Below are 144,179 nucleotides of genomic sequence, written 5' to 3'. Positions count from 1 at the left end.
CTTTCCTTTGGCAACACTAGTAATTCTTCTGCAGCCAGGAACTTTTATTGCTACTTCTGTAAAGGAGATTTATCAAGCAGATACTCCTGTTCCCTAAAACAGGGCCTGAGAAGTAAGCCAACCTTTCTTTATCATCTGTGAGTGTACGCTGCCTTATATTACTCTAAACTCTGTGATTCATTGTCTCTTAAGTATTTAACACATGTACTCTCTTAAATGCAGTGTTTGTGTGATTCCTTATGAACAGAAACCATTTATGAAGCTGTGTTCTGCTTTTCTTTCCTTTTCTTCTTGCTCATTGCCCATATTTGAGGCCTCGCCTGGAGTGCTGAGTTCAGCTCCGGGACCTTGAACATAAGAACATGGACCTTGTTGGAGCAGGTCCAGAGGAGGGCCACAAAGATGATCCCAGGGCTGGAGTGCCTCTCCTATGAAGACAGGCGGAGAGATTTGGGGTTGTTCAGCCTAGAGAAGAGAAGGCTCTGGGGAGACCTTCTAGCAGCCTTCTAGTACCTAAAGGGCGCCTACAAGAAAGCTGGAGAGGGACTTTTTACAAGGGCGTGTAGTGACCGGACAAGGGTCAACGGATTTAAACTGGAAGAGGGGAGATTTAGATGAGATGTAAGGAAGAAGTTCTTCCCTATGAAGGTGGCGAAGCACCAGAACAGGTTGCCCAGAGAAGTTGTGGAGTCCTCATCCCTGGAAGTGTCCAAGGCCAGGTAGGATGAGGCTTTGAGCAACCTGCTCAAGTGGAAGGTGTCCCTGCCCATGACAGGGGAGTTGGCACTACATGGTGTTGAAGGTCCCTTCCAGCCCAAACTGTTCTATAATTCTGTGATCAGTACAAGACCTGTATCTGGTTTGTGTCTCCTGCTGCTCAGTCAATGTGCTGGCATCTCTCACTTTCATGACAGTGTTATGCCTTCTCTTCAGCTTTACAATAACCCTGATAGCTACATACTGAAGCCTGAGTACCAGCCCTATAGGTGTCTAAAACCCACATTATTTTGACTGAGATATGATGGGTTACTCCATAGCAATTCGTAGATGGCCAGACTTAATCCACGTGGGAAGATAATAGGAACTAGAAAGAAATACTCTGAAGCTCAGCCAAGCAACTTTATTGTTCTAGGATGAGAACCACGATACCGTTGTGTATTGGTTGAGAATCTGATCCTTGCATTTGCAGAAATGCCCAGCCACAGGGCACTGAGTACAGGTTTTGCTGACACCTGAAAAGCAAACACTGTTTTAATGGCATAGTTTATGCTATTAAATGGATTGAGTGATAGACATGCAATTCAGGTGTTACATGTCATATGCAGACAGACTTCAGAGAGTTCTCTTGTTTTTTTCAGGGGCACTAGGTGACAATGATACCATTTAACGTAACAATATTTTCTCATCTCCTGAGTCAGTTCCTGATGTAGAAGATAGATGATATCTCTAAACTAGAGAAGTACAGTTGCAGAAATGTGTAATCAAACTACCAAAAGGCTCAGATTGTAGTATGAAGTACAGAAATGGTCATTCAATCTGACTAAGCACTGTGCAGAAACTTAGAGATATTTCCAGGAAACCCAAGCAGTGGGGGAAAGATGAGCATTTCATATGACAGAGGAGCATGAGCTATACCAGCTGGCACTAAGGGAGGTGGCCCAAAAGTTCCTCTGTCCTCCAGTATGTCCCTGCATAGGCACATCAGTGCTATCCATTTCTGAGAGCATTGGGTGCACAGACAGACATTATGAAAACTGGGTTCCTTATTTTAGATACTTTTAATGTAGTTTTGGAGACCTTGTTTGTCCGTTTTGTAAATTCCTGGCTGTGATTTCTTCCTTTTAAACCAACAGTAGTTTAACTTGTTCTGAAGCAGGTGTATGTGCTCCATTGAGCTGTATGAGAGTAATTCCCTTTGGGAGCACTGGCACTGTTCCTTTGCTCGGAATGAAGGTACTGAGAGAAGACTCCCTTGCACATTTACTGGTCCATATGCTGTAAACACCTGAAATCACATAATATCCTTCAGGAAAGGCTTACCTTATCCAGTGATTATCTCACTGGCTTGAACAGGCTTTACCGGGATCAGAGAGTGACTTTTCACAGTAATGGTTTTCCCTAGGAGTTATCCTAATATTCCAGCATTTGTCGTTCAACATGATCATCTCAGCTTTGAGGAGGAGCATGTGCCGTCTCTCTGTAAAACAGATTTACCAAATAGCTTCTTGGTGCAAATGGAAATGTATGGTGGAGTTGAACCCTAAACCTTCTTCCTCTCTTTCCTTAAACGGTTAGTGAGATTGTTGCTGTAGTTCTCATAAATCTTTAGTGTTCTTTGTGTACCATCTTATTTCTCATACAGCTGAAATCGAAGGCACCTGGCCTGCAAGACTTCAGAATTCACATCAAGTATTTGAGGCCATGTTTTTGAATAAAAGGAAAGAAGATCTGGACCTCATTAGAAGACAGAGGAACCAGTGCAGGCACTACACAAATTTTGCTCAAGGAAAAATGTGTATAAATCTAGAGCCAAATTCCTGGAGTCTTCTTTGCATGGTCCTACTTCCTTTTAGTTGTGGTTGTTTTTTTTTTGTGGTGTGGTGTGGTTTTGTTTGTTTTTTCGCTATGGTAAACAGGCTTACTCAATCATTCCATATCTGTTTCCTACTTAGTACGTTTTCAGCTTAATCTGTGAGTTTAAGCGATAAAACCAAGTACTTTCGTAGGTGTCCTTTGAAAACAGGTAAGTGGCTAGAGGACAGCTCCCTGTCTATGCTGACAGGAAGCAGCAGAATTTTCCCCTTTTTGGGCATCAGTGACCCCACACTGATATCCCTTAGAAATCCTGTAATTCAGCTGCCTATGGAACGATTTGCTTATTGTTGAGCTGCCTGTGGGTATATCGCAAAACATGATTTGCTGTTTAACATTATTCACATATTGTACTAGGGAATTCTTGGTGTGCAAATTGCTTACAGAGAGGTGACTGAAAATTTGCAGTTTGTTTTTTTAGTTAGTTTCCCAGTCCATGACATAGTTCCATTTCCTGAATGTAACTGCCATAGCAAAGCACTGGCAACATGGGTTTCCAATGCACAGTTTGCTTTGTTGCAGAGTAATTGTGTAATCTAGAATTTACTTTAAGCAAATGTTAAAAAAATAAATGTGGACTTAAAGTTGGCTCTTCAGAGGATTTATCATTCACCAGAGTCAAATGCATTCACTCAGATTCAAGGAAACTAAACACAAAAGGGTTTAAATAGAACCAACTGGAATATGTTTAGAATACAGATACTGATAGTTTTCTAAGAGCATTAGCTGATTTACTCTTAGCCCAGAGTATTTACTTGGATAATGAAACTGACCTTTGTTTTCTGTATTCATCTGTTTTCAAGAATAAAAATGTAGTGGGAAATGTGGTCTGGCTAGGTCTGCTAGGCAATGGGTTTGCGTTCTCTGCAGTGAAGTGCTTGAATACATTCTACAGTGGGAATATTCATTGCCTGCCTGAGGAGCTTGGTTTCCTTTTTGGTGGTTTGTGTATTAAAAAAAAAAAAAAAAAGAAAAAATCTTGGTCATTAAGAAGATTAGTTCAGTGAAATTCAGAAGAGTGTATAACATGGCGATAGTCATTTGTATTTAGGACAAAGCCTTACCTGTAACCTCCAAGCGGATAATGAATGTAGGATCCCTGATGGAGCTGGGAGTGGTGGAAGGTTTAATGGTCTATATTGTAGCAACCACCTTCGCTTTTGGGTACAATCTGTAAGTATCTTTTCTCCAGACCTTCTCTTGTCTTCCCGTGCCAAATGACTGCAGTGAAACCCCATAGTGTCTCTGTAGTTAGTTCTGTTTGTACCTGTGAGGAAAGATGCATTTTTCCCTTAGTAACATTTACATTTAATTTCTGGATTTTAGTGCACTTGACAATGCCTACACTGCAACAGTTGCTTATCTAATTTATAATGTTCTCTCCTGTGTGGTTATTCTGTCTTTACTGCCTTCTTACTTATGAGAGGATAGCTTAATGTTATGAATGAGGGTTGCAAGTGCTCTGCATGGCCGGTGCTGGCTAATTGCATGTGTTCATCTCACAGCTGCCAGTGTTCTTCTATCCAGCTGAGCACATCATGGTTCATCTGAACCATGACTGTGGTCAACAACAGCTCAGAACAAGGGTTGCTTGTCCCACTGTGGCGACAACGAAATGCCATGGGGCAGTGCTGGCTGGTTCTTGATGATTTTGCGTTGGCACAAGTGCTGAACAAAGCACAGTGAATGAGTGACATGATGTAATGCATTTTCCAAGAAACCTAGATAAAAGAAAATCATAATAAATCTCTTCAGCAAGTGGGATGTTTTTTTGGGAACTCAGTGGGCTGTACTCTGCAGCCTCCTGCAGCAAGGGTGCTGCCTTTCTGATAACAATGTACTTACTCCATAGATTAGAACTGCCATGCTGTATCTTAGAACAAGATGAATAACATCAGTATATAATCACATTCCGTCACTTAGGATCTGTTTCTGTCCTTCTCCTGTAACTGCCTAGTTTTTCAGTTGGACTATGAAGGCTGATGCTTGCGGCAGAAATCTTATACAGGCAAAATAAAGATGCAGGCTTAATTACTTGTTCCACTAATTAGTGCACTGCCATGACAGCACTTGTTTGTAAATTAGAAACCTGCATTTGATAACTAAATTAGATTTTATTTTCGTTCTGTGTGGTTTGAATGTTGTAACTTGCAGTACCTTTCAGAAATAATCCTGTACAGGCAATTCAGATTAGAATGTGGTGATACTTAATAGCACACAGAAATGCTTTAGTGGTTATGTGATGAAAATACTAAATAAGACACTTAATGCCATTGTGTGGGTGAAAAGTGTTAATGTGTATACTATGTGTCAGAGCACACACGTTCTAGCTGGAGCTCACAGCACCCCTAGAAGTGGAGAAGTTGACTTTGCATTTGAAAGTAGCTGCATACAGAGAGGGTTGACTCCCTAGGTCATCTTTGAACAACAGATTTTCTTTGAGCTAGGGGATTTTGCAGGTGAGAGATGCTGCAGATCAGGAAACACCAAGCATGATGATGCAGAGGCAGTTAACAGCAGCTGACCCTTAGTGAAAGAACAGAGGAGCTGTGCTTTTATCTGAGCAAGAAGGAGTCAAGGTTCAGCATCTGACAGCTTCTGATCAAACAACAGGACATGGATGTTGTCAGAGTAAGGAAAGAGCAGAGCTTCATCCTTGATTTCTTCTTCGGTGGGAAATTGTTTTTTCCAGTTGGCAGAGACAATCTGCATCTGTTTTTAACAACAAAGTAAGGCAAAACAAATCCCTGGGTTTCTCCTCTTCATTGTGGTCCATCCTTTTCCACGACTAGGTGCTTGTCTTAAATGGGGCCCTGCTTTCCAACTCTTCTGCCTGCCATGAGTGAGATTTTTTTACTACTCACGTCTGACTTTGTTCCTTGAAGCTGTCCTTCTATCAGTGCCCGTGGTTTGGAAAGACAGCTGTATTCATTAAGGGCTCCCTAATTGTGTCCCTAAGGTCTACCAAAATCAACAGTGCTTTTCTGAACTAAGACCTTGGGAGCAGAGCCAATGATGTGACTCTACACTGCTTGGTTATAGCTCAAATAGTCAATTTCCCAAATAGTCAATTTCCCAAGGCTGTCTTCAGGGGGATACATCTATGTGTTATGGACTTCACTCCATCTTTTATAAAGATTACTGGAAGGACTTTCTGCAAGTAGAGAATGACAAAATTGAAAACACAACAAGCATTTTTAGTGTGTGTGAACGGTGGGGCAAGGATACAGGGTTCTAAGGGGCCTTTTCCTAAGCCTCGAGCTCACTGCTTGTAACCCAGAGGGTTAGCTCCAGTGTACAAAGTGCCCATTGTATCCTGCACACATACTGTTCATGTATATTTCAAGAGATGTAATGCACTGTAGTAAGTAAATGGCACAATTACAGACCAAGCCTATGGAATATGTCTCAGAGAGAATTTGAGCAATAAAACATCCCTGCAGCATGTTCCATGTTACAAATAAAAATGCTTTGACACTGAAGAGAGGGAGGGCTGTGAAAGCCTGATTAATTTTTGCTTAAACAAATACTGCAGTTTACCTTGTAGGAATATTTCCTGTGCATAGTTTATGCAGTATTGAGAATAGGGAAGTCGTACAATTTTACATTCAGAGAGAAAACTGTTACAAGAGTCTGCACTCTATCATTTCCTGCCATCTGAAACAGGCTCACCTTTCCTTAATTCTCCATTTTATTTTTAACATCCCCCTCTCTCCCCTGCGGTAACTCTGTTTAATTTAGGTCTGATAAATATTTGCAGAATGCACCTTTCCAGCAAGCTAGTGCAAAACCCAGGGCTGTGGGTCAGAGATAGAAGAGGAACACTGCACAGTGGACTTTCGTCATTCTGTTGCATCTGTAATATGGGATATTCATGAATAATCAATCAACTAAGACTGCCTGTTTAATTATCTGATAAAGATATTGAGAAAACATTTCAATAATGTCCATCAGAGACTCATTTAACAATTACTAAGTGTCTCCTTTCTGTACTGTGCCATGTGATTTGGTGTGGCTAGCTCTTTTGCAAATATCTTGAGTTAACGCTTTCCTGGCATTTAGGTCTTTGTGAGCTCATTCAAGTAGTGCTACTATACGGTAGTATAGTCTCTTTCAAGACATCTATTCATTTTTCCTCTTCTGCATTTAGTTAACATATTTGTGCCTGATGGAAGTAACCAATTCATTACTATCCCTTTGCAGTATTGCTCTACTTCATAAGACGCTGAGTTTTTTTTGACAGTTCTGCAAGGGCTATTGTCTCCCAGGAAGCACAGGACTTCTGGGATTGGAACCAGTGGAGTGCTGGTAGTCTTTGTATTCTGGGGCAAGGTCCCACCTGCTACAGATCTTGCTGTTAAAATGACCAGAAGACACAGGTGTTTCCTAGTTCAGCAGGTGCTAAGGCAAAGGCTGAGAGACAAGCAGAAGAGAAGGTTGTGGAAAACATTTGTCTCATAAAGAGTTGGGTGTGACTGTGGTGGGTGTGGAGAAGCAGCAGAAGAAAGAAGAGGTTTGACTTTTCATTGAAGCGAGTGTAGTGGTTTGGCTGTGTGACTGCTGGAGAGGAGGAAGGCTTGTTGCTTTCGAAGAGGGCTCTTGGTGAAAAGAGGGAGAGCATCTGGTGCTTTGCTTATCTACAGTGAGAGATGGGGGTGAGTTAAGGGTTCAGAAAGGCTGAACAAATGTCCTTGAAGTTCCCTGTTACCTAATTTTTATAGAATCATAGAATAGTTTGGGTTGGAAGGGACCTTTAAAAGTCATCTAGTTCAACCTCCCCTGCAATGAGTAAGGACATCGTCAACTAGATCAGGTTGCTCAGAGCCCCATCCAACCTGGCCTTCAGTGTTTCCAGGGATGGGGCATCTACCATCTCATGGGCAACCTGTTCCAGTGTTTCACCACCCTTATCATAAAACTTTTTTCATTATATCTAGTCTAAATCTACCTTCTTTATTTTAAAATAATTTTTCTGGTAGCTCTGTCCGTGAGAGGAAAATGGCAATTTCTGAGGGCAGTGGGCGGGGAAATCACTTTGTTGTGAGTGCTTGTTGTCATGACACCTCCCCCCAAAGTGCTTTAGGAAACAAACGTTAAAACACTGAAAATTAATAAAGAACTGAGTGATGAGGGGCAAAACCATCTTTAGGTAGAAACTTGCTGCTTCCCTTTACTAAATCATGTGGGTTGTTACGTAGTCTTGAGCTGGTTTTGAATATGTTTGCTAGAAATTCAGTAATGGCAACCAATTGAGTCCTTGCTCTTGCAGTGGGGTGTGTGTTAATGTAGAGCCTTAGAGTCTGGGGTCCTATGTGATCTTTTGCAGTCAGTCAAATGTGTAACAGTACCTGTGGTAGTAGTATACATGAAAACAAACGACTGTTGCTGAGGCAAGTAGATAGAGGTAAGACGATTGTACTCCTTAGTCTGTATGTAGTTCTGAATATTTTTCCCAGGGTGAAGAAATGCCCCTTCAAGAGATCACTGTTGTTGTGGAAAATGTGTTTATAGTGAACTAGCCTTGGGATGTGTGGCCATCCTCTTTACATCCACATCTTACTCATGTAATTGATGCACCTTGCTAAAAAGTGCAATCTTACCCATTATTTTGCGCTTGTCTCTACAGGGCCTGCATTCCTTGCCCTTTAGGAAAGCTGGGAGCATGAGGTCTACATAATTGGGCCTTTTTTCTCTTTTTGGATGTAGGGTAGAGGTTTCAAAAGCATCTGAGTGATTTAAGTATTTGCTTTCTCTTTTCAAAAGTGACATAAGATCTCGGGACTTCCACTGAGATGTAGGTGTTTTACACCTTCCACAAACTAGAACCTTCAAGTTGTCAGTTATTTTCAGAAATGGTTTCTATTCTAGACTAATAGAGGATTACAAGGAATGATTTTTTTTATTATTATTTTTGCACACTATTTTCTCCCTTAGAGCAAGAATGATGTAGCCACAATTGGTGATCCTGAGGCTGCGCATAAACTTAAGGTGAAAGAGAAGCTTCTGGTAAATGAATTTATGTACAGCATTGCTGGAGATGCCAGGGCAGTGGTACTGCACAGCAGAATACTTTTGCTTGTTTTCCTAAGGCACTGTTCTGTCCGTGTACTCAAAATATTCGTATGTTCTGGTCATCAATGTGAACAGCAAAGGGATGTTTTCTGTTGCTATAGGTGCAAATAAATATTCTTCTAAAATATGTGAAACCACCTACAAAATTTCCATGAACTAGCAACTTGAGGTGGAGGTTTTTGAGGTTTGGTTTGGTTTGTTTTTCTCTCCTTCCTGCCCATGCCAGCTCCCAGCCACAGGTGATAGAAAAGGCAGGTCTGTATTTTATGGCAGGGTTAAAATAAAAAAAGCCATAGTTATTCTGTCAGATTTTAGGGCCCTGGAGGAAGCTGAGGAACTACTCTGCTGGTTGTACCTGGCAGCTGAACACTCTAACTTCAGTAAAGTTATATAAAAATGTTAGCCTCTTTTTGGAGGTGGGAAGGAAGCCTGTCACCTTAGGACAGGATTTGTGCTCAGACATCCTTCCTGTGGCCGCTCCTTAAAACCTGGTGACTCCATTTCTGCCCTCGTGTGGGTAGTGCCTAGGCAGTCCATCGGCAGGGGATGCTTGCAGCTAGCCATTTGTCTAATGAAAGGAAAACATTCTTTCTAGGATTCGTAGACTTCAGAGAAATAATAAATCCAAGAACAGTTATCTCTGAGTAACTTCCTACCTACAGGTAGTGATGCGTCTTGCTTTCCTTGCTACAAGTGAAAGTAAGTGATCCTTATCAGTGCCTGACAAGCAGCATATGCAGTGAGAAGGGAAAGTAGGATGAGACATTCTGAGATGGACTGGTGCTTTGTGCGATGCATTTTGGGCCACCTGATCACAAAGAGCTGTACTTTCGTCATCTGTGACATGCTTTACCAGGGGTAGGCTTGGCTCTTGTGGCCAGTATGAGTGCAGACAGGCCAGTATGAGTGCAGCTTTCCAGGTAATTGCTCAGTGAAGGGTCTTCTGGGTAGAGGAGGTTGAAGGAATGAACTAAAAGGTGAACGAAGAACTGAGAGTACCTGTAACAGAGCAAAGGCAAGAGATAAAGAGCAGGAACTGGTGCACAAAGTGAAGGATTTGGGAGATTATTGTTTGAGTTTTGCAGTATTCACAGAATATATTGTTCTTTCTCCTTTTTTCTTCTAAGTGGGGAACAGTAGGTGGCAAATATGTAATGGGGGTGTAAAATAAGCAAAAAGGGTTTCAAATCCTTGGTTTCAAGTTTGTAATTGAATCAGAAGTTGTTGAAGTTCAACAAGGACAAGTGTAAGGTATTACACCTGGGAAAACATAATCCAGGAGTGCAGGAACCACAGGCTAGAATCTACCTGGCTGGGAAAAAGCTCTGTGGAAAGGGACCTGGAGGTCCTGGTGGACAACGAGCTCAGTATGAGTGAAGAATGTGCTGCTGTGGCGAAGAAAGCCAACAGGATGCTGGGTTGCATCAACAAGGCAATGACCAGCAGAGATAAAGAAGTCATTATCCCACTTTACTCAGCAGTTGTCAGGCCACACCTGGAATACTGTGTTCAGTTTTGGTCCCTGCTATACAAAAGAAGGTGTGCACAGGCTGGAGAGGGTCCAGAGAAGGGCTACGAAGCCCTTCCTTCTCTTTCCTTCCCAAAGGACTGAGAAGCCTGCTATGTAAGGAAAGGCTGAGAACTGTGTTTCTTCAGCCTTGAGAAAAGAAGGCTTAGGGAAAGCCTATCATCATGTTCCAGTATTTAAAGGGTGGCTACAAAGAAGATGGAGACTCCCTTTTTAGAAGGAGTCAGGTGGAAAAGACAAGAGGTAATGGGTACAAGTTACTCCTGGGGAGATTCTGATTGGACATGAGGAAGATTTTCCATGGTGAGAACAATCAGCCATTGGAATATTCTCCCCAAGGAAGCGGTGGATTCCCCAACATTGGACACTAAGATTCACCTGAACAGGATGCTGAGCCGTCTTGTCTAGGCCATTTTTTTGCCAAGAAATGTTGGACCAGGCGATCCTTGAGATCCCTTCCAACTGGTATTCTGTGATTCAGATATTCAAATCTATGGCTCTAACTCTGTGTCACACTGAATTAATTCTATTAAGTATTTGCATTCTTGTCCCTCCATCTCCTACTTCCACTCCCAGCACAGTCTATTTTAGGAAATTGTGAAATCTTGTGTGAAATTCTCTTGTGTAGCACTGCTCAGCAAGACTATAGCAACAGCATCTCAAGTAAGCTCCAGAGTATACATGAATATTTGTATCTAGTTTTAAGGACACTCAGCCAGTGGAGAGGAATAGTAGGCTGACCTTAGTAACTGGAAGATGGATTAGATCATGCGGTGAGTATCCGTTATTGCCAATTGTCTGCTGGTAGGAAGCAGCTTCGAACCAGAGCTTGTTCTTCCAAGAGATGCTGTCATTAGGAGGTGGATGATGCCTACGCAAGCCTTTTCCCATTACGTTTGTTGTGGCACAGCTAGAAACTGGAGAATGAAAACAACCCGCAGGTGCTGCAAACCCCAGCTTTAAGGAGTGTTACCTTCTATAGTATGTGCTACTGGGGATGTGAGACCTGGAGCTGAGAGTTTGTTTAAGGAACTAAAAATTTTGGCCAAAATCCTGTCATTTTGATAAAACTATAGTGCTCAGCTGGCAGTGCTGTGACAGGCAGGGCAGTGAGCCAGTTCATGGCCAAGGCAGTGTGCTGTTGCCCAGGATGGCTGCTGGAGGCATGTGAGGGGTATTGCTGGAAAGCACAGTCTGCTTGAAAAGCATCAGCAGTACCTGGAGGAAGGCCAGTGTCTACAGAAATACGTGAATAAAGTAGCCAGTCATAACTGCAGCCAGGCCTGGCTGAAGATTGTACTTGCCAAGGCCTTAAAGTAAGGAAATCTCCTTTTCCCCTCCTGAGGCCCCTCAAGGGGTTTGTAATGTGTTTTCCTTGTGTTTACTACTCTGTGCAGTTTAGTCTAATGCTGGCATTGGAGAACTGTAGTAGGCGTTCTGGACTGTTTGAATGCTTTGGAAGTAAGTGGTATCCATGGCACGGGGAGGGGGTACTTTTCAGTCTCTTCCAGGTTTCTTTGTTTCTCATGGATCAGAAGTAGTGGTGCTGCAGCTCATCGCATGCAAGCATTGATTTTCCAAGAGTACTAGTCTATACATCCCCACCGCTTCTGACTCAGTGCAGTGAAATTTGTACACCAAAACCATTGTCTAATTGTTTATCCACTCCTTGTTTCTAAAGCAGAGACACTGAATAGAGGCGATTCTTTTAGCTCTGGCTTCATGCCTTATAGCAAGCATGTAATTCTTGCCATTTGCTTCAATTTTACTCTTGGCTGAAATTTGAATGTACAGCACAGTTTATCTTTTCACATTTCTTTTTCTCCCATGGGCTAGTTATGTAGGATCATATTCACCATTGGATTGGCATCAGGTAACTTTTTTTGTGGTGCTGAATTTTGGAAATATGCTTACATCTCTCATGTGTGCATGAGCTATACACAATGGAAATCATTACCAGTTAATAAAGGCTAAATTGTCAGCTTGGGGCTGCTGCTGTTGTATGAGGCTTTAAATGAGTAGAGGGGCGTACAGAATGTTGTACTTCACAAGCTTTATTTCTCACTATAGAAACTTGGTTCTTCTCTTCCATCTACTACAATACAGTGGTGATTTTAGTGAATCTGACCGCTGAAAACTTGCAGGGGGTGCAGCAGAGCATATTCATGGACTTTTGCTTGGCCAGAAGGTGTTTGGAACTTAAATTGTGGATAATATTTGGGAGGTAGTTCTTCTCAATCTGCATAACAGCCACAAATGAAAGAAGAGCTGCTCAACCCATGACATGTTTTCACTTCCTGTTTTATTGCCAAAAGATAGATCTACTGGTGAATCTCATTCTTACCATCTCATTCTATGGCTTGAGGGAAAGAAAATCTTAACTTCTGAAGAGCTTGCATAATACTCAGATGACAGTGAGTTCCTGGGAGGCTCTTCTGTTATATGTATTGTTTATTTCCAGTTAGGAATTTCAAACAGAAATGTTCTGAGGCATGTCACACATTTGCTGCAAGTGCAGTGTTTCTACAAATCATCGCATATGGTTCATGGATCATTCGTCTATGTATGGCAGATTGGATCCTTTCAGGATGCCTCACGCTTAGGTGTTCCCTTACCAAGGAAGGTTACTCTGTCAAGATTATTCGCCAAATTCAAAGTGGAAAGACAAACTAAGCCCAACCATTGAAAAAGAATCAGGGCGAAGAGAGATTCTGTTGAATTCTGGCCCTCTCCACTGCCCTTGAGCCAACACTGTGTACCCTCCAACATAACATCCTAATGGTAAAGGGTGCTAACTAGTAGAAGACTGGGTGGTTTTCTCTGAGAAAACATTTCAAAATTCCATGATCTTCATCAGTGTTTTCCACATTTACTCCAGCTGCTGTACATTTTGGGCCACATGCTTGTATCTACCAGGCTCATGAACCCAAATATTAGAATAAGCAGTTATTTCTGTTTGGCTCTGATGAGATCATACTCATATTTTGAGACTCATTGGGTAAGACTAACTTTCTAATCCAACTGACTAAATATCAGGGTGTAAAATGGGCAGTGATCACTTGGTGACTGTAACTGTAGTCTGCACAAGAAGCTCTTTCGTTAGTGTGGAGGGAGCAATTGTAATGGAGGGTAGGCTGAACTAAGCTGCTTCTTGAAAGAGTAAACTAGCCTGCAAGGTTGGATGCAGCTTCATTCATGAACAGAGCTAGGCACCAGCACCATAGTAATTCAGCCTCTTGCAGCTATGCCCCAGTACTTGGTGCAAACAGGGGCATGAGGAGGAAGACCATCTCTTTCAGTAGATTTCCTCCTGTCCTTCCTTGCCCCAAATGTCAAAAAAATTGCTCCTTTGCTTGGGGACAAGGAAGTTATGCTGTCCCTAGTGTCCTCATCAGCCAAGATGATGGCTGAACTTGCAGACCCAAACTTGTAAATACACCTAGTAGAAAGTTTTTGAGAGAGAACATATTTTCTTTTGCAAGTGGCCAAACTGTTTGGAGGGATGGAGGGTAATAGGGTGGAAGTGGTTACTAGACTTTTGAACTGTAAGTGTTATATAGTGGTAAAAAAGTTACTGAAATACCAGCTAGACCCTCAGGTGACTTTTAATCTTTTTATTTCAGTAGTCAGAGACTAGTGCTGTGGGAGGAAGACACCAGCTGCAGTAACACTTGTTTTTCTGTTCTTGTGGTTACTCTTCAGAGTTAGGCAATGTTTATTTCCCAGCATAACTGCTCAACAGCCTTCCTTTCAGAAGTGTCAACACATGCAAATACATGTATGAGGAATTTCTGCTACAGTACATAATGGTTACACTTTTTTTAAGTTCAGTTACTTGTGTGTTGTAGGTTAAAGAGCCTGAAGAACTTCACTGCAAGATGTATGCAAACTCACCTGTGTGGTTAGTCTTGTTTTCTTTGTGTCTAAGCATGCATTGTACTACCTTAGTCCTTAAGCAGGCTGCTACAGTATTGCATTCAGAATCAAGATTTGTAAATGAATAACTTTTTGTAGTTCCAGACCCAGCGAGGCTTCCTCCAGCTTTGCCTTTGCTTAAGAACCCCAAGGGGTGGAGGTTCATATCCCTGCAGAACAAAAGCATATCTTGTTCGAATACTTGCATGTAAAAGCTATCAGACTTCCTTGCGTAAAGGCAGACTCGAAGCCAATCTGTGTCTTTCAAGGGCCACAGCACTCTGCACTCCACATAAACAGTGAAATGTTTGTGACTGTCTCCCGCTACACTGGCTTTTCATTCACTTGATGATCAAATCCAAGTTTGATCTCTCTGGATGAAACACTTCCTCAGTAAAAGGGCACTGGCAAAACCCACACTGACTTAAATGAGGCGAAGGATTTCATGTTTTGGTTTCTTTCAGAGCCCTGCGTGGGCTTGTTGCAGCCTGTCTCAGAGACCTCTTCCTGTATCTTTGCCTCCTGGATTTCTCATCTATTTTTAAGTCTCATGCTCTTTCCTGCGCCTTTTTTAACTCTGTTACTGTGCTGTTTAACCCCTGTGGGATATGGAGTTTGTGGGAAAGAAGCGGCGTATTACAAAAAACACGTTAGTTTATGTACTCCTCCACGGGTTCCATGGCACAGGACATGCAGAAACCCTAATTAGGCTCACATCTAGGTATTATGCATTTGTTTGTCAGCAGCTGTAATATGAACTGATTAAGAAATATTCAGTAAGGGTGTCGTATTGTGTCTGTCTGATCTCTCTGCCTGTGCTAATGCCCAGGCAAAATACATAACCTGAGTTAATGCCCATGATTCAGGGTTTGCCCACAACTCTGAAGTGTTTTCCTTACAGGACAGGTACTGGTTTGGGCTTGTTACAGGAATTCTTTTCCCTCAGTAGTCTCAGTTTGTGCAATGTCCCTGTGCAGTGCAAAAGTAAACAATTTTCAGGCTGTGGATCTCTTAAATATGTTTTGGGCTACAGATCCCTCAGGGATTCCTATGAACTAAACTGCTTGAACTCATCATGTTACCTTGTATTTCACCTTGATTCACTTTGTCCCAGATCCCAAACAAGGCTGGAGTGGTATTTAATGGGACTTAAGTCAGACTTTTGAGGTACAATACTGGAAACAAAAAGCTGCAAGTAAAACAATCCAATTCTATTTTTGAATTTGGCAACTAGATAGCTCTCTAGTGGCTTAACCTTTGCTAGGCAGAATCCTAATGATGTATCTCATCTGTGGGAGCTGGGAATTAGCATTTGTGGCAAAAATGTCTGCGAAGTGTTTTCAATAGCTCCAAGTGACATTTTACTTTTCTTTGATTTTTGTGGCACAAGTCTAAATTCTATTGATGTGTGGCTTCCAGTGCTGCAGTCGGTGATTTCTTCCTAGCCCATACCTACTTAGCCAGGCAGTGTGTTAATACAGTGAGAGGTTTGTTTGTAGGTTGTTCTGTCCAGATGTTTCCATGAGGATTAAGCGTTCCGACGCCAGGTGGTAGTTGCTGGAGGTTTGATTGTGCACGTCCTTGCTGCAGGCTTTGTCAACAGCCTGTCCACAGTATCGCTTGCTTGCTGCTTTGGTGCAGTTCAGGAAGAAGTGGCCAGCCCTCCTGCATGGGCTGAAAGCTGTGACAGTACTGTCAGAACAGTAATGAAATTGCAGTTTTGGATTTTGATGTTCAGTTTCCATTCTAAATGACCTTAACACTGGAAGACTTAACAGACTGCTTTGGTCCAAAATTCGAGAAGTTTAAATCTGTGAAATTCTTCGATTCAGCAGCATGTCCTTATGGTACCTCATAGATAATGTTTTCAGAATGGTGAAAACTATTTCCTTCTTAAGAAACACTTCTAAAAGCATATAATTTCAAAATACTATTTCCATTCATCTGTTTGCTTATAGACTTAGCTTGTCCGTTATGTTACTTGAATCTAGGAAATGTGTCATTGAAACAATAAAGTCCCACTGAAGATTATACCTGCCATATGTGCTTTTCTGAGTGGAGATGGTGGTAAAGCCAGTAGGCGTAAAATCTGTGCGGCCTTTGGCAAGTCCTTAATCTCAACTATTTCAAAGCTTTTTATTCATTTTGGACTTTTTTATTTTGGGTGCCCAATTGGAGGCTGCTAAATCAAGTACAAAACTTTTGTGGCTTCCAGTTGGACCTGAGGTAGTCCGTATATCCAACATTTAGTATTCTCAAAATTGCAACATCTAAACCAAAAGAGCATTCTGGTAAATGTTGGGCTTTTCCTTCCACCTCCACAGCCTCACGTACAATAGGATGGTAACGTCATCACCGTTTCTAATCATGCTGCCACATAATGCCATGTCACATTGAGTACGGGTCTTTGTTAGGGAGAGACACGTTTGAACTTGGTGTTACGGCAGTACAGACTACTGTTTATAGATATCAAAAACCTGTACAACAAAGACTGTTGAGCATGTTCTTTAATACTGTAAAGAATTACATTCACTTGCTAGATTTTAGTTCAATGTCAGCCATTTCTTATCAATTTGACAAGCTCCAAACAACTCACATAACTAATTTTATTTATTTTTATGTATATATACACACAGACACACATATCTTGTCGTCCTTCTCACTAAATTGCCTTGGCTTTTTTAGTTCTTTTTTTTTTTTTTTTTTTCTGTTGACCTCCCATTCAAAGTTGTCTTCCGCTGTTCCTATTACCTTTGTGGTTGTCTCTTTGTTCAAAAAGATTCTTGCAGAAATGCTGAATGCTTCTTGCCAATCATAACACCCACTCTCCTGTCATTTGGTGGAGTTTATCTTGAAGAATACTGTCTTTCTCTTAGCAACGTTTTTGCCCTTGTTACCTCTCTCTTACAGGTGTGGAACTTCCTGTGTTCAGCCTGCTTCGTCTTTGGCAATATACTTGTATGTTTTCCTCATAGCTTAACTAGCATAACTTGTGTGCTCCTTTTTATACTCTCACTCAACTCTGGAAGTTCTTGAGGAAGACTCAAAGCCTCACCATAAATCATGCTGGATAAAAGCCTTTTTTTTTTTTTTTTTTTTTTGTCTGACTGCTGTTATTTAACCTCTTGCTGTTTGCAATTAATCTCTGAGTATGTTACTATATGTTTTACTGAAATTGTCAGAACAGCCACACAAAGACGAATTGCGATTTTCAGTAAGCGTGACTGAACTAAGACTACTTCTTTAGCACTTAAACTATGGGTTTGTATGTCACTTGTCAACTTGTGAGATTTGCTTTTGGCATGTTTTGGGAAATGTCACACAGTTAAATAGATTGCAGACTGTTACGTTAGACACTTGTTGATGGTTTTGGTCTTGAAAGGGACCCACAATGGACAAGGAAAGCGTGATATGTTGACTTTATCCATATGCAAATCTGTGAATTTAAGAAATGAAAAAAACCTCTTGTAGTAAGAGTAATGCGTGTCTTTTGCGTGTCCCAAGGTTTACAAGAGCAAAATGGTGAGAGACTTGGCTAGATCCAGAGAGTACAATCCTGCATTCCTCAAATATGTGAAATTCAGAGATTTGGATGTGTGTATCATATGGAATCAAAATGTCACCAGTACTAGCAGCTATAGTTGAGCTAGAGGAAAGGTGATGGGAGATCCTAAAAGTGCAATACTTTGTCTTGCAAAAGTATAGTGAGGGAGGTTCAGCGCTATAAAGTTCCCCCTCTGTCTCTCCAACATTTGCCTTGATGTTAACGTGAAAAGAAAGAAGACTGCTCATTTTTGTTAAGCATGTGTTCTGGCTTTTGTCTTTTCAGTCCCATCATTTTTCATTGTTTAGTCATGATCAGTGAGTAGATGCTCCTTGGAATAACTAGGCGTTACAACAATGGATTGCAGAGTTGTACAGGTAATCAGGTGAATAAACACATGCTCCATGGTTCACACGATCTGAATACTCAGTTTCCCATAGGAGTTCTTAAGGCTTCTTTCTTTAACAATCTAGCCAAGAATGCCACCTATATAGACCAGGAAGAAGAGTGTTTAAGGCTTAGTTGCCTCCCAGAGTATCCCAGACAACAGCTGAGGTCTGGCCTGGACCGTATTCAGAGATGCAGATAGCACTTCTGCCTTCCTGAGGCTTGGCTAGAATGATGAACGTGGTGATGCCAGGCACAACCGCTCTTTATGAATGAGACAACAAGTGAAATATGTATAAACCTCCCTGTAAAGAATGAATCTTCCCCGCTGTTGAACATAAAGACTGACTCAACTTCCTTGTACGCAGCCTTGTAATGGTCCAGGTAGCACTGTAATCTGAACGGTTCACATCAGACCCAGACATCTGAGAAGTCTAGCTGTGTGGTGGCAACTGGTGATCAGCGGCTGTGTAAAAGGACAGACCCTGGTATCACCATCTTGGTGCAGTCCATATCCTCTTTTGGTCTCGCCCTGACTCATGATCTACAAAATTTAGCCCTTTTCTCTTTTGTTTTCCTTCCCTTTTAAGGACTCTTCTCATCTTTTTCTGTTACTGTTTTCCATTCATAGACACATGACTAAATAAGTTTACTAATCGAAATACCATGTTATCCCAAAGTAGGGAGTAGTTTATCTCTGAATTTGTTTGGGCTAAGTAACTTATTTTGGTTTTTGACTTGCTTTAGACTTCCTATCTCAGTAGTCTGTGGTACAGACACTGTTGTGTTCACCATGAATATATAATTCATCTGCATGTAACTTTTCACACTGTGAACTTTGGTGCATTATTTTCAGCATGTGTGCTGGAGATTAAACTTTGGTGATGCATGTGAAAAGTATGTACATTGTTTCAAAACTGAAAGAATTCTATTGAATTAGATGTTCCTCTTGAAACAAAGTTATGAAAGCAAGGGTTATATGTGGGTGGAAAGAATAGCAGCATAACCTTTATGGCGTATGTTTACATGCTTTGTACAGTACTATGTTTTCATGAAGTATTGTTCATAACTTGACAAAGACTTCTTAACAGCTTGATCTGGCCAACATTCTTTTTTTACAACAGAAACAACAGTTTTGGATATGTTCAAATTAAATGGCTCCAGACGGACCCCACTAACTCTCTTTTTGTTTGTAGAGGCCTATATAGGTTAGGTCCTGTCTTTCCACTGTCCTGGTCCTCTGGGGTTTCACTCCATGTTGGTGCAAAGGTAGGCATTCATTCAAAAACTGGAAATAGAGCATTCCAGCTGAGGTGTATATGGGTATATGGTGTAGAAAACTGGTCTGGTTGACTAAATGTTACGTAACTTGTCAGAAAACCATATGCAGTAAATAAGCTTACTGAAATATATTGTCTGCCATCAGGGTATTCTGGCAAGTGGGGGAGGTGAAACACCGTATTTGCTTCAGTAACTCCAAAGTGTGCATTAACTCTTGTTGAGTCAAGAGTTTGATCTGTAGAAAGAGGAGTTTGGTGTGTCCACTAGGACAGGGAAGACAGCACCCATGGACATAGTGGAAACAGGTTACGATATATTAGCTGCTGTGAAGGGAAATATCCAGTGAGGAATCTGCCAGAACAATGACTTTTAGTCTAACTATGGCAAAAAAATTCATGATATTGATAAATCTCCTGTGATTGTGCCACCATGCAGTGTAGCTAGTCAGCTAAACACTTAAAAGCCTGTGGAGATGGCAATAATTATAGTAGCAGTTGTACAATAAAACATAGAAACACAAAGACTAGCATTACTTAAACATGTACATGAATGATTCTCTTCTTCCTGCATAATAGACTTCAATGTGTGAAATAATCCCAAACCCATACAAAGTGAGGATATATACCTCTGAGTGGCCAAAGAGGTGCAGATACAGAAAAAGAGCTCTTGGTAACGAATTGGGTGTACTCCCTTCAGCTGGGTCAAAACCCACATGTTTGATTTCAGTCTGAGAGAAGCATGGTGATAGTAGCAGCAAGAAAATGGAGCAAAAAGTAGCATAATTAATACAGACAAATTAGGGTATTTGATGTGAGGGGACAGCAGGTTCTGTTGCTGTTGTGATTAACTTAATTTCTGAAAATGTAACGATAATCCTGCTAGGTATAAGATAGGTAGGCACTCCTGATGCAAAAGCAAGATTTCTAGCGACTGGGCACATGGAGTTCATTCTGGTCTCTTTTTGGATTCTACACGCGATCAGGCTAGAATAAGTAGGACGAAGGGTAGTAGTCAGCAGCTCGTGTCAAAATGCTGGTCCAGGCCACCAAGTGAGGATTTACGGAAAGACAAATATTGCTGACTACATTATAAATTCAGGCATCTAGCAAGGTCAAGGTTGGTTTAATTCACCTAGGCTGAGGGCAAAACCAATAATTTCTGCCTAAGCCCTAAAGATTGAATATTAGTGCACCAAGTTTTCGTGGCTTGTCGAGAGTGAGGGAGAGGTGGAAATCAGCAATTAATGTAGGTTCCTAGTAAGCTAGGTGTACAGCTAAGCATAACTCTGTAGTCCTTTTCACAGCACGTGGATTCCTCGTCTCAGTGACCCTTGGGTGAAACTCGTGCAATTCAGAGATGTACATTAAAGGCGTGCTGGATCCGTGCTGCTGCGCAGGGTGCGGCCGGTAAGATATTGCCTTCGTTAAAGCATGTGTTCTGTGTTCAGAAGATACAGGGTAACATCCTTCTGGTCTTCACAGAAACTGAGAGGCTCGAACACTTGCTTAAGGCTTTGAAGATCTTTGGGTTATCCCACCCTTCTAAATTATAGTGAGGATCACAGGAGAGAGGGGCAAGCTCTCCAGCCGCTTTCCTCCTGACAAGCGCCAACACCCAGTCAAGCTGAAATTCCCGCTGCTGCTGGTGTGCCTCGCTGCAAGTGGTGTTCTGTCAGTCAGGCCTAACTCTAGGCAAGTTTTTGCAGAAGTCATGGTAGAAAAGAGCAAACCACAGAAACATTTGCTTCTTGGGCTTCAGGTACGTTCTTTTTTACATTTCTTGCAGCTAGAAATGAGGGAGTATGTGCAATGGGAGTGCTTGTGAGACCAGTTTCCAGTATGTCCTTGTTTACTCAATCTCAACAGATTGCTGGGAATGCGTTTGAAGTTAAGGCAACTGAAACACGCGGACCCAAAGGAGGTGCAGTGAGGGAGCCTGGCAGAGGCAGCCCAGGCTCTCCGGCAGGGAAGGGGCGGGAGGACGTGCAGGAGAAAACCCCCGCCCGCAGCAGAGCCAGGGAGGCTCCCAAAACGCCGGAGCTCGCGGCGGGGAGGCCGCGAGCGCGGTGGGCCCCACCGCGGCGCCGAGAGGGGCCCGCAGCCGCTGTGCGCCTCGGGTGAAGCCCGGCGCGGGCTCGTGCGGCGGCGGGCGCCGCGGCCGGCGGGGACGGGCGGGAGGGGGGCGGACGCAGAGAGCCGGCCCGGCCCGGCGCGGGCGCCGTTGCCCGTTTAAGCGGGCGCCGCGGTTGTCCTCGGGTGCCCCGCGCGCGCCGCGCCCGCAGCCGGCCCCGCGCTATTAATAGCGGGGCGGGGGCGGAGCGCGCGCTGGCACGCGATGGGCGGCTCCTCGCGCGGGAGCAGCCGCCGTGCGCGCCGCCGCGACGCGCGTGGCCGTGGGCGGGCGGGGCGCCGCGCCCAGCTCGTGGCGGCCGCGCTCGGCTGAGCGGCTGCGGGCGGAGGCGCGGGAGAAGAGGGAAGAGCCGTGTGCCGGCCAGAGCCTGCGGCTTGCGTGTGGTGGGGGCCGGGGCGAGCCGTTCCCCCAGGCGCGGAGGAAGAAACGGTGCCTCCCTCCCCGTCGTAGAGCCGCGAACACTTGTGCAGGTCCCGCTGGGCAGAGAAGGGAGGAAGAAACAGTGTTGTGCTGCCCTGCAGGCAAGAGAGGTTGCTGCCCTGACTCTTCTCCGGGGGGGAGAAGTGTCTCCCTCCCTTCCCTCGTGTTTCTCCTCTCACAGGTTTAGGAGTAGGCACTGAAATCTCCGCTTTCTCTAACTGCAAAGACAAGATTTTTCCCTTCGTGCTGGTAAATGGAAACGTGCAAGAAAAACGCCGACGTGTGTTCTCTGAGCAGTCCACCCCCGCTCTGATCTGGGGAGCGAGGAGTGGAATGCTTTCCTTCCACATAGGGATATCGTTTACACACAAACCGTACTTTGTAAAAGCAGTGAGGAGCTTTTGGTTCACTGTAAAGGCTGTGTAGCAGTGCAATGTGTTTGTATATCCCTTGTAATCAAAGAGAAAAAGAGGCTGTGCTGCATGAGAAATAGGAATTGCCATCCTGGATTACAGCCATCTGCTTCAGTATCCTGCGTGAACCTAGCCAGAAAAAGACATTGCAGAGGAAGGGTACGCTTATCTCCTCTCTTCCTTTACTTCCTTCAAAAATACTGCAGTATGTTTCTGCATATTTCAAATATTACTTCAGAAGTTAACCTGCACTTTGGTAGTTGAATTTCTACATGCTTTTTATTTCAGTACAATGAGAAATACTCCTATTAGTCATAAAAAAATTACATTCTTTATTTCAGTCCATAGTCCATTGGAGTGTGGCAACAACTCTCCCTCCCCCAAGTTATTTTCATATTGTAAATCCTTTAACAAAGGATGAATCTAGTAAGCAACGCCCCATCTCTGGCATTAGTAGAGGAGATGGGGAGAGCGGGTGTCCGGATCTGAGGCTTTCAATTTTGCATCTCTCCTACAGGCTTCATCTGAAAAGCAGCAGGTTGTTTCCACTAGGTAGAACAGCTTCCCTTCTCCTTTACCCTGGAGCATAATTGCATGCAGTCTGCCAGCCAACCACTTCTGGCACTAGTGATATCTCTCTGATCAGCTACTGCCCGAGTGTGACGTATATTGAAAATAAGGCCAGTTGCTTTAATGATTCTGCCAGCAAAGCTGTGTTACAGCAAATGAGCGTGAGTCACTCAGTTTGAATGAGTTGGGAGTGTCTTTGAGGCATTAATTTTGTAGCTTTCTTGGGCATTAGGGGATTTGCTTGCTTTTCAGGACAAATGCTGTGTTCATCCCCATAGCCCTTACTACCAGCTCCTTTAATATATGACAAATCAGCCAGTGGCAGAGAGAGTTTACCTTGGGGGTGTCTGGGGTGAAGAGAGCAAAAGTAATCTCTTAAGTGCAGGAGCGCGCTCAGCACTTTAAACCACAGCATTAGAACAGGAGTCTGAAGTGTACATTAGTAATGCTTTTGCCCTTTGCTCTTTGGAGGGGTGATTTGCTCTACAAATACGTTGTGAACCTCTTGAGACCGTGGCACCATGTTATTCTTCAAAAGTGTCCGCTAGTACATTCCCACTGCATTACAACATGGGCTTCTGTCACAACATGTTAAATAATCACAGACACACGATATCTTGTGACAGGATTTCTTCTGATAAATACAAGTGTCTAGAACCATACACACACACACACAAAAATTATATAGTTCTGAGACTAGATGAAATTCTCAGTGTTGTTTGAAAATGGTGAGAGGATTGAGTGCCCCATACATTCTTAAATGAACAAAATGAGGAAGTCATTCATGGATAGCCTTGTTTGTATATGCATGTTCTGGAGTGTCGTCTTTGAATAGTTGCAGCTGGGACACAGCTGAGCCAAATAAATCGAGGGCTACATATCCACAGACCTTTATTTCGCTATGCAGTATCAGTCACTGTACTGAGGCTAGTCATCTCAGTATGTTGCTGGAGCAGATTTATCTGCTGAAATTTGTTTTGAAGCCGGTGGTCCCTCTGAATTTGATGGGAGTACACATATATGTTCATTTGTATTGACCAAACTTTGAATACCTATTTCACTGCGAATGTTTAATGTATTGTGTTTGAAGTTTACAATCTGAAAGCTTTAGGGACTGCAGAAGTTATTCAGAGTCATGGCTGAAAATGTCTAACGAAAAACAACATAAAAGGAGATTATAGTTGGGAGAAAACAATAAAGGGTCGGAATTTCACAGGTGATGGTAAAATGGGCCGTATATACTTTTGGTTTTAATCCCACTCTGAAGATAGCTAAAGACTTGTCTTAGACTCATTTTCAAACATGTTAAGTATCACAGAAGGAAGAAATACGTTTGAACAATACTTTAACAATAAACTTAGTATTTTAACATTAAATTCTGACTGGAAAGAGAGATATGGTAAAGAACAATTTTTTCTCATAATGTTTTTTTAAAGCTAATCAAACAAGTTTGGAAAGATTGACTTCATACCGTGAGTTTGTTTTAGTTTTAGTATGTCTGAGACAATCATTAGATTTGGACAGTTTTGTGAACAAGTGGTTTTGCACCCATATAATTTGACCTTGACTAGAAGTGTGCTGTTTCATTTATGGGTTCCATTTGTAGCCTGTAACTCTTCCTTCACTTTTGCTAAGGTAAATCAGGACTGATTTTGCTTTTTTAACTGAGATCTTATATTGTTGCAAGGGTCTGATCTAAAGCAACTGAAAACGCTTCTACTGTTTTCAGTGGATAATTAACAAGCAGTCATGTAATGAGAAAGTGAAAAATCAAGCTTGCAAATTGTGACAAAAAGGATTTTCCAAGTATGACTTTAAAGTATGACTTTCCAAGTATGACTTAAAGTTCCCATGAAGTCATTAAAAGAAATGGCTTTTTAAACATCAGATGTGTTCAAGAAAAATGTAAGCAGTTTTATTGAGACTCTTAAGAAGAATAAGTAACTGATGAAAGTGAGTATGTGGGCTACAAAATATCTGCCCACATGCACTTCAAATTACCTGTCAAATGTGCTCAGTTTTCTGCTCTTGAAGGTATAATAATGTTTAGTTCACTTTGGCCACTTGCATGTTCAAAATTCTATAGATAACAATCTTTGAAAAATACATTGCAGGAAATGATGGTATATGCTATTGCCTCATTTAACAAGGAAATTATGATGGAGAAGTAAAGTGATTTTACCCAGGTCTAAAATAATTTAGTAGCAGTATCGGCTTTGTAAGTGGGCATGACTTGGACAACTAATTATGTGTTCTTTCTTCCTGTCTTTTTTTTTAAGGTCTGGATGGAAACACAGCCAAACGGAACCTGGGTGAATTTTGTGAATGCAAAAGGCTCACCGCTGCACTGTGTCTTCCAATGAAGTAAGCTGCTTTTCTCCATGCTGCGTTGAGGAAACACAGGCTGCCCCAGCAGCTGAGGTCAGAACTGTTAAATATTAACTTTCCAAATAAATAGGTAGGCCTGTTTGTGTTTGGGAACGTAGGCTTGGGTGCTGTTCTCTGGAAGTGGCTCAGGCAACGTTCTGTTGGCACTAGGTGTTAGATCCAGGGAATGCTATATTTTCCTGGGCTGAGTGGAGTTTGGCCTGCAGAATAGAATTGACCCTGATTTCTATATTCAGAGAGTGACAACAGACATGCTCAGAATTTGAAGAATTTTCTTCTCCTGATCTTTCCCAACAGTGCAGCAGTTTAACAATAGCTGTGCAGCGGATAGATTATTTTTAGGTTAGGTTCCTAAATCAGGGAGACCTAATGCAACCTTACTCTTTGTCTGTCTACTGCAGATCCCCCTGGCTAATTTTTGTTAGCTTTAACAGCAAAGCAGTGTCCAAAAATAGGTTAAATAGGCTAATAGGATGGAAGAGATGAAATAATTTTATGAGATGGAGACTGTATCATAAGCTTGTGTATTATTATGCAGCAGTGAGGCCATAAGATACAAATCCATAGAAAACTGACTTCATTAGTGTCAGTGCTCATGGAATTCATTGATTGGTTTAGATTTTATTTGGTGGCAGTTGTGTGGAGCATAGTGCTTTCTCGAATGTGCTCAGTGCTTCAAGGACTAGGAAGCTCTTCTGCCATGGAAAATAGAGATTTTCATGTGGAATTTAAAGTGTACTTGAACTACTCTTAGAAAAGCAGCTTTTTGTATCTCCAAGTTAAAATTTAAACTCAACTGTAGGCCTGCTTGCCCTCAGTGAGTCCAACAGAAACTGCAGTTGGTGACTAACTTCAGTCAGTGATAAGGCACATGGGCAGGACTCTATGTCACCAGCCCTTGCTAACTGGACAGTACTCGTAGTCTGGAAAGGTCCCATACAAGGGGAATCTCCTTTGGACTGCAGGGCTTCCGGGAACAAAATGTGAGGAGTTGCTGTTTGTATAACAATGTACAGTCTGGCTCTGTGCTGTCATCTATTTATGTCATTATATTGCTCTTGCATATGGGAGTTACGTTCCAGCATCTGGCTTTCAACACTAATTTATGACATGGCGTGTGCAACACTAACGAGTGTGATCAGGATGAGATTCCCTGCTCATTACGTCGCAAGGCCTCAGTATACCTTAGCTCCCAATGGAGTTGTTAAAATCCACATGAAATTCATGTGTCAATTTCACACATGAATGCGTTTCTGCAAAGCTATTTAAGCTCCTAGAAATTCAGATAATATTGTGGGATTTTTCAGAGTTGCAGATCTCACTCATCTTCAGCAAAGCAAATAGGATTAAGGTATACAGTGACATTTTTTTAAGTACTGTCTGCATCGTAAGGCATCTATTCAAAAAATACTTGAACAAATCCAGCTCCGTGTCTCCATCTACGCTTGCCTTGAAAGTTTGCCTTTGACTTTAGTGGGAATGGAGTGTAAAAAGAGTCAGTTATTGGCATCTGACTTTATTATCGCACAGTGTTGTTTTGTGAGTTATTCTATAGTTGCTTACAATAAGTGGCCTGTATAGTTTATTTGGTATTGGGAAAAACATTTATATCATTCTGTTATGAATTGTGAAGCAGTCCTGTTGTGAAGGGATGTGTTTGTTCTCTCTACAGGCCTTCCCGCCTGTGATTCAGACTACGTTTTCTGGGAAACTGCCATGGTAAGAAAAACTGCATCTCCTCTCTCCTCCTCCTCTCCTGTCCCTGGCAAGAATATTCTGTTGTTTGTGAAAGTTAAGTGCTTTGGGTAACAACTGCAATCAACAGCGTGATAGATGATGAATATTAACAGTGACGTTTTAGAGCTTAAGCCAGATTCTAACTATTTGAAGGTGAGAGCAGAGCTCTGTTGGGCCTCACGCTGTCCAACTGCTGACCACTGAAGATTTGCTAAGCCATCTTTGGTAGCATGTTTGAGAAGCTTTTGGTGGAGGCAGCAGACTAAACCTCAGGATGATCCCATACAGCAGTTTCCTCCTACTCCCAGCATGGACCTTCAGGTGTATCTCACTCCTGGGTGAAACGGATTCTATTTCAGCCAAGGCAGCAGGGCTGAGAAGTGCAGCTTTGGGTGTCACTGTGTTTATGTACCAAGATTACAGAGAAGCCAAGTAAGAATGCAGCTGTAAGCCTTTAAGCAGCATGCCATGGAAAAATAAAACACAAAGTGTGTATGTGCATGAGGCAAACGTACCCAGTGTTTTGCACATTCCAGCAGAGGCCTCAGTAAAGACTGGAATTTTAATTCTCATCTGACAACATTCCACAAAGACAACTTGCATTCCCTTCCTGCGTCTCCCTCCCAAGAGATTAATTTAAAAAAATAGTTTTGGCTTTTTATTTATTGTGCCTTGGCTATCAAATAACTGTTGGGAGTGCCAGCACTCAGAAGGGATTAGCTGGGGTGCTTTTGTTTAGTTCCTAATTTGGATTCTCTGAGGTTTGTTAGTATTATCTATTTTCCTTCTTATTGTTGGTATTAGCAATGCAACTTCTTACGTGTTGTCATTCTAAATCAAGATTAGAAACATCACCATCTGCATTGGTATCTCTGCAGGGACTCTTCAAGTTTCTTTTTACTACACCCATGGTCCCCTTACATACATGCCTGTTGGTATAGTACAAGGCCGTTAGAAAGGCAGGAAAAAGGAGAGGCAGTGACTCATGTAAACTTCTTAATAGCACAATTAAAGTACAACACCCCACCTATCCCAGTAGGAACAAAGATCTTGATCTGCACAACACCTGCTGTACAATATTTCTGTATTTGTTCGTTTTTTAGTTCTGAATACAAATATGGAAAGTAGGCCAATGTTTAAGGAATTTGAATGAAGGAAGTGTTGGGTTTAGAGCTGACATCAGTGCAAAATTGGGAGAACCAGACTTTGCACACTGTCATCTGTTCTTTTCTGGATTACAGGCTATGTACAAAAAGGTGTAGAATTCTGTTTCCTCTATGTAAGTGGGCCCGCCAGCATTTGTAATATCCTGTTTAAGCCACAGCTGATGGCTAAAATCATCAGTTAGCTAGTTGTGTAGCTGAAATCATAAAACAATAAAACCACTTTAAATGAGGATGCTTTTTTTCCTTCTTGTTCTAATTTTAGTAATTCTAGTAATAGTCGCAGTAAAACTTATTGCAATAGCTTCTGTTTAGCACTGTTGAACAAATGTGTCAGCTTGGGAATCCAACTGCCAGTATTTTCTTTTTCTCTTATTTTTAAGAATCAGCTTGTCTTTTAATTGGTAGCCATGTTTTTTAGAATGTCAGTTCGGCCCATACTGTGACATAGCTGTAAGAAGCAGAGCCCAAGACCTGCAGCCTAGCAAGGGGGAAGACGACTTAAATTACTTTTCCACTTTCATGGTTCTAGACAGGTTCAGCAGCCAGGAAGATTTACAGTACATAGATAGTATCTCATGTCTGACGTAGGTCAGCAACATTGTTCCCTGTGGTCCTGTCCCTGGCAGACCTCTTATACCTGAATTGTCATTGGGCTCCTCAGAAGCCGCCAGCATATTGTGCTTTACCTGACTTCAGGCTTCTCACGCCCCTTTTCCTTGGCTAAATGTGCGAAGGTATGGGTGAGAATCTTTCCTCATAACTTTACTTAGTTCCTAACAGATTAAGACCTCTGAAGATGTCAAAACAGATGCACTGCAGAGATTTGAAAGCTAATTAATGTGTAGGAGGCAGAGCTATTTTTTCCTCATTGCTTTATACTACGACTATTGGGCTCAGTCATGAGCTGTCTGCTAGAGGCAATGAGGACGAGCATCGCATCATACATCCCATATATGACTTACCTGTGTCACTGAACTGTGCTCAGGATGGGAGGGAAAGCTGCCCTGCAACACTGCCACACAGGGTGACTGGGAAGGGTCTTCTAGGGAGGAAAAGGAGCAAAGAGTGTGTTGACTGTGTCCCTGTTTCGTCTGTCAGCCATCTTCAATGGCTTAGCTGCCTCACTGCAGTAGGGGTCATACCGGCACTATTCAAATCCATTGTTTGGAAATTACTCTCAGAGCTTATGAAAAATGCCTCAGTCATTGCCCAAGTCCCCCAAAACCCTTCAAGACATCTCAGAATCCTCACCCCAACCCGTTTCCAGTGAAGGCATCACATAATTGAAAATGCCTGTGAGATCAGCCTTCCTTTGATACATGGTCACTCTGTACCATGTTGGCAGCATAGAAGGATAGGCAAGTGGAAGCTGCCCCTTAGGAAGACTCTTTCCAGAGGAAAGCATATATTTTTCTTTGATTGTTCCTTGGACTCTCTTGGAAAAGATGATGTCTCTGTGCCAGTATATCTGCCACACTGTGCTGTAATATGGGCCACAGTGGAGGTGTTATGAATGCTGTGTACACTGACTGCTTTTTGCTTGGAACACCAAGAACCCATGCAGACTGCAGAATGGTCTGTTTACAGCAGGTAGAAGCCAAACTGTCCCTGCAGATTAGGAAGACAGTGACTTAAAAATTCTGCTCCCCTATGCAAGCTGAAGAATAAAAGCACTGAGTGGTAGAGCTGCCTAAAAGGTAGACCTGGATTTCAGAAGTTGTCATGTGGTTGTGCCAGTAAGATTTGGTCACAGAGATGTCTTTGGCTTAGGAATCGCCTGATTCCTTCTCAGTCTGCATCCAAATGCAGTGAAGCACCTGCTTCCCTTCTGGTAAGGAGGAGGGGAGAGTGATGGACTAGGATGGGAACTGGAACATTCTGAATACCTTACTGAGAATTGGCAAATGCTCTGGGAGAAGTCTGAGGGCCTGGAGATCTAAACCTATTTAGTTGCCTTTTTGTCCAGCATCCTGAGCAGTGGCTGGGCATTCTCTGAATCTGAACACTAACCAAAACCAAACACATTCATGTCTGTCTCTCTTTCTTTCTTTCTTTTTTTTTTTTTTTTTCAATTGAACTACTTAAAAGCAGAGCCTCAGTCAAAATCTTGAATTTTGTAGATTAGTTCTAGTTCAACGTTATTTAATGCCTGGATTTGATACTGCTTACAGTAGCAGTGAAGCAATTGTCTTTTATGCTAGCTATAAATCTCCTTATGTATTTTCCAGAAGTTAATATAATAATATTAATAGATCTAAGAGTCTCTTATTACCAGCTGTAACTCTAATTTTCTAACAAAATACTGCTAATGGTATTAGTCTGGCTTCAGTGGTTTTGTTTGTCTCAAAGGCTCTTAGAGAGGCAGTGGAGCCAGAATTCTTGGTTTGGTCCTGTAAAATGTAGTTTTGTTGTAACAGTAGCTTGTTCTTAATATTGTTTATCTGCTTTCTTCATTTATTATAGTCTAGATTTTGCTATATCCATTACTCTTACATTGCTGACGGCCTACCAGTGTACAGTTCAAATATCCACAACCTGTCCCAACTGATCATAGTTACACGACTCTTATTTCAGTTAGTGCAGCATTTCCTTCACGCTGATAAAATTTTAATTGTATCGAAAATAAAATTCTCAAAGCATTATATTACCTGAAAAATAAATTGAAAAAAATAGCTCCAGGAGTCTCTTTCACTGTCAGCTTCTGTGAAAAATACACTTATGTGGCAGAATCTGCCTTTATCTGTATGTAGCCATAAGAGTTCCTGAGGCAAGTAATGTGTAGTCTCTTGGCCACATATTCTTGCTCTGGACCTTCCAGTCTTCGTTGGTGTAGTTGCACTTTGGCAGTTGCTGTCTAGGTGTATGGCCCAATAGATCAAAGAGGGGAGTAAGATTAAACGGTTTGAAGAGCAGGGCTATAGTCCGTTTTGTATAGGGAGCTGGCAATACATCTTTTTGGATCGTCCCGTCTGATTGAACCTGTTACACAGGCTAAACTTAACTTTAGTTATGTAGAGCGAAATAATATTTTTGAATGCTGGTAGCTCCCATGTGCAGAGACTCACTTCAAAGGCCAATGTTCCAGCAGGAATTTTTTTCAATTTATGATCTTTAAGAAAGGCTCTGTGGAAGAGCAGGGTAGATATTACCGTTGCTTTGGGATATATTGCACTGTTAGCCAGCATCCTAAGAAAGTTGTTACTGTAGCTGAGGATGCAGCCAAGGAACAAGACCTTTCAGATAACATATTATGTCCTCTTTGGTGTTGGAAGCTTTGTCTCATTCTGCAATAGAAAGATCAGAATCTCCTGCAAATTCGTTTTTTTAATCCTCTTCTCTGTCGTGTAATCTTCGTGTCCTCCTTGAGTCTTGTTCTGGAGTGCCAGCCAGATGCGTTCTGACCTATTTCTTTCTCAGTTGCTGCCAGATTGGTGTAAATGAAATGTTGTCACTTCACCTTCTTTTTAGGTGAAGATAGATCCCTGTTTTTGTGGTTTAGTAACATCTGGAACTGGTAATTGCTTAAGAATTTGTATCCCTGGTAAACTGTGACTTAGACCATGAAAATTAAAAATGTCTGAAGTACAGAGCCACCTTGTCTTCTCCACGTCTACCTTTATCTTCCATGCTTCTGTGAGGAAGGGATAAGCAAAGTACTGATATGAGATCAATGATTTAAAATAGGAGAGTGGAGGAGAAACTACCCATCATTTTGCTTCAGGATGAACAGATCACGAAGGGATGTTTGATTTGTACAAGAGAAGTTCTCAACAGTTAGTACTGTTAATAGCGATCTAGTCTAATGACTAGATGCCTGTTTATCTTTCCCTTGTATCTAAGCCAAACAGGTGGCTTGCTAGCTCCATCTGCTGGAGCCTGGTGTTGGGAATGATGTGGGGAAGCTTGGCTGGTCACGCTGGAAAGTGGGTAAAAAAAAAAAAAAAAAAGAAACGTACTTAAACCAGAAGGACTCAGTGTGTGTCATCGAGACTGTGAGAAACCAGATGGGGACGTCCATCTGCAGAACACATAAAATTAAAGGTCTGTTTGTGGTTGCATTAATTTTGACTTTTCCGGTTGCTTTAGGACACAAGAAACAATGGAAGCCAATTACATTTAGAACAGTATAGAATTCTGTGTAAAGCTGTCTTTTACTTTGGCATGTGCTGCTGTGCAGAAAATGAGACTTTGAATTTAATTTATTGGAGGCTGATAATTACAAAGTAGATTAATTTAAAATGGTTTCCCAGTTATGGAAACTAAAGCATTGTTTCAAAAGTAGCAGACCACAGAGGAATTTCAGTTACAGGAAGTGTGCTATTCTGTGCATTTTAGGCAAGAACTCAATGGCTACTGACAGAGTAACACCTGACAGACTTTGAGAACTTTTCCTACAACTGTCCTGTCACCTGTAGAAACTCATCTGCCCATAAAATTAATCTGTTTTTTCACAAAAAAGGAAAAGGAAAGGTTTACTCACAAGGCACCTTCTTATCCAGCACTCTGTCCTGCAAAGATTGCTTTGTTTAAGTAATAGTGTACCCACAGTTAAGAATGTGATTTTTCTGGTGCAGATGCTCACTATGTTTAAGAAAGTTCTTGTTCTTAACTAAATTCTCATGAGACATCCTTTGGGGAAAAGAAGCAAAAAAGGGGACTGTGGCTTATGGGCGTGGTAGTACTTCCCACTGAAAAAAAAACCTTAAATGCTGTTGTGACACAGATGTTTCTATATCTGAGAGCTCCTCGGTGTTCTAAAACCAGAAAGGAGGAAGTGAGAAGCCATGGAAAGAATGGCTAAGATGAGAACAGATTTTCTTTCCTTTCTTCCTCTTTTGTTATGGTTACACAGATTCCTGCTTGGAATAGCTGGAAGAAAACTTTGAAAGAATGTATTCATGATTCAGAGTTTCTCCATGGCACACGTTGTGTTCTCTAATGGAACCATAAGGAATGTGAATATCAGAGGAGCATCTCAAGATTGACGTCAGTACATACAATTGTTGCACAGTCTAATAGTTTTAACTTTGTGAAGTAGGTAGTTGAATGCTACAGCACACTGAAGGCGGTTAATTGCAAGTTACAGGTTTTGTTGTATGGCTTCTCCCAATCTTTAAATTTTCTAGATGATGTTGATACACCAGACTTACTGAAGTTAAGGAGAAAATTAAGGTTGATCAAAATGGGATTACTAGTTCATGTGTGTTTTCTAAATTGAATTTTTGTCTGCAGTTTGTTAGGCAATTACATCCAGTTGCAATATTTTAATTATTTCTCATTTGTAATGAGATGTTAGCCAAAAGCATCAGGCAGAGACGAAGGTCTCATTAAATATCAAAGACAATCTGTCTGGACTGTGTAATAGAAAATGGAAATAAATACTGCTCAGTCTATTATGAAAGGATGAGAGGAAAAGACCAGAGAACTGCTAAGATTTGGACTAGCTGGGAGCATTATGGTCCCCGATCAGCCTATTAGGATTTGAATTTAAGCAGGAATGTAAAGCTCTGTAAATGGACAGTTTAAGAAATCATTTTGTAGGAGCTCAATGATAAATAGTGAAGTTAGTCATGAAGTGGAAAGCTTTACATGCTTCTCTCCAGGGCTAGTTTCATGGGTAACTCATGTCGCGTGTTCTTGTGGCTTCTAGAAGGCATCCCGTCAGCTCAGCCAGGTGAGGTACTGTATTATGTGAGGCACTTGGCACAGGCCACCAAGGAGAGTAGGCAGCCAGGCAGCCGGCTGCACGTCCTATAGCGACATGCAGTGGTTCAGGGGAGCAAAGTTACCTGAAGCTAAATGCCACAATATAGTTTGTTTAAACAACATACCCCAGGATGGCAGAAGTCAACCTAAACCAAAAATGCTTCATTTATATTTTTGCCAAAATTTACATAAAATACAAAATTTCTCTTACAGAAATATAAACAAATTGTGATCTGCAAATCTTGTTAAATTCCATGTCTGTGCTCACATATGTCTTGGAGAATGGCTTACTGAATGATGACATTTTCAGCTGTTTCATGGGAGTTTCATTATGATTACAGCTAGGTTGCTAGGTATTTGTTTCTTTCCAAAGTAGCAAGGAACATCAAACATGTCTCCAATCAATATCATTGTTCTTGTTCCTGCTGTCGATGGCAGTTACAGGTGTTAACCCCTCCTAGGATTTGTTCTATTGTTTGGTGATCAGCCTGGTTCTAAGTTACAGGATTAGAAAAGATTAATTGGCCTACACCCAAAATGGAAAAACGAACACAAACACTCTGTTTTTCTGACATGGCTTGACCTTCTCCTCTTCTTAAAACTGCTGTCATCTGGGGAGTGATATTGGCCTGTTCCAATCTGCTGTCATTGATTGTTCAAGTCACAGTTTGGCTTGTGAATGGACAGGGTATGTGACTTTATTGCCTATCAGTATTGCAGAATCCTGGAAAAGTAAAACATCACTACCTGCTTGGTTTTTAGGCTTAAAAGGCTATAGACTTAATCGTTTGATCTTTTTTTGATCTTTTTACCCGAAGCTAAATTTTTAGAAGACCTTTTCCGTATCACTTTCATGATTACCTGTGACACAGCACTGTCACCTTGGGCAACCAGTAAGTCTCTAATAGGAATAAAGCCTGTAGTAGTCCATAGCAGCAAGCAGGCTTAGTCGAGGGAATTAGGAATTAGCCTTTTCTAATACCCCGAGTAGTCATTTGCACATCCTCTAGCAGAGCTAAAAGAACCTCTTCATGCTAAGGGCTATGTGGAATACTTTGATTTTAAACTAAACATTATTTTCTATATCTAACTAACTTACTTCCCAAGGAGATGGTGCTTTCTTCAAGTCTGACAAGGTAGGTGCTTCTCATGTTTCTATTTTAAGGAAACAGTGAAGTAAATGAACAGATTGTGTGCAAGTGAGAAAAGAAATGTGGTCATCTTTTCTACCATTGTTTGAGTGGCCGTTTGCTTGGGTCAAAGGTCTTTTGCAAAGCAGAATGCTACAAAGGGTCATTCTGATGTATGTATTTCTGTATATTGGTGTTTGCACATCAGGTAAACAATCCCACTTTTGGGACAATTCTGCCTTTAGTGAGATGAGAGCTGCCTGGATTTTTCTCCCAAGTTATCTCTCTCCAAGCTATCTCTTCCAGTATTTCTTCTGATGCTTGAACTTGAATTCTTCCGAAGTAGTTTAAATATGAGCTATTCTTTTAATACGATAACATTTTCTATATACCTGAAATGTTATCTAAACAAACACTTTCTCTATCTGTCTTGTATTTAAAAGAAGAGAGGGATTCTTTTTCATATCTTCAAAATGAATAATGAAAGTAAATTCTTAGCCATATGAAACATGTTTGAGGAAGAAGTACAGGGGTACATACATATGTTTTGATAGGTACTCGTTAAATGCTGTGTTAAAGTTCAGGGTTCTTTACTTACAGAAGAAAACATTGCTGATACATAGAAGAATAAAAGAAATAGATGATGAATGAAAAATGGCTGATGCTGTAAGCAAGATGGAAGGCAAAGATTTGAAAGTACCCCATTTTATCTAATTGCTGCTGTTTTTCTTGCACTGTCAGGATTGTCTCTTCAGTCCTCCTTGACTTGAAGCGAAGGGATAGATTTCCAAACATTTGCAGTTCGTCTCACTTTACCAACCACACTGGAATCTGATACGTCACACTTATTTTGAGATGAACACATAACAGAAAATCAAATTGGATCAATACAGTAGTTTTCCTTGTATCTGTATTGGTTATGTGGCTGCTGAACTGGAGCCTGGTGTTGGGCTTAGTCACCAGATGGGCTTTGAGTGGCTCAGATGAGAAACTACCTACACCGCATTGTTACTGAGATGAGAGCTTGAGAGTTTTGCAGGATCAAATCAGTGCACAGCGGCCAGGAAGCACTAGTGGATATGGATGTAGCAGCTCCCTATTCATCAGCCAAACCAAAGAGAGCTCAATGGCAGCAATAAAAATTTAGTTTGTCATGGTTATATCTGTTTTAGTTTGTGAAGACTCACTCTTTTACTGGGTATTTAACTATACGTGTCATAAGTATAAACACACAGCTCAGACATTCTCTTGATATACAGTTTTCTGCTAGCACAGCAATTGGAATGATATCAACATGTGCTTTCACCCTTTCCTCAGACTGCCCAGGTTTGGAAATTAAAAGTTCAAAAGTAAGCTGTAGGCAAACATAGTTCCTCCAGGTATCCGTCTTGCAAGGACATCTCAGATAAAATGTGGGTTAAGCTAAGGAAGCAAGTCACATGCTGTCAGGATAAGTGTCTGTAAATTGAGTCGATCAGGGATGTAGTCATCAGGAGTAATTGCATATGTGTATTCAAAGCTGGAAATGGTTGCTTTCCATCTAGTTCCCATTTCAAGCCAGTTGTCAGACTTCCATCACGATTAATTTAAAACCTTTTGCATCAAGCTGAGGCCAAGTTTTCATCTTAAAAATAGTAATGGTTCAAGTTGTCATATCACCATGTTTCTGCCTTCTTCAGTTTGGGATTTTTTTTCATTCACAGTTACAACGAGATGTGTTCTGATAAAATAGACCTTTGGTGTCCAGTTTCCTGAATTTTATGAGGGAATAATAATCTTGTTAATGGATGCAAAAGTATGTACTGCCTAGTTCATATCGACTTCATTAACACTGGAATTCAGCCTACTGCTGAGGGCCGGCATAAAGCCAGTCTATGCTCAGCTTTCCCCTAAGTCCTAAAATATGCACTGCTTTTGTTTCTGAACTATGGCAAATTTTATGTGGTAATTTAACACCTGTAAGGCGTGTAGTATTGGGCCCAGAAAGCTGTAGTAATTGCTAAGGTAAAAAGAAAAAAAGCAACATGTTCTATTGCACAGCACAAAACACAGTACTTCTTCACCAACTAAAATACCTTCTGGTAGTCAAGAAGTTTTTTTCATGTTCTGTCAAATTAGTCTTTGACGTCATTCATTATTTTTTAATTTGCTCTCAAGACTCTTCTGTACTCATAAAATATTTCTTGAAGACTTAATTTCATTGCACTTCTGTTGTCCTGTAGCACACGAAAATGAAATTTCTTGAGAATGTGTGAGGAAAGCTTCTTTGAGTAGACTAATAAGCAGGAGTATATTCACTGGACATGTGTGTATGTATGTTTGCAAACACTAAGTGGATATGTTCATTTTAAATTTTGCACTTTTATCTCTGTAGAGCCAAGAGCTCTTTAAAGAAACGAGTATCAAAATAGACCAGCTTGGTAAGTTAGGCAGCAGTAGTATGATGGTGACAGAGACAGGCAGTTACTCTTCCATGCAGGGACCTTGCTGTTCCAGTGCTTCTGCAGTGGTGACTATCCAGACATTTGCACTGCCTGTTTTTGGTGCCACTTGCACTATGCCTTCAGTAAAACAGTATCTTTGATGTCAGCTCAGCATCTTGATTATTTTGTTTTCACAAGTACAACTGTTAGCCATGTTATCTGGAGCTGTTGGGCTGTGATTGTTTCCACGAGTAGAAAACCAAAGGCATGTGAGGAAACACTGCCTCACAAAAAAACCCACATGTTTTATTTCTGTGTTAATTCCCCCAGCCACCCTCTTTCAGTCAGATGTTGCTGTTTTGATGAATATTCAAAATAGAGATCCTGAAGTACATTTTAATTAATAGAGATGAAGGACGGAAGGAAGTGTACAAAAGGATTGTGAGCAGTCTGGACTGAGATGGCAGAATGGACAGCTGCTAAAATGTGCAGACTGGTAAATACATTTTCTAGAGAAGAAATGTGATGTCTGTGCTAGAAAGAAACTTCCTGTGAGGAATAAAAAGCCCACAGATGTACCTTATTCCCCAGATGCAGATGGACAAATGCCATTACTCTTACTGATTGGACAAGTAGTAGGTTGATGGTACTCAGCAGGGAACAAACACCTATTTTGAAGAGTGGCGCTCTGGTGATCGCTGTGCCAAGGGACTGATGGCAGGACAGAAGTGGGCTGGTACACTTGTAGTTAAGCAGAGTCACCAGCTGCTGCATTCATGGGCAGAGAAGCACAGTGGTTATGCTGTTCCTTCTCAGAGCTGCCACAGCTCACAGCTTCCTGTTGCTTGCGGTCCAAATGGAATATTTCTCTGCCAGCCGAAGGAAGGCTGTCCTGCTGCCTGCAAGGCATCTTTGTGCTGATGTGCAGAATTTCGCTCTTCTGGAAGCTGTCTGCGCCACTTTGCTTGGGCAAAAAGTCGAGTGCTCAAATGTGATTTAGTAGAGTCTGTAAGAGCCTTTTTAGTATAACAGTGGTCTGCTGACTTGAATAGATGACTGTTTCATCAATCATACACTATAGTTTAAAAACCTACTTAAAGAGCTTTTCCTATCTGAAGCCACCTTATGGCCAGTGGTGCAGCAGAAAGTGTGCTACACATGCATGTAGCTGCAGTCTAGATGGTCTGTTCCAGCAGACACGCATTTTACACTCCAGAGTTTTTCCCTGCTTAGTGAGTAAACGTATAGTCTTAGCTTACTGCAGAAAGATTAGTTTACTTCAGTGGGCTTAACCTATGACATAGACTAATCCTGATGTTATCCTATTACTGCAAGGTCAGGTGAGATTGTAGTTTGTTACTGTCTGGCTTTGCTCATTTGACTCTAGCATGTGTGTTTTGGAACAGTTTTTGTCTTTATTGGTGTCTCTGGGACTTTATAGTCAGGAGAAAGAGACGGCTAATTCATGTGATCTCAACTACAAAAATGTTAGGAGATTGGCTATGAAAGAGGAAAAAAAGAGAAGTCCTCTGCCCAGTATGTATCTCCTTATCAATGTCACTTGTTGAAATTTAGGAAGTAGCAAAGAAAATCCACCATCATTTGTCAGATCTTGGAAATCAGTGTGACATGAGTTGGTCAGCTGGAATGTATTACTGTGATAAATGTTCCTAGCAGAAACAGAGAACCTGTATCTGAAGGAGCTGGTAAAGGTGGGAATTCTCTGTATAATTGCTTCTGGACAGACACCTGTGTTATGGGTCTGTCACAGCTAACATTCATTTCCCTCTCACCATAAGAGGGCATGGCAGGCTGGTAGAGTAGTGATCTATAGCTGTCCAGAAGCTTTCTGTTTCTGATGATTAACTTGGCACATCTCACCATTGAGTGTGAACTGCAGCCAATGTCCTATCAACAGGTAAAAGCGATGAGATGCTCCTGACAGTCTGTGAGTGAGAGTGTGTGGTGGTGTCTCTCTCTAGCATGATCATTACTGCAACTCCTGTTGGCAATCACCAGGAAATACAGGTTTGCCCTATTCTTCTACATAGATTATCAGCAAAAAGCAGTTAGGTTTTTATCTACTGCTTGGAAGGCAGATGAGATAAATGATTTTTTCTCCCAAATTGGCTTCTTAAAATCTCTCTCAGTTTAATTAGGTTTCACTATTTTGATACGCGTTTCTTAACAAATATCTGCCAACAGAAGATAGCATTCAGACACTACAATCAGAGAACATCCAGCATAATGTTAAAGCTCATAGGAATGTCACAGAACTTGGTGAGTTAAGCAATGAGAATAAATAGGGACCAGCAAAACATTGAGAGGTGTGAACCTCTGCCAGACAAGACCATCTAGGAGATGCTGATTCATTACTTGCTGATCTGTGCTAGATTACAGAGCTGTTTCCTGACTGCATCATCTGTAATAGGTAAATTTGACTGAAATGGAGACCTTTGAGTGCTAGAGTTACAATGCAGAGGAGAACCAATGCTATTATATTTGTATTTCTCCTCCTTTGTTTCTCTTACTTCTGGTGATGTGTGAGCTCTGAAGTGAGATGTTTGGTTTGTGTAGCTAACCCTTACCTTTGAAAATTCAAATGAGGTTTCCTTTTCTTGAACTCATTACTGTGAAGAACTATGGGCTTGTCAATACAGTTGAGAATGTTCTTGTGAAGATGTAGGGATTGTTTGCTTGAGCACTTTGCAAACAATAATCATACTTGCATCTGTCCAAGGACTCCAAATGATTTTATGTATATCAGAGAATTAAGAGTCTTTGCATAGGTTTATATGATGGCTTCTTTTGTTCAGATAGAGAAACCAAGGTGCCTTGTGCATGGTGCCATAGAAAATCAGGGCCAGGGCCAGGGAGAGATTATCTGATTCTCAGTTTGTTACTTTACTCCTAAACCGGTTCTACACCTTATGTTTACTTTTATTATGCAGGTAACTCATACTTCGTGTTGTCTTGTTCTTCTTGCATCAAAATGTATTGCATATGCACATTTCCAGGTCTTTCCGTTACAGTTGCCATTATTACTAACTGGTCCAAATTTATTTTATGCATTTTATTTATTTTTCTCATTTGAAAAGCAATTTGCACGATCTGAGGAAATGTGATTAGGTACAATACCAGTACGTTATGGTTTAGGAAAAGTCATTGGCCAATTAAATTCCCTTTCTTACAGAAAGGTTTTTAAACTTCTCTAGGACAGTTAGTTGTGAATAAAGATTGATATTTCAGCATATTTGACCTTTCCCACATGCTAATATAATGTAAAAGGAATTAAATATTAGACATTTTTAATGCTTATATTTCTAAAGAGAGGACAAACAAAACTGTACTACAAAACCTATACTTTCCCTTCAAGAAAATGTAGGCTGCAGAATATCCACCAGATGGAGCCGGTGATTCTAAAAAAAGTGTTACTTGAGGGTGAGAACCAGGTTGCCAAATGATGGAGGTAAGAAGTATTGACCATTGAAAATACCAAAGGGATGTGGCACTAGTAACTATGTATTTGGAATTTCACAATGGAACTGAGTGCTATGCATAAGAGAACTGATATAAGGGAACAAAGCATCTAATGGAAGTATGTCCTTTCCCCTTTTTAGAACTGATAAAAATTCAGTTATCTCCCAACCAGAAGAAATTGTTTCCTTGATCTTGGGAGTGATGGAGCACAGTAGGAAGCCTTGTTTCATTGTTTAGTGTGTTGAGTATGAGCAGAGTTCCAGTGCAACCGCTGTGCAGATCTTCCTTGTTTACCCAAGCAGGGAACAGGCCTTTCTCACCAGTTGTAGGTGTTGTCTTGTGGTGGGAAGCAGAAATAAGCTACTTCCTTTCAGAGTTACAGGCTCGTTCTTTCAGTTCTCAGATCAGTGGAGTTTTGTGGGCTGGTATCTAGTGGTGCAGGTTCAAGGCTTCAGTGCTTACTTATATTTAAATTACTCAATTTTGTTTATGATTTAAGTCTTCAGCTCTCTGTTTTTCTTCACTATCCTTTCAAGTCCTCTGTTATTAGCTAAGTGAGAGACATTCTTTCATTCAGCCTTTATTTTAGTTGCTGGTAGATATGGAAATGATCTGGATTTATTTAACTAGCTTCGAGACTACAAATTGCATTGAAAAATGTGATGTACTAGATAATGAAATGACAATTTTTTACTCAGCTGAAATGAAAAAGAAAATCATTGTTCCTGAGAGATCTCTCCTCATTGAAATCTGTGTCAAAACCTCCTTTGCTTTTAAGGTTGTGAGGCTGAGCTGATTGGTGTCTATACAGTATACTTTAAAGTCAGCTGGCTTGAATCTCATTTTCAATAGGGGGCCACCACGAGTGGCAATGGTTGTACTTCTGAAATCGGTCTTTTTTGTGTTTTGGATCTACGGTCATCCTGCTCACACCCACAAGGCCCCCAGCATCTTTCCAGTCTGCCCAGCAGAATGGACTCCTGGTGCTCCCCTCTAGCTCTGGTTTGTTGTTGCAATAACAGGGCTAGCATTATGTTTTTATTACAGAGCAAAGGTAACTGTATTAGTGTACAGACAGTTTTAGCCATGTTTAAGGCATAGGAGAAAAACATTTCAAACTGTATTTAACAGGAAATATTTAAAGACATTTATTTATCTAATTGTTTGAGTATAAACAGAGTGGTTGGAAAATAATGAGAATATAGGGAAAATGAAGAAATATCTTGACCTGATTATTCAGACAAAGTGATTGTAATGGTCATCCAGAGGTGACACTCTGTTAGTACTTTTTTATCATTTGTCAGTCTAGGCTAATAGATATTTTATTTAATTACTAGGGAGTGCTTTGTCATAGATAAGTCCGAGTCCAGTGAGAAGTCCTTGCTCAGGGCTGATGATGCACAGAAAATGGAGAAGGTTGCAGCAAAGCTGGGCTGTAAAATAATCACATAAAGTGCAGTGTAATCCTTTCTGTCATCTAATTTATCGTATTACTATGACTGTGAGGACTGGAAAGAGTTCTGTTTTTCTATCTATCTAAAAGGTAAGTTACTTATAAGTGTGCTAAGACAGAATGAACATAATTGTAATTCATTTGTTGTTATTATTCTTAAAGTAGATGTGAAATCCTAGAATGTTTTTAAAGGGACTCAACTTTGTATCCAGAGTAACATAGGGCAGTATGACTGAGCTGCTGGCACACTTACGTTGTTCCATACTGATTACTGGGGATCTCCAGCTCTGTGTGGCCTGTATTCTCTTAACTGCTGGACTGAATTCAGGTTTTTTATCATTCTCTTCCAAGCTGCTTCTCTTTAATTCTTTGCATACCGCTCAAGGCAAGGGCACTAGAAATTTACCTGGTCCAAGAATGACAGGCTGCCTGTGCTTCTTTCAAAGTAACCGAGCAGATACGGGCCCTGAATTCATCAACTCCATAGCTTAACTTCTACACATAGGAAAAGGAGGAGGTTTTAACTCCTATTACAGATTTCAGTCATTTCCAATTGCATGTTAGGTTGCTCTTCAAGATCTGGTGACATTTCTCATCTGGTTCTATCAATATCTCTTATGGACAACTTAAGATTGTGTCAAATTGGGCTTTGGAGACAAATAAATAAATAGCAAATTGCTTTGCTTCTTAAAATGAATGATAGCACTGAAACTATCTACTTGTTGATCACCTAGGTGACTTTTTAACCCCTTGGGCTGTGCCATTGGCTAGAGAAATATTGTTCGTAAGTATAACTTTTTTCTCCACAGAAGTAGCTTCTGTATTTTTTGAAAGCTTTTTTGGAAACATTCCTATTTTCCTCAGAAAACTAAAACTCAATAGTTTTACTGAAAATGTTGCTTTTGTGGAAACACAGATTTTGTGTTCTTATTTCTTCTGCACAGTAATAACCAAATATTACATCATAAATCTGATTTTTCTAATGGAAGATGGTTAATCAGTTCCACCAGTGCTACTGTGTTCTCAGGTTCATGAGAAACTAACTGGGCTTGTGTTTAGTTCTACTAACACTTGCATTAAATTCCCAAACCTCAAATTTCCAATATCTACCCTGTGACTTACACAAATTTACTCAAATGAGGGTCTATCTCAGTTTCTTATTTCATTATGGAAATGCTTTATTTATGTAGCTGATTGGAGAATTGATGAGTGAAACAGATTTCAGTCAGAAGTACTGGTTTAGCAAAACTGAAATATTTCACAATAACTGTGTTTCAATAAAATTGAAAATAAATACTGCTATCTTTAGAAAGTTTGCAGAAGGAGAGGGACAAGATGACAACATTGCTCTAAACCACAACTACCTTTCTGAGATATGGATTTATTAGCCCAGTTTCCTGATCTGAGCTGACTGTCTGAAGTCACACGGTACATTTTGAAGACAGCACTTCATGGCAAAATATCCATATTCCTTATGCAAATTATTTGGAACCTTGGTACCAGTTTAGTAGCTAAGTGCACAAGCCAGCAGAACCAAGCATTGTGGAAAGTGAGGTTCTTTCCACTGTCTTTGTACTATTCTGTAGCTATTCATATGAAAGTTGAAGAAATGAATACACCTGGAGAAATAATTATAGATTATCTTTTTCTCTCTTTTTGCCCAGAAGACAATTTGAAAACTCTACAGTACGTTCAGTCTTTGGCTCATTAGTGAAGCTGAAAAAAAAATTAGTTTGCTTTCATAAAATCTCAGATCAATGAAACGTTGCCATTCTAAACAGCAAAACCAAGAGTGAAACATCACAGCCAGTGTTTAAGGCTTTGCACAGGTACAGCAGACCTTTATGCTAAGTGAAGGCCTGAAATATCTGTAGTAACTTAGCATCCAAATTCAGTATTCAAACTGAACCACTGTTTATTTTTAAAGAGCTTTGCTTATTTTGTTTTAGTGTCAGTAAAGCAGTTATGAAGTTTAATCTGCATACGGTATTTTTTTTATTATCTTCATAGTCCTGTTTTTATAATTCAGGTTTTACCTCCCCATGTTTTAAAGAAACAGAAGTCAACAAATTGATTTTCTTTCTCTCTTAGTTTGGAAGACGTAGCTGTTTGCAGAATCCTAGGATGAGACAAGGAAGTCGTTTGTCAGAGTGCTCCCAGGCTGATTCTAAATGTGGCTCCAGCTCTTTCAGCTTGATTGGAAATTGAGCATGTGATGCAGTAGTAAAGAGATCCACTGTCCTGTTTTCCGCTCCGCCTCTTTGAGAACAGCAGTAAGATGGCACTAGCTCTCTAATTATATTAAGCAATTTGCATGTGAAGTAAATTACTGTACATGGGGACATGGCATACAATATGCCATTGAGGCCTGAATTTTCAAAAAATACCCATTAACCATGGTCTACATCCTCACAAATTCCCACTGAGATTAATTTAGATAGGCTTATATGCTGGATAAGGGCCTTTATCTGCTTCAGTTTTTGAAAAGTCGTTTAAGGCAACAAGAATCTGAATTGAAATGTGGCAGCTCCCATTGGCTGAACAACAGGAGCTGTTGCTTGTTCAGCATTTTTCAGAATTAGATCAGGAACTGTCTCAGCTTGAGCAATCAAAATTAATGAGTTTCTTATCAATATTTGAACATTTAACCAATTAGACTGTTCCTTATCTGTTAAATGATGAGTTGGATTTCTGTTAATAGTTATCTGGGTAATATTTATAGAAAAAAAGAAAGCCTGAGCAAAAAATTATGTTGATGTGCAAATCATTGTCTAATGCCTTCCTGACAGTGGTGTGTATCCACTACTACCAGTTCATGTGTAATTAATGAGTAAGGAAACATGCAATCCAGTCAAGCTGGGAGCTGTGACTGGTTTTCTCCTGGTAATCAACACTGCCATCAGTAGCACATGTGGGTGAAAAAAACCAAAAAACCCAACCAAAAAAAAAAAAAAGTGATGTGTCACACCTAGAGGTCCTTCTTATTTTTTACATGACACATGTATAAACAAGTAATTCAGTTTTCCTGTACCTCAGCTGCTCCCTTATTTGTTAGAGATGAGAATGCTTCCTTGCTTCCCAAAGGTATTGAAGTTTAGGTTTTTAATGTTCAAGTCACATGAATGTTAAGATGGAAAGTACTATAGAAATAGCTACTAAGGTCTAGGCAATACAGTCGAAGTATGATAGGCTGCATATTGGGAAGGAGCAGGTGAATGCATGTAATACTTTGTGCTCTCCTCAGCCTTCATTTTTTCTTGTATTGCTATTTCTTCCATCCCAGATAGTTTAAAACCAGGGAAAGAAACCAAGTAACTCATCTAGATTTATTATTCAGATATGAAGTCACTGCTGATAGTAACTACAGCTTCTTGTGGTATTTTTTGAGAGCACATGAATGTCAAATGTGCAGTGCTGGACAAATTTGCCTGTAAAAATGCTCTCCTGACACAATTTTCTGTGACACAAGGTATTCTTCATTTCCACTGCTAATGTAACACACCTGCTCGCTTAGATGGAAGCTAATGGTGCTTTAAATTGCTGTGTGTCCCAGCATGCTTCCAAACCCTCCAAAAAGGATCTCTCTGCTCATACATGCGACCTTTAATGTACTTCAGGAGGCTACTTACAGGAAAGGAGCTACAGAGCTGCAAGAGAAAAACTCATGGTGTTCTTTGATCAAATTAAGCCCATCCAGCCACAGGCTGCTCCACTGTTAGTGGTAGCGATCATGTAGCCACATGGAAAGTTGCTAAACAGCTGACAACTAGCCCTGTCTGTGCAAGAAATCTTCAGCTGGCTCAGCCTGTGCTTAAATGGACTCTGCCTGTTGTACAACTGTCCTTTTGATGTCTCCAAGAATGCCATATGAAGATAGCAGGATCTAAGATGCCCCCTGTCTCAAATTCAGCCCCGAGTTACCCTGCTGTGCTTCAGTTCAGCGCAGTAATTCTGAACTGCTGAGATGAACACATTTTTTTCATTTTTAATTTTCAATTTGAATGTGTCTTGGTAGGTATAATGCTGTGATACGGAAAGGGCTGATACAGTGTAACGCCTTCAGTGTCCTGGAAAATAGGGTAGAGTGCATCTGTAGGAAATTTGCAGCAATACCAACGGGGGGTGGGGGCAAATGTGTGTGTTCCTCCAACAAGCTGGAGGAATCAACCAACCCAAACTTAAAAAAAAATTTACTAAACCAAATAAAAAGCCTACACATTAGTAGAACCTGGTGAATAGCAAATTGAAGATGGATCAGCAGTGTCCCCTTGTAGTGATAAAGACTGCGTATTGTGCTGTATTAGTAAGAGGGAAATGTTTATTCCCTCTGTTCAGCACTCATGAGATTGCATCTGGAGTACTGCCTCCATTTTGGGAGCCCCTTAGTGCAGGAGAAAGATTGAAAAACATCTCAGTGGGAGGCCATCAGGATGGTTAGGGTGTGGAAGCACCTGATGTAAAGATAGGCTAGAAGAGCTGAGTTTGTTCAGCCTGGAGGAGGGAAGGCTAAGGAAGAGTTTAGTTGCAGTCTTCCACTAAGGAAAAGAGCATTACAGAGAAGATGGAGTGAGATTCTTCTCATAGGTGCAGAAGGAAGAAACAATAGCTGTAAGTTGCAGCAAATGAAATTCCAATGGGGACATAAGGAAAAAATTCCTCGGAGTGGGAAATGGTTGAGTACTGGAGCAGGTTGCCCAGAGGACTGGAAACGCTGTCCTTGGAGGATTTCAGCATTCAGCTGGACAAAGCCCTGAACCACTTGATCCAACTTCTAGGTTGGCTCTCCTTTGAACAGGGGGTCAGACTAGGTGAGCTTCAAAAGTCATTCCAACTTGATTTTTTCTGTGATTCTGTAAGTATAGGGAAGGTGAGTCTATCCCCATAAGTGAGGTGACAAAGAATACCTGGTGAGTTTCTGCAGGTTCTACTTCCTAGGCAGGTTATGGAAATAAGATTACTGGCATGCATTTCGTGGTTTATATGATCAGTGCAGACTATTTCTAATACGAGAGTGGTAACAAAGGCACCGATTTACAGACCCTGGCACAAGCAGAGGTTATTTCTTTACCTTTTCTGTCCACATGTCTCATGATCTGCTGAATTTCACTTTAAACTTGCCTTGTTTTCTTGCAAGAGAAGGGACAGGCAGTTGCTCAATAACAAAGACGCTTGGAATTGATGAACAGACAATGCTGAAGTAAAAGTACCACAAAGTGGCCTACAGTCTTCCTCTGAGTTTAAGTGTGGAATTGAGTAAATGGAACTTATTTTCTATAGATGTCACCTGCCAGTTATGTGCTGTCTGCATTTTGTTTTGTAAACTGTTACGTTTTTAATCAAAATATGCTTTTGCCTAGGTTACTACAGCATTGCTTTGAGGATATGTAGTTTACAGAAAAAGGAGTCAACTTTCTTCACCCAGCAGACAGCAGCCCTCAGCGACCTACAGGGTGCTCATTCTCATGGTAGGTAACCAGCCCTGAACAATATTCTGTCTACGCTTCATTTCAGGGATCGAAACTAAAGAATCAAGAACTTCTGAAGTATGTAATGGCTAAGACTTGTAACTGAGATAAAACAATAATATACTGCAGTGTATAACTGAAGTGTGAACTGTCAAAGGGAATTGAAGACATGGTGCTCCCACTATCAGTTGTTTTGTGCACAGGAAGTTTTAAATAGAGTTCTGTAAAAATAGTGTAAAATTCTCTAAATGCTCTTCATTATTTGAGTTGCAGCTCTTCAAACCTAAGAAAGATGTCAAGCTCTGTATTGCTAGTTTATGAACCTTTTTTTTGCAAATCAGAAAGGCATTTTGCCTGGAAAATTACCATGTTGCCGAGGGAAAATACCCAGATTTCAGGAAGTTTTCAAGCTTCTTCAGAGCTTGAAAATGTAAAACTTTTGGGTTTTTTTTCCCCTTGTATTTAGGAGATTTTTTGTTTGGCTGATTTGATTTCTGTTCCTCCTCATAACTCTGTAAACTTGACCCATCATTTAGGTCTCATTCATGTTAATAGTAAGGCCAGAATTTAAAGCCCTGAATATAATGTGTAAATCCAGCTCTTTAATCTGCACCTAATGTATTCAACTGTCCAAAGATATTTTTTAAATTTAAAAAGGAAAGAAAGAAAAGGTTGGAAGCTGAATGGCACCAGTTGTAGTGGAGCTTGTGATAAAAACAGTTATTCGATGTGTAAGTTTTGATCCCCCCGTGTCTGTCTGATCTTCTGGACCTCAATACCTTTCTCTCTAGTTTGATACTAACTTTTTGTACCACACTATGGAGCATTATCACTGCCTGTTCTGCATTTGTGTTGATAAATGCTGTATTTATTGTCATTAGATTCTTCCTTCCTTCCTATCTTTGTTTTTAAGTGTTACAAATTCAAAAGTACTTGTAGCACAAATGGAGAAGCACTCAAAAGAACAAGAAGAAAAAATTAAAACCGAATTCTTTAGTCATTGGTAAGGAGAGGAAAGAAAACTATTAAAATCTTAGCAGAAGGTGGTGGTGGGTTTTTTCTAAAAGCAGTAGACTTTATAATGGACTATGGTGTTGTGGAGCGTTTTGTTTCTTTTGGCTAGTAATGAGACCTAGCAGTTGTTTCATAGCTTTCTATTCATAACATAAAAGTAACGTACTGCTTCTGTGAGCTGCATGATTCATGACCAGTGCATCTGAATGTGTAGATGTGGGAGGCAGAGAAGGCTGGAAAATGCTTATTGTGAGGAAATGAGAAAAGGCAAGTGCAATGCTGTTACTAGACCACTGAGAAGCCAGTATAACCACACAGTAGTAGTTCTTAAAATGTTAAACACTTTTGGGTTTACAGTTTGAAGTATGCAACACTCCAGAATGAGGAGCATTTGTACTTACATTTTTGATTTCATCTTGTTCTTTCAAAAGTGAATCTACTGCTGCAAAATTGTCTGATTTGGAAAGAAAAGCGTTTAATCAGTGGTCAGGAAACTTGTTGCTCCTTTCCTTTACTTTGACTGTAAAATGTTCTCCAGTTTTCATTCTGCTCCAACTTGTTTCTCATAGGCTCTACGTCATCTGCTTTGAAGGTTATTGTGCAGAACTACGAGATTTTAGCCTGATTTTCTGCAGCTTTTTATATGTACTGCAATGAGAGAAAAACAGTTTGGAAGAGTCTGGGTTTTTGAAAATTAAAAATACTTTAAATAACTGAACTGACTCTCTGAAGCTAGCTGACTCGTAGAGAGTACATAAATGAATTAAAAGGATTAAATAATCTTGAAGAGTAATTTTGACATTTCCATTTGTGTTCAGTTTGGGAGAGAAGCATATTTATCCTGCCAGTAACAGAATAACAGATGGGTTTCTGAAGAGTTGAAAGTCTTCAAAATTATAATAGTGTGCACCATAGTGATTTCAGACAATCCTAGCACATGCTCGTGTCCTTTTGCAGAAAAATTTATTTTGAAGTGGAAGATGGATTTGATTGTGGGGACACTTGTAGGTGTTTCAGTAGCAAGCACAACAGAACTAACTGCAACTATCTTGGAATAAGCCGTTTTAGAAAAGCATTTATGCAGCCCTGAGCACAATACCCGTAGCTCCTGTTCTTAGCCTAATTAATGAATACCCTTAATGGAATTTAAGGTTTTCTTTAAACACATGACTGCTTAAATTTTCTTATTGTATCAGAAATGTCAAAGGACACTGACATACTTTTTTAACAGAAAATACTTTTAAGACATCCCATTAAAAAAAAAAAAGTGCTTTTACTTTTTGTTTCATAATCCATTGCCTGTGAAAGAAACTCACATTTAATTTAATACTCATTAAATGCAAAGAGAAGGAAGGCCTCTATTCTACATGCTTTTTACATTGAAGTCTTTGTACAGGTATAAGCCTGTCTTACTCCAGTCTGTCTGTGTAAATAAAGTTCATCGGATTATGCCCTACTGCTTTCCATATTTAGTTTGACTACCGAAGTGAGTGGAAACAGCTGACATGGTGGACTATAGATCAAAGCTTTAAATCTATCACTTTTATTTTTTAAACTGGCATCAAGCATCTCTAATGTGATGTCATAGAGTAGTTCTGACTACAACCAGTAAGAGTGATTTTAGATTTTCTGTAGGCTGAAACAACTAAAGCTACCTTTAACCAAACTATTCACTTTTTAAAAAACACATTGTGATAGGGCCTTTGAGCCACGGATGTTTCCATGACTGCGGATGTTAAATTTCCATGATCTGGTATCTGTAGGATATGCAGGTACTTATGTCTTACATAGTATGCTATTTTTGTGTACTTTGAAAAGGATGCATTCTGCTCTTCCCAGGGAGCAGGCTGTCAAGGACCTTGAAGGTGATCTTGCAAACGGAGTGTGCCTGCACTCCAGTTGCTCTTTTATGGAGATCTATAGTCTTTTCATAATCTAAGTTTGATCAATTTGATTTTATTGCAAAACATGGAGGGTGATGGATGGATGTGTCCTTTCAAGTCAAAAATTGTTCAGTTTCAGAAGCAGTTTAAGGGTCTTTCACTTCCGTGCTGTGCCGGATACTCAGTCATTGTCAACCGCATCCTGTTGCAACAGATCACTACCCCTTCCTCCCCTAGTGCTGATTTAAACCAGATGGTTACACAGATCTGATTTAGACCACACAAACCATTGAAGCAGCTGAACTGATGAAAACGCCAAAGTGAGACAGGAACCTTCAGTAACAATGTTTGTTTAAAAGGTTTCCTAACGTGAGACTGCACTCCTAAACCCACAAGATCCTTTGGAAAATCACAGAGCTTTTGAAAGTGTCAGGGTCATGCATGTTTTCATTCCCCTAGTGTAGTGGAAACAGCCCATGAAGTGTTGTATAAACACAGTGGGGACACGAACATCAGCAGAACTTAGTTGCCTGATTTTTCAACTGGAGTTAGTATTCAGCAGCTTCTGTTGCATTGATTAATGGAAGGCTTTCATCCAGTTCTTGGATGCAAACATGTCCTGCATACTGACGACTTGTGAAAATCCAGTGTGATCCTTAAAATATACCAAGAACAGTTACAGGGAGCTCGGACAAAAGTCTTAGAATCATGAATCCGAAAGGATTGAGTTAATGAATTCCTCATTCACATCCTACATTGTGTTTTGGAGAGCAAATTTGTATTCTGAGTTTCTGCTTTCTGAAAAGCATGTCCCTGTTTTTTTGCCCTTAACCAACATACCATTAGTCATCCCTTCTGAGTAATGCAGCCCAACATCACTTCAGGGAATTGTGCTGTCATAAATGATGCTTCTTTGTGAGATGATGTCACAAATAGTGACTAGGATGCACCTCTGTTTCATTCATTGTGTTCAGACGTGTTGTGGCTGAGGAAGAGGAACTGAACAAAGGAGCCTTTAATTTTTTTTTTTGGTCCTTGACAGCATTCATGTTGGATTTGTTTAAGCTACAATATAAACCAAAAATGTTCAGCATATGCTATTATCTGTCTTTCAACTTTGTTAGTAGTTATCAAGTAAGATACTAGATCAGGAGGACTTATTCCCAGCTCATTGAATCTGTCAGTGTTGATGGAAGTGACCACTGTAATAGCTACTGCCATTTGAGAATATGTCTCAGAATGTAGCGATGACTTTTATAGATTAAAAAAGTGGGATTTGACAAATCAACTTCTGGTATAAATAGAAATAATTTGTTTTGTTTCAAAGATCATAACAGTTTAAACTCACAACAGGTTAGTGCTCAACCCAGATGTTTCATCTTCTGCAACTAACTTGATGATACAGTACAGAAGACCATATAGTAATTGCAATGTTTTGCTGCTAACTGTCCAGATATAATGGAGAGACTCTTTTGGAGAGCAGATATTCATGGAATTTATGAGCTTGTCTGCTCACAACTCCCCTCCCTTTAAGATTATTCTGTCCGTGCTCTATCAGCTCAACTATCCTTGCCAGATTTTGATATTCCATTTGCCAGCTTCTACCTCAGCCTTGTTCACTTAAGCCAAGCCAGGTCTTAAAACAACATCATACAACAGCTGCCATCAAAAGTTTTGTCAAAAATGCTGATTTTACCTTCCATGGTTTTGCCTAGGTTTCATGAATGGATAGGAGGGAAGACCTCTTTTGTGACCTTTTAGTGTCCATGCCCTCCTCTCTACATTCCATTAACTTGGCCTCGCAAACCATTTGCACCAATGTAATATAGGTAATTCTCCTGCAGACCATGGAACTTTCTCTCCCATTTCCCAACACAACTTCAAGTATGTCGTAAGTTGTCAGCTGCTTATCCTTGCCAGCCTGGGAAATTTCATTTTCTTGATTATGGCTGTGCTGACCAGAACAACAAAGTCCGTGCCTCTCTGTCTTTCAGCCTCTTCCACTTTTGTTTCATTTTGTTTTAGGTTTTCAACACAATGTTCTGTGCCTCCTCTAACCAGCTTCAAGCAGGCACCCACTCCGTCTTTGTTGAAGGACAAAGGGGTGAACCTAAAAAAAAAAAAAAATAAATAAGAAGTATGACTGTATAACTAAATCCTGTAAATTAGTGATGTTTCTGACGTACCTCACAGTTACAAATCAGCAGTCCCTGTGTGTATTTCTGAAATGTATCTCTAGTTTGTCTGTGCTCTCATCCATCTTCTTTTCTAAACCAGGCTCTCTAATAGATTCCTGGCTCATGTCTGAGAAGGCAAGTCTTCTGGATCCAGCTAGATATTTCCTAGTCAATAATAATTTCATTGTCTTTTAAAGCACCTTGTTTCTTCCTTATTTATTCTCTCCTAACTGCCTCCTTTTGCCTTCACTCTGAATGTTAAGGCAGAATAGTACAAAATAGATAAATTGAGGTATTAATAAGAATTCATGACGATAATACAGTATTTGCCACAATGCATATTCCCTAATTAATTAGAATCTGACTTGTGATCTTATGGGTTGTTTGTTTTTAAAATATTGTCTCTCTCATCCTGAGACCTGCTGTAGGCACACTCACCATCAGCAGTTATCCTTTAGAATTCCACCAGGCCTCTAACTCATCGTCTGCTGAGGACCATCTGCTCTTTTCATGTGCCTTTCTACTGATACCAAAATAATTTCCATCTGACTGCCCTGTGCTTTGCATGAATAAAAACCTTTCGGGCTGCTGTTTCTAAAGTAGATTTACCTTCAATCACCATTTATTAAATCTCTGTCCATTAAAAACCATAGCTTGCAGAAGCCGTGTGCATTAAGCCTGATTATAGAGTCAGTAGAGAAGAGGGAGGGGGACAGCAGTTTGTATCGGCATATTGCCTTGTTTTTCTACTTGTCTAGCTGCTGGTAACACTTGTGACAGGGTGCACATCAGAACAGGAGTCTCATTACTTGGCTTTGATTTTGTTTTATGCATCTCTCTCTCTTTTTTAAGCTGTAACTTAGTGATTGTTGGCTTCAGGAAAAAAACTGCTCAGACTACATGACTAAAATCAGAGTTTTCTTTGGTGCTGGGGTACTACGTCCCTTATGGAGGGTAAGGGCCAGGGGATTAAGAAAGGAAAAGGAGGAAAGTTCACAGGTTCCTTACGGAGGATGAGTGGCTCCTTCAAACGCACTTCATTTAAGGGCTCAGCATCTGGATCACAAAAGGTAAGTTTGCAATTACCCAAATAGTACAATCTGCAGGAAACAGCTGGACACAGTTTGCCCCTTTTTCTTTTTTTCTTTTTTTTTTTTTTCAAATAACTGGTATTGTTATACATGAGAACAATTCTCTTTCCCTCTGTGCTCTTTTAAGTCTCAGGGGTAGCAGTCATGTTCGTTGTAGTGGTTCTGTCAATGAATTTTATTCCTATTATGGGAGTTCTTTCGCAAGCACACTGCGAAAGAACACGTCCTTAAGGCACACGTCTTAAGGATCTTGGGGATAAACATCACCGAACAGGGCTAGCCTGTAATTATTCCTGTCCATAGTCAAAATCGGATTTTGATGACTATTGATACTAAGTGTTCATGCCAAATTTAGATGCAATCAATGACTGATAGGATGCACAAAGAATTTTGAAGTGATTCACTGAACATCTATGGCAGCCGGATTCTACGAGAAATACAGTTCGTGGGTAGATCGTGTGCTGTGCAGTATATGAATGAAAAAGACAAGAGAGGAGAAAGAAGGCATGAGGTGATTGCTGTATAATGTATAAGCTCACTTGTCATAAGCTTGCATGTTGTAGATGAGTATTGAGAATTTCTTTCTTAATTCAGTTTTCAGCTGTGAAATGAATTTAATTACATCTTTTGTCCATGGATTGATAGATTCATTTGGAACAAATATAGACTAACTTTAGCTCAGGATTACTTAGATTCTAGCTCAGCTGACCTTTTTTGAACTTGACTCCATTCAAATAATGAGAAATAGTTTTTGTCATCTCTTCCAACCCCTCCAACCCTCTTACCTCTAGTTTTTGCTGATCATCACAATGTTAGAGTCATTAAAGGGGTGAAAGGAAGTCTGAAGGAACATAACTGAGAGAAAATGTCTGGCAGCATCTTGGAGGAAATTAGTCATTGACACACAGGCAACTAAGTATGTATTAAAATGTTTCCTTCTTAAAAAAGATTGTTCTATATGATGTGAATTATTGGTCATGGTCATCTGTGAATGCAAGAAAGAGTATGTCTAGGTTTGGGGGCCTTCTTCAGCAGAGATTGATGGTCATGGGCCATCACCAAGTGAATTACAAGCACTGTCTAGGGATAAAGTAATTTACAATGACGTTTTCTATGTAGTAACTAGAGACCCTGGCCCTTTCTCTGCTAAAGAGGTTGTCAAGTTGCCTGTAATGCCCGTATTACAGGCCCTGTTACAGACATTGAGTGTCAGGTGAAAAAAAAAAAAAAGAAAAAAAAAAGAAAACTTCAGCTGTAATGTCCTTGTCACCAAGGCCAAGCCTAAACACTTAGAAGCAAAACAGAAGGCTCTAAAGCATTTGCAGTGGTTTCAGTTTTTTCTCCTTTGATAGATACAAAGCAAAGTCGCATGTTGAAATGTCAGCTAATACTTAGCAACAGTGTCACTTTGTGTAACTTTTCCCATTAGTTGCACAGTTGTTTCTTAGGTGCTGAATGGCTGTGTCCAAATAGCGTGAAAAACCAGGCTGTCCTCCAAGACATTTGTTTCATCACCAGCTGTATATTGCTTGCTTTGTCAATCGAATGACTTTTCAAAGATAAGCAGTGGTTTCACAGGCTGGTGGTAATAACTTTATTTATTGAATAATACAGAGAAACAATGATAAAGGAGATAAGAGAGAAAGATTTCCCCTGTAGAATGTTTTTTAATATATTTAGGGTTACTTAAAAGTGACAAATCAGAACCGTCAATCGATAATGCAGGCATAGTGCCCCAGGTGCAGTCGTGCAGTCAGTTTGGGTTTTTTTTTAATGTCCACAAGACTATCTTGATACTGCAAAGCATACAGAATTTTACTTCCTGAATGTAATAAAGTCAGAGTAAAATTGTTTAATCTTGTCTCACTAATACCATAGGAAAAGACTAGTGAAGTGAAGGTAGAAGGAACACAGTACAGATCTGTTTTTTCTTAACAAGGTTCAACTTCTGATTACAAAAAAAAAATGTTGTCTTTTAAAAGCTGTAAATTCCCTTCATGGCTTACTTGTTTCAGTCTTCCTAATTCTTTTGGTGTTTATTTGCTTTAATGTTCGTTTGGAGAACAAAAACTTTACCTTTAATGAGAAAAATATTATTTCTAGAGTTGATTAAAAAAAAATAGATTTTTAGGCTTATGAGTAGACTGGGAGTGTATTTCTGCTGAGAAATTACGTTGGTTGGCTCTTCGAGGTTAATGGCATGCTGTCAGCATACAGGGAAGTAGAAACAATCGTTTCTGGGAGTCAGGACATCTCAAGGCAGGAAATCTGGGCACTGTTATGCTTGAGAATGTTTTGGTTTGAATGTAAACTTTTGTTAATGATAACCAGTCTTGAATGTGTGTGATTTGTAGGGGTAAATGCTTTGGGATACATCTGGAAAATCTGGACAGGAAAGGGTTAAAGCCATGTGATGTAGCTAAGCATAGAGATTTATAATGAAAACTTCACCTACCACTCTCATCCTTTTTCCCTTTACCATTCTCATGGACCTTTTTCTGAGGAATGTGTAACCGTGGTTCAGGTCTATGATTGTCAGTCCTGATCTTTCCTGCAGTAGTGCTGAACAGCAAGAGTGATTAAAATGGCCAAGTATCTCTACTCAGCTTTCTGCTCTGCTTAGTTTTCCCGTGTATTCTCCGGAGTTTGACAGCAGTGCTCTAGAGGAAGGGGACTTTTTACTTCTTGAACAGTTTTACAAAACCACCTGTTGCTAACTGCTCTGCAATTAAAGGCATTATTCTGTACCTGAGCAGAGAATGCTGCAAATGAAATGTGAAGCCGAAGGGTTTAAGAGGAGGAGTATCCTTGTGTGTGTGCACACTTACATCTGTGTTTTGCTTTTGTTTCTTGTAAACATCTCAGTTTATTAAAAAAGGAAGCAGCTTATCTGGATGTACATCGCTGCTCCATCATTCCCACTAATGGGAATTGCTTCAAATTACTTTTGTAGTACTAAACAATGCTTTCATCTCTGCTTGCTATCTCCATTGACTTGATCTAAATGTCTTTAAGATGTCCCTACTATGACTTGTTTTCTGTTCCTCTGAAGAGAAGACCATTTTATTGAAACAGCTTTTCTCTACATGTTATTTCTGTTTGCCTGTAATTCTTCCATACTTGTAAATTCTCTGCGATTATCTGTATAAGGATATACTCAGTACAGGCCTTCCAGATGCTCAGATTTAAGCTTTTATCGAGACACTAATATATTTTTAATGGCTTTATTGCTCACATCGCTGTCTTCTTCCCGGCTATCAAATGTGGTATGAGAAATAACCAATGCAATGTCTAAAAAAATATTTTTTTTAGAATATTAAAAAATATTTTAAAAAATATTTTACCTAAATACATTAGACAACTTTGAAAATCTCATTATGCCATAGAAGGTATAATGGAACTTTTAATGTTTTTTTTTTAAGGTGGTACGGTATTACCGAGTGATTAATTAGAACAGCTTTTATGGATTACAAAGGTGGAAAGATTATTAGACATTCAGACTAGGCAAATAACTTGTCCTGTGTTTTTTAAATGACTAGACAAAACAGAGAAAAGACAGGAAAGGATGAATACATTTTCTTAGATCAGAGAGAATTTGTCTTTTAGACAGAAAAACAATTTTGTCTTCTCTTAAAGTCATTGTTTTGATTTGTATTACCATTTGTTAATGAAGCTTGAAAATTAGTATAGAATCTCTAGAAGTTTGTTCAAGTTGTTAATCTTAAACCGTATGGTTTGTGTGCTTGCTAATGGTAATATTAACTTTGAACAGGAAAAAAAGATTAATGGGATGAATTTACTTTCTGCTCCTAAACTATTTATCAAGAAGCTGTGATTTCCTCCAAATTACCATACCTTTTTATGGTTATGGGTTCATTTGGAACAGTTCTCTGCAACTGGTTAATATTACAGTTATGATTAGATAGATAACTTGGTAACAGTGAAATCATTTTCATACACATTCCTTTGAGAGTTTGAGATATTGTGGGTTTTTTTTTCCAATATTTCTACTGTGACAAAGAATTTTTTTGTGCAAATATTTTGGCCATTTTCTCAGTGGCTCAAGAGATAACACTGCTGTGTTTTTTCCAGTTTGGGGAGTCAGCTGAGTGATGGAAGTGAGAAAGTAGCTTAGTTATAATAATTCATTTCTCTCTAAGTACAGCACAGCAGGTTCCGTATCTTCCTTAATGCTCAAAAAATATCAGGGTAATAATCAAACTGTCATCGTAGGTAGACTTTCATGACCCTAAAGAAAAATAAAGGCAGGCTTGTGTCTGGAGAATAGACCAACAGATTGTCAGTTGACCCTTTTCAAACAAACAAACACTGTACTTAGCAGTGTGTGGTTTCTGTTACAGACTCCCAAACTTAGAGGCAGCAGCACAGGCCCGTACTCTTCTGTTTAATGAAAGAAGGGAATGTCAGATTAGAATAATCTGACTGTCACAGCAGAATCAGTACTGTACCTGCATTCTTAAAAGATGCTAAAAAATTTTAAGTTGAATATATAAATTTGTCCAATTTTGACAAATCTTTTCTACTTGTGCATGCTGTTTTACGAAGAGCGTTCTGCTGCCTCTTTTACTGAACTGCCTTGCTGAATCAACCCTGAATCAGTTTAGTGTTGATTTGGTATCTTAATGTCCTTCAACAAACTGGATAAGAGCATTGTGAAAAGCAGTCCATAATAGAGTACTTGTTAGACAGTACCAGCTGATCTGAATGGGAATTGGAAATAAATCCTTTAACTCCCCTAAGCAGGATGCGCAATTGGCCAAGTGAATTATAATGCTTTTGTTTTGCTGTGACATACCATCCAAAGAAAGAGTATCAATGTAGCAGAGGATTTATTCAATTTGAAATGTAGAACTAAATGGTTCTCCTTGGTTTGCCCATGACATATTTCTTGACATCCTCTAAGTTTTTTCTCAAGACAGATATTGTAAGGTATGGCTTTTAGGAATCTCTTTGTTGTCAGAAATTGTTCACAAGGAGTTGAGTCTATATCCTGCAGGTGTGAGTCACCCAGCATAGCTAGGCATACAGCATTGCACTAAGCCCCTTCTCTACAAGTCAATACACTGCAGATGTCCAACAGGAGCAGATGGAGTGTGCATACGGCTAGTAATATGTGATCTGTAGCATGAAGGAAAGGTTACCATGAAAGTGGGGAAGCTTACTGTTCAAGATGGGCTGTAAGCATGGAATCAGAGACAAGCCTTCTTGCACTGTATAGCTGTTAGAGCCTCAAGTACCTCTAGCAAACTGCTGCCTATGTACAACTGTTATGTCATGATGGCTACCAGCAATGAGAATGTAATGAGTTTTGCAGGAGCTTTTTGACATTTTTAGTGTGTTTGAGCCCAAATGTTTGGCCAAATTTTCAACACTGATGATAGCTTTTACTTACAAGGAATGTGCATATATTGCATAGAACATCTGTATGTCTGGGAAAATACTGCATAAACCCCACAATTCACAGCAAGTGCAGACTGTCCAGCAAGATAAGTACATGTATTATGAGCTGCAAGTGTCATGGTAGACTTGGCCTGGTGTCCAGCACGTAACAATCATGTACATATCTAACACCTTTCATCCCCTTTATAAATTTGAACAGCATACAAATTACGTATACAAAGGTACTCCTCTGAAATGCAGCATCTTAGTAACCTATTACAGGAATTTAAAGCCAGAAGGAGGGAAGGGTTTTGTCTAGATAAAATTACTGAGCCAGTGCAGTTTTGCAACTTGTAATTGCAGGGGTAATAGGAAGCATTTCTGGGCTGTCTCGTGCTAGCCATATCAGTGAAAGCATGGATTTAGTACCAAGATTCTGTAGTGTTAGACTAGATGAAACTGACAAAGGGAACAGCAGGAGAACTATCTTTTTTCGTATTGCATGTGAGCCGAGCCTTCAGTTTTACGGGATGATGTATTTGAAATGTTCCCTAATGCTTGACTTGGGCCTGTGATAATGATGAAACCATGAGTGGCACTGCAACAGACATGGAAAGAACAAAATCCTTCCCCAGAACTCCTGTCATTTACTGCATGTCAGAATCACCTTGTGGATTACGGAATAATGTTTTTTACTTTTCAGCAATTTGATGCTATTCTGTCCAGCAGTTAATAGTCACTCCTGGCAACTGTAGGATTCACATGCATCTGTCTTCCATAACTGTGGTTCACTGCCTCTTTCCCAACCCAAATTATTCCTAGTCTCATTCAGAAAAACCTGCCATAGATGCTTGGTTCATGCAGCACCTCTTGCCAGTTCTTGCTTTACCAGCATCTCTTCACTGAAGTCCTGCAGACAAGCCTTATGCAGTTCTGAGTAAGGAAAAATCCCAGCAGAAAGCCTCGAGAGCAATTTTCACTTTGAATGTGGATTTTTAGAAGCAACCTGTCCAGGGTTTCTGCCTGTTAAAAAGTGAAGCAAATGCTCAAGGACGCTGCAAAGCTCTCTGACTTTCAAACACAGAGAGCAAGAAGTAGTCTTATAAGACTGCTTCTGAGGCACATGAGGGTTTTATAGTAGCAGAGACATACAGAACGTGACAGTAAGTGGTACCATGCTCCAAATGGTTGTCCCTTTGCTTTGCCTAGAAAACACAAGTGTGAATAAACAAAGGAAAAATAATGTTTCTGGAAAGCGGTATTAGTTCATGGCTCACATAGTGATTCTAAGTTAATTGATCTTGCAATGAAGGATATAGGTTGGGGTATTTACTGCTCTCTACTCCTAAGTTTGAAGAATGAACCATTGCCTTAATGAATGGAACCTTTCTGGTGCTTTTTAATTTCAGACTCTACATTTGTAGAACCTACCACAAGTGACGAAGATTCTTTTAATTTAGTCAGTCCTTAAAATCAAGGTGAAGAATGTGGGTGGCAGAGTAAAGGAAGAGTCAGAAAGCCTTGAAAAAAGATCCATTTCACAGGCAATGTGGTTGATTGAATCAGCAGTTTAACTTCACAGTTTTGTCACTAGCTGTGCCGTCCACCCTACTTTGTGAATTTGGGCAACTCGCTTTTCCCCTGTTTCCCTTTCTGTTACGTGCCTTGTCCACTTCACATAAATAGTTTTCTGTTATCTGTGGGCCCCAATATCTACACTAGTGGAAAAATTAGAAAAGCTGGAGCTGGTTAAAATGAACTGGTTTTTTTTTTTCAAGAAAACCAATTTAGTGTTCCCCTGATCATGTATCTCCCCTTTGAGCGTCCAGTTAAGTAATCTGTGATATAGGAATTGCTCATGCAAACCCTCCTCAGGATTGCCAGGCATCAGTTTTCTCTTGGTGTAGATGCCTGCAATAAAGATACTCACTTTGAAAAATGAAAAATAAGCCAAACCTTGGCTATCCAAAGGGAGAGTCAAAATCCATGAGAGGCAGACAAGCAGTGAAAGGGAAAATTGACAAACATCAGCAAGGAAAAGAAAGCCATTCATTCCTAGAAAGCTTGCCCATGCATTGAGATGGTGCAAGGGCATGTTTTACTCCTATTTTCATAGCTTTTCCATGTTTTCAGGAAAATTGAGTAAATACTGTCCAAAATTATAAATCGATTTGAATTACTGAAGAAGAAATGAACTGATGTTTTTCAAAATCATTTGCTAATACATAAAATAAAGATAAATGTAATTGACAATCATTGAAGTACACTCACAATGTATAGCTCAAGGATAACAGCCTTTCGCAGCTGGGTGGCAGAGCAGTATAAAGGCTGAATGGAAGGATTTTGCATAGAGTCATATCTGTTATAAAACTGGCTAACTGTCCACCTCCTAGCTAACTGTAAAAATGGTTGATTGTTCTCATGTTTTATCCCTCATGATTTCAGAGCTAGCTGGGTGGGGGGAAGGAAAGAAACAAGAAAAAAAAAAACAAAGAAACCCTGTTAATTTAAATAAAAAGTAAGCAATGAGATAAACTGCTTAAAGACTTGCGTTTGAACCCCAGTTTTACCTTCTAATACGTACATTATGTTTTGTGTTCTGAGTACTTTCTGCTTTGTACTTTTGCCAGTTGTTAGCAGGGAAATTATTGACATTAAGCAACAGAAGTGTCCTTATAGGGTTAGCCACCTGTCCGGTTTGGAGATGGAAGAAGTCCAGTAGACAGGCCGTAGAAGAAGAGTGAAGTGGGAAAGCCGGTTTGTCCTAGGAGGTGGCATGAAGAGGAGAGTGAAATAGTGGAATTTTAAGGTACTTATTTGGGAGGAGAGGAAGAGGCATCAAAACCAATATTATATAAATAACATCTGGTTCATCAGCAGATGAAGATGAGAGTGGAGAGGATTAAAGACAGGTAGCAGAGACTGTGAAAGGCTGTTGTATCTGCCAGATTGTCAAAGACGGAGGCAGATTGAGGCAGTGCTGTGGAGAGGGCAGCTGACTAGCTGAAGCAGATGAGGTTGCCCAGACAGAACATGGGCAGACTGAGAAAAGGGAGCCACTGAAAGACTTCTGCAGATCTGAGGAGGGTGAAAGGGCAGTGGCTGCTGAGGGGATGCTGTGCAAATGGCAAGGAGTGGGAGAACAGTGAATAACACAACCCTAGACTAAAGAGCTTCTTCCTCACTGTTTGGGCTGTGCTATAAAACTAATATACATATAATCTATAAGATCAATCTAAAGTCCAAATGAGTAAAAAACAAAGGTACTCTGGTGAATAATTGCAACATAATTAGAGAGGAATCTTGCATTTAACAAAACGAGGTGACCGCAGGTATAGAGAATGTAGATTTTCTGTAGCTATGACAACTGATTTCCCTAGTGCAGCTGGTACAATCTCATCCAAAACTCAAGAAGCTGATTAGAAACTTATTTTTAATGGTAATCTCGTAATCTTTAATGGATAACACTGGCTTTTTCTGCCTGTAATTTTACTTTTTTGGAACAGTGTGATACTTTTTGTGATTTTAATGGCATTCCGCCAACATGTGATCTGATAGGAGTTTCTCTAGAGTCTGCAGATGTGTTGTCATCTATGAAGTGTATCGGACAGTAAAAGCAATTGCTCCTCTAAAAAGCTGGCTCACCTAACAGGGTTTTTGTACTTTATTGGAAAATACTATGCTTACAGTGTTGATTTGTTTTGTTAAAATTCTGTTACCATCCTAAATATTCCTCATTAAGGCTTCATCAACTAGGTCATATTAGATGTTTTTAACTGGATTCATTTCCTGCTACTGATGATAGGAAATTGCATGGCCTTGAACTTTTGGTAAGGGAACATACAGTATCAGTAAGAGAATATCTTTTTATCTTTTGATGTAAATACCAAGCTATAAAAGCAATTTTTTACAGTCACAATGAAAATTAACTAATCAACTGATTACAGTGACAGTGTCTCTTCTAAAAATAAATGCCTTGGACTTGAAGGATGAAGTTCAATGTAATTTCACCGTGTAGTCGTTATCTCCTGCTTTCTTGAACCCCTTTATGAAGATGTGTTGTAAAACAATATCAGCTTGTGTGATGTCCTCTTGGAAATGACATGAAAAGGCAAGCTTGTTCTATAAAGATTAATCTCTAATAATAGCACAGTAAAAGATGTAACAGCTGGTATGGATTAATATTCCTTAATATCTGCTTTCATGTGATTAATAGCTGAATGGCTTAAGCCTCTACCAGTGGAAAGCAAACAGTGGTTACTAAGCTCTACTAAATGTACTATTTGTAATTTTTTTAACAGAATAGACATTTGAATGTTTTTCCTTTGTTATTTCCAGAACTCTTGGTTGACTTTAATTTGTCTCCTTCCTAATTTTTCTGTTGCAGGTCATGTATTACAAATCTATTTTCACAAAAAGTTGTTCAGGGTTCATCCTGTCTTCTTTCTGATACACATTACCCAAGATTATTCTTAATACAATTCAGCAGTAAATCATTAATGACTATGTTGGTTTATTTATTAATGTTTTTTACAGAGTTTGACATGTGAAGAGGGGTGCATTAGGTTTTTGTCTTGATGTTCACATTAAGTAGTAAATGTCTTTGTCCAGTTCTACATTGTTGGTAGTGATTTTTATATTATATTTTTACAATAGCAAAATCGTTGTCACTTTGGAACTGAAGAGCAGAGGGTAAGTTCCAAAGCTTTTTAAAAGATTTAATCAGTGTGTGATTAGCTGGATCAGTGCTCATAGCCAGGGTGTGCTGTTTTGAAATCACATCTTAGTCACTTAGTAATTCACCTAGGGTTTATTGAAGTTTGAGTCCCCTAAATATTTTTCATTTATAGCGATGAATTTGCTCATAAAACTAAAGATTGAAAATCCAAGTGGGAATCGGGCATACTGTTTGTGAGCTGACAAGCTTTTTCCGTTTAATGTCCTGTTAAATTTGGAAGTATGGCGTGAGAATATAAGAGTAGCTCTGCTGGGTCAGACCAGAAATCTGTGTTTCCCAGTGCTGTAACAGCACAGTCTGGGGAGTGCTGTAGGAACAGGGAAAGATGTAGTTATTCTCCCTCAGAGGTTGCTGCTGTGTAGCGATGCTTAAGGTAGGGATTGTCTGGACCAGCGGTAATATTGGAGAGGTTTTATGTGAAATTATGTTGTTGCCTTGTAGTCTCCACAGCATCCTTCACTAAGGAGCTCTACAGCTTAGCTGTGAGTTGTATGAAAGCGTGGAAGCCAGCTTGAGTTCATTAGGTTTGAAAAACAGTCTTTTATGTTTGGATAAGATTTTTTTTTAACCCGATACTTAGTAACCCAAGTTGAGAATATTTTAATTTTGCTGTTGAATTTTGTACCTATTTTGGTATTTGGTCGCTTCATAATTTTGTTGAGCCTTTCTTACAAAATCCTTATTCTTCTCATTCCCAGAGGCACATCAGACATGTTTTTGTTTGTGTTTGTCAGGCCTAGGTTTGAACAGAGGGCTTAAAAGGTGAAAAGTCAGTGTGTTTTCCTAAGTTACTATCTCTGAGTGATGGAACACTGACATGACATGATGTGCTTTCACTGAACACTAGTAAGTCTGGCTGTTTAGCAGTGTCTTTCATCTACAGAGTCCCAAACTCTTGTATCAGCCTTCGATCTTCAGAATAGTTAATTTACCAAAGAAATGCTGCCACTTCTCAGAAGGATCCTGGTATCGAGTAGCACTGCTTTTTATTCTTTTTTAATGGTAGCTCTGCTATTAACTAATTGCTGCCATGTAGATCTCCTTCTAGTAAACCAAAAGACTGGGAGAAGGAGGATCCTTGTAGGACCCAGAGGCGGACAGGATCTGTACCGCACTGATCTCATCTGAAAGTATTTTTTTGTTCTGGTTTCGTCCGACATGCACACAGCCACAATGATAATCTCCATGGCCCAGAATGCCTTACCTCTGCCTCTTGTTATCTGCTTCACTACTGAGGGATGTGAGCAGCTGAGGCGGGTTCTGGATGGAATTTAGCCCTAAGTGTATATGGGTCCTGATCTGTTTGGGTCATTGGAAACAGGAACCCGTGCTGAGAGCCAGCCTGAGGAGCAGAGCCGGGGGGTGGCTGTCTTCCAGGAGCTCTGGATTAGCGTCGCAGTTGTGTATCATATTCAGGAAATAATGGGAAGGGAAATAACTGGCTTGTTAAAGATGACTAGTCAAATACATTTGTCATTAGTGTCCAACTCCAGTCTATGGCCTAGTTAATTATAACTGTTACTTGCCTCCCCCATGATAAAACCTATGGTATTAACATTTTCCTGTTGATAAAACTTCAGTAGTTGGAATAAATAGAAACACTAATGCAATCTCTGAACTTTCTGACGTTCACCTACCTGTGTCATTCCGTAGGATTTCTAAGTATTTTTTAATTTAAGTTACAATTTTCTGAAGTTATTTTTCCTAGCACTGAGGGAGAACCATGTTATCTTTATTTTCTGTAGCAGCGGAATTATTAGGAGGAATTAACAAGGGCACAATTGAGATACCTGAACTTAAGCAGTTAGTGCCATTTCCCATCCTCTCTGACCTCTAGATGCTGAGAAGGTCTTCATTAGACCCTGTGAGATGCTGCGCTTGTGGGATGCTAGTCCTCAGAGGATGTCTTTGATACACCATGCGTCTGAATTGATGCCAGGTACTTGCGTTCAGGCACCTGACTGAGCATTTAGAAAACTGAGCAGTTTCATACTTTATTTGGTAGAAGACAATGTGTAACGGCCCACGCTAAACTCTGTTAATCTTATGTGTCTAGTTCATTAGCAAACTGTGCTTGAATCAAGAACAAGGGCGAGTCAGTAAATCTGGCTGTCATCTTGAATTTTTTCTCTGAAAGGAGAGAAGCTATGATTTTTTTGTGGGATGAAGACTAGGGGATGTATTTAGCTTGGTCAAATCACTTTGCTTTGATTTTTAAATAATTGTCATATTGATAAGGTAAAATGTTCTGTTAACATTAAGCTTTCATTCGTTTATACAAGTCAGTATGTGGGCTTAACCTTAAGCAGTGTTTAAAATTACTCGTTATATTTTGGTGTTGGCTATATGCAGCAGACATGACTTTCTTCCCCCAACTGCAGTGCTTTTACACTGCTATTTTAATTTTGCTATACTGGAATTTGTATCAGGATTGTTATAGTTTAAACTATAATCATTTATACAGTTATTAACCAAAATTATCATTAATCAAGAACCTGCTATCTGCATGCCTGTTATTTCCTTAAGCCTCCATTAGATAAAAGGCCTGATGAGCTTGAGAAAACTGTAGGCATACTTTTTGTGGAGCTTTTGTAATTACCAGCAAAAACTAATGACCTTTCCCCTGTGCTGATGAAATCCATTACTCAGTTACACAGGACGGAACTTATCAGCTCTCCCCTGCTATGTTTGATTAGAAGCTGACACAAATTAGTGTCCAATATATCCCCTAGATGGATGATGAGATTGCAAAAAAATGTAGCAGCCATTTGTATTTTCTGAATTGGGCTTCGTAGCTTTTTGGATTCAACGTGTCATGTTGATCTGGTAGGTCTTCAGTACCAAGTAATTTCTCCCATGGCATGTCTGCTGCAGAGCACAGAGGGTATGGAGACGTATCCAGCTCAGTCCTGCTAAGGAAGGCTATATTACCCTACAGTATCCTGCTGCCATTGCAAGCAAAGCATCCTGCTTCCGAGGTGAGCAAGCCAGTGCTTATGCTCTTAGCATTCAGGGCACTACCCCTAACCATCCAGTGCTGGGGCTGGGGAAGAGCTGCAAACCTTCCAGTCTCCCACAGTGGCACAGAAGTGCTTTCCACATTGCTCAAACATGCCCACAATAATTCTGACAATTTTAAATCCCAATTTAGAGGGAAAAGCATGTGTATACAAGTACGCATGGGAACTGTCCAGCTGACTTGGGTGGTTTATCTGTCAGACCAATGCTTAGGAACCCTGCCTGAATTGAATTGAAGCCTCTGGTTTGTTCCCGTGAATTATATTGGAAAAAGTGTTCATTACAAGGAGAACTCTTCATGAGATCACATTCGTCAATGTATGTAAAGATAGGATTTAGCAAGTAGCACAACCCTTCCTGGTATATTTCCAGACTTGCTCAAGGTGTATGACAGTAGATCAGAATAAGAAAATGTCACCTTCCTAAGACCTTTCTGGCCTTTATCAAATTTATGATTTAGTCTTCTTTAAACAGTCAGATGCACTTGAATTAATCAACCACTAGATAGAGCTATACGCTATATAAAGGACCTCACTGTGAAGTCTTACACTAAAATTCATATTTTTCCTAGTAGTAGGCTAAAATAAGGGCCAATTGTTGCACAAGACAAATAATAACAGGAAGAGTTCTTTCTCCAATATACAATAAAAGCTCCCCCCCCACCCCCAATAATACAATGAAGATACTGGATCTTTTTCTGAGTAGAACTTATAATAAGACTTCAGTGAACACTCCAATTTAATTTCCGTACATTAATTATTAAATGAGGCATATCTTTAAATTACCACAGCAATTAATTTTTAAATCAAGCAGTCATCATAGAGCTATTTTAATCATGACCGTGGACAGGAACCTTGAAAGCAAAGGTTGTATTACCTGTTCTGTTATCATTCCCCCTGCTTTCCCTCTCCCTCCCTCCCCACCATCACCCCAGTGCTGAGAAACGCTCATATATTGATCAAAGGGTCATAAACATGAGAAAAAGGAATTTACCTATAATATTATCTAATGTAACTCTGAATGAGCACAAGATTGCTCTGTTTAATGATTTTTGTAATTTTTTCCAATGTATGTAATTTATAGTACTAAACTTAATTTTGACTTTTAAGATGTATTCATTATAAAAGCTCATTAGCAAAAGAATTGATGATGGGCTTAGTCTTTTGACTGTGTCTAGGATTTTGTTTGCCAAAGTTATACTGAGCTACTACAAAAGCTACACAAAACGCACAAAGCTGCGGAATACAGTATAATTCAGACTGAAAGACGTGCAAAAGTTGTAGGGCAGTTGAAAATGTGTGGATTCAACAGCTTTTGCTGGCAGTAAATACTACTGTAAGAAAAGGACAAAACCAACCTCCCTCCAACAAAAAAAAACACCAAACCACACCTGCCAAAACAGGTGTCGGTGTTATCCTGTAGCTTTCAGCTGGTATAGGCATAGCACAGACATTGACTGTACAGATTATTCCATGTTTATTCTGGCCATGTGCCTCAGCCATAACAGAAATAAATACATCTGGGTATTTCTTAGTGACATGTTCAGTTCTTGGCTCTCATTGAAACAGTTCCAAAATGCAGGACTTGGGGACCAGTACAGTGCGTATATGTCTTGCAGCAATGAGGCCATAATAATGAAACAATTTCCTAGAAAATTCCTACATTTAGTTTTTTCTATTTCACTTTTTCTTTTTCGTTGGCTGAATTAATCAGAGTCCTTAATACATACTTTATCAGACCCAAGCAAAATTTTTAATATTATGTGTGTTTGATTCCATTTTGTTCTTGATTTTTGCCACTCAGCCTGCTGGTTGAGTGGATTTGTGGTTCTGGCTATGGATTAGTGAGGTACAGCTGGTATGTTTCTCATGCCAAGTGATTTTGGCACTCTTTTTTTCATTTTTAATGTCCTTCTTGAAATAAATCCTGCCTCTCTTTCTCTCCCTTTTCTGGGGATTTGTTCTTGTTCAGTAGCAAACTTCATCCTTCACGAAACTGTATGTTAATGAGACTGAGGAAACAGGCATTGCATGACTCTTTACCAAAAAGGGAATTTAAAGAAATATTCTTTAAGTTTAACAAGTGAAAATTTGTTCTTTTTTTAGGAGTCTAACTCTGTAATGAATAAGCTACCAGTCTAAAATGCCAATGATCTTTCCATGGGGGTGGTATACATTAATGGGTTCTTGAAGTGTACAGTTCATGAGCCTTCTGACTAACAAAGCTGTCTTCATTTACAGTGCCACTCTGGTAGCAATCAGAGCTGTAATACTCCAGTTCAGGACCTGTGTTCCATATTCACCTTTCATTTAAAGTTACAGAGTAGAAAGTTTAATATTTCTACCATCATAGAATGGTTAGGGTTGGAAGGGACCTTCAAGATCATCTAGTTCCAACCCCCCTGCCATGGGCAGGGACACCCTCCACTACACCAGGTTGCTCAAAGCCTCATCCGACCTGGCCTTGAACACTTCCAGGGATGGGGCATAATGTAGAGAGCTATCAGAGTTTCTGAGCATCTTAGAACTTTTAAGTACTTAAGGTTTTGTTGTGGTTTGGTTTGTTTTGCTTTTTACAGCCTCCCATAGTTACAAGCTGATCCACCTTCCTCTCTGTCAAAAACGGTACCAACCAGAGTTTACTCTAAATCTTGCCCTTTGGCCTGTCTGTTAAAGCTTAACCGGGCAAGCCCTGCTGTGTTTGGCACATGCCAAATCCCTTTTCTCTTCACCTAGAGGTACAAAGCATTCGAAGTAGAAGATTAAAATAGGGGTATATATTAATGGCTTTGTTTTTCCTTGCAACTTTAGAAATCCTGTTCAGGTCACTCACTGTTATACCTGTGGTAAATACAAATTCATTCTGATACAGACAATGCTTGCTAATACTGCATGTTACGTTATTTCTTCTTATCCTTGTTGAGTGTAACTATACAGCTAGCTTGTGCTTTTAATAATTTACAGGTTTTAACACCAGCCTTTTTCAAAACAGATGTTTGCATCTAGACTTTTAAATCCGTGTAGAGGAACCTGTTAAAAAATCTTGGTTTTGGAAGCTGTGAATCCTTCATATCACCCACTGAGTGGTGAGGAGTGAGTGGTGGTTTTGCAGATCTGGAAACTGAAGCATGTTTATTCAGATACTTACAACTTTTTCTATCAAAAAAGCATGTCCCACATCTCCTTATAATTGATTTAATTTTCTATCATTTCAATGTTCTTTTTTTTTGTGTCAATCAGAAATTTGTAATAATGAATTTAGGAAAGGATTTTATTTCATAACACGTCTTTAAAACCAGTAACTTCTATGTCAGCCTTCTCTGTCTGTTAGTTTTTGCCTAGTTTCATCACAGCACTAGTCAATGCTTAAGGCATCAAATAATAATATTTTGCTCCCCATGTAAAAAATATGACTGAAGAATAAAAGCAATCCCAGCGTGTCAGCAAGGAATTACAGTTCACCATCAAAGCGTGCAAACTCATCATCTTTATTTGCAGATTTTTTCAGTCATGATACTGTTTTGTACAGGTAATAGTAGGAACTTCTGGAAACAACATGAGTGGACAGATCCATTTTAGAATTCCCTGGTCATAGATTTGTTCTTCAGTCAGTGCTAGTGCTGTCAGTCATAGGCTCTATGGCTAGGTTCCTCCATCAGCTGCGATCGGTGTTAGTGACACCAAAGGAAACCTTATGTCAGTTTGAATGTGGAGTCTGTGCAATTGAAAAATGCGATATCTTTCAGTCACTGAGATGATGATTGCTCCGTGTATGCAAAAGCAGCCCACAGCTGCAGCAATGAGCACATTAGCAATTTCTGCTGCAGTAATCATCATCAGCATTCTCTATTCTCTGAAGGACGAAGATGAGTATTTGTAAGAATGATGTTTTTGTACTTAAAAGCAATAAATACATTGTATGGATGATGAAAAATGCTACCAACTGCTAGCAAGTAATGGCTAAAATATCTAGTAAGTATATTACAAGGTGATCTAAACCTTGTATGCTCCATGAAAATTTCAGTATAATGCTGAAGTGATTTGTTTGAGTCTTGGCTCTTGTTCGGATTCATTTATGGTGAAAAGAATACACATTTAGTTTCAAGAAGTTCTCAAGTGATGTTTCTACACTGTTGCTGTTTCTGATACAAAGCAGCTTTGTTGGAGAAGCACATGATAGCTTAGGCATTTAAAGATATTCATAAGAAAAGACTGAAGAGAAATGTTACAAATCCCACATTTCTGTGTTGGAAAAGTGGAGGAGTTTGGTCTCTGTAATTTAGCTGTGCAGCAGAGCATGTTGAATTACAGTGCACTTTCATCAGCTCCTGCTTGTAGCTTTGCATTTTGCTTCTGTTTTATTCGATCTTGCATTTCAGTACTTGAAAGCATTGATCATAATCCTTTCCTTTTTGAAGAACTGATTTAATGTGCAGCCTGTAACTGTAAATCAAGCATATTGCTTTCTTGTTAAAAAAAAAAAAAAAAAAAAAAGCACAGTCCTGAATGTTTCATTGATCTTTTCCCTGACAAAACAAACCCATGCTGTTGTGCACAGGTTTGTTCACTGATTGGCCTGAAATAGCATTACGATAAAATAAAATGAAGATTGCTGGCAGTATTTTAAATAACGTGTCTATTTCCCATATGACACTTGCTTTAGAATGCTGTTTTCTTTCCCCTGTGCCCTCTTGAATGACTGCCGGGGGGAGGGTGGGAAGTAAAATCTCACGCTAATGCTTTGTGTCAGTGAGCTGTAAATTTGTAGTAATCAGAGTTTCATGGAACTGCACATTCAGCAAAGTTGAACAGTGCTGAGAACATGAACTGAGAGTGTCCAGCTTAGCTTGAGCTTTGCAACTAAAAGGCGCAAATCATCTTACCTAATCTTTCATCGGAACTTCCAGCCTACAAAGCCAATAAAATAAACACACTGATGCTTTCTACTGCTCCCTGAAAAGGCATTTTTTCATCTTTTGGCATAATTCAAGTGTACCCATATAATTTATATAGATGCCTCTATCAGAATTGCGAAAAAGTAATAAATGTAGTAAAGGGGGGTATACCCAACACCAGGAAGAATCTGAATTGATCTGTGCCGTGAATAATACATGGTCAGTACCTTTATGAATTAAAGCAATAGGCAAGGCATTCTGTGCAGAGCCGATAAGAAGACATGATGAGGAAAGAGTATGTATTGATTAATTATTATAATGCCTTAAAAAAAATATAGAAGATACAGTTTTGTTTTCTGTTTGTTTTTTTTTGTTTTAATACTTGTCCCTGAGTGTCTTCTGTGTCAAGTCAAATACTTAAATAAAAACTTTGGTTATTGTGAATAATGCTAATAAGGAAAGCCTAGGTTCTACTAAACTGTGGAGTTGCTGATGATGGCTCTGCTATGTGCACTAAGACTTGACAGTATCTCTGTGCTTCTTTTATACTGACCTTTCTTGAACTCCTCAGTGTAGCTGGATACCCCTCCACAAGGATCTAGTACTCTTCTGGACCTGTTCACAAACCCCTTCCAGAAGCAAAGGAGTGCATCATTTCATGATTTTCAGAATTATGATAGTTTGGGGATAGAAGAGGATTCAGGACAAGAAGAGACTCCAGCTTGTATCTCTCAAACCACAGTTGTAATGCCAGGCAAGCTAGGAAAACAGTGGCAAGCACTTCAGAGAACCTTGAGATAAATGCAGTGGGATGTATGGAAGTACACCTTCAAATCTTCTTGTTCTTCACAGCTGTAAGCTAAGAGAACTCTTGTTCAAGCCTACCTGCATTTATCAAATATAGCAAGAAGTCAGTGTGCAAAACTTTTACATGACTTTAGTATGACATTGGTTCTCTTTTACTCAGAGAAGAACGTCCTAAACAGGCTCAGATAGCAGAAAGTTTAGATCGGTGTTAGGCTTTTTTTCTCTCTCTCTTCTTACCTACCTCCACCTTCCCAGTCCTCTCAAAAGGGGTGAAAATAACAGGAATGCTACAAACCTTCACTAATGTAGTTAGTATAACTACATTAATGAAAACTGTTAAGTATAAGGTCCAAACAGAGTCTACCCACAAGCTCTTAAATGAAAGGGAAAGCAAGCAGGAAAGCCATCTAAGAGAAGTTCTCATGGGTTCCAGCCAAAGAATATAGTTATCTGAGAGAAACATACTCCAAATAACTTGATTAACCAGAGCACTGCAGTTCTGTAAGCGTAACTTGTTGTGGTATAGCTTTGATGAAACATGAGAAACATTCGCTCTTAAAAGGCAGGCTAAGAAGATGGATACACATTGTACATTCCAGCAGGATTATTACAGAGCAGGTCTTGGAAAGGAGATAATGCCCCAGATTTCAACCTAACACATGAAAGCAGCATAGATGTGATTGCTACAGCTAGATTACCAGAGGATTTCTAAGTGTTTTTAAAAGGTGCGTATAATATATTGCACATGTATTTTAATTCAGAGATACGAGGTCTATATTTATTCTTTGTGCTTTACAAGAAGGGAAAAAAAAATCTTTCTGCCTTGGCAAGCTCTCAGTCTCAATAGCAGGGCATGACGGGAAGCACAGATCAATGGTTCCAAGTGTTTATTTTGTACTTACACGTCTTCAACATTCACGTCCTCACATTAGAGCCAGGAGTGGACCAGATCTTTTGTAGGGCATCTGGATGCCTTGTAATCTCTTCAGATGAAATTGTAAGAGTCAGCATGGAAACAGGCACAGAGGTGTGGTCATGTCTTCCTATATAATGCCTGTTACTGTTACGTTTAATTTACTTCTTTTAAATTTATTTTAAATTTCAGAACTTCTGCCTTACTCTGAAACGGTGTTCTATGTTTAATGAACTTCCCTCACATGCTAGGCAAGTCAGAAAAGCAGTCTTGTGATGAATATGTCAGTAGCACTGACTAGGAGAATGAACGGAAAAATCTGTTCTTTGAACTCACTTCTTTCTTCTTTTGCTAAGAGAAACATGCAAAAAAAAAAAAAAATAGTCTTCCACTGAGAATAATTGAATTTATTGCAAACTATACATTTATTCAATATCAAATTAAGTTAGTAAATGACCATTACAAAATTAGAGCTATATTAGTATACTAAGCAATTTAAGGTGTATCTTTTATGGCAATGAGAGAAATACCTTTTAACTGGGGGTCGTCTGAGTGCGTTTTCATGCAAAGTGAATATATTACCTGAAGAACTACTTGAGTAGAACCCAGTGACTGTATAACAGTCTCCTCTTTAAAAAAGTTATTCTGATTTGACTAAAACCAGCTCAGAAACCAAGTAAATACCCCTTAGTGTGAACAATTTTCTTCTATTTTATTAAAGGCACATTTATAAATTCAGTTTTACAGCATAGAGTTCAAGCTTCATGGGGGCAATGTCAATTTGCTTTTACTGGTATCCGTGTTGTTTAAGTAATATGTATTTAGGCATTTTGTGTGTGTGTGAGGAAAATAAGTAAAATAAATCAAATGTCTTTCATTCTAAAATAAGTCCCCTTTTTCTTCTTTTTTTTTTTGTCCTTTGTTTTTTACTTTTAACCATGGGAGCCATTTGACTAGCTGAGCACAAACATTACACTCACTTTAGTTTAGAGCAGGAGGATGTATGTGAAGGAAGTATCCCACTCATTCCTACTTCTCTTGCTTTGGTTCACAGCATGGAATGGTCTAACGGGCATGAACTGGATGCCTTGCAGGTGAAATGAGACCAGAAGGTGCAGCCTGTAACGCAGTTAGGGCACACTGGTTGCTGCTGGGTATTCAGTGCATAGGGGCTAGAGTCAATTCAAGAAAATTCCTCTGAAATATGTTCAAATAGCCTGAGAGTACTGAGAGGAGTACAAAAGGTTCGTATAATTAAAAGCATCTCTTCCATGTTTGAAGGGTGTTATTGGGAAGGTAAATTCTCCATAGAGCAATGTCTATAGTGCCAGCCTAGGCTAAGCTTGGCTCTAAATTGCTTTTCATCCAGCTACATGTTTTGTCCAGGCAGGATGATCAATTTGAGAGAGAGATGGGCCTGGCATTTTTTACTTCTGGTGTTCTCTTTTGAGTTTTCCCGATGGCTTAGTTAAATATTGTCCATAATTATGACTAAAGACTGGTTTTCACTTTGACCTTCATTTCCAGTTGTTTGTCCTGTGTCTTACTGGACCGCCACAGGCCTTTCTGCTTCTTAGGTCTATTAAGAACTGCAGAGATACACTCAGAAAGGTAAGCATGGAAAAATATGGCTGCCTGTGACTTTTTAATGAGTGGTATGAAAAGGTAAGTGCTTACTGTACTCACAGTTGCCTTTCAGTGTTGAGTCTAAAGAAGGTGACTTAAAATGGAGCTGGGCTGCAGCCCTGTAGTCAGAGAGGTGTGAAGCTTATGAGAGTCATGGTTCTGCAGAAATCGCTGTGCAGGAGGAGGCACTGTTGGTGATGATAAGGGAATAAAAAGGTACTGAGAAGCCATGTCCAAAGGATGCAACTTCATCAGCTTCCTTTTTCCATGTGTTGGCTCTTGATCATCACAAAACTAACACACGAGTACTACGTATTTGTAGTGAAGCTGGACATATTAGCAAGCAGTTGAGTTTTTTTCTTCTTGTGAGGAAACAGATGTTGTCTGTCTTCCCCTACTGCCAAGCCACATCAATTTTTCTTTTGGTAGGGGTGTCCTTTATAAGCATAATTTCTGAAGGTTAAAATATTCTGTTCTGTTTCCTATTTAAAGACACTGTGCAGGTTCCTGCCACTATTTCTTCTAACCTCAGAAATACGCCTGGTAAGCAGCAGCCAGTGAAAATGTAAGAAATTTGAAAATTACTGTATTTGTAATTAAATGGAGCTGGGAAGGCTGAAACAGGGGAGTATACTTACTGTTTCTGGTATTAAAAGATCATCTCTGACATTAGAGAGGAAGAGAGAGAGAGAGAGATGCTTTACAAGATGAGATCTATTCCTTTGCTGGAAAGCAGTTCAATTTCCATATCCCTCTCAATTGTTTTTGTTCCAGTTCTAATTTTTAGATTAGCCCCTGTAAAGAAAATGACTATTGTATTGTGCCTATGTAGCAGGTAAATCTATTAGTAGGTGTTATGTTATATAACTATCAAATCAGAAATGAAAAAGTAACCTGGTGTCTGTGTTTTAGAGCATTAGTGAGGCACAGGTTATTTTCCAGCAAACCTCAGTCAGTTGGACCTTTGTAAGTATTTTGCAGTTAAACCTGTGTGCTGGAGCAGCTTGGAGCTTATGCAGCTGCTCTGTTTGACACCAGCTACAGTTCCTCTCCAGCTACTTCAGTGAAGGTGCACGGGGCTGTGTGCTTCTCCTGCACGGTGCTGTGGCAGACTGGTAGTAAAGCTGAAGCTCAGCATTATTAATACGTGCTTAGAATGGCAGTAAAGGTTAAGCTTAGGTTCTTACTCTGTGCTTAGGTACCTGTTGATGGTGTACAGAACCACATTAAGTTACCACAGTCTTTCTAGAAGGAAATAATAAAGCTTGGGGCTGCCGTGTTTGAAACGTGCTTTCCTTTATCAAAGAGAACTTGATATGAATATCTTCAATAGAAAGATAGAAGATCACCTGTGTACATTTTCATACTGACTTGCAAAATCTATAACTTTTCAAGGTGGAATAATGGTAGTGTAACCCATGTGGTTTTTTTAGCTAAGTGCTAACTAGGAGAAGGTTGGAATTGCAAGTTTAAAGGGTGAATTATGCACGTATGTCTCATGGCATATAATGAAATTGAGCATTTATTCAGAAACACTTGCATTTGTTGAGCCACTACCGCACTTGGTAGCAGAGGAAATAGTTGCACAAAAATGTGAAACTAAGTACACTGTCAAGATGATTCCTAAGTTCTTTTCTAGCAGTTGTGCAGCCAAAGATTACCAAAACTAAATAAGATTTAGAGATTCCCCCCTCCCCCTCCCCAGTAATTCTTAGAAGAATTCTTAACTTCAGAATCTCTCTGACAAGGGTATTTGCTGATTGATGGTGTTCCTTTTTTAATTACTGATCAGAACATAGTGTGCTTGACGAAACTGAAAGGTGAAATGCCTCATACTGTTTCAGCATCTTGCTGTGGTTTTAATTTATTTTAACCCATGTATTGATCAGCAGGACTTGTGTTTATGACAGTAGCTTTCTATTCAAATGTTCCGTGATTTCAGAACACCTACAAGCTGTTTGGCTTGGGAGTATACTAACTTCATAAAATTTTGTGAGCAGGTAAACAGCTGTTTACTTAGTAAGGCTAAATGGGACAATCCACGTTTGTGCATTAAGCTATTCAGATGAACACTGCTAGCAAAGCAGAGAGTATTCTCTTTATTGTAGAAGACACCGTTTTATGCCGTTTTAAAACTCTTGATCCTGTGCATACTTAGACAGAGCCTTAGCTTAGCTCCTCAGTTGTCCTGTCAACTTTGCTTGAACAGCTTTCTGTGTATGGCATAGTTTTGTGGGAATCCGGGGGGTATTCATGGCTAGAAAGTTAAGCATGTGCGTAAAGCAGTTACAGAATCAAGAGTTAAATGCCTTTGTGTTAAAACCTGGATGTGAGCAGTCCAGGTAGGAGAGGAATTCAAGCACTGTCCCTGTGGAGGAGGTGGCATGGGTGGTGTTAGTATGTTGCTGCCCTGAGTGATCAGCACTTTTTTCTTTTGTTACGGTTCATTTTTGATGTCAGTTGTGCTTAAGCAGAACACACAGTTCATTGCTGTATTTTCTGCACAAAGCCTCTTCAAACACAAAGAAAAGAGGGGAGAGGGAGAAAAGGGGGGAGCTGTGAAACGTATACAATTGCCACTGTTGCTATGCGAAGTTTAAAAACGTTTCCGTGAGGGAGGAGTAGTACTTATGGCACTTGACTGAATTACAAAAACACTTATCAGTGGGTGAAATCTTGCCCCAAATAACTTATTTCCCTTGCACTTCTGACAGGATGGAACTGCCTCTTTTGCATTAGCACCAGATTAAAAAAAGATGTGTCAATTTTCTCCTGCTTTAAAAATACTCTTTCAATTTCTAACCACTTGACAAAACTCTAGACGAATGCTTCACATGAGTTCAGAGATGAACCTGGGCAGCTGGGGATAATAGCCTGTACTTCAAACTAGGAAGATAATTCTGTTGCGCATCCAAACCCATTTTATGCAGAGTTTATCACATTTCAAGAAATGTGGCTTGCCTTATAGGTATCAGATTGGGAACTAAACCATTTGTCACCACTTCTGTTCATGAATTATGCTATTAGTTGATTGTGCTTTAAGGCTTTTGTGTTGTTTGTATCAGCTACTCAACATCCAGAATGCCTGAGTAGTTCTTCACCAATATTAAAAGTATTTATGATCATTCTGTTAATAAACCATTTCTTCTTTGGGGTTCCTTTTTGGCTTTTATGAAATTAGGTTTTATTGGAGCTCTGGAGGCTACAGTCAGTGCTTTGTTTTAGCCCACAATGCAGTAAAGTAGGTGACAGCCCTACCTTCTCTGTACCACAGCCACCTCACCAGCACGGTCTGTGTTGCAGTGAGACCACGGGCCCAGAAGGGGAAAACACTCAAGTGTAACTCCTGAGCAAAAATTAGAGTCACTTCTGGTGAAAATGTTCTGCCTTGGGTTTTTTGTCACTGACTTCAGTGCTTTGCTTGAGCTTACCAGATGATTTCATGTAAGCCTTTCATTTGTGCTCAGGTAGTGTATATCTGGACGAAGTGCTAACTGCTGCCTCCAAGCAAAAAGGAGAATAACCAAAGCCAGAGAGACTTTGAATGTAGTTCACCCGTTCAGTCTTGCACAGCGATCATAGCCCAGGACACTAAGATACTCTTCTCTTCCAATGTTTCGAGTTTTTCAAACAGTCCGTTTAGTTGATAGTGGCATCAGGTGATATGTGTTGTGTCAGAATCTGTTGGGACATGCACTTTTTAAAATGAAGAAATTTTTGAATAATTAAGAAAAAAAAAAGGTTGCTTTTGTCTTTTCACGTGCTGCTGCTTCATAAGATGAGTTCTTTGTGGCAAAGCGGAGCATGGCAGTGAATGGTCATGAATTTTGCTGCTACAAAACAGTATTATTAGGATGGTTATGAATAAATAACCCTATTCCATTTTCATGTGAACAAGCTTGTCATGAGCAATCCAGCCTTTGATCTTTGTCCGTTCCTGACTGAGTCTCAGCTAGCTTATTTTTCCTTACAGGCAGATTGCTATCGTGTCGTTTCTCATCAGTTCTGACATCTGTATCTGTGACATTTTTATTAATGCTCATCACCAGTTTCAGTGGTTGAGTAGTGTTGCATTCTGTGAAATCCTAGTCGTTGGTTCAAGGTTTAATTCAGCCATGAAAAAGTACGGGATTCTTTGAGCTGCAGGTTGTCTTGGTTATGATAACAGGCTTGGCTTGTAAGTAGCGTTCGGTTCTTCTCAAATGTTGAAACCCGGGTCCCAAGGGGCTTTTGGGACTGGGTTTTGCAGTTCCCCCACTCCCCACTTCTTCAACATTTTCTTGATTATGTCACAATGTAATCATTGTTCACTCCTTTATTACTATCGCATTTATAGTTTACTGGGACATTTCAAATTTGGATTTAATCTGATAATGGCTGTGAGAAAGATTACAATATATTCCCTAGGCGTTTTGCATGTAGTCTAGCTCAGTTCTTATTCATGTACACATTTATATATAGTTTTGCAGAAAAAATCTAAAACATTGCATCATTTCACACTGCATTTTGACATTTCAAAGTTCAGATCCCACATTTGCTATCCATAAATTTTACTTTCGATATATGAATGCACTAGTCTCTACATGACATGTCTTGTTAGATCTTACAGAATGGTACATAAACAGCGCAGAAGAAGAAAACAAGGGGAAAAAGTATTTTCTTTGTATTAGGGGAATTAATTTGCTTTTATTAGAGGAGTAGTTTCAAGACTAGTTAAGTATCTGAAAAGAAGTGATATGTTGTCTGTCTTTGTATGGATTTCATTGATATAGACACATTTGGGAGAGTCCTGCAAATGCATCAGATCAGGGAAGAGCGTAATGTATTTTATCTTTTTGTTAGGAAAATGCTCTTAGTTGCATTCAGTAAGTGAGCTATCAGACATGCCAGCTGAAAATTAATGCTTGAGAAAACATTGGTTTATTGAGTTTTCAATTATTCTTACATAAATATAGCTGATTACCCAGGTTTTAGGTTTGCAACGGTTGTAATAAAACTATAACAACTTGTTACTTTTTGAAGATAAATCGGTTGTTTGCTGTTAGTGAAGCAAGCATATTTTATTTTAGCAGTGGGAGTAATAAGGGCACGTGTTGACAGTAAAGGATGTAAATAAAGCTTTTTTTGGCATGGGGTAATGCCTCTATATTGTGAGTGAGAAGATATTGTTTAAACGGGTAAAAGAAAATTCATCAGTTTTTCATTACTGCTTATCCCTGCGAGCATCTGGGTATTGAGTACCACTGGAAATCAAGGGAATTTTTTTCTGACACAGTCACAGTGAGGGCAGCAGAGAGATGCATATCTTTATCCCTTTCCTTCACAGTGCATTTATATCAAGCCATGTCACAAAACAAACTCCAAGTGCTGTGAGCCTTCCCATAGTATGAGTGCAGGCATCCATGAAAACTATCTTTTGTGTAGTGGTATTTTCTCTGAGAATGTAATTTTTTTTCACTCGTGTGTTATTCCTTTGAACTCTAAATGAGCACTTTGGCTGAACTTGGCAGAATTATATATTGGGAATTCAATGCCAGTGATTTCTTCCCCTTACCATGCAGAATTTTGTCGTAGGCATTTCAGACAGTAAGCACGGCAGACAAAAGACTGTTTGCCCTTGACAACAGGCGTGCACGTTTATTAGGTTTTTAGCCAACTTGGTTAAGGTTTATTTTACACACGCTTTGTCTAAGTCCCTTTGCTTTTACATGGCTGTTCCCCACTCCACCCCAGAATATGCTTGTTAATTCCTATTATATTATTATTATATTATTCTATTTTTATATATATAGAATGATATCTTGCATTATCTGAACTGCTTTCAGAACATTCTTATTAGAGTATAGGTATCTGACAAGCTTTGGCTTTGCTTAAAACACCCAGTCTGAAATCTGTGTTTTGCAAAATTTTCCAAACTTGTTCTTTATTTGCAATATCAAGCGAGGAATATGTTCTTACTGCTCATAGAGCAGAGGCTTTGATCTCAGACACCTTAAACTGAACATTTTAGCAGCTACATTTTTTTCCCATTTGGGTAGATGCATATGGCTTGGTTATCTTTCATCAGTCTCATTACTTAAACTCAGGTGCCAGAGCAGTTATGGTGTTGCAGAAGGGATATGCTGGCAGGCTTGCATGCCTAGCAAATTTCCGTTAAGGGAAGGGTCAGCAAAACTTACATTTGATTTTTAAAAATACTGTACTTTCTCAGGTGTATGTTTCTGTCATTGCAGTTTGAGCTAACAAATGGAAGAACAAAATGTGCAGGCATGGTATTTCCAATATTGCTTCTTAAAATGTGTCGTGTCTTCTAAATGCAGGTACTGTAGATAAAACCTGAGCTCTCACGTAATGGCTGGCCAAGGAGAACTCATTCATGAGCAAAAAGAAATTTATTCCTTTAAGTTCTGTTGCTATAGAGAACCTAGCCAAATAAACATACCTCTCTGCATGTCTGAGTTCCATTTTCAGAAGGGAGTTAAGTGCATAAATCACGTTTTTGGTATAGATTTTCAGGCTTATATATCTTTGATAATATTTCTTGCAGTTTGTCCCGTGTGTCAACTTTTTCTAGCTCACAAAGTACCCTGTGTTTCGGATAGGAGAGGCATCTGTAAAGGCCACTATGTCTGAAATCTGCTTTTCACTGGAAAAAGAAACATCTGTTGACTTTATTATATGTCCTCCGTTTCTATGCTCAGCTTCGAAGAACAGTTGTTAGAGGCTTTGAGACAATCTTTTGCTTGAACAGGATATCAGACAGCTTCTGCAGCAACTGGAACTTAATGTGATTTCAGAGGTCAGAACTAGCAACGTGATTTTGAAAGCACAGAAAAAGAAGTTTATGCAACTGTGGAGTTACACCTATGATTTGCTCTGTTTCTGTGTCTGTTGAATACATTGATAGAAAGTCTCACTACATTTAGTGAACTTTGGATGAAGCCTTCAAGAAAAGAAAATATCTAGATGAAGGAATACTCTGTATTTCAGTTATTAATGGAGCACTGAGCCCCCTCAGCAGACTTAGTTGCTTACTTTCTTTGACTTCATGATCTCTTACTAGCGTCTTGATTTCTTCAAAATCTACCATTTCCTCAAACAGAAGTGAAGTCTAGAATTTTTTTGGTATTATAGTTTTCCAGAGACATGTCTAATTCTTCACACCCCATCACCGTTTCTCATGAAGTCAGTAGGAACTCTGTTTCATTAGGAAGAACAGGGTCTGGTTCTAAAACAAAGTTGTTTCGACTGCATGCTTTGGCATTTAGGGCAGGACAAAAGTTGATGTCTTTAAAATATTTCTTTGCCAATCGCAAATGGGTATGTGTTCAGTACATTGGAAATCAGATACAGGAAAAGTGAAATAAGATCAGAGTCTCGCAGGCTACTTGTTTGCACAGTGCAGTGCAGCAGAAGCAGGAAATGAGACTGCGTTTAGCTCAAGATAGTATGATCCTTAGATGTGATTCTAGCCTTATCCATTGTGTTATGTCGGCACCTGGCACAGCAAGACAAGTTTGAGCAGAAAAAAGAGCTACCTGCAACACAGTGTCCTTTGCTATTGGTAGTTTTAAAGTATGAGAAGATGCAAAAGAAGCCCTTCACAGCAAATGAATTAATTAAATCGACAAAAGCAATAGGGTATGAAAATGCATGTGATATGTAAAGTTACAAAATGAATGGCTTATTTACGACTTCAGCTGTTTCAGTACAGCATTTTGCCCAACTTCAAATTGTTCTAAAAAGGATTAGATATAATTAATGCTGTATGACCTCCTTTTTTCTTCTTTTCAAAGAATGTAGAGCTGTACATCTAATGAGGACCCCTGAAAGGACTGTTATGTCCAATTGTCTCAATTATGCAAATAACGTTGATATTTTAGCAGAAGGGAGGGGATACTTCAAATTAAAAGTTTCAACTCCTGCTTTATCCTTTCTGCAGTGCCGGCATTTTTACAGCAAGTACATCCACTGTTTGAAGAGAGGAAAGGAGGTTTAACAAATTGGAGATTTGGGCACTATCAAAGTAGATTTGTTGTGCCTTGTTCCACCATGAGATGAAAATACCCTCTGGGCAGGGAGATGGGTCATGAGACTTCTAAAGGATTACCTTCAAAGGGAGTCATGAGATTGGTTTGAACAAAAAAGCTGCTCACATGCTTATCATATGAGATTCTCTTCTTAAAGTGGTGGAAACCCATCTCCTTGGGAATTCTCATGAACTTCAGAGAGACTGGAAGTCCTAACAGTAAGATGAATGAGGAGTCTGAACGATAAGCAGAAAGATGGGACAGAAGCTCAGATTTAAATGCAGTTTATCTATTCTAGACGTAATGCATCTTTCCAAACTCTGAAACACTTCCAGTGGCAAGCAGGTAGGACATGATTTTAAATGATTTTTCGTTTCATTCCTGATCATCTCCTGCTACCTTTTTTTTAGCATTGAAACGCGTAATTGAAATTTGCGCTGAAGAGCTGTATAGTGACCTACGATTGACTGGAGAAAGATAATTCAGTGGAAATGACAGTATTCTGATTAGACTATTTCCTAGATTTCTGTTTTGTTTTGAAAGATGTGAATCCTGAAGTACTAATTGCAAGAAGATAAAATGAGTTTTCAAGTCCAAAAAAGGTATCTTGAAACATTTCAAAATTAGAAAATTGCTTGGGTGTGACTGTAACAAGACGTAGAAATGCTGGCAAAGAGAGATCAGGCGAACACATACCTTACGTATTTCAGTGGTTTGAGTGCTAGTGTAGAGCTACCTCTGCAGCAAATGGGGATGGAGTTCTGGGGCTTTTTTTTGTTTGTAGGTTGGGATTTTGCTTTGGTTTGGGGTTGTTTTCAGGTCTCAAAATTATCCAGTAATACTTTCTGGAGTTCACTTTTGGCCACAAGCCCTCTGATAAGCAAGCCTCTTATTGTGTAGGTTTGTTTCCAGATGAGTTTATCAAGGTCCAATGGTAGGTCAGGTATTATGGAAGTCTTAGAACAGAAAAGGGCATAATTTATGGTGTTTTTTCTTACTCCAGTGAGGGTTGCCAGTTAAGGAGGTTTGCCAGTGAAAGACTTAAACCAAACATTTACCAGTAGCCCCATCACATTTGTATCAACAATGCTGCTGTTGCTATTTGATGTAATACCTTTTCAGCCATAAAGCATATTGGGCTCTCATCTGAGATGTCTCTGTGAGAACTTCCTTGCCAAGATCCAACCTACGTGTGATCCCTGAGTATTCATGTGCCAATCTTTCAAATGATTGAGGAGCCGAGGAAGCTCAGTTTTGGCCCATGTTACGCCCTAGCTCTTCAAATCCCAACTCCAAAGAATGATTGTCCCGTCCACTTTTCTGTCATTTCCACCCCTTCTGCGCTAGTGCAGTTGGGGTCTTGAGGAGGGACATCTCGATAACAGTAACTCTAAGAGGACATATCCTTGTGTTCTCCTAATGAGCCAGAGACAGCCTTGAACACAGCTTCTGGCCTGTTTGAGTCTCCTTTAACTTCCCTAATTCACACTTTAAAATTTTTCTTCCTCACTTTTGATAATGGATTAAATCCAGTAAACTGAAACCTTTATCGTAATTTTTCCCCACTATCATTTTAATTCAAATAGTAGATTGTGGCTAACATTGTAAAGCCAAATATGTTGATGAGTTATATATAAGATTTGACAGTTGGTAAAATACAGTATATCAGTACAGGCAGAGTATCTCCTGTGTTGTGTTTCCTGGATTGTATTGTGATCTGTTGAAGCTAGATGTATTCTTCTCTCTCTTTAGAGAAGAACAATGTGTTCCACACCGTGGAAAAAAAAGTCCAGCAACATCTCTGGAGATACTGTTTCCTGGGTTTATGTCATCCATTAATTCTTTTCACTCCCATCTTTGAGGGTTTTAGACGGGTAGGGACTGAAAAGAAGATTGACCAAATTTTCTGAAAACTGTTTTTGCCTTTATACTTGTTTGAAATCTCCCATTGCCCTCACCCTTTGTAATCGTTTCAGTCCTGATGTACTCAAGTTTTCAGAAAGTTCCCGATGAGTGTTAGGAACTCTGAGGTATATACAAAACAGTATTTTAAACAGACATATTTAGCGTCTTCTTGAAATAATTTAACCCTTGAGTTCCAATGCTTTTATAATGATTTCTGAAAGATTATAAGGAATAATTTTGTGCAAACCCTGCAGCCCAATAATTAAATTAGCTGGGAATTCTTTCTTTTTTTTGAAAATGACAGAAAGCAGGATATAGAATGTGTCTGATTGTGACGTATTCCTTTAAAGGTTATGTATTAGCTAATGCCTGGAAAATAATTGCTTTACTGAGTGTAAAATTAGCCCCAGCATGTTACAAATTTTCAAGGGCTCAAACTATTTAACAGAATTCTACGTGGAAAAACTTGATTTCGTGATGTACTGCAAACTAATGTTAATTTCTTAAGGGACAGACAGGCTAACTAGTATACTACATATATTTGCAAACAGTGCACGTTTACAGAAAGCAGAAGAGAGAAGTAAATATTTGTTACCTTTTCTCAAAATATATATTTATTCAGCATCTCCAGATTTTAGAGACTTCTGAGATATGCGTATATAGTATTATATTGTGAATGTAGAAATTTTACTTTGTAGTAATTTTAAAGTGTGTTTTATCAACATGCCTAGCAGTATGTCTTAAATAGTGGCTTTCTTTCACCACATTTTGAAAATGTCAGTATAATGAATTCTCCAAGCCTACCTTTTCAGTGTGCTCTGCACTTCAAGTAGTACTAATTAGAACTGTGCATTTAGGACAAACTCTCCTAGATAGGTAATACCTCACACAACATGTAGTCATTGTCTTAAAATGTTTTTCTTTCATAGTTTGCCCTATTTCTTAACAAAAAAATAGTTATAAGGTCTCAAACCATTTAGTATTACAACATGTATGAAAAATCAGCATGTTTAACTGGCTTATCAGAAGTTTTATAGAAGTTATCTCTGAACTAGTAACTTGTCACCTCTTACATCAAGGAAGTGCTTATATTTTCAACCTCTTCTCCAAACAGCACGTTTTTGATAATTTCTAATATAATAGTCATTATTCTTAATAATGTGGACTTGAATGATCCAGATCTCTCTCAGATAGAGGCAATATTCTAGTCCAATATGGTATTTTTTGCATCTGCATCACTAAGTGCAGGTTAGTCTTTATGTGTATAATAAACATCTGTTGACACAGTTTTCTAAACCACAAGTAACGAGAATTAAGCACATGGGTAGTTTTATTTAGAACTATTCATAGGCTTAGTTTTGTAATGAGGGAAGTACATTGTTATGATTTCATAACTATTGTTGAATTTCACAAAGGAAGATCTGCTGTTGAGAGTGTTGAATCGTGTGGATTTCCATGATAATAGCATGTTTCTATTTCATAGAATAGTTTGGGTTGGAAGGGACCTTCAAGATCATCTAGTTCCAACCCCCCTGCCATGGGCAGGGACACCTTCCTCTAGATCAGGTTGCTCAAAGTCCCATCTGACCTGGCCTTCAACTCTTCCAGGGATGGAACATCTACAACTTCTCTGGGCAACCTGTTCCAGTGCCTCACCACCCTCATTGTAAAAAATTTCTTCCTTAGATCTAATCTAAATCTCCCCTCTTTCAGTTTAAAGCCATTACCCCTTGTCCTATCACTACATGCCTGTGTCAAAAGCCCCTCTCCAGCTTTCTTGTAGCCTCTTTAGGTACTGGAAGGCTGCTATAAGATCTCCCTGGAGACTTCTCTTCTCCAGGGTGAACCACTCCAACTCTCTCAGCCTGTCTTCATAGCAGAGGTGCTCCAGCCCTTGCATCATCTTTGTGGCCCTCCTCTGGACTTGCTCCCACAGGTCCATGTTGTTCTTATGTTGAGGTCCCTAGAGCTGAACGGAGTACTGCGAGTGGGGTCCCATGAGAGCAGAGGGGCAGAATCATCTCCCTTGACCTGCTGGCCACACGTCTTTGGATGCAGCCCAGGATACGGTTGGCTTTCTGGGCTGTCAGCACACATTGCCGGTTACTGTTGAGCTTCTCATCAACCAGCACCCCAAGTCCTTCTCAGGGCTGCTCTCAATCCATTCTCTGCCCAGCCTGGACTTTTGTATTTGAGGTCAGAATAGCCTGTATTAAAAGCTTATAGTTAATAGTAGTTAAAGAGAAATATTCCACATGCATATAATCTGGGAGTATCCTGACTTCCTTTAAAACCGTATCTAGCAAATAGTCTTTATGCTAGACAGGGCAGTAGGTATTGTCAAGTATGAAAATCATTCCTGAGCCTTGTCAGAGCTAGATACTGGGGTCATCTTAAATCTTGAAATAATAATTATTAAATTATTAATTATTAAATTATTAATTTCTTCTTATAGAAGAAACGAGTAATCACCAGGCTACTTTGGCTAGCGTTATGTTAGAGGCTGCTTGCTGTCTTTCCCTGCTCATCCACTCTGCTATACTGGGCCTCTTGAGAATGGTTACGTGTAGGCAGGAATGACTTCGCTACCCATAGATAAAGTTGCTCAACACTTCCCCCAATTTGGGTCATTTTCCTGCACCATCCTAGCATCTTGGTTTCTGTTTGTTAGAACTCTTGCCAGTCATTAAGATCTTGGAGTAAAACTGGCTATATGGGGTGTCTGCGCACTGAAGGTTTTTTTTTGGGGAAAAAAATCCAAAACAGAACTCAGAAAAGAGGCCAAGTATAGATGTGTATTTGTGTTCCTCATCTCCCTATCATCTACAACAGAAGGGCTAAAGGCAAGAGGAGGATTTGACAAGTTAATAACAGAGCTGGAATACAACTGGTAACAAATGGAGATTGTACATTATTGTTAACATTTCTTAGAAAATCTCTTCCCTGAAATTTGGTACAATAAGGGATGGGGCTGAGCTGTTACAAGAACGGCTTTTGCTACCTCAAAATGTGGAAGGTGTGATGTGTAACATGGTCAGTGAGTTTCTTTATGCATTCTGTGCAAAAAAAAAAAAATTCTCCATTGCAAAACTACAAAAGGTATTTTCTGTGCAGGCAAGCGCTGAGCCAAGCTGCGCTGCTGTATGAAATAAATGACTGTTTAGTTGCTTTATGTTAGCTGCATTAGCTGTATAGTTATTTTAATGCTGAGCTGTGCCCAAACAGCTGTGCCTGCCTCTCAGTAGGGTGTCTGAGCTCGTGCAGCACACTTTACTAATGTGCCTCCATGGACTTTGTGCTGGGTATATCCAACCACGGCAGAGCAAGCCAGGTCTGCTGTAGTGTTGAGGCTATGGCTGTTTTCACATATCTAAGCCTCTGGAGAAGAGCTGTGTATCTCTGAGATGCAGCAGAGTTGTGTTAACTTTGGAAAGAGAGCTTGTTACTTCCTTTTGTAGGCTCTGTCCTTAAGTTACTGAATGTGGAGAGAAAATTATTCCTCTTGTTTCAGCGCATGTTTGCTGTGTGCCTCACCAGCAGGCCAGAAACACAAAGCATAATGAAGGCACGAAAGCTCATTACAGCGCTCTGTGCAGCGTAGCACTACTTACTGCTTCCCACATCAGCAGCAGGAGTGACTTCTGGCCTCAGTCTGAAATAACAATATTCCTTAGCGACACAGCCATCCTACCTGTTGTGTGTTAGTCTCAACCACAGAGCAAACAGCTTCCAGACAAGGTTGCTACAAGAGCATGGATTGAAATTGAACCATGTAGAAAATACAGTGAGATAAGCATAAGAATTGTCTTACGGAAATAGACATTTGTTTGAAAGAATCTTACAACTTTTATAAATCCCTTCTTGATGCTATACTTACTAGAAAATAATATGAGAGATCCTCTTTCTATTGGATATTGTTTGGTACTTCCTATTCTAATAATTGCTAAAACTGTTATCATTTGTACAAATAAATATTTTTGAAATAACTCATGCAAACTAGGGTTTTGAACATTCAGTTTAGATTCATAGGCTGTCACTGTGTTCTGTAGTTGGGGACGTTGTTCATGGCTCTGGCTCCCTAGTGAGATAACACAAATTTAAAATAGCATTACGGTTTTATGCCATGTATTTCTTGGTGACGAACAACTTTTTAGTAAAATCTTACCAGTTCATGAGTGGCTGCAAAATTGGCTATTAACATTCATCACATAGTTTCAAGTATTTTTCTCCAAGCAAGAACACTGTTATAGGGAGGACAATTGTTCTGGGTAGAACTAACCACCTGAAAGGTTGATTAGTTGGGCACTTGGCGAAACTATTCCTGCAAAGTGAAGAAGAATGATGGATAATGTAGTTGGGATGTTCTCTTTAAAGGTATTACGAAATAGAAATCTTTCTAGTATCAGTTTTTAAGTTCCAGGTTAACAGGGATTCTGCTGATATAATAATTTCTTTTCTTTCTTCTTTCGATTGTTTATTGGGCAGAGTTCTTTTTTGTTTTTTTTTCTCAAGTAACAGCAAGTGAATGTGATTACCTTCATGGCATTTACAAAAGTCTGTGGACTTGTTTACACAGTGAATTGACTTGTGCGTGCACCATGCGCCTGTTCACGGTGTGAATTATGTTCCACCTCCAGATTGCTTCTTTCTCTCACTATCTCATCAAAGCAAACATCTCTTTGCTCAAATCTGGCATAAATATCCCGGTTTAATTATTTGGAGCATTCCAATTAAATAATTGGGCAATGCAGTTGAGATTTGACTTCCCTCGTGATACCACCTTTTGCAGCATGTTACAAGCTAAAGGAGGATTACCAAGAAATGTTGGTAAGATGGTGTGAACAGGGTTACAGCTGAATGTTTCCATAAATGACAATGATCAATCCATATTTTAACAAGATGTTGGTGAAAGTAATTTCTGTTATTCCACAGATGTGAGCTCTGCTGCCCAGCCAACTCCATTTTTGTATTAGTCTGTGCTTAATTTAGCCCGAACAGCTTTGTCAAACCCTGTAGTACGCATGACATCCATTCACTTGGTCCCCTGTCTACTCCCTCATTGCATCTATGTGCCAGGCACAGTCCGCTGTGTCTGATCCCTGCACGTGGCTCCGTGCACCAAGCGCTGCTGTTTGTGTGCTTGCTTGTCTGCTGACCAGCTGTGCCTGGTACGGGCAAAGCCTCACTGGAGTGCAGCAGCTGGGGAGCGTGTGCTCTTTAGTAGGGTTCCAGGTGCCAAAGAGCTGTTCTACAGCAGATGCCCTGGAGCTGCAAGATAAGGCCAAAGCCCCATGCTGTCCTGACCAATGTGAAGCATGCCAAGCTATCCACCAAAGACACATCCCTGTTGCATGGAGCATCTCTTTTTGGGGATCATGGCAGTTGAGAGGGCTGACTACACTGGCTTTAGGTCTAGTTGAGTCTGGGCTTTGGATGTGCGTCAGTGACACTACGACTCTCATCCCTGCCCCCTTTTCACCTCTCAAATTCTTTCACTTCCTTTGGTGTTAGTTTTATCATTATGATTATTCACAGACACTAAATACTGCTGCTATCCTGCAGAGGTATATGAGAACAGAAATTCACAGCTTCTAGTGGCACAATGGTGTGTAAGTGTTTGTAGTGTGACGTTTCCAGTAGCTTTGCTCTCCTGTGTTGATTCCCACCCTGGATTTTCACCAGAGATATACTGGTCCAGAGCTCGCCTGCTGCTCTTGCATGAACCTCCAGTAAAACAGAGCTGTGGGCTGTGTTTTGGTACAGCCTGAAATTCAGGCCCAGTACTTGTTCATTGAATTATTATTATGTATGAACTGAAATAAATAAAATTTAACATTAATTTAGTGGCGAACTGGAATTGTTTGTGTATGGTGGTGAGAGAATATTTTCTCTTCAGTGACTGCATGTCTGCAGTCCTAGATATTCACGTTTCTCAGCAAATAGTTTAGATCATTTGTGATAGTCCAAGGACAGCTGGTCTTTGCAGAACTAGTTCTTGTGTTTATTAATGGCCATATTAGAAAGGTGAATAAATTATTTGTTTAGGGTCTTGGTTTTGTTAACACATGATTTACAAACTCACACTGATTTCTGTTCCTTTGTGCAGGAGGATCTTCTGCAGGAGAATACCTTATTTTAATGCCTAAGAGAACTAACAAATCCATGAAGTGGAATAATATAAATCCAGTATTAATTAGTACTGTTTCTTGGCAACATATTGATTTCTAGGCTGAAGACTAAGAATTAAGAGTGGTTTGGTTTTATTTTATTTTTTTTTATAATTTAGGAGATTTGTTGTCATTTTTCATAAAGGAGAACAAATACGCCACTGAACCTCTGAAGTGTGTTTTTTTTTAATTTAGATTCTGATTAGTACATACAGGATTTGCAATAACAAGCATTTGAACTTCACTACTATCAGCAAGTTGGCATCTTGCTTTTTTTGTTTCTTAGAGGTGAATGGAAAACATGGCAGTGTTTTTTAGTGCCATAATCTTGCTGGCAGCAACTGTTTGTCAGTCAGCTTAATACTCCCACTGGCTGTTGGTCTGAAAACTGTAGTTTATCTGTCATAGTCCTGTAACAATTCATCCATTCCAAGGTTGTTAAAACGTGCTTATTTTTTTCAAACTCACAAGAGACAGTATGTATACTTACGTTTTTCCTCAAGAAACCAAATACATTTCAATCCAGAGAGAGAATAGTACAGAATCTGTATCAAGTAAGTGGGGAAAGTGCTCATTTTCTGACAGCGAGTGTTTCTGCTCAAGTACTTGCACTGGATTATAATGAAGCTTTGGTTAAGCAGATTAAATAGACAAAAGCAGTGAAACTTCAAAGGCTGACCAAATATGCTGAGGTTTTATTTCCCTGATCTGTAATGCCTGCTTTTGCCTTCCTCTCATTAGCGCAGAAAAATAAGCCAGTAGAGCATAATGTGTTGTCCAATTGTAGTGCCGATAGGGACTGATTTCTAACGGGGTTTTTAGGTGTGAGTATGTAAGGGTTTTTTTGGTGTAGCAGAAGATAACAGACCTCCTACAAGAGAGGTTTTAAGAACGACTGCACAGCTGAGAGCTCAACTGTGCTGTAGAGCTCATTTTAGATACCAAAATGTGAAAGCTTCCTTCCAAACACAGATCTTAAGTCTGTGACTTAATCTAGCAGTTCATTAACTGTTTTTACGTGAAGCACACAAAATAGCAAACTCTGTTCTTTGGTAAACTACAAGGAATAAGGTAAAGCGGTACTCAATGACGTGGTGTAAAAATCCAAGCTGTTTCGATATTTCTAGCTTGCATTTTCCAGTATTCACTGCAGAACAGTTAAATGTGCAGCATCTGTTACCATTTATATTTTGAAGAGTGTTTCCTGCACTGTGGGATTGATTTGGGCATTTGTGTCACTCAGTCAAGGAGTTATCAGAGACCACACAGAAGTCTAAAATTTTATTCAGGGAAAAAAGTGAGTATTTTTAAAATATGTAAAATAATAATAAAACTCAAATTAATTAAAAATTAAAATATATAATAAATGATGTAACAACTGTAGCAGGTTCCTGTTAAGTTCATTTTATAACATAAAAGGTCATAAGCTAGTATGGTGTGTATAAGCACGAGTAGCAACATTGGACATCGTTGTAAAACAGCAGTGAATTTGGACACTGTCTCGTTCTGGATTAATTTCAAAAAACTATAATTCCAATCAAGTAGACTATTTTTAACTCTGACTATTTGAACAGCCTGAATACCTGTGAATTAGCAAAATCTGGTTCTGAACAGGTAAACAGTATTTGTTTGATGTAACTGACTGCCTTTGCATCCCACAGAGCCTCATGGATCTCCCTGTCTTGAGTGTTTCCTTCTGTGCTTTTCGAGAATTGCGCCTCAGTAACTAGACTCTGATGTTATAAAACTAAAGCATTTTCTGAGCTCTATTTCTAATAATGCTATTGCTAAAACTTGTCATCTTGTAAAAGCTTTGCCAGAAAGCGTAGAAAAAGAACTTATAAAATAAGGCTTTTTAGGTTCATTTGAAGAAGGAATGTATGGAACTGAGACAGGAAAGCTGACCAAATCACATGGCCTTTAGATATTAAATTTAATATTCTCTTGCTTCAAAATTTCCTACATAATCAAGCTCTTTATGCTAATTACCTGAAATACATGCCTGTCATTCAGGAAGCAAGTGACATTGCAAACTACATGAAGTTTCGTCTGATGAGTTCTTTACTCTTCCTCTCTCTCTGGTGCTGCGAGCTCCCAAGCAACTCCTTTTAAAATGAAGTGAGGTGGTTCTGCCTTGGTAAATCGGTAAGTTTTCAGTGGAGAGCAGAAGTGCAGGATCTCCCAGACCACTGACCATCAAGGCATTTTGGCTCAGAGGCACCTGAAAGAGGCAAACATTTATGTACCTGGACTGATTATGGACAGCTTTTTAATGAAGCGGAAGCTTGGGTTTGCAACTCATTTGCAATTATTTGCAATGAGGGAGCCTCAAGTAGTCTCCTATTATTTCAGACATAATGGAGGAAACAAAGAAGCCAGACAGGAACTAACAAGTCAACAAACAAAGGAACTGCAGAGACAGCTCTTGCCTCACACAAGAAAAAAAGATGAACTACCACACCCTCTATTCATCATGCTGTAGACTGTGCAGCACTTAGGGGGCTAGTCCAGTCTCCAGGCTGTTAGCAGACAGGCTGACAGAGCATTCATCTGACAGAAATCCGCAGTTGACTTTCTTCAGTCAGGAAATCAGCAAGGTTTTTGTTCTTTCTCTAGGAAAGGCCTGGGTTTTTTTGGGTTTTGTTTGTTTGGGGTTTTTTTGTTGAAGGCACCCTGGAAGTTCTCATGTAATTTTTAGCTTTGTCTCTGCAAAAATTTCATTTCACTTCCATGAAACTAAAGCAAAACATACGAAATTTGCTTGCTACTTGAAAAATTAATTAAGACACAATTCCCTAATTCAAACTCAGAAGAAGCAGCTTTCATCAGCAAGGCAAAGTTATCGGTGTCATCGAATCGTGAGTTTTTAACGTTTTTCATTCCTTTAAAATTAAAAGGCTGCTTTTGAGTTCAGTTTTTAAAATTTACCACTGAGTGTTGGTTTATTATTGTAATCATGATGATACTTTGCCTTGTTGATGGTTGCAGAAACATAGAAGGCCTGAGGTCTGCAAGAAAGAAACTGGGAAACTCTGGCCTGAAGCTATGTCTGAACTCACTCCCTTCAGTGTTCCCAAACTCAACTGCACTACGCTTCTGCAACAGACTTTCTAACCGCATTGCACAGATCTATGATTTTGTTCTAGCTTGTCTACGCATTGTTGTTTCTAAAATGGCTGTGAGCTTGGTCTGATTTCTGGTTTTCAAACATAGTAAGAAGCCAACACAATTTTATTTAGTCTTCGAAGTTGCTTTTCTTTTCCTATTTCACAGATACACCACGCCTGAAAAATTTGTACTTTTTCTCCCTGAAAAATTTGTACTTTTTCTGTCAAATGTGCTTTCAGTTTAAGGAATGCCTCCTCTTGAGACACATCTCCTTAAGAGTAAGATGCCTTAGAAATGACAGGAACTTGGTTTACAACAGGAAAAAATGCTTTTAAGATTGATAATCAAGCAGGCAAAGTTTTGGGGAAGCAATTTCTATATAAAAAGAACAATTCTAAAGTATTGTTTGGAGTAAATACTATTAATCTATTTATGTCATGATTTACGCTGTTTCTCTGTACTGCTTTGAGTCCGTTTACTGTTTACAAAAATGGGAAGAAGCAGCTGCATTTGTTGGTAGACCTTCAGATAAATATTGTAACTTCAAGACCAGCATCTTTGCACATAAAGGTTTTTACACACATTTGAGGTTTGCATTTTGTCCAAGTCATGGAAAATTCACATCACCTAGTTGCTTCATGAGAGGATGTAGCTGGTGTTTAAAAGTGATTTAATGAATTTAGTGCTGTTTTTAAAAACAGTAGCTGAAAACAGAAGGCAAATATTACTGTATCTGCCACGCAGAAATATTTCAGTACATTTCTTCTTATTTTTTCTCCCTTTTAAGGGTCAAAAGGCTTGGATAGAGAAGACCTTTTCAAAAAGAGAATGCGTCTATGTAATTGCCAACAGCAAAGACATTAGCAGGTAACATTTGAAAATTTTGTTTTGGCAGAAAAGGTTAATACTGAAGAAACTGGTTGATTTGGATTTTAGACGTGTGAAACTGAGATACAGTTTAATCACTGCTCTGAAAGGGAGATGACAGGGTAACAAAAGTGCAGGACATGCTTGCACTCAAGTCTATATAGAGCCATGGGATGTGTCATACAGAGATAAGGCTGGGCAGCAGGAGAGGCAGTGAGTTGTTAGTTCCTAGCTTTGTAAACCAGAGCGTAAGTTCATACTGAATTCTGAAAGCAAGAATGCAATAATCTGCACTGTGAAGTAAGTAGTACCATTCTTCACAGTTGATATGACACTACCAATAACATTCTATACAGGGAGACTGGAATTCTCTAGTCCGTATATTAATATTACTGCTACCACATGGATTGGCTGAATTGTGGTCCAGCTTGTTTGGATAACATAACAGTTTGTCATATGCTAGCTGTCATCTCTGAGTAAGAAACAGATGGTCTCTGCTCCTGTTCTGCATTCGTCCTCCTTCCTTGTCCTTTAGCCTAGAACAGCTTTCCAGTGTATTACAGAAGTGAAGTGAAATTTTTTATCTTTGCTTGTTAAGAAACACCTGTGGGCTGGTAATTCTGGCGTATTTGTGTAGACAAATGCAATAGAGATGGCTTAAGAGGTGTTTCTATGGTTCGTGTAGAGCAAAGCATGATTAGTTGAAAATCTAATTTCTCTTCTTTAAAAAAAAAAAAAAATCATCAGCCAATCTTGAAGACACTGTAATCAAAGTCGCTTCAAATTTTAATTTACAGGTGCTGCTGTGGCCAGCTCATTAACCAACATATTCCACCTCCTCCAAGTATAACAGCTAATAAAAATGGAGAAGAAACAAAGCAAGTGGAAGCTCAGCCAGAGAAATGGTCTGTCAGTAAACACACCCAAACGTATCCAACTGATGCCTATGGAAACCTTGAATTCCAGGGAGGAGGACATTCAAATAAGGCCATGGTAAGGAGCCTAGGCTACTTAAGGTGTTCATCTGGTATATTAGCTTAATAGATATGTGTCAGGATTCCAGCTCACTCATTCACTCACCTGTTGAAATCGAAGAGGATCTCTTCACTGTCTCAGAGAGTGTGGATGAGATGCTCAAAAACAGAAAGAGAGAGAAAAGGCAAGAGAAAAATAATACCTACTTAGAAAGCACCTTATAATGTCTTGATGAAATAGTTTCATTGAAGTTACTGTCAGTAAATAATCAGCTAAGGAGGCAGCTGCATGTATTAATGCCCAAGATTTCATCTGTTTGTATTAGATTTGCGGACCAAATAACCCAGCATGGATAGAGGTTTTTTTTCCTCAGGTTTGAAGTCTAATAAAAACAGAAATTAATCTTGCCTTCCTGAAAGACAGAGGCCTGATAGAGCTGGAAAAAAGACTACTGAGTTTTCTTAGCAATGGAACAGCAAGTCAAGCTTCTGCAAAACATATTTGTTTTGCCTCTTTTCTGGACAAATCCAAACCTAGATTTGTTTCTTTGCTCATTTGCTTTCTTACCCCTTTGCTGAGACTGCCACTCGAGATAAGCACACTGCAAAAACTTGTGCAAAATGTATGGGAAAGGTTAGTGGGTTTTGTTGGTGATTTGTTTTTAAAGCAGAAATAAGCACTAATTTATTTCATAGTTTTCTTTGATAGAGTAGTAGTTTGAAAAGAAAACACAATGGTGGAACTAAACTGGAAAGAATGCAAACCATTGCTTCGGAGGCAGAAATAGGTACATCAACAGTGAATGGGATAAAATGTAACGTAAGCCTCCTATTTCTTACGAAGGTCATTGCTTCTGTTTTGCAGTCAAACCAGAGGTTTTAGGAACTACACAAAACACCTTTCAGTCATTTTAAATAGGTGACTTCCAACAATGCAGATTTGTAATAAGAGCTTAGGATCACTTGATTGCAGTCAGTTTTGCAAGTGAAGAGAGGAAAGTGGTGCTTTCAAAATTCAGGAAATGAATCGTAAATTCTGATAGCAAAGTGAAAGCTTTCAACCTATTTTTTCTAATTATAAGCAGCAGAGAAATTTAATAATGTGTTGCTTGAAAATTGTAAAACTATTTCTTCAAGGTGGAAGGCTTAATATGACCACTTTGATCAGTCAATAGACAATTTACGGAGCAGATGGAGTTGCAATATTACACATTGCTTTTTGCAGTATGTCCGTGTGTCGTATGACACTAAACCAGATTCTCTGCTGCATCTCATGGTGAAAGACTGGCAACTGGAACTGCCTAAACTCTTAATCTCTGTTCATGGAGGCCTCCAGAACTTTGAAATGCAACCTAAACTAAAGCAAGTATTTGGAAAAGGTCTGATAAAGGCTGCCATGACCACAGGAGCTTGGATTTTCACTGGAGGTGTTAGTACAGGTAAGCAATTACCAGCACTTCTAGTTTACTTAAGAATTCAGTGATGTTCATTCACTAATCTTTCCCACAGGCAGAAAATTTACGTCTACATGAATGAGTCATTAGCCACTAGACCAAAAAAAGAGCATTGTAATTGTTTGGGTTAATCTTCTACCCAGCCCAGACCATAACATTTTCCTGGGTCAATATCGATTTGTGTTACTTAGTGTTTCCTCTGAAAAAACAATTTCATCCTTGGTTTCAGTAGCAAGGAATCTACCACTGGTTATATAATTTTTTTTTAGTGGTTGAAGAAATCTCTTACTCCAAATTTGCCTAGCTTCAGCTTCTTACTGTCATTGGGTACAAAGATCTTTCTGTTAGTAGAAGTATATTTCGTGAGTGTGTTTTCATACACGGCACTTTTGTCAAACTGCACAGGCTGAGTTCCATAAAACTCTCCCGCTAAGCATGTTTTCCAGTCTTTCAGTCATTATCACACCTCTGCTTTGAACTCGCATTTTTTAACAGCCTTCTTGAATTTTGGATGCTGCAATTTTTGAGACAGTGCCTTGATGAAGCTTTTAATCCCTAAAGTAAAACATCCTTTCTGCTTCCGTTTGACACTTCTGTGTTCATGCAGCCGAGGACCGAGTTAGCCTTTAGGCTGTGTGATCTCTCTGAGAGTTAGTGATCAGTGATAACCCACTTTAAATGCCATGTCCCTGAGTCACTGTCTCCATGGGATCACCCACCACCACACATGCACATGCTTCATCTTGTAATATGAGACATTCGTTCTTAAATGAAAGACTGTACATTGACAATCTTGAAACACAAACCTGAAGTCAGTTGTAAATGTGTCTACTTGAAGACATTGCAGTCTCCTGTTTGTATTTTCCTCTGGTCATCTGGCCACCTAAAACAGTTTTATGTTTCTGTGTTCCCTTTTTGACCATATCTGAAAGATCAGTTGTACAGCAACTCCACGTAACTCCACCAGGAGGCTTTTGGCACTGTTCCTGGATTCTGTCAAAAAAAAAAGACGTCTGCTATCATGCCCAAAATTTGAAAGACATGTTGAAAAATAGCTGTTTTGATGATTCCCTATATATTGTTACATTTTGAGACCAGTTGTTTTTTCATTCATTTCATTTATATTAATATCAATTCGAGTGATTTCTAAAAAACAATCAGATGCAAACTTTCATTATATTATTTCCATAACAATATCTTTATTTAGCTGAAATAAATCTTTATATCAAGTTATTTCTCAGACAACTGTGTAAGATAAGAATTAATTCCTTTCACTTTCGTTTCACAACAAATGTCTAATTTCTTTAAGGGAAGGTGATGATTGCTATTCAGAGTAATTTTTAAGTGAAAAAATATTTATTCAGTAAATACAGAGTTGGGGTTTTTTTATTGCTCAGACCCCAATGATAGCATTCCACATGTGTTTAGCATTGTGTATGATGAATAATATAATTCCAGACAATGGTACGTATTACACTGTGGCAAGTTAAGTAGCTGGGTAAGTCTTTCAAAGAATTTATTGAATTCAGAACAAGGATGTGAAAAAATGGTAGGATTTACGTGCAACTATTACAAAATAAAAGCATGGGTTTGTCTGCATAGCATGTTCTATTTTAAAGTAGAGAGACCAGTTTAGTAGTGAAAGCAATCTGGAAAAGCAGGTAGCTCCATGAGAGGCAAGAAGAAAATTCTGTTGTTTAGTGATCTCTCAAAAGTGTCAAGAATGATTTAAATTAATTGTACCTATAGGTGTCATTCGTCATGTGGGAGATGCCTTGAAAGATCATTCTTCGAAATCCAGAGGACGAATATGTGCCATAGGAATTGCACCGTGGGGCATTGTAGAAAACAAGGAAGATCTGATAGGAAAAGATGTAAGTCTTTAAGGAAACTCCTGCGTAATTAGCAATGTCAGCTGTGTAACAAAATACACTGTTGATCTCTTTGGAGTGTTAATATTTTAACTGTTTCTAAAGCATGCCTAAGAACTGAAATGGAACAACTTGTTAAAGAAAAGCTGTTTAAATACATTTGTCAGGTTGTCATATATGACCTCAAAGTAAATACCGAGCTACTGAGGTTTCTGTTGCTTTCAGTAGTAGAGAACTCTCTGTGGTGACAGAGTTTTAGGTCCTAACTTCAGTGTGACATGCTGAGACTTCTATAAATCATGTAAGGGCCTTTATGTGTACAAGACAGGCATTTGTTGTAGATGAGTACTCTGCAGTGGCAGATTAATGACTAGGAGCTCCAAATGAGAATGTATTTTCTAATGCAGTAAGAGGATTATGTAACAGAGTGTGTGATCAAGGAGAGTACCTTAATGAGCTTAGGGGAACATGCAGGAGGGTGTACAGATGTGACTGTCATCCTCCAAAGAAAACACTGCTGTGAAGAGTGCAAGTTTTGAATGTAAAAGCAAGCTTCATTTCCAATTCTCCCCTATTTTTGGTTATGAAGGTCTGGTTGATTTGTTTCCTCATGGTTTGTTGGGCAGCGTGGGGGATTTTCAAGTTTAATTCTTAGTTGTAATCTAAGTGCGTCTATCCTTTTGACACACAGGTAACACGGGTTTACCAAACCATGTCAAACCCTCTAAGTAAGCTCTCTGTGCTCAACAGTTCCCATACCCACTTCATTCTGGCAGACAATGGTACGCTCGGTAAATATGGAGCTGAAGTAAAGTTACGACGTCAGCTGGAAAAACACATTTCCCTCCAGAAAATTAACACACGTAAGTACGGTGGGACAAACCGTAAACATAACGGCTTAAGGGAAGGGAGGGAAGAAGGGCTTGCAGTATTTCAATGTGTTGAAATTAAATGCTTCTTCCAGCTCTGTCTAGCAGGAATTTGATCAGGACTGTGTGACTAAGCTAGAACATACGCTGTCTGATAAGTGGTGAAAGAGTCCACATCTAACAGCACGGAAGACCCAGGAAAGTAAGGATTGCATAAAGGGCGGAAGAAAAGTGGACAAATAATAGTGAGGAGAAGCTCCAGAGCAGTTAGAATTTAAGGAAAGGGAAATCTAAAGAATTTGTACGCTTCCAGTTAGAATTCGTAAGTGTCAGTAAATACACAGAATGGGGTGATTTTTGAACAGTTCCTGTTTACAGGAATCCTGTGCAACTCAGTGGTTTCTGATTCCAAATGTTCGTACTACTATTATATTTTCTCTTTTATATGAAATTGTTTCATTTGAAATATCACAATCTAAATTATTTGATTTTCCAGATAAACTCAGCTGGGATTTTGATTTTTAATGAAGCTCTTATCAAGATAACTTCATATCAGTGCTTTCATATTTAGAGTTTTGTGTGGTTTTAAAATTTCTGCCAGTTACTACAGCCTCTCTAAAGCAACTTTCCAGAATTCTTTTTGTCATTACTTAGAAAAATATTATTTTAAAAGACATTTTTTCATTAGCATTTTTGTGCAAAATATTTTTTTAAAGATTAAATACAAAAATTTAGTAGCTGTGGTTTTCCAGCAACTTTAAAAAAAAACAAACCACAACACAACAAACACTAATTAAAAATGGTCCCAAGAACGTTAACAGTCTTTGAATCCATGCTTCAATTAAGAGCTACTGAACAATAGACTTCAGTTCTACCAGTTGCCTTTCTGACTTCTTACAGATGCCGTTGTAACCTGTGTAGGCCCATACAAATAAGAAAAAACAAACATTCAGAATGACAATTGCATTGAACTCTACAAAGTAAATTTCAAAAAGGATTGAGGTGCTCTTACGTGTAGAGCAGAAAAATGAAGTAGAGTGCCAGGTAAAGCCAAAAGGCGCAGTTAGAGATCAGCCACAAAATAGCTAAACATGCTGGACATTCTTTAAGTACTGATTTTGCCTATGGTAAGCGTAAGAAACTGAACTCACCAAAATTATGCCCCTTGCCTTTGAGTGTGGAGACTGTCATGCACTGTTGCCCACAGACATTAGAAAGAACTAAGGTTAGCTGTGCTTTTTTCATCCTTGTCTTCTGCAGAAGTGCTGGGAGAGTGGTAACATTGTAAAAGGGAGCTCTGGCTTGGAAGATAAGGAAGTCAGGGCCCAGAGGCCAGATGTTCTCTGTCATTTATTTCAATACCACTGGGGCTGGGGATTTTCGTTCTAATTTAAGTAGTGTTTCGTGATTTTTGTCGTGAGAAGGGCAAAGTTGGGAATACACATAGGAATTAAGAGTTCTGTAAAGGGCTGCAGTACACCTACTAGTAACAACATACAGGGAGTTGTTCTGTTTCTTTTTAATCACTTCAAGCACAGGCACCTCTTCTGGAAGTCTCAGCAGGAATCACTAAGGATTTCATGGATACGCAGGCCGGCCCATGCTCTGTAACTCCTTCTTATCAGAGCTGGGGTATACTGAAAGGAGGATGTCAGGAAGCTTCTGCTGTTACTGTGCATGGTGTTCCTGTTCTTCAGAGAGGAATTAAGGTTGAAAATACGAACTCTTTTACGCGTTCTCAGCTGTGCAAAACATGCATTTTCTTTATAAAGCACTGGTCATTTTACAGATCAAGAACTGAAATGAAATGCTTATAATAGTGGGATTAGTCAGCCTTCAGGTAATGTTCTGTCCTTCCTTTCCCCAAGTATCTTGTGACCAAGGCTACTTGAGACCATGTGACCTGTGGGCTTCCCTTTGTCATCCTATGCCTGGAGATCACAGTGAGGCAGGGACAGCAAAGGGATGCTCAGCTGTCGTCTCTTCCATCGGCCAGCCATTTCAGCCTCATGATAAAGACACTAATTTCTTTTTTTTTATCTTAGGAGAAAGCATAGCTTTATGTCCCCTTACTGAAGTCTTCCTGTAGGTAACCAACGAAGAGTTAAAGCATCAAAGACAGTAGTTGGGAGCCACCTAAGTAACAGTGAAACTAATGAAGTAATAGAAGAATCATGTTAGCTGTTTTATCTGTACATGGTGTCTGTCAAAAGAGATTACAAACAGTTCACCAACACTGAGTGAATAAATGATCATTATGGAGCTGATGCAAAAGCAAGGGCAGAGAGACATCGTACTCTTTTCCTTTTGGGGCTATGAAGTGACATACGGACGTTTTTCCTGGTGTTGGCCATGAAACTGCCATCATTTTTCCTAACTGCTCTGATTTGAAGTGATGCTGTAACACAGAATTCACATCCACTCATAATATCTCAACTTCTTAAACTAAGTTTCAATGAAACTTCTGTTTTTGTTTCTGTTCTTCTGTTTTTTACAGGGCTGGGGCAAGGTGTTCCTGTAGTTGGGCTCATAGTGGAAGGGGGCCCTAACGTGATCTCCATAGTTTTAGAGTGTCTACGAGAAGAACCCCCTCTCCCTGTCGTGATATGTGATGGTAGTGGACGAGCATCAGATATTCTGTCATTTGCACACAAGTATTCAGAAGAAGGAGGGTAAGATTTTGAGATGTTCACCAAAGCTGTGTCTTGATCAGGAGGATGATGTACGACTATATGCCTTGCCTTCATGAGAGCTTCATAAAAAACCCTCAGGGACAAAATGCTACTAACAGAGACATTCTGCTGTCAGTCAACTTTTGTTGCCTGTTTGATCTTAGCCCTGGCGTTAATGAGTAGCAATTGTTACCACCTGGAATGTGTTTGATGGTCCATTGAAATAAGCTTGCTCTCAGTGCAGCACACTGTCATACAAGCTCCATCAAAGTTTGCTGCATTATGCTTGGTGCTGGGTTGGGTGAGTTAGAAGCAAGAAACAAGTGGTTCCCGGAAATTACTCTTTTTCTCAGGCTAGGCCTGAGGTTAACTAGTGCATGTATTTGAAAAATTTGTACTGCCTGATTCAAGTGTTCTGTGTGAATGAGCTTCATTCTCCAGGAGTGCCAGACCAGCTGAAAAAATGTTGGGCTTCCTTCCATTCTCTTGCTGTTTCTTGCATCTATGGTAGTTCTTCAGGGCAGCGCTACCTGATGTCATCAACAGAGTGGAGGATATTGTCTAGAGAATTCTGCTCCATAGCCCTCCTGTCTATTGCCCAAATGAATCTATAAAAGTCACTCCTAATCCAAAGTTTTTTGAAATCTGTTATTTTTATGGTTGGTTGTCTGCTGCTTTGATCGATAGAAAGTATGGTTAGTGTAAAGACACAAAGCCTGTACTCATCTGTTCTGCAGAGTAAAAGGTCTGTCCTGACGAATGCTCCAAGTGGAAGCAGAGTATTGTATTTTAATTTAAAATATTGCATCTCCCAGTCAATTAACATATGTTCCCCATTGTCATTGTTAATATCAGGATTTTATCTTTGGTAGCCAGATTCAGGAGAAAGCCTAGTATATTGTCTTGATTAGGGTATGACACGTCTTGCACTGAAGAAATAGCCTGTTTCCCTGGCTGAAGTTGGAGCTTAGCTTGGATTAAATATTAAGCAGACAACTAGTATTGTCAAGCAGTGCAGATGTTATTTGCTGAATTAGGAGAGCAGTTCTGATGCAGGATTTTTTTTTTTGTTTACGCATAGTACGTATTTAATCCTACCAACAGTATTTATGATTCAGCAACTTTCTTTTTGTTTCTGTCGACCAAGCCTCCTTAGCTTCGATCAAACTTTCCTTCTTTCGTTTTGTTTTTTTTTGTTTGTTTGTTTGTTTTTTCCTTTCTCATTCATCCTTCCTGTCAGCTCATAGGTAATTGCAAGAGCTTATCAGGATCAGTCTGTCTGGGATCTGCTCACTGCATGACTTTCTCTTCCAGTGCACATGATGCAGTGTGTAATTTTCCTCTCCAGTAATTACGATGAGATAAATGTGTCCATCTGGTAAGGCAGGTCTGTAATGAGAATTTTTTGTCAGCCCTGCTCTCTAAAAGAATCATTTTCTCACAATGAACTTTGAATTTTATTGCACTTTGCAGGCTCAGCTTTGAAAGCCTGCTGGTAATGTTTGCCATCATCTGAAAATACATGTGTTTTATTAGGAAATAGATGAAGACTGAAGGGCTCTGCTTCAGATTGCTTTGAGAGATCAAACATTTCTGACCCTTCTAGAATGTTTTTAATCTAATTTCTTTAATCATCTTTTGGTTTGTTTGTTTGTTTCTCAGTTGGGTATTATGAGGTTTCTGATAACGCTAGCAATTTAAGTCATCTGTTATAGAGGATAACCAAGGTCATATATCAGTAATGTGGAATATTTTTGTTTTTCTATCTATATGCAAAGGGCCTTGCAACATTTAGAGGCAAAGGTAGGGGTCCTGTAAGGTGTACTGCTTAAATCCTGAAGAAAGTATATCTATAATATATAACAGGAGTAAGAGCTACCTGCATTATATTCCAGGGTGAAAGGATAGTTCAAGTTCCCTGCCAGTTTTTAAATCAATGCTGAGGTACTGAGGTGCATAAGAGCCAGTCTTGGTATGAATTTCCTGATTACTGTTAACTCTTCATGAAGTCCTTACCTGTACTGAATGCAAGATACTGTGTTTTCATTTATTTTCAAAATGAAGTCATTGGACTGGTGGATGAAAAATTGTTTCCCAAACAGCAAGCCTTATGAATACATAATAATTCTGGCGATGTCTTCTTTTATGTCTTATTTTTCATTTAGGATAATAAGCGAATCCCTTAGGGACCAGCTTCTAGTTACCATCCAGAAAACCTTTAACTACAACAGGAATCAAGCTCATCAGCTGTTCATCATTCTTATGGAGTGCATGAAAAAAAAAGAACTCGTAAGTGTCCTAAAAGTAGTTCACAAAGATAATTTCTGTGACCAAACTTTGTAGAGTACTTTCAAGTGCCATTCTCCCAGGGTGATAGTTTAACCTTTTTTTTTTCCTTACCTATATCTTTGTAAATGTATACAATCATTCATTTATAAGTATAGGGCAAGAAAGAGATTTTGTCTTCTGGAAAGCCTCTAAAACCAATTTCAGATTCTTCTCCTGTGTAAGTTGATAGGAGTCTTTTTTCACAGACTTCTGCAAGGCAAACTAAGACACTGAGATAAATGCACTAAAACCAAGATCACTGCAGAAAGTAAAGGAAAAATAATTGAAGAAAGGTTCCTAAGAGCAGTCAGCATTCAGAGAGCATCAGCACAGTTTTGGTCTTCTGAGACAGTTATTTTTTAGCAGCCTTTCATTCTGGTAAAATGGGCTATTCAGGTCTGTCAAAAGATATTGAAACGTTAAGTGTTCTTGAAGATCCCAGCCTTGCTTGATCCTGGCTTGTTGCAGACCTATTCTATATACTATTCTACTCAGTCGGATTCCTGCCTGTCTGCCATATCCCTGCTGCAGGAAAAAGTGTGTTCAGGAGAAGAAAATCTTTAACATTCACATCTGTCATCTGTGAACAGTGTCTTTAAATTGTGTTTGCTGCGCCTGTGCGTTTGCAACCCAACTGAATCTTTGAGTGTTTTCCTTTGACTAATAGTCTTACTGAATTTTGATGAATATGACCTCTCCCTTGAGTCCTGGTATAATTTCATATCATTCTTTCATATAAATCCTAAGCAGCTGTTTTAATAGCAGATGAACAGTCTGATGGATTTTTTGTGGTTTTTTTAATTGCAGCTAGAACTGATATGACTGATATTTTTATCTCTTTTGCTAAAGTTGTCTATTTCTATTAGATAGAAACAAGAGACAACTACCACAGACTTCTCCTCAGACTGTGTATAGAGAATCAGATAACCAAACTGCTATTGAATTTAAGCATGAAATGTAAGGCAGTTTCATTCTTCAGGATGCCTAATTGTATCACTAAGGAAGTGCCACCTATAACAGGAGCGGCTATAAAGAAACTATTTGAATGACAGATGAAACTTTTCCCATGAGGCTGAGAAAAGAAGAAATGTCTTCTAAGTTCTTAAAAAAAGTGATGTTTCATTCTCCCTTAAAACTAAGTATGTTTTCCTTCCAGAGAGCCCACAGTTTCTGTCTTTGGTCAGCTTGGAGACAAACTCTAAACTCTGGTCTTCCCAAGTTTAATACTGTCTCCAAAAGATGATGTGAAACTCTTCTTAAAATTTTAAATAAACAATAAACTGAATGTAGCATTCCTTACAGTTCTTGCTTTTTTTCAGTAAGGAGTGTTCATAATTGTTTAGTTGTTTTATGAGAAATAATAAATCCTGCTCTGGTACCCAGAGAAGTATGATGGAAAAGGGTCGGGGGGAAGTCTTTTTTAGTCTTTTCCCTGGAGTATTTGCTTGTTACTTGCCATGGCAATACTGCATGTAGTAGCTGCCAGTGTTTGCATTTCCAGTCTCAGATTTGGAGCAAAGGAAGTGAATACAATGTAATTTTTAGTAATCAAAGTCTAAATCCTGACATACTTACTTCAGAACTGGAGCATATATATATATTATGGTTTGCATTTGTTGGTAATTTTGCCTGCTTTCTTGTTAATTAATAAGATTTTTCCTTTAGTTCTTCTCTCTTCTAATGTCGTGTGTCTTTGCATTCATGCAAGATCTGTTCTAACTGTTGAGAAAATTGCTATTCCCAATACTTAATGCTAGCATCTGCTGTGAGGAGTTGCTTTTGGAAAATGAAGATTTTGTTATTTTTTGTCTGCATTCAGTATTATCTTAGTTAACGTAGAATCATAGAATCATAGAATCATAGAATGGTTAGGGCTGGAAGGGACCTTCAAAGGTCATCTAGTCCAACCCCCCTGCAAGGAACAGGGATATCTCCAACTAGATCAGGTTGCTCAGGGCCTCATCCAACCTGGCCTTGAACGTCTCCAGGGATGGAAGTCCTGCTGCTTTGGATGTCTCCGCTGTAGTATGTAAGACAGTTGGGGCAAGGGAACAGATGCTTTTGCAAGGTCCTTTTATCTAGTAAAACAGAAGTGCTGTACTAGTAAACAGATACCTGTAAGAGCACGCTGAAATGTAGACAAAGGGAAAATGCATTTATTTTGCATTTCATAGTGAAAGTTCGTCTTCTTCCTCTTTGATAAAACTAAGAAATTGGGGAACATGATGGAGGATCTAGTGCGATAGAAGTACAAAACCCCAGTGCAGAAAAATTTAAGCTCCACGCATATGTTGATGGCTTCTATTGACATCTCAGATTGGACATTTTTATGACCAATTCAGTGAGTAACTCTGTTTTGTTTTCAGCACTGATCAGAACAGCAAAATCAACTGCTTGAACTGCTTGACTGTAAAAGATGGGTACTGGAAAGGTCTTGTGAGACTAGAGAAAAGAAATATAGCCTCAGTTCCAGGGCTGGGAAGAAGGAGGCTGAACCAGATCACTGTAGCATTTCCTGTCTTTATTCCCCTCCTAGAAAGATGGAAGACATCCTTACATGCAGAAATGACAGTGGAGCCATGACCTCTAAGTAATGGAGCATTCTGAAGGCTAGATTTTTACCACAATCCTGAAATCAATCTTTCAACAACTGAGCATGGATGGAATAGCAAATTTTGTTAAAAAACAATAACAAAAAAAACCACAACATCCAAACAACAAAATCATAGTAGAAGGAAAAAGAGGCTGTGATGTATTTGGGTTTGGACACATTCAGACTTCCTATGCAGTAGAGAAAGGCTGAGAAGTTTCTTGACATCTCAGTAGCTATATCCAAGCCTCTAAGATGCTAGGAATATCTAAGCTGCTAACCAGAGTGCAGCTTTGGGAGGGAGTTGGACTGGCACCTGGGCATTTCCTCCCCTCACCTGAGAGACTGCCCCACCTCCACAGCACCTCAGCAACTGTAAAACTCAGAGATGCTGAAGACAGTAGACACCCATTTTTACACACTTGCTATAGCTAGTGAACATAACTTTTGGAATATTAGGTCATTCTTTAATCTTTTGATGTGTAGCTCAGTGGCTAAGCTTTTTAAAATCAGTGAATTGTAAGGGACTAAACTAAGCAAATGTGACTAGAAAGAATTGCTTTTCTTTATTAGTTGATTCTGCTTTTTTGTTTGTCGGTATGTTGCATATCCCACAACTAAAAAATATTTGAGTGTTATCATCAATAAAATTAATGCTGTGATAGTTATCTCAGGTAACTAGCATTTCCATTACTACTAGAAAGTAATAGAACTGTCAGAAAGCAATCGGTTTGGCATGGAAGTTTTGTCACCACTTTTCAAAATTCATGGGTTTGGTGAAGAATTTCATCAAGTTTGTCACGTTTACCAATGCAAGGATATTTTAGGATAACTTTATTGAAAGACTTTAATTAAATGCTTTTGTGAAAATTAAATTTCAAAGAAAAATTGAAGGGAACTGTATTTTTTGAAAAATCTCAAGTCTTAGAAAATAATAAAGCTTTAACATTCTATTCTTTTTTGTATCTACTTGTTTAGTCCCTCTCTCTTATGTGTTGTAATTTTGTGTGTTTGGTTTTCTGCTATCCTTTAGATAACCGTGTTCCGCATGGGGTCTGAAGGGCAACAGGACATTGAGATGTCTATCTTAACGGCTCTCCTCAAAGGTGTGTTTTGCAAGAAATTAGGAAGGATGCAGACACTGATCACAACAAGACAGTCCTATGCACTGTCTGCGGTTCACTCTCAATGTTTAAGTCTTAGATTAATTTGCTTGGATTCTAACCAGTAACCCAAACATGCTTGATTTAAGGTTCAGATTAATTTGAAGCATAAAATCTAGATTGAAAGTTTTGTGTGGCTTTCCTCAGCTGAAAGCCTGGGATGGGAATGCTGCAACAACTATACTACTGATATTTCAACACATTTTATTGCAGCTCTAGCATATATTAATAAAGTTAGAAAAAAAGGTGGGAAAATTAAAAGACTGGATTTTTCCAGATCCCAGATTGTGCTCTTTAAGCGTTAGGGCAAAGTTTGGGATCAGTTCCATGTTTATTTGGAATTTGTTCTGTTTGCTGAAACAACTGTTTTCTGTCTGCAGGTATATAGTAGTTCATACAGGCTCAACATGGGATCACTAGAGTCCCCAAAGCTAGGAGACAGAGGAATTGCTGTACTCGTATCTATAGCATCAGCCAGAGGACCTGAGAGGAGGAGTCTTTTAGAACAGTTAAATCTCTGTCTTTAGCATCAGAATATAAAGTCAATGTGAGTGCTTTAAGGAAAAAAGGGAGAAAATCTGGTTAATCCTTTTGAAATTAGGATTACAGAGTTAGGTGGAAAACGCTATAAAGTGATCTGATGAATCCACTGCTTTGTGGTAGAATTATTCTAATGGTCGTGTGATACAGAGTCAGGCTTGCTGTTTTCTAGTTCTTGGAGAAGTGAATTACAGAAGATTCTCCAATCTTGTTTCATCATGCATGAAATACTAAACATCTGTGTGTTTCTCTTTAGGTACCAATGCATCTGCTCCAGACCAGCTCAGTTTGGCTTTGGCCTGGAATCGTGTAGACATTGCACGCAGCCAAATCTTTGTCTTTGGACACCACTGGCCAGTAAGATAAAGTTTTCCTAGTCATATTGTTTGTTAACAATTTAAAATAAATGGTGGAATATTCACAGCTTGGCTTTTGTTGGCAGGAGAAACAGTATTGAATTCTGTTTTATGCTGAACTGTGGTAGGATATCTCATTAAATCTTTTTGTTTTGAGATTTCCTTTTACTGCCATTTGCAAATATTTAGCAATTATTTAAACTTTGGAGGAAAAGCAATTTCACGACAAGCATAACAATAACTTTATTTAAGATTCCTTGTGGGACTTGAAAGAAAAAAAAAAAAAAGGCATTTACTGGAAACAGTCTGTGGTCTTACATACAGCTGGACATTAGCAGTCCTGGTCACCCCCAGTGAGCTTGTGTGATGCACTAGCATTGCCTAGACTTCTGACTGTGTCATCGACACGTGCTAGCAGTTGGCAAGGTCCCCAGCTACCTATTAAGGTATGTGGCAAGGAAATCCATGGAGCTGCTTAGAAGGAATTGTGTTGCTCACTTCACTAGCAACTGTGAAAACCTCTGTTTGGATTAACAGAGCAAATCTGATGACTGAAAGAAACCATTGCAGAAAACAGGCTTCTGGTAGGCAGAGCTGTGCCAAATGAACTAAGCAGCAGATCCTTCAGTAAAGCTTTAGGTCCTGAAATTGGATTTTCTTTCTGAAATGATTGGAGTTTGATGCTGCACTAGTTGAAGTCAATGGTGAGACACTGCAGTGGCTTTGTTAATCTGTGTAACTAAAATCCTCTATTTAAACCACTTTCATGTCTCACCATATTGATGCTTTTTACTTTCTTTGTGAACCATCTGGTGTTGCATTACTATGAAGTGTCATAAGGAAACCAACCTAAAAGAGGCAGTAAGAATGAAGTGCAAGAATTATTTATTTATTTTTTAATTAGACGTCTTTCCTGAAACTATGCAGTAAAATGACACTCAAAGGAGCACTATTCATGTGCATGCTATACATAATGGTGAGATTTATTTCATTTGGAAGCCCATATAATTAAATTTAAAAATTTAAATATGCACATGCTGCACACGCTATTTTATTCCTTCACTTACAGTAATGGGATGTTTCCAATATTCAAGGTTCATTAAAATGCCTATACAGAGAAGATGTAATCATCCTAAAGATTATGAAGTATTATTACTATAAAACATTTATTTGAACGGAATGTTCCAATCTCCATATTATTGTGGTTAGATTAAGAGGTACCATGCAGCAACTAAAGGCAGTTACAGCTTTGGCCTATTTCATACTCATACTCCACAACAGTCCATGGCAACAGCATCACCAACTGCGATTCACTGTCGGTTTTAGTTCATAACGATTGCTTCCAGAAGAGCGTGTGCTGCAAGCTGGCAGTTGCAGTTTTGTCCAGGCTTACAAATGGATTTGTGGTAGCTAGGCAGAGAACAGTTTTTAAAGACGAGCAAAACCACAGAAAACAAACCTTGTTGAAGGCTTGGTTCTGTAGCTGTTTGTGCGGAGCACGGATAGTTGTAATCCAGTTTACACGTTCATGGAGGCTATACAACCTAAGCGTTAGCTGGAGCAAGTTAAGCCTCCAAATCACAAACAAGTAGCGTCAAGTTATTTGCATGTGTGGCTGCCTTGGATAGATGGGTTGGAAAGTGGAAGGATGTTGCCAAGAGTAAATGTATCTGAAGAAGTATAAACAGAAATGTCTGCAGAATGTAAATGAACCGGTTAGTGGTTCTCTCTCTTTCCTCTCCCTTCTGCCTCTGCAGTATGGGTGCTATTTGGCATCATGCAACGTTCTTGTTAAGCTCTTTTTGTCCAGCTCCTTATCCTGCTTGTTGCTGTTTATTTTGACAACTGTTGCTTTCACTGACAGCAAAGAAACTTTAGTGTCACAAAATTGAGTATTGTCTCTTCCTAGTCCTCTCGCACTCATTTTATTTTGCAAGAGAAATCCTTCACAGTCTACTTACTTCACTATTTTGACTTTCAGTGTTACTGACTGCATTAGACTACTGCATGTGAGAAGTGGTGTCTGGGGAACGAGTTCAATAGGAATGTATTCAATGAAATAGTCGCTGTACAATCAATGAGATTTCTAATGCATTATTAAATACAGCCTTTAGGAAGTCTTACAGCTCCTGATGGTACAGCTCCTGAGAAGGAAAAGAAATCTCCAGCAGCTCAGACTAAAGCTGCCAGAGGGAAAGGAAAAGGGAAGAAAAAGGGAGGAAAAGGAAAAGAAGAGCCAGAAGAAGAAACAGACCCAAGAAAGCTTGAACTCCTGAACTGGGTGAGATCATAGAATCATGGAATAGTTTGGGTTGGAAGGGACCTCAAAGATCATCTAGTGCCAACCCCCCTGCCATGGGCAGGGACACCCTCCACTACACCTGATTGCTCAAAGCCTCATCCAACCTGGCCTTGAACACTTCCAGGGATGGGGCATCCACAACTTCTCTCAGCAACCTGTTCCAGTGCCTCACCACCCTCAATGTAAAAAATTTCTTCCTTATAAAGTATTTGTATTAAAACTGTTGAAGAATTCTTTTTTTTATCCTGAGGTACAAAGAGAGAAGTAGAATACATGTTTTTGTTCTGTATAATGCTTATTTGCATATTCTCACAAGATCAGCAGTAGATTCTGCAGGGATGCTGTTCAGTGTTTGAGCCAGGAATCCCTTTCTCATCCCATGTGCACCACATGCAGCCATACCACAACAGTACAAGTCAGTGCTTATCTGCTGCATCTTCCTCCTTGCACTTGTCAGAAGGAAATAAGAACACCAATGAACATCTTCATCCTTCCTTGTACATGTTATTTATCCACTGAAGGCAGTGGATCTCCTTTTCTAAGTAATCTATCTTCCAGTTGCAGTAGGTTAGATTGTTCTGTTGTCTGGATTAAAGTTCGTGTGTCAAGGGGATTGCAGCTCAAGCGGTTTTCCCCTCTCTTGCTGGGTTCTAACCCCTTAGACCGTATTAAGAGAAGATCCACTAGCCTTCCTGACCAACGTTTTCCAAAGACAAAGCTAAGTTGGTGCAGGAAGAGGAAGTGCTTCTTCCCAAATGATTTTAGTCTTTCTGCATTATACATTGCCTTTTCTCTGTGAGGCAGCAGTTTGACTGGATAATACCTATGTAAGTTATCAGGGCAAATTATGTCACCCTCTTCTTAAATGTATACAGTGCATTTTTCTTAAATTTTAACTGGTTCCTGTCATGTTGAGCAAGTAAATCTCTTTTTCACATAACGTGTCAAGCATGGTATGCCTGATACAGTTACAAATACTAAACAAAATGATTGAAAGCTGCAGTTGTATTGCTAAAGGTTTCTTTCACTGCCCTCCTCTCGCCCAAGACCTCATCAGGAAATTCTACCGTCTACATTGACTTGCACATGGGTAAAATGTCATTTTCTAAATTCTTTTTCTCTTACGAATTAATGAACATATTTGGGAACTTGGGCATATCCTAAGTAATGAAAATGTGGTTGTTGGCCAACTGACTCTTCTGTGCTCATGTAGTCTCACGTTCTCCATTCTGCAATTCAGGTGAATTCCCTGGAGCAGGCTATGCTGGATGCACTGGTTCTGGATCGAGTGGACTTCGTGAAATTACTTATTGAGAATGGAGTGAACATGCAGCACTTCCTCACTATTCCTCGACTGGAAGAACTTTATAATACTGTGAGTAAGCAGGAATAATAAAATGCCCTGTGATATCTTTGCCACTATATTTAACAGGGGTGCCCTTTTTCTTTTTCTCGTTCTGGGATATGCTTGTTTTACCAAAAAGCTCTGAGCCCTGCAATACACAGAAGTTCAATGGACAATAAAAGGAACCATTGCTACTACGTATAGTGTCCTGTTGTTTCCCTACATATACATATTCCTAATTAATAAGTCTACAGCAGCTTTCAGAAGCTGTTGCAGTTTGTTGTGGAAATACAGTGATATATTTAAAATGCACATTCAGAACACTTAAAGAACTAATGTAGATAGTAAAAATTTAATAGCAGCCAGTAGTGGTTGTTTACTTTTAATCTCAGTTGCTTTTCATGTATATATACTTCAGTGTTATTGAAAAAAGCATGTAAATTTGCCAAAGTACTTACATGGTAATTTTATTCGTAGCACATTGCAGGAGTCAGTGTCATTTTTCCTTGCGGCCCAGCAAAGCAAAATGTTTTTCCCAAAACCATAGAACATCGTGCTTTTTTGTTCAAATTCTCCCTGACCAATCGACAGCAAATTCATCTGGAACATAACTATTTCTAGGCTTTGTTTCCATTGTTCGAGTGGCAGGTAGTCTTGGGCAGCATTCATACAACATATAACCTCAGTCTAGTCTTCCAGTCCCTTTATGGCTCCTGCAGCAAGTACAATACCATAAACTGCTGTGACTCGAATCACCACATAAAGGTTCGTTAGAAAGGGATTACACACCCCTCTCAATAGAAATGTGTTTGTCACTGTAGCCCAGTTCCTTCTTTTCACCCCTGCAGAAAGTGATGGCACATTGTTGCCTGAAGTTCTGCTTACAGTGCCAGATCATTAATTACATTTGTGTTTGCAAAAAATCTGAAGAATTGAAGCTCTAATGGGCCGGAAATGATTTTTGTTTCAGAGATTGGGTCCACCAAATACGCTGCATTTGCTAGTCAGAGATGTGAAAAAGGTAAGCTTAACTAACAGCAGCATTACTACACTTGCATGGTCACATTAGCCATGTGAGTCAACAGGGAAAGCAAGCATAGCATGGGGGAAAGCAGACATTTGAAATCAGACGGTAGATGATAAGAAAAGCAAAGTTAAATAACTTCTTGTGATGAACAGTGATGTCAGTCTAAATCGAGTATGGCTATACTGCACTTCTAGTAATTTAAAAACAAAGGAAGGGAAAGTTAAGCTCCTAGTAGTGTAACATATTGTTTGAGATTTGGGTTGATACTGTTTTTTGCTGCAAGCAGCTCCCAATGCAGCATTGCAAAGGTAGAGTGGAAGGAAAGGCCTGCTAGTTTGACTGGAAGCCCCGCTCATGAGCACAGAATTTATTCCCTTTTGTTTGTTTCCTTGTGTGTTTTTTAGTTACTTTTCTCCCAAGCAATCCTACTTTTACTTGGGAGAAAATCTGTTCTGTTCCTCAGTGCTGAAAGTCCTAAATTTGTTACTTTTTTGTTTCCATTGCGTGTCAATTTTTTCATTATATGTGAATAGAGTCATTGTAAGATTTGTTGTTGTATTTGCTCTCCTTGAGGTTGTCGGAGCTTTTATTCAGTGAAATTTGGCTACATGAAATAGCCTGTATTCCTTTTTGCAAGGAACACTCCCATTTATTCACAGAAGGTTTAAATGTGGGAATTACGCAGTACCGGGTTAATTCATATAATACAATTCATATTGATCTGCCATATAGTTTAAGACTTTTCTCATGCAGTGTTTGTCTTTTTGAGTGTTACTAATGCTTTTCTGCATTCCACTTTCTGTCTTTCCTCCTTTTCATTGCATTTTCATGGCTTACTCATGCAGCGGCAGTCTCGGGGATTCGGTTGGGTTAACATGGAGGTGACATGTTTGTTTAGGATATAGTTGTTCATCGTAGCAACTGCTCAGTGGTGCTGTAGAATCAGTAATTGCTGTAGGATGTAGCTTGAACAATGAAGCACAGTTCTCAGCGCATGTTCCTAGCAGAACCAGTACCGCTATCTGGTTTTTAAGTGTAACAGTAGAAATTATAGTCTGCTTTTTTTCTTTGATTCTGGGCAGCACATTACTCTAAATCATGTTCTGCATTGTACTCTTAACTCTGTAGATAATATTATGATGAAGTATAAGTTTCCATAAAATGTAGCATATGCCTGATACTCACCCTGAAATTGTCATGCTTTTATACTAGATTAATGATAATCAGTACAAAGTTATTTAATTCCATCAATATAACCCTTGCAGACAACTCAGGCTTGTATGGACACTGACATATTCTATGAGTAAATCAAATGAAAATTTGTCCTCAACTATAAGTACTGTCAACAACAACAAAAAAACATCTGGCCCCCAAAAATGTTCATTATGTGAATCAGTTATTGTTAGTTTTCTACAAATATTCAGAGACTGAAACCAGTGGCTGTAAATAATACCAATGTGCCAATTTAAACATGAGATGATATTTCTAGCCAGGCAATTTAATGTATGTTACGTTTTCTTATCCTAAGTGCTTATTTTGATTTTCTTTGATTTTTTTGGTAGGGAAATCTTCCACCAGATTATCATATCAGCCTAATAGATATTGGTCTTGTACTTGAATATCTCATGGGTGGAGCTTATCGCTGCAACTATACTCGAAAAAGTTTTCGGACTCTTTATAATAATTTATTTGGACCAAAGAGGGTAAGAATGAGTTCATTCTGAATATGACGATCGTGCTGATGGTAAATAATAAGTAATGCTCTGTTTCTTTGTCTTTGTGAAACACTGCATGTCAAATTCTAAACAAATGCTGCAAGACCAAAGTTGAAAACACTGGTAGCAAAGTTATATAAGGAACCTGTAAAACATCTATGTTAAAGGATAGGAGACCCAAAAGGTGATAAATACATCGATCTGGAGGTGAATTTCCTCCCATTTCAGTAGTTTACAATCCAAACATTTCTAACTGTGGTGTTTGCTTATTTACTTATTCCTACTTGAGCTGTAGCTTGACCTTGTATTGGTCAAGCCAGGCCTCTTGATAAGTAATTGTAACCAACAGCAGCCTTAACTTGGGTAAGGCAGAGAGTTTAGTCTGAATACAGAAGAGCTGTGAACCTGTTACAGCAAGTCCTGTAAAAAACTGCTCTGAGCATAAATCTTATCCTACGGAAGCCGCTGCAATCTCACTAAAGCATTTCATAGTCATGTAGCAATCCCAAGAAGACCAAGCATAGCCCTTGCTTTGTTGAAAAGTCCATTCTAAGTAAATAGAACAATTTTCTTCATTAGCTTCTTTATATGTTTGGTTCAGCTTTGAAGGTCAAGTGAAGCTTCCTATACTAGTTACAGAAAGCCCCATATTAGGAAACACACTAGGAAACTAGCCCCACAAATGGTCAGAAGGCCACTCAAAGCCCAAGCATTCCGTAGAAAATATATAGTACATATGTAGTGTTGTACTATCTGATAGAACAAAGACATAAACCTTTTCCATAAAATGTAAACCAGAGATTTCACAATAGAACAGAGGGATTTTTTTTAAATGGGAAATTGTGAGAGGTTTGAAGATCTGTTAATATTTTTTACTCTTTTCTATGGGTATCTTTACCCTGTGTGTGCTTAGAGGCGCTATTTTTTTTGAGCTTTAGTGACCATGTGGTGATTTTAATTCAGTATTATTATTTAGTGATTCATTTAACACTTCCATCTGAATCAAAATATTTCACTTATGTGCAGGATGGAAAATATTTTCTAACCTATTGCCTTCCTACAAATCCAATTAAGAGGGATATTAATTAACTGTACCATTATTGGTACAATTATTTAGACGAGTAAGTTTAATAATAAATATTGTACATATGTAAGGGAAAATGTGTTTTTCCTTGATATTGTTTGGTCTTTGAATTTTCCCTCCTATCTAACTGATTTTCTTTTCTATTTTTAATATTCAGCCAAAAGCTCTTAAACTGCTAGGGATGGAGGTAAGTTGGATTTATTGTAAAATCCTGTTTTTATCAGAGCATTTCTTGGTACAGTTCTGCTCTTGCTCTTAGCTTTTTCACTAGTACTGTGGCTTAAAGTACATTTCAGCTAGACAGGATCTTCCATTTTGCAAACAGCCTGTGAAATACTTCTGACTTTTTTTTATAGGTAAGATCTTGGGAGCTGCTTAAAGCTTTGCTCAATAGTCTTCAGGCAGTTTTTAGCACTATTATTTAATAACATACTCTATGTTGGAATATATTGTAGATTTAATCATTCAGATGTGAACATCAATGATACTGAAAAGAGAACGTGATCCAGCAGTACTACTTATAGTCAAATCCCCTTTAACCATGAAGTAACAATTTATGCATAAATGAGGTTTTATCATAAAGAAAACATTTAACTGGAGTGAAAAAACAAAGTTTTCTGACATGTTAGATGCTGTCTTCGGCTATAAAACATCCTTGCTACTGTGATGGCACCATGCTTTGTAAAGCTGATCCAGAATTTTGGATCCAGCCCTGCCGCAATTACTTGTGTGTCTGCAGAAATGTTGAATTGATCAGAATCAAGTCTGGGATGATGCCTAAAAACTCATTCTGTTTTGGAGGTAGTTGCTTTTATTTCTGAAAAAAAAAAAAAGTATAATATAGACCAGGAAAGCATTTACACAGAGGCTAGGTACATTTCTTTATGAAGTATGCTTTTATTAATGCTGTGATAGTATTCAAACACAGTATATGTACGTGTTACTTGTGTTACATTTGGTGTGAACGAAACTCACACACAGAAGCCTCTTACTTCCTCAAGCAGATAAGCAGCTTTCTTCTCTACAGAGAAAGTCCAGGTTATGTTTAATCTCTCTGATCAGCTTCCTATTTTCTAATGGCTCAAGGCCAAAAGCTCAGCCTCTCAGAGGTACAGCCTTTCTTAATCAGCATTGATCACACATAGGTTGCTTAGTGCTTCTCCAAAAGCACATTTTGAATTTACTGTTTCTTTCAGCGTGAAATGTTTTATGTGGCACAAACTGAAGTATTCTCTCCACATGACTGTGGGTGTAGCCCACTCCCTTCTTCCAGGAGAAAGAAAACGTGAAAAGAAAAATTATCTTTTTTTTTTCTCAAGTGGTCAGTAAATTGGTGGGATTCCAGGTGTTTTTGTTTTTTTTAATTTCCAATGTTAGCAGCTCTAAAACAGGAAGTTTAGACTCCATAGCACTTTGTCTTTCTTACTCAGAGTTTTGTTTTGATTTGATTTTCCTAGTGTGGGGAGGACCTAGTTTTGACATTTAGACACAGGACATTCGAGACAATTTTCCATAAGAGACTGAGGTCACCACTTGCAGTTCTTAAAACTGCTGGAAGAGAAATGTGTACTTAATTGCTGAGCTGAAGAGTTGTCTTTGGAAACCTGGGGTGTGAGGCTGAACCCTGAATTTGAATTTAAGTTCATACTCTGTCAAAATATAGTGTGTTATGCTGAGCTTGCTTGAATAGGAACTAATTTTGTAGAATGGCAATTGATTTTACTTGCAGTCCGCTTCTGAGATTGGAATCAAGGTCTACAATGATAATGAGCTCTGTCTGCACCTATATATGCAATGTTCCTCCTTCATTATTTAAGCCCTAATTTTCCCAATCATGGCTTTTCTCCCTTCAGGATCCTGCTTCATTGTCAGTACTTCCCTTCAGTTACTTCCATGTTGGTTCCTGTAGTAATGGCCTATCCTCCCTATCCCTTTAAGAAATGGGATACTCACACCTTCCGTTTGCACTGCATACATAAGAGGAGCTTGCTTATTCAAAGGTGAAGACTCCCTTTAGTATCTTGCTGTTCTTAAGGACACTATCTGCTTATCTTTGCCATTTGCATGTTACCGCTCTCTCCACCTGCATGTCAGTCTGAAAATTGCTTTGCTACTTGTAAGATGTGCAGCACTGTTCTTCAGGAATAGATGCAGACGTGTCAAATCAGCAGTGACAGTGGAACCTATTCATAGTGAATTCAGGTTTGTTAAAGCTCCATTAACACTGCAGTGGAATGAAATACTAATTCATTGCAAATCAGCTTGTGCAATTGCACATGCGGTAGAGATCTACTTACAATGCAATGTAAAGTGATGCCTTCAGTACAATAGGGTTCTACTGTACTTATCCAAGATGGGTGACTTGTAATTAAGTATGCAACAAATGATTATCTGAATAAAATATTAAGCTATGTGTGCTAGCCCAGTGCATGCTCTGTCACATGTTCTTTGTAGCTTTATCGCTATTGGCATTCATTGTAGCAAACAGCAACGCCAAATCAGAACTTTAACTATTAATATGTCCTCTCAATACTTGTTCTGTGCGTGGTGCCACTGTCAGGTAAGCTTTTAAAAATTGATGAGAATGTTTTTTCCTTTTCTCTTCCCAGGATGATGAGCCTCCCACCAAAGGGAAGAAGAAGAAGAAGAAAAAGGAGGAAGAGATCGATATTGATGTGGATGACCCAGAAGTCAGCCGCTTTCAGTATCCCTTTCATGAATTGATGGTATGGGCCGTGCTGATGAAACGGCAAAAGATGGCACTCTTCCTTTGGCAGCGAGGGGAGGAAACCATGGCCAAGGCACTTGTGGCCTGTAAACTGTACAAGTCTATGGCCCATGAGTCTTCTGAGAGTGAGCTGGTGGACGACATCTCTCAAGATCTGGACAACAACTCCAAGTTAGTAGATGCAGAACAGAGTATATGTGTGCTTGATACAGAGGGTTGTCTGACGTGCTGAGAAGCTTTACTTTTAGTAAAGTACAATTGATTTCTAGAATGTAGGTTCACAGAATGCCGTTTGGAGCCTATTTATCAACAGTAAACAAACCAAAATGTGGTCTCAGAATCTGAAGGCAACACTAGCAAGGAGAAGACTTGCATTTTTTATGACAGAACACATTCTTTCTTCAGCTTCTCTCTCTGTAAAACTAGCTAGTTTTATTTCACAAAGTTATTGTCAGGATTTACTCACATAATGTAAGAGGTATCTGATGATATATAGAGACTGGCCTTAAGATGTTACTGGTCTAAGCTAATTCTCTCTGGTCACTAAAAATTTGTTTAGAACTTTTGTAGACTGTCCCAAATCAAGCTTGAGACTCGGTTGTTCTTGTCATCGTACATGTCTGGAAAAACAAAACCCCCCGTTAAGTGGAATTAAAACCCCAAATGCAAGCAAACATTGATTTCTAAATCAAACTTCACTGGACTTACCTTGCATTTTCCAGAGATTTTGGCCAGCTGGCTGTTGAACTCTTGGATCAGTCCTATAAACATGATGAGCAGATTGCAATGAAACTACTGACCTACGAACTTAAAAACTGGAGTAATTCTACCTGCCTGAAATTGGCTGTGGCAGCAAAACACAGAGACTTCATTGCTCACACATGCAGCCAGATGCTCTTAACAGATATGTGGATGGGACGATTACGCATGAGGAAAAACCCAGGCCTTAAGGTATTTCTGTTCTGAAACTTTCAAATACATAGTTTGTTGCACGTAACACTACATTATACTTAGTGTATGCATAGAACAAATTGGCTTACTAATTATAGATTTTTAAGAACATACTTGTTTTAAAGCTGATTTTTTTTTTGTTTCCAAATTCAGTACATCTAAGGAACATTACCCAATGACAAAGGAAAATATTGATCCATGAAAGGCTTTTTATGATTGGAATCTGAGAGCGAGGCTGTGGCTTTCAATGGATGATGAGATCTGTTCATGGAAAACATACACCTTTGATTAAAAATTAGTTGGATACAATCAAAAAGATCTCCATTAGGGGTCCACTCAATGGGAATAGAAAGAAAATTAACCAGATGTGGGCACACGCTTTTTATGTTGCTTAATATTGTACCAGAAGACACAGAGTCAAGACTCAGTATTGAAAAGAGTGAAATCTGTGCAATTGCATTGTGTGAAACTATGTGATTTTTATTTCCCTCTTCTGTGATTTGATGATTTGGTCTCTCTTTCTGATTTTTGTATTTCCCGATTGTTGGATTTACAAAAAAATGAGTAATGTGAGGAGACTGGCACAGAAGAGAAACACGAGTGGGCCAATGTTAAGGAAACAGAGCAGTGTTTGCTTGTGTCTGTTTTCATATGGAGGCCCACTCTGATGGTACCAGTTCAGTCTTACCTCCTTATTTCTTTAAATCCCCCATTACTGACAAAGTGCCATGCCTGTCTTCCCAGGTCGTACTCCCAAGCTTGCTGACATACACGTTGCACTCTGTCATTCACAATTTATTTGCCCTTTTTCCCATGTCTCCCTCAAACCTGTTCAAAGTCTTCAGGCAAGTATCCTGCCTTTCAGATTGCATCATGGTGCTTTCTAAATCTCTTTATTGATTTCCTTTTTTTTCTCCAAAGCATGGAAAAACGAAATGTTCTAGTTTCATCACCTGCATTATTCTCTTCTTTGCCCCTTTTCTGTACTTTGGCAACTCATGCTTGTGTTTCTGTGTCTCAGCAATCTCACATAGTAAAAGAGCTCTCTCAGTGCTATCTGCAAAGCTGCTTTTACCTTTCACAAGTTTTTTAACCATTAAAATTCTTTATAATAGGTGACTGAAGTGACTATAAACTCCAGTAACAAACCTGAAGCCCTCTTCAAACCACCACTATGTCCATTCCATGGAATTTTTTTGCACAATTCTAATTCTGAAGCACTATTTTTTAATCGCAGTACATCTGTGGAGACAGGAAGCCTTCCAGGGTGCTCTCTTTCCATACAAGACCTTATTGCAATGTTTTATACATACTACTTATTCATTTCTGTAGTTTGAGGATAGCAGAATATCTTGAATGCTACACAAAAGCAAGTATTGTTTATGGGATTTGCCTTGTTATTAAACCTATTAATGTAAACAAATATTGCCATCTGAGTTGAATTCTTTCTTGTTGTGCAGGTTATAATGGGGATTCTCTTCCCTCCCACCATCCTTTTCCTAGAGTTTCGGAGTTATGATGATTATTCTTACCAGACATCAAGAGAAAATGAAGAAGGCAAAGAAAAGGAAGAGGAAAATGCGGTCAGTAATGGAGGTTATTAGGAAAATTCTAATATCTCAAGAGCGCTCAGTTTTCTAACTTCTCTGATTATGCTATACGTCACTCAGGTGAAAATCTCAACTGCCTCTGTGGGATAAAAATCAGTGAAGAGTTTTGGGAGTGTATAGAATAGATTCTCTGAGTATGTAAATTATCTGTGTAGTTGCACAGATTTACAGAATTTGTATTTTTATCTTTTTAAAAAAGAAGTCTGTTGCTCAGAGGACGCATCGTGTAGTTAATAGATGACTGGGGCTGTAGTTGAGGAAAAGCTACTATTTTTACTATTGTATCGTATTTACTATTTTTACTATTGTACTGATGAAAGCTGATGAATTTGGTCTTCCAGGATGCAAATGTGGATACAGGCTCCCGCAAAGGAGATGAAGAGAATGCAAATAAAAAACAAAGGAGCCTTCCAATTGGAACAAAGATCTATGAATTCTATAATGCACCTATTGTGAAGTTTTGGTTCTATACAGTAAGTCATTATGATTAAACTGATAGTAATAGTTTTCTCACACCTGTGAAACTTAAAGGATTCTAATGCTAAAGTAATAACCAAGTAACAACTAAATAAATAGTACTGACTTTCATGGAATCTGATGAGTAAAGTACTCCCTTTATTCGAAGAAAAACGCATAGACAGTGAGACGGAATGAATAACTGAAACTAATGCTGTCAGTCTCTAAAGCTCTGTTCTACTTTAGATCTGTTTTGAGATGGTGGGTAAACATTTCACATTGAATATCACACTCTTTAGAAAACTTAGTTTTCTTTCTGGTTTATTATTTCTTTGTTTCCCCCCCCCCCTTTTTTTTTTTTTTTTTTCCTGCAAAGCCATTGAATCCATTTTGGTTTCTTAACTCTGGACTTCTATGATCTTTGACCAGTTTGGCTGGTCACCAAAGTCTGCTATAAGGCATGGAGACACCAGCATCACCAGTTTGACATTTACACCAGTAGTTACAGAAAACTGAGTGATAGCTCTTATTGACTTACACTAATAGTCCAGAACTTTCTAATGGAAATTAGTGGGGAGTTATTTTTTATAAAGGCTTTTTTCTTTTTTTGGTAGATATCATACCTCGGTTACTTGATGCTATTTAATTATATCATCTTGGTGCGGATGGAACGGTGGCCGTCAGTCCAGGAATGGATTGTCATCTCCTACATTGTCACATTGGCTTTAGAGAAAGTAAGAGAGGTAAAGTCTGATCATACCAACATTTCATAATCATTAAAATGAAGCTTTAATAAGGTAATAATGACATGGACTTGTGTAGAGGGCTGAGAAGCCATACATGAAAGAGAAGATTCTCATATCCAGAGAGACCCAAAATGCCCATCACTGGAGAAAGTTTCACTTATAATTATATAACCCATTGCCATACATTAAAACCTTCTCTTATTGGGTAAAAAGACCAGGCAAAAATGGCCTTAGCCATTTCCAAGGAAAGGCATGGCCGTGACCCATGAAGGAGATCTCAGCAGGTACTGTCTCTTTATTACTGATGCAGTCGTTGATGAGAACTGCAGGCAGAGAGGTGTTTTGGGGAGTTAGCCAGGAGTACTATCTGACTGATCTCATTGCTTTTGTGTGAGGAAGAGAGCATTAAAACTTCCGCTGTGTTCACATGAAGTACTGTGGTTTGCACTTGGCCTGTCCTTCTCTGATTCACAATTCCCACATCTCCTGCTGTGTTTGGAGATAAATAAGGCTGCAAATTCAGTAAGGCAGATCTGCTGGTTTAAATGTTATTGATTAGAACCTACAACAAAATAAGGCCAATAATAAAGCCAAAATAGAAACAAAGATGGAAAAGAGGTCCAGAGGAGGGCCATGACAGCGATCAGAGGGCTGGAACAGCTCTGCTATGAAGAAAGGATGAAAGAGTCGAGGTGGTTTGGTCTGGAGAAGAGAAGGCTCTGGTGAGACCTTACTGAAGCCTTTCAATATGTAAAGAGGGCTTAAAAGAGAGACAGAGAGAGACTTCTTACGAAGGCCTGTAGTGACAGGACAAGAGGCAACCATTTTAAACTGAAAGAAGGTAGGTTTTGGTTGGACATAAGGAAGATATTTTTATTATGAGGGTGGTGAGACACTGGAAGAGGTTGCCCAGAGAAGTTGTGGATGCCCCATCCCTGGAAGTGTTCAAGGTCAGATTTGACAGGGCTTTGAGCAACCTGATCTAGTGAAAGATGTCTCTGCCCATGGCAAGGCTGTTGGACTAGATGATCTTTCCAGGTCACTTTCAACACAAACCATTCTATGTTTCTATGAAAAAAAAAAAATTGCCTGCCAGTAACTAAAAATACTGCTGAGACAAATTTTACTGCCAGAGGAGAGGGTCTCAGACACCCATTGAATGACAAGATTGCTCTTGTTTCACGATAGTTCCTTCAAAAATGTAACTTGGCGTTTTTCCTCATGATTTTTGGGGGTTTGTTTGTTTGTTTTTTATTTCAGATTCTGATGTCAGAGCCTGGCAAACTGAGCCAAAAAGTGAAAGTTTGGCTCCAAGAGTACTGGAATATTACTGACCTGGTGGCTATTTCAGTATTTATGATAGGAGCAATTCTTCGCCTACAGAACCAGCCTTACATGGGTTATGGAAGAGTGATTTACTGCGTAGATATCATTTTCTGGTACATTAGAGTACTAGATATCTTTGGTGTGAACAAATACCTGGGACCTTACGTCATGATGATTGGAAAGATGGTTAGTGCCTGAATTGCTGTAAATTACATATTTCAGAACTTCATGGGAAACTAAATTCAATTCTGATTTTAAAAAGAGATTTTCCTTCTGAGTAGGGCCCTGAATAAAGGCTGTAAAAAAGTTGCCATCTGAATTTCATGCACACACGAGATGCAATACTCTTGCTAGTCATTGCTTGATTCGAGTTTTCTCTTTTTTTTTTTTTTTTTTTTTAACCAGCCCCTGGAAACTCATTCATTTTGCCTGCCTTCTGTCTCCCAAAGCCATAGCAGTTACAAGATTGTTGATACACCAGGATCATTCACAAAACCATCAGTTGTGGACAGGAGATGAAACAGTAATGATTATATCATCTCTTTGCAACCACAGAAAAGCTCTGTGCTGAAAGCACAGCCTAGTGCACTTGATGCAAGAGAGAATAGGGATAGCAAAGATTTTAGCGTTTTAGGTAGTTTTAAATATAAATCTAGTATTCCTTTAAATGACTGGTTTTACTGCATTTTTATGTATGCTTAATTCATGATCAGTAGTTAAAGAATAATATCAAGAAAATTATCCAGGAGATTGTGTTTGTTCTCTTGATAGTTTCTTGTTTACTTTAATGCATGCTGCCAAACAGACATGCTGATGCTACTGTACTACCTGGTGATGATAAGAGCCTCTGTATGCTCTCTCTGTGCAGATGATTGACATGCTCTATTTTGTGGTCATCATGCTTGTGGTTCTGATGAGTTTTGGAGTAGCCCGCCAAGCTATCCTGCACCCAGATGAGGAGCCTTCTTGGAGACTAGCTCGCAACATCTTCTATATGCCCTACTGGATGATCTATGGAGAGGTTTTCGCAGACCAGATAGACCGTAAGAGTAGAATTCATAGTAAGAGTCTGTTTCCTGTTTCTGAGGCAGATGATCAGATCCAAATTAATTATTGTTTTTAATTTGGAAATAGCGTTTTGTCTTTATGATTATGTTGTTGTTGTTGATTCCTTGTGACAGACTCCAGAGAGGAACCATTTTCTGATCCCCACCTGCATGTCCTGTCTCTCCGTTTATATGCAAATTCAGTTAACACTGAGAGTGATATAGCCTGGAATACTCTCCTAATCAAGAGTATAACAGTGTTAAGTGTTCTGTTTACTTGCAGGGATCAACATAGATCATTCTGAAACTTTCTTTTGAACCAATGTTTTACTAATACTCAGCTCCAACAGAAGAAGAAAAAAATAAATACCTTGCACAGGAGATGAAAATACATGTATCCTTTCATCTCCAATTCACCACACAGTTTTTACTCCCACTGATATATCTATCTACTTCCCAGAAACGCTTCCATTTTGTGAATCAGTCATGTTCTTTTCTACACCTGTGGAAAAATAAAACCAAAAAGGAAAACTCTGCTTGATTAGCTTTGGGTGTGGAAATAGCGTTTCTTATATAAAAGCTGCACAATTTTAAAAAGTAACTGTCATTATTTTAGAGGAGATGGAAACTATCATGTTATTGCTAGTTTTGTGTTAATATTTGAAATTTATACAGACTGTCAAACATGCAGCTGGCCTCCTCTATTGTGTATCACATAGTTTGCACTTTATATGAAATAATACAAGCTGCTATTTTAGCACTGTGCATGTGTTATTTCAACCATCTGCATATATTGATAAGTAGTAAAGTGGAAGGCTGAAGAAACCGTGAGGTCTAAGTTCAGTCAAAAAACATAATGATCCATCATCATGAGAAACCTTTATACCAAATAAAGTGTACTTTAATTACTTAGAAAGGAATAAAATGTCATTAGTCTGTTTCTGAACAGTGTACACTGTTGCAAAGATGACATCATCTTCATTTTCCTTATGAATGTTTGTCTCATTAATATAATTTATGATACAATAAATTACTCTCGACAAATATAAGGTCAAGCCAGTCATTTATTGTCTGATATTCTGGTTTCAGTGCACGTGTGAGCCAAGATAAGCTCAGGATATCTCAAGTGGGTTAATGAGGAGTTAAGTGGGTTAATCATGAGGGGGAATAGACTGTAACAGTGTATCCCTTACATTGGTGGCTTATATGGTGCATTCAAATCCTTCTTCACTTTGAACAAAGAATGTTTGCCAGTGTAGACAGCTTGATTTCTTTATAAATCAAAACTCACACCTTACCAAGAATACTGATCTCTTTAGTGTAAGTGGTGTCCCAGGCCTCTCTCATGCTTCCAGTTGCTTCTCAGTTATATACTCAGCATCCTTTAAATTACAAATCTTTCTTCAGCAATGCAAAAGATTTTGGGGAAGAAGAATTTCAGGCTTTCCAGTTACACAAGTTCAGTCCAGCTACTTGCTCCACTAGCCTTCCCAGCTCAGAAGATTTGCTATGTCATTAACTTAAACATCAGCTAACTTGGAAACGTGGGGTTTGTTGTTGTTTTAATATTGAACTAAAAGTGGCTATGCAAGGAGTTCTACGGGTATAAAACTAGACTACATTATAATTACTTGGTACATTTCTTATGTCTAGAAGTCTATGGACTGACTTCTGAAGATCTTTTTGCTTTCAGTAAGAAATTTTCACTCTGATCTTTCTGTGGTTCTCCATAAACACACCAAAAAGCAACCTCAGAAGTCAGTGGGGAGTGATTGGTATGGGCAGCCTAACCTGACGCTGTGTCAAGTGCTTATGTGTAGTTTTGCCAAGGCTCATGAGTGTAAACAATATATAGAAAAAGTAGTACATCAAATTTTCTGTCTGAAAGAAGGTAGTTGGACTTTTGTCAATAGTTTCACTGAGGATAGGATTTCAGCTAAAGATGAAGATCACAAATCACAGAGTTGCTGAGGTTGGAAGGCACCTTTGGAGATCATCCAGTCAAACTTCCCTGCTCAAAGTAGGGTAAATTAGAGCAGGTTGCTCAGGGACTGTCCAGTCAGGTTTTTAATCTCATGAAGGATGAAAACTGTGCAACCTCTCTGGACAACCTGGTTTAAATGGAATTTCCCATATTTCTGTCTTTGCCCACTGCCTCTTGTCCTTTCACTGGATACCACTGAGAAGAGTCTGGCTCTGTTGTCTTTACTGCTGCCCACCATCAGGTATTTATAACATTGGTAAGATCTCCCCTGACCCTAAATTATCGCAGCTTTCTCAGCCTTGCCTCATTTGACAGACTCTCCAATCACTCTTAATCATCTTTGTGACCGTTTATTAGAGTCCTTCTAGTACGTCCATGTCTGATATCTCTGGAGGAGCCCAGAACTAGACACACAAGCCCAGATGTGATTTCACCAGAACTGAGTAGAGGTGAATAATTCCCTCCCTTAGCTTGCTGGTCACACTTTTCCTAATGAAAAGCAAGAAGTTAGTGGCATCTCGTACTCAACAGCGATATATTCTTAAACAATAGAGAAGCCTGGCTGAGTTTCAGTAGTGTGATTTTTCTTGCAATCATCATTCAGTGGTTGGCAAGCAAGTATCCATACTGGTAGTCAAAATAGGCTTTAATGATATTGTACACTGTAATGACATCAGTATCATGACCATTGACGGAAACATAGCTATTCAACAGAAACAGCTGGCAGACTCAAAGCCAGAGTGGTTCTTTAAAAAAAAAAAAAAAAGAGAGAGAGAGAGGAAAAAAAGGAAATGTTTCCATAATAGCTAAAAGAATGATTTTACATAACCGAGTTGTTTTGTGCTCATGGTGACTGCCAGTTTTGTTTACTTGCCTGAAATATCCTGTACATTTAAATGATCATCTGCCAGAAGCATTTTGTGATTTATTATTAATATCATGAATCCACTGCCATATGTAACATTTGGGGAAAAAAACATGAAAGGAAAATGCAGAATGCAGTGCATTTTTAATGAAGACATTGTTTCTAAGCATGTGTCTCTACTGTTCTGATGTTTTGGTTGCTTATCTTTTCTTGGCAGCAAAACTGTATTTTCAATCATCTTTTTGGGGTTTATTTTTCTATATTATTCTATTGTTTTCTTTCTTTCTCTGCCTGCCTCCTTTTCTATTTCGTTCCTTTGGAATGCTGTTCAGTCTATGCCATGGAAATTAATCGTAAGTCTCTGTGGAGAGCTGACTATCTCTCTCACTATCTCATGTACCTGAATATGTTCATTAGTCTTTTTCTTCACTAGATACTGACATTTTAAGAGGAAAAATACTTTATTTTAAAACAGATTGCAGAACGGAAGTTTTATTTCAGCTTATGTGATTGCTATGACTTGTTTCTAGTACACTGACAGTAAAATAATCCTTTTTTTAAATTATGATGTGTGAGTGTCATGGTATAACTCTTTCCCTTTGAATACCTAAATACAATGTTAGTGTTAGTGTTTCTTTGGCAGTGCTCATTGGTCCGTGTGAATAAGATTATGATTCGCTTGACTTTCCTGTTATACTTTTCTTGTGATAGACAAGAAAAACCTAAGTCTGATGTTTGAAAAACAAGTAAAATATATTTTATTAATCATAGTCTAAATGTCTCTTTCAGTCTACAGTAAATAACATTAGTCTGTTTTCAAATAATTTGAAGCATTTTTCAGGTGAGGTTGAAACATCGGGTTTTTTTGAAAAATGCTTAAAAAAAATGGTTCGTCTATTCACATAAACTAAATCTGTAATGAACTCATTGTCAGACTTAGTATTTGCTAGGATTTCAGCTAAAGAACCTGTGGTTGATAAACACTTTATCTGCTAGTAAATGGTTCCAAAAGTTAGCCTCATATTTGAAACCAGATATTCTGGCACTGCGCTTAAAGACAGAACAAACTTGCTGCATTTGCCCAACTGCAAGACAGCTTTTACCCCACGACAACCTTTGTATCCTTGGGATTACTTGACGCAATTATTTTGTATCAGTTTGATCAATATTCTCAATTTTTGTCTTTTTCTCACCAGTCTATTTTGCGGTTGCTATATAATTTTCATTTTATAATTATATTTCTTTGCTTTAAAATGTTATCTAAAATTTAAAATTATTGTGAAAAATAAGGGAAATAGAAATTGGCCCAAAAGTGGTAGCAGGGCCACCTACTAGTAACATTAACAGCCCCAGACGGGACAACTGATAGTCCAGGGTCCATCTAGGGAGTCCAGTTAGGGGCAAAAGGAGGTGGGGCCAGAGACAGAAGAAGGGTCCATCCAGGGAACAAGCACAGGTCCAAGGTCCGTACAGGAGGCAGGGCTGAGACCTGTACAAATGACATAGCTCAGGCAGGAACAAGTACGCATAGGGGGTGAAGCTGGTCAGGATCATTAAGGCCTCTTTAGTACACTGAGGGCCCCAATAAAGGTTTAATGTATGCTCAGGAATCTGGAACCAGTAAGTAAATCCTTTTACGCTTTTGGCAAGTTATGCAAGCAAGTTTGGTTGGAGAATTTTTTTAATTCCACTATTGATATATACACAGTAAGATCTTGTCCTAGACCATTGCTATGAGAAAGAGAAAATCCATATGAATTTGAAGAGAAAGCCACACTGTACAGTAAACTTGGAGCTGTCTCTGTGTTTACTATTGTGGGAAATTATTTTTCTATGCTGTAGTTAAAAGCAGAATTTGAAGTAGAAATTATATGTACTTGCTACTGGAAATAAACTGACAAAATCTGTTTAGCATGGCAAATTTTACACATGCCATCATTAAATAAATGTGAATAGTGAAGTATCAGGCAATTTCTGAAAAATACCTTTCCTGTGTTTTTATTCAGCTCCTTGCGGGGACAATCTTTACGATGACGATGGTAAACGCCTCCCTCCATGTATACCAGGGGCCTGGCTCACTCCTGCTATTATGGCTTGTTACCTCTTGGTAGCAAATATTCTGTTGGTGAACCTGCTGATTGCTGTCTTCAAGTATGTAAATGATCATGCACTGTATTTACTTTCTTATTGCTGAGATAAAGATTCTGTGAGAGCCCATCCACTGATCTTGCAAGGGTTTGCATTCAAACTCAGGATCTAGTTACCCTATGAACATGAATGGCAAATACTTGGACTAGTGTATACACTGGGAAGGAGGGGAGGAAAGGTTGCTTTGAATTTGCCAGCAGTTGCAGTAATGCATATGAGAGAATCTGGCTATGTCCAGTTACCATTTAGTGGATAGCGACAGGCCTTAAGACTGCTCTGGAAAGAAGAGAAACAGAATCCATGAAACCTGCCATATACATGACAGAAGGCCATGTAACCTCTAGCAAACATGATTCTGCCGTAGAACTGCAGAATGAAAATCTGAACGTCAAAAGCAGAAGGCATTTCCATTGGATTCTTTGTCTTTTTTCTTCTTGTTTTGCTTTCATTTAGAAAAAAAAAAAAAAAGGGCCTTGCAAAGTTCTTGTACGACCCAAAAAAGAACTCTACATTGCCTTGAACCAAAAGAAAGGATGGCCACATGTTGCCGAGATCTGTGGCCAGTCCAAGCAGCATGCACTGTGCACATTCTTAAGGTTATTCCACAAATCTATATTTAGACTTCTCTGGAGTAAAGCTAAATAAATTTCTGCTGCATGTTCTTTTTACCCACAGTTATGTTGCATGCTTTTCCTGTCATGACTTAGGGGCGGGGGGAAACAAAAAAGTAAAACTCAAATATCTACTTGCGAGTAAGACTTTCTGAACACACCACCTGAGAAAAGCAGGTGATCCATTTTTCATACTCATAAACACGTAGTGCTGGAGGGCTTGTTGGCATAGGTAGCTGGTGTCACAACCACAAAAATAGTTCATTGGGTGCCGAGAAATCTACAGCTCACAAAGCCTGTCTTTCATTTGATGTATGTAGCTTAAAAGGTCATGAATTTTAAAGTGCTCGAATATCAGTCACATTGCTAGGGGGAAGGGGGAGAATCTTACAATGGTAGCTATTATTGGCTGAAGGACCAAGGAATCAGCAGTTTGGGAAGTAGGTCATGCTGTTAACTCCTGCCATCCCAGCATGGTTGCAAGGCGGATGAGATCTAGCTGGGGAATTCCTGCTATGCAGGAGACACAGAATGAAGGCATATTGTCATTTATCATTGGTAAATAATCCTGTGTATACTTCGCCAAAAGAAACCAAAAGCTCTGTGTACTCAAGAATTCTCTGGTTTCAAGATGTTTTAACTGGTTTTGTGAATGTAGATATTCTAAAGCGCAGAAAGTTAGAAAAGAAGTGGAGAGAAAATATAAAAAAGGAAGTGCCAATACCATCATCATCATAGGAGTCGAGTGAGCTGCCTGAACATACTTAAAGCTTTTTAAAGCTATTTTAATCTAAGACAGAACATTGAGCCTGCTTTCTTTTAGTTGGCATTTCATCATCTTGACTATTGTTATCTCTGGATTGCATACTATCACTTACACTCCTTCATGTCCACTGAACTACAAAACAAAACATCTTTATAACATGCCTTATTTTGGTGTAGAAATTATGAGGACATGACTTCCAAGAACAAATTCCTTCACAAAAAAGTATGCACCATGCTTTCAAGTCAGAAGTTTGAGTGAATAAAGTTTGAATTTAGGACATTTTGTGAAAACTTGAAGTCTTCTATGTAGGTCAAGCTGATTAGCATATTAAAGGCACACTACCTGACGCTTCTCGGTTTAGCATACAAAATACCTTTTATGGATTTAATACTTTGTGTAATATCAAATACTGGCATGTGTTAAAAGAAATACTTTGTAACCAAGCCCCAAAATACCGATTATGTGATTCATAAATTGTGCAAGTTTCTTTTCACTAACACTGAAAGGACTTTATACAGTAGGAGCAAATAGTCTGAGGAAGACCCTTCCGAGTGGTGCATAAGGGATGCAGAGCACCCTCTGCTTTGCTGCCCTCAAAAGGAGTAGTGAAATCATGAGTCTAGGTTAATCATCAGTTCTGCAAGTTCAGCAGTGTCAACAAAATGCTGAACCACACAAGCCATGTGGTCTTATGTTATTTAGCTGCTAGTTTTTTCAATGTAGTACTTACTCAATGATAAGTAAACTTAGAGGACTAATAGAAACTGTACCTCTGTTCCCTTTCAGCAATACCTTCTTTGAGGTAAAATCAATATCCAACCAAGTCTGGAAGTTCCAGCGGTACCAGCTGATCATGACATTCCATGACAGACCTGTCCTCCCACCACCAATGATTATCTTCAGCCACATTTACATAATCATCAAGCGAATCTGCTGTCGCTGCAGGAAGGGTGAAGGAGACCAGGATGAGCGTGACAGGGGACTGAGTATGCAAGAAATCTTACCTGAATTGAGCTTTTTGCACCATATTAGCAGAAAGCAGCAGCTTTTCCAATGCTGAACTATTTTGTTCATGTTGATGGTCAAGTGTGTTTGCAGAAGACAGTATGGGACAAAATTTATATCAAGTTAACAACTCTTGAGCTCCTTGGGCTTTTGAGAACATGCAATGCTGTGCTGCTAATGAAGACTTTCTTTAACGTGCTTTCTTAAAACAGTGAGGTGGCACCTACTTAATCCAGTTTTATGAAGTTGTAGCAAAGTCCTTATGTTGGGAAAGGCAAATAGGAAATTGAGAAAAAGGGGTCATAGTTTCTAATGTCATCTGTAGTCTCAGCTCTGTGATTGTGAGCCATCTGTGTCTAAGAGTATCCCCACTTTCATTTCTCTATGTTAGAGATTTATGTGTCATTTCACAGGGGAACTGTGAGGATTCTTCTCCTGACATACTCTGTAAACATTGATTGTTATTTTCATTATGTGCCTTATTGAAATAATCAGATACTCAAAATTATCCCTGTATTTCTACATGTCACAGGAAACATTTTTAAAGTAATGCTATTTTGGCACAATATGCTTCTGAGTTAAAAATAGGAAAAAAGTAAATATAACACTCCCTCCACATACAAAGAGACAAATTCAAATAAAGGATTAAATGTTCCCAAGAGCTTATATTTCCCTTGGATTTTCCTTACATGATTATAGATTTTTGAAGCTTTTATCCAAAGAATGTCTGGGAAAATCTGTTCTATTAGATTACCTGTTACCTGTAACTGGCATCCTTTTAAGAACAACATTTGAATTAAGAACCAGTCAAACTGGCAGAGATTGCCCTACTCTTTATCCTGTAAAATCTAGTCAGTTTGTTCAATGTGTAGCACTGCTGTTAAAAAGTGCAAAGATCATTGAAGAAAATATAGCCCCCAGTAAATGATGATAAAGGCAGATGATGGTCGTAATGCATTACATTGCCTTCAAGGCTGTGCCCATCTTTGGCTAAGCGCTCATTCCCTAATTAGAAAATCATCTCTTCATTTAGTGTAGGAATAGAATCTGCAGCATCCATATGTCCAAAGTTATGTGCTAAATTGGATTACAATTGACTGTTAGAAGTTCAGTAAAAGGAAGCTTCTCTTTTGTTCTTCTGTTTTGTACAGAGTTATTTCTGAATGATGAAGAGCTAAAAAAACTGTATGAATTTGAAGAGCAGTGCGTAGAAGAATACTTCCAGGAAAAAGAGGATGAGGAGCAATCATCTAATGATGAACGCATCAGAGTTACCTCTGAAAGGTACCTATTATAAGAAAAAAACCCACACCACTTAATCTGGAACAATATTTGCTTTTTTGTGTCTTGATTACAACCAAATTTAAGTACAAAAGATTTAGATATTGAAGACAACCAATTCAGAAGCTAATCTGAATCCTGCGTAAATATCTGTGCAGGTGCATCTCTCACAAGAGCAAGCTTTTTGTTGTTCATACTAATGTATCACTAAGGCTGCTGGTTTGGGTGGCTTTTGTATAAGAACATTTTTGTTCATGGTGAATTTTTTCCCTCTCGCCCATCTGAAGATCAGAGTTTTGCTTTTTATCCATTTGAGCAAATTACTACTTGCTGAGCTTCCAACAGCTCATCTGACCATGAGAAACATGTTGGAGCTTAATGACAGAAGCACTGAGGATTGTTCCTTTGGACCTATGGTTTACACTATGGTTCAGCACTCACAACTGCTGAATTTTAATCTCTGCCACAGATTCTCTTGGAAGCTTTGAACAAGGTATTTAGCTTTTCAGTATGAACTTCCCCATTTAAAAGACCGGGAATATTCACATGTAAATCATTAAGCTATTCTGAGGACTAGCTAATGCTTGCATATTGCTGTGTAAGACACAGTGAGAATGGCAAGCAGCACTTTTTCAGCAGGTCACTTGGCAGGACTGTTCCCAAAGGCTCTGCCTGTTCTGTTAGTGGCTCTAAGTAAGTCAGAGGATGGGGTCTTTTGTCATTTACTTGAAATGATGAAAAATTCTCCCTGTAATGAAAATGATACACAGCTTAAACCCCTTTTACCTTAATCTATCTCATGGTATTTTGATGAGGAACTACTCCATATCTGTACCTATATCTATCTCTATCTATCTCTTCCTTTCAATGTTTCTTATTTCTCTGTGAGCCATATGATTCTTTAATGGATAAATATCTTCCTCTTGAAGGGAGGCCCTGAATATCTTGCATTATTGTATGTGACATTTGAGAATAGATAAGTAAATTAAATCTGCTACGTGTATTCAAATAGTTTCTATCACACTATTTATCCACAGCAATTTGTCAAAATCCCAGGTATTGTGGCAGAGAATAAAGCAGGGCTAGTAAGCCTCACTGATTCACTATGGTCTATGGCCACAAAGCAGATTTGTTTATTTCTCATGGCTTCTTGCTCCAGATGCTTCGTCATCTTTTGTGCGTGAGAGAAAAAGAATGTTAATTTAATTCCCACAGTTCATTTACTAGTTTATGATCTCTAAGTCACATTCTAATGCATTACTTTAATATGCATTCGTCTGGTACCAGCACTTCCATTATGATACAAATGATAAAAGAAAACAGGAAAAAACATTATTTTAATTGAACTGGACAATAATTCCACTCCCTTCAGCTGATACATAATTGAAAGGTATTTCAAGAGCTTAAGTAATCCCATGCACACTCTCTCATATAGCTACAAAAATTGTTTTACAACACGCCTTGATGCTATTTTAATTAATCTTGTGAGCATGTCATTAGAAAGTATTTTTCATATAATTAATTTATGCTTCAAAGTGAAAGAGGACAACTGAATGTGAAGTGGGTGGCACACTCAGAAATGTTAACAGTAGGCTGTTTCTAAGGCTGCAGCTCTTGTACTCTGCTGGCATGTAAATAAGGGCAAAGTTCAAATAGCCCTCTACTGTGGTGTACAGAAAGCATAGATAACAGGAAAATGCACATGCTTTTAGTGCTACACATAGGAAGAAAGAATGATGCATGATATATAGCACAAAATTTTGCCTTACGAAGAAATCAGTAGCTGAGTGCCTATAATGGGTTACTGCACCATTCCACAGCTTCTGTTCTATGCTTCCTCTTTTATACCCAACAGAGTTGAAAATATGTCTATGAGGCTAGAAGAAGTGAATGAAAGAGAACATTTTATGAAAGCTTCTCTTCAAACAGTCGACCTTCGACTCTCTCAATTGGAGGAACTATCTGGTCGGATGGCGAATGCTCTTGAGAAGCTGGCAGGTATTGACAAATCTGAGCTGACATATACACGTTCACGAGCTTCGTCTGAGTGTGATGCTGCATACCTCCTAAGGCAAAGCAGTGTTAACAGCTCTGATGGCTACAGCATGTACAGATACCATGTCGGTGGTGATGAGTTAACATATGATGATAGTACCACTCCTATGTCACCAGCCATGGGATTGCGTAAAAAAGCCCATTCTATTGGTACTAAAGAAGATGGAGCAGACCCAAGGATGCTGGTTCCAGAACACCACACTGGTCTCTATTATGCCTCTAGTGCTAATGCAATCACCGCAGCAGATTACAGTAAATCTACATTAGAAATTGCACAGAATGTTTCCAGACCCCATTCTGGTTCAGGTGGTTTTGGGGATGAACAGCAGGGGATTTTCAAGAGTGATGGAATGGTTCCTCAAAGTACAAACCAGATGGATGCTGTTACAAACAGTCAGTCAGTACCGAGATCAGATTTTCAGAACACTCAGTTAAAAGTAGAACGTACCAAGTTAGAAGCAACCATCTCTTATCCCTTGGACAAATCTAAAGCAATGCGCTATTTTCCTCCCGAAACATTCAGTGCTTGTCAAACCACTATGACAAAGTCAAGGAGTTTTATATTTGCACATGGTGGGAAGCTTGTTGGAGGAGTTAACAACTGGACCACAGAGTATAGTACTATCATGGATCAGGTGTGCCCTTCTACAATTGAACAATGGGCCACAGAGTGGAAATATGAAGTTGAGCAGCAACTTTCTCAAGAACGTCCTCCAGAATACCCTGGTTTTATCTCTGAAGCAGAAAGGCAAGCAGAGCAGAAGCAGTTACAGGTGGACACAGATGACAGTGATGTTGGTGAAGCAGGCATGAGTGCCTCATACATCTCTATGCCTGCCCCTGTCAAGGCTGAGAAAGAGAATTTACTATCAGTAAAGCCAGAAAGGACTCCTGGGTTTCCATCAGTACGGTCAAAGAGTTTGCACAGCCATTCTCGGAAAGCCAAGTCTGTAAAGGACAAATTAAATAGACCAGGACATGCTAGCAGCGTAACTAATTTGGTGGTAGCATTTGGCAGTGCAACAGAAGAACAGAAAGCTAGGCAAGAAAATGCATCCACAGAAACTGAATGTTAAAGTGGCTTATGGCTCCTGTTTTATCGACAGTCAAGAAAGCAGCATGAATAATTGAACAAATGATGGATTTTTAAAATTAATTTCTAAAGCATGATTTTGCATATATTTGTTTCTTTTCATTTTAAACTTATATGTTCTGTTCTTAAATCAGTGCTTGTTGGGTCACGTGTAAGGGAGATGTTCTCTCAGGGGCAGATAAAAAGTAGGCACAGTCCAGAGATGCCAACAGTGGTAGATCTTTCTTTGTTCCATTTCAGCCTCCCTCATAAGCTAATTTACTGACAAGCTCTTTATAAAAGCTCTTGAAAGAAGGACAATATTATCATGTAATAATTTAGAAAATGTTTTTTATTCTTTTTTATCAGAAGACTTCGTAAACAACAAATTTTTAACCAGCCTTAGTTTTTATCCTTACTTATGCAGCTGGTTTCTTTGTGGCCATTGTGTTTTTCAGATCGAAACAAGATTGTTGGAGGCAAGAAAAAACTATGCAATCCCCTCTTTCACTTCTGATTTCATGCATACTTCTTAGCTCCTCTTTCAGAAAGGCACAACAGTTTGAATCCACTAAAACAGGTGGATTAAATAAGTGGAAAAACACAGTGTGTTTGGAGAAACCTGACCTGGAAAGCCACATGTAGACGTATTCTTGACCTGTCCTTGAATTTTAGTGACATAATGTTGCTTTCAGGATCATATCTGTCCCCACCCCAAAGCATGCTTGACAGCCTTAAACTGTTGAAAAACAGTGATCATTGTTTAAAAATGTTTAGGAATATATTAAGTATATGAAGTATCAGGAGATTTTAATAATATGAATCCAGGATCTGCATTAGTGTTTTATATAAATAGGGATTACAATAGAAGTCCATGTATAGTAAGAATCTGGCTTTTTTTAAATGCCTGCAAGGGAAAACGACACAGGAATGGTGTTCTGATTAGGTGAGGTCAAAATGTAGCCAATCTCTGTTTGAAGAAAATCTACTGTAACAAATTCGTCTTCCATTCTGCAGTTTCATTATGACAACACATGAGGAACAAGGAACAGTTCCTTTGAGTCAGTCTAAACAAAAAATAGATTTTCCAGGTGAGAATAGAAATTCCATACATTTTCTTAAGTAAACTTCAAAAACAAATGTCAAAGGGAAAAAAAGTCTCTACAGCAAAAGCGTTTCCTATCCCTCTCCAACTAAGACTGGAAATCCACAGCTGCAGTTTCCCAGCACACTTATGTCAACAGTGACATTCTAATTGCTAGGTTTTGATAGTTTTCTTCAGAATAATATGACATTATTTGCCTTGTTCTTCTCTGTTACCTTTTAGGAACTTTGTTTTCCCAGATATTCAGCACCTCTCTTTGCAGGGGATGCGTACCACTGAACAGTCAGGAAAGAAAAAGAGTTAAAGGCCTGTTACTTGTTCACAGAATACTGGTCAAAAGTTTACGCTTAACTCATTAACTGTCTGGACTTACTCATATGCTATTTTGAAAAGACAGAATTTCTTTTTTTTCCCCCACCATCAGCTCCACGGTATGTAAGTCTCCGTATCCCCATTGATAATGCCGCTTACAGCATTTTGAAATGCAGAGATTGATGGAAGACTCTAGAAATACATTGATGGCATCAGCTTTTTATTGTTTGTATTATATTTTCATACTCCATCCATACTCATACTTTGAAGTACTGTTAGCATACTGAATGATGATGGTAACTGCATAGACATATCTGAAAGTTCGGTCATCATTTACTATGGATTTTTGCTAGCTTGGTCTTATTAGCAGGTTTACTGGTTTCACTGTTGTCGGAACAGTGTTGACATTTTGCTTAGGGAACTTGACATTTTGTAAAAACAGAATGACATTTGAAATTGTTTCACTTCCATGTTTACTTCTGTGTTACCATTCTGTGCAACTACATAGCCATTTTGTAGGTGCGGTTAAAATAGCCTCCAATTTGCCAATGCCTTTTTACTGTTTGCCTGCCTGCTCACCAGAAACTGATTGATGGACAAACACAAAGGGATGCAGCTTTTCAGCACTTTGCTAAACAAGCAGTATGCATTGTGGAATGAAATACAGCGCGTTGCATACCTCTTGTTACATTGTCTTTATAAAATGTGTGTTAAATCATGCTCTGTTTGACCAGTTGTTTTTGTAGCATTTACATTACAAATTTATCAGATAGCATGTTAATTTCAAAGAAAGATATTTTACCTTTGTATTTATTTACTTCCTTTGTGTAAAAATATTTATAAAGAAACATATGAAAACGATGTGAAATGAATTCAGTATAACCAATTTTTCACTATAATGATATCAAAATACTTCACTTACCTGTTTCTTCCTATGCAGTGCACGGGCTGAACATTTTCTAAGCAACGATTCTCTTTTAACACATGCCAGTAATTTTTCATAAAGCTCTCTATGCAGTGATGACTTTATAAGGCTTGGATGTTTTCTGTGCTCTTGCATAGCGTGAAATGAAATGATAACCCCTCTGCCATTAAATGTGAAGTAACTACACATTTGGCAGAGTTATTTTAGAAATACAGCCATTTTAATAAGATTTAAATATGGCTCTGTATGTGCATAGAAGACCGATAGTAGATTTAGAGCACACTAAACAGAATAACGATCAACGTATTTGCATGTCTGCCTACATGCTTTCTTGAATGCTGGCTGAAAGGATGCAGGCACAGAATTTGCATTTCTGAGGAGGCATGTTTAATAACTGCTTTTCAGGAAGATGCATCCCTCCTACTGTTAAGGATGCAGTGACTCCACAGCAGTGTCATTGTGAATTCCACTTACCATTTTCTATTACGTGCTTGACCTACACTGAACCACGTCAAGCCTAAAGAGTGTACTCTAAGGCTATGCCTATGCAGAGACGTCACACTGAGGTAATATAAGTTTGTTAATCTTACAGTATCTTGCAATACAGACGTTTCCCTCTCCCTCGAGGCAAATGTTTTAAACACAGTGACTAATGGTAATATTCACACAGGCAGGTTCTTAAGTGTACCAGCTGATTCCACGAATTACCCCTTTTTACATGGCATCATTCTGGGACTAGCTTGACTTTGCTCTTGCAAGCCTCTCCTATTGCAGAGTTACCCTTTCCATTTTAGAGCTGGATTTCGATATCTGAGAACCAAGAAAGTTCATTTTCATATTATTTAGTAATGGATTCAAGTAGCCATTGAAATCTTCCAACTATGGTTTCTCCATACTGCTTCTTTGGATGCTTTCCTAGGTTCTGGGCTTGACTATCATCTTATGCAAGATGTCTTCTAAATAAAATAAAAATTAAAAGAATACAAGTATCTGTAAGGCCTTGTCAGAAAACAGGAATGTGAGGAGTTTGCATGACCAAGGATGTCAACAGAATTATTTCATTAGATCTGCAAGATCCACAGGATTGTGCCCTGTTTTGGGTGTTCTGGGTAGTTAATCCACTGACACAAAGCCAGTTTGCTGCTGAGCACTTGGTATGGTTGAGGTGAGTTTTCAGAGTGACAGCAGCACTTGGACACGTTGCTGGACTCCCACCTAGTAGCACCATTGCCAGTACGTTGCTTCTGCAGCATTGTCCTGTCTGACTGGTTGCTTCTAGTTGAACTAGCGTTACACTCAAAAGCTTGTGAGCCAAAAGGAGACACACCTTGTATGTAAAGTCAGGAATTTATTGTTAGTGTTACAAATTTTAAGTCTAATGTATGAATTATTATTAGTCTAGATCTAAATACAAGAGAGGAGAGACAAGAAGAGGAGAGAGAAAAGAATACTACTATACTACTACAGGAAAAAAATCAATAAGGTAAAATCGATATATGCACACTTCCTGCTATCTGACGGGTTTTTTTGATGTTACGCTCACACTTGCACTGATCCTCTGGGTCTAATGGTGAGCGTCTGCAATGGGGGTGGTAAGGAAATATTGCCATCTGTCAGCATCCCAGGTCCTTGACTAGGATGAGCATAATGTTCATGTTGGTTGCTTTTTCCTTTTTTTTTGCATTCTTATGGGCGTTTTTTATGTTTGCTACCAACTCTATATCTGTTTTTTCTTCATTGGCCTTCACATCCTACAATTACACCTGAATTTTCTAGTCATTAGAAAGATTGCATTCACAGCTAAACAAACGAAGGCACAGCTCAAGGCAGGTTAAGGCAAGTTCAGACAGAGCAATCCTGACCAGCCTCAATCCCGAGGCCTTACAACGTCAGCATAAAGCCTGCGGCTTGTTACTAGCAGTCACAATACTCTTATTTACTGGGCCACAAGGCTACATTAGCCTTAGAGGTGTTTTTCTCTCACTACAGCCACTGCATTTAAATGCTCTACTGCGTGCAGTGGTCACCTGAGCTGAATATTTCAGCCTAATTGTGGATTTTGATCCGCTGTTGGGATCCAGCATCAGGCAGAAAGGCAAAACAGATGTGAGGACCTGGTCGATATGGCCATTTAATACCCATTTCAACTGGTGCCAGGGTCCAAGGGGGCTGGAGTAGCCAAAAAACAGTACAAAGTAGTAGTATGGATTGCAGGCTGACAAACCACAAGCTTTGGGAGAAGTGAGATAAGAACTTCAGACTTCCTTAAAACTGCGATCTTCTTTTGCTTTTTTCAAATTTTAGCCTTATCTGCAGAAAAAAAAATCGATATGGCAAAGTGGTGCTTTATGGTTGACGCCCTGTGTCTTTACAATGGATGTAAGGTATGTCTTGATAATAGGCTTTAAATTATTCTTTGCAGTTGTTCAGCCATAATATTTAAGTGCCTGTATCCACCTTTTGCTTGGTGTTGAAGTTAATGAAAAAGCAGTTGCATAATTTAATCTGCCTGCTCCTCTTTTGTCTCTACAACATTAAAACCTCTATGAAACCGCAGTGCTTCATCCTGTATGATTCTAGATGCAAGCATCTCCCTTGTCTTGCACTAATTGGACTGCTATGCTCAGCAAGCTATTAGCTGAGCAGACCAACAGCCTTCAAAAATGGTAATGGAAAAAAACTGGATTCTAGTTTAGGAGCACTGATAATCTGATAGTCACTACCACAACACCTATGTAAAATAGCCCAAGGCAAGGTGGAACATTGTACCAATGAATAGCTCCAAATAACTCTAGGCAGGTAATACCTACGTAATGATTAACAAGAAGAGTTCCCTTACGTAACACAGCAAAGTTGATGATTAAATCTCCACACTGAGAACACTACCTCCACTTTGCAGGTGTCCCTTGAAAAGGAGGCTTTTTTCCTGAGACACCTCAAGAAACTAAAACCTTGCATAGTTTTTACATCTTTTGTATATCTTTGGCCCCAAAGGCTATCAAAGTTGCTGTTTTATGTAAGTAATCACGTTTTAAATATTCTTCTGCTGGATCTTCATCAAGGATACTCAGAAAAGAGATTTTTTTTTCAACTGCTTAATAAATTTTCTGCTGTAAGAGGTAATGCAAGTGCCCAGTGAAAGTCCCAGACTCTGAGTGCAGGCTGTGGCAACTGGTGTGTGCAAACTACTGAGCCCGTAAGCAGGGAGGTGTCCAGGTAAAGTAATAAACCATAACACTTTCAGTGAGAAATAGAACAGACTTTCATCAGTGAATCCCTGACTTTGCAGACTTGCCACGTACTTGCTGTAGCTCTCAGCACATAGCTCAGCTGTGAAATCAGACAACACGTATGTCGTTGTGTTGTGGAGTTGAAACTAATAATTGAACCTTTCTTCAGAAAGCTATGAAAACTCATAACTTGCCATAGAGATACAGGCTCAGAAGAGATCATCTACAA

At 39.1% G+C, this 144,179-nt stretch overlaps 1 protein-coding gene across 1 annotated transcript; it reads left to right on the top strand.

The window, feature by feature from the left end:
- Positions 1 to 53,821: 53,821 nt before the first annotated feature.
- Positions 53,822 to 138,382, top strand: TRPM1 (transient receptor potential cation channel subfamily M member 1). The gene is made up of 28 exons (XM_086620004.1): positions 53,822 to 53,944; positions 95,359 to 95,438; positions 96,236 to 96,431; positions 97,638 to 97,851; positions 99,616 to 99,740; positions 100,429 to 100,600; positions 103,104 to 103,278; positions 105,444 to 105,567; positions 109,230 to 109,302; positions 110,156 to 110,256; positions 112,363 to 112,536; positions 113,798 to 113,932; positions 114,873 to 114,923; positions 115,775 to 115,810; positions 116,492 to 116,632; positions 117,886 to 117,915; positions 120,338 to 120,627; positions 121,179 to 121,407; positions 122,868 to 122,990; positions 123,359 to 123,490; positions 124,088 to 124,216; positions 125,480 to 125,731; positions 126,414 to 126,606; positions 129,773 to 129,793; positions 131,447 to 131,591; positions 133,752 to 133,951; positions 135,122 to 135,254; positions 137,107 to 138,382. The coding sequence occupies exons 1-28, from the start codon at positions 53,822 to 53,824 to the stop codon at positions 138,380 to 138,382; spliced, it is 5,073 nt and encodes a 1,690-aa protein (XP_086476130.1).
- Positions 138,383 to 144,179: the final 5,797 nt, after the last annotated feature.

Source organism: Tauraco erythrolophus, chromosome 14 (genome assembly GCF_009769465.1).
Source record: "Tauraco erythrolophus isolate bTauEry1 chromosome 14, bTauEry1.pri, whole genome shotgun sequence".
Classification (NCBI taxonomy): domain Eukaryota; kingdom Metazoa; phylum Chordata; class Aves; order Musophagiformes; family Musophagidae; genus Tauraco; species Tauraco erythrolophus.
The sequence above is the reverse complement of the archived record's forward strand: the minus strand, read 5'-3'. Positions and strand labels throughout refer to the sequence as shown.

Coding starts and splice junctions, on each gene's coding strand:
- TRPM1 (XM_086620004.1), top strand. CDS start 53,822: ATGGAGGGTAAGGGCCAGGGGATTAAGAAAGGAAAAGGAGGAAAGTTC. Junction 117,916..120,337: donor TTAAACTGCTAGGGATGGAG/GTAAGTTGGATT, acceptor TTCTCTTCCCAG/GATGATGAGCCTCCCACCAA. Junction 133,952..135,121: donor TGAGCGTGACAGGGGACTGA/GTATGCAAGAAA, acceptor TGTTTTGTACAG/AGTTATTTCTGAATGATGAA.